The sequence below is a fragment of a genome, unplaced genomic scaffold (genome assembly GCF_019419815.1).
Source record: "Pyrus x bretschneideri cultivar Hongxiangsu unplaced genomic scaffold, Pyrus_bretschneideri_v1 Contig33, whole genome shotgun sequence".
Classification (NCBI taxonomy): domain Eukaryota; kingdom Viridiplantae; phylum Streptophyta; class Magnoliopsida; order Rosales; family Rosaceae; genus Pyrus; species Pyrus x bretschneideri.
The window spans coordinates 445,162-584,442 of NW_025999646.1; the positions used below are offsets into that span (position 1 = coordinate 445,162).

A 139,281-nucleotide genomic window follows, 5' to 3' on the forward strand; every position below is an offset into this window, starting at 1 on the left:
CCTAGTCGTACTTAAACCATTGTTCAATCTATTTATTTTCACCTTCGCCTCACCGTCAAGCTTTGAGAATTAAGGTAAAACTTTGCATTGAGATTCTTGAGGGTAGAAACCCATTTGACAATGTTTTGGGCCTCATTAATAATATTTTTCATTTATTTTTTTTTTTAGTTTTCGGCTTAAATGTTGTACTAAATATACATTTCTTACTCAGTAAATCATAAATCCGCTTCCGAATGCCTTATAAAGATTTCCTTAATGCTCACAAAAAATATTTCTCCAAAATAAAACGTTTGTATTTTTTATAAAAAAAGGTGGGTGTTAAACTCACAGTTTTTAGGCGGTTTTGAAAATTCGTACATAAATCATTGTTCAATCTATTTATTTTCACATTCACCTTACCATGAAGTTTTGAGAATTAAGGTAAGACTATCCATAGAGATTCTTGAGAGTAGAACCCCATATGCCAATGTCTTAGGCGTCACTACTATATTTTTCACTTTTTTTTTAGTTTTGGCTTAAATATTCTACTAAATATACATTTGTTGCTTAATAAACCATAAATCCACTTCTAAATGCATTATAAAGGTTTCCTTAATGCTCACGGAAAATATTTCGTGAAAATAAAAAGTTTTGCATATTTTACAAAAAAACATGGGTTAACGGCTATTTGAAAGACGCGTAATAAAGTGAAGTTTGAAAGTAAGCCTACTTCCTTTTCACACCTTTGTGGTTCTACTTTGGTATGGATTTGGCAGGTTGGAGTTTTCACTCCTGGTCATGTATGTCATATTTTGGATAAGCAACCTTTAGTCTCTCTTGAATCTTAGCTGAGTCCTGTAAAGCTCATTCTATAATTCATGTTTTTTGCCTCCCTTTTTCATTTCCTTGGGTCAAAGTGAATACGGATGGCCTTGCTAAAGGTATGCGGCTTGTGGTGGGGTTTTTCAAGATTCCACGAGTTATTTTCTTGGTGGTTTGTCCCTGAGTTTGTGGCATCATACTTTTTTCTATGCGAAGCTTCATGATGTCATCCTTTCTGTGGAGTTGGCTCATGCATGATTGGCAAACTTTATGGGGGTGAAAGTGACTCTTCTACTGTGATATTTTGTTTTGCTTCTGGTCGTTCCAGACTCGTTGGAAAAATTGTATTTCTCTTTTACAACACATGGTTTTTCATTACTTTCATACATTTCGATAAGGGAATGAAATTGCTGACAAATTAGCTAATTGAGAACTTTTCTTGTCTTCACTTGTTTGGCATGCTTGCTCCTCCTATAGAGATTCTTCATTTTCGAATTTATTGGGATGCATGCCTACAAATTTGTCTCCCCTTCTTGATCCAAAACAAAAAAAAAATTCGATGCTTCCCTTCATCCAAAACCAAAAAAAAAACGATGCTTCCCAGTGGTAGAGCCACTAAGGGGACACCAGAATGGTCTGTTCCCATCTGCCTTTATTTTCTTTCTTGGTACTATAGCAGATGTTGCTGCCGCATATCAATTTAATACTCTTAAATTTAAGAGCGTTTTTAATTCAAACTCTTTTTATGTTTTAGGTCATGCCTTATTTTTCTCTCTATCCCTCTCTGCCATGGAGCATTTACTTCCCCTCTTTATTCTATTAACTTTTCTTTGGCTTTAACTTATATTTAAAAAAAATAATCATGTAGTAATAAGATTGTCACTTAGTACTACGGTCTAATGGTATTTTCTTCATTTGTAAGTGAAAGGTTTTAGTTTCGATTCTCGTTAAAGGCGAATTTGAACCATATTATTGCTAGCTCATAATGAGGCTAAATCCACCCCCCTCCTCTTTAGTGTAAATGACATCGGTTTTTCAAAAAAAAAAAAAAAAACATGGGTTTTCAGGTGGGCTTGGCGAACACAAAACAAGGCAGGACCCGTCGTATGAAGAGGGGCGGGGTCGGGGATGCAAAATCATGGCAAGCTTTTGGCACACAAAACAAGACGAACTCCAGGCACGAAAAGTTAACGCAAGCAGAACGAGTCGAACCCAGACGCATGAAAAACGAGGCATGCAAAAACGAGGCAGGATACGTTACGCAAACTGTGACATGCAAAACGAGAGGTGGGCTGGTGCATAGAAGTATGGCAAAATTAGCACAAGTAAAACAATGCAAGCCCGAGCGCCGAAAATAAGGAGGGCTCGATGCATAGGTCAACCATTGTTGCCCACACGAAGCATTGGTCTCAAGGGTGGAGCATATAAGCTGCTATCTATATGGGGTGGGGTTTAGTTTTAATCACACAGGTTAACCATTATTGCCCATACGAACGATTGATGCCAGGAATAGGGCATTTATAGGTGGTAAAATTTAGTTCTAATCCCACGGGTCGACCATTGTTGTCCACACTTGAAAATAAGGATATAAATATAAATCTAAATGTATTTGAATCTAAATAAAGTAAAGTAGAAGAAAAAAATTCAATGAAAAAAGAAAAACGCAGAAAATAAATAAATAAATAAAATAGAAAATGATACAATCGGTACTTTGATACTGATTATATGCATGAAGAGTTGCTAAACAGGTAGCGACTACTCCTTACAATAGTCGCTAGCATCGTACCGATCCTTTTTTTCAATTTTTTTTTCTGCAATTTTTTCTTTTATTTCTCTTACTATAACAACAAACTATCATATTCATGTTTTTCAAAATATATTTTTCCTTGCAAAAATATGTTATAATTCATATTTGAACACTTATAATCAACAATTTAAAACCTAAATTCAAAGATATTTGAATTTTTTTTATTTCTATTAATTTTTCTTTTATTTCTCTTAACATAACAACAGACAATCATATTCATGTTCTTCAAATTTTTCGTTCGAGATCTATTATAATTCGTATTTAAACACTTGTAATCAATGATTTAAAACCTAAATTTTAAAAATATGAATTAATAGTGGTTACTCACATAAAGTAAATAAATTGGAATAGGGAAAGGTCGGTACCACGCTACCGGTCATCACCTAGTTGTACTTAAACCATCGTTCAATCTATTTATTTTCACCTTCGCCTCACCGTCAAGTTTTGAGAATTAAGGTAAAACTTTGCATTGAGATTCTTGAGGGTAGAAACCCATTTGACAATGTTTTGGGCCTCATTAATAATATTTTTCATTTATTTTTTTTAGTTTTCGGCTTAAATGTTGTACTAAAGATACATTTGTTGCTTAATGAATTATAAATCCGCTTCCGAATGCCTTATAAAGATTTCCTTAATGCTCACAAAAAATATTTCTCCAAAATAAAACGTTTGTATTTTTTTATAAAAAAACATGGGTGTTAAACTCACGGTTTTTAGGTGGTTTTGAAAATTCGTACATAAATCATTGTTCAATCTATTTATTTTCACATTCGCCTTACTATGAAGTTTTGAGAATTAAGGTAAGACTTTCCATAGAGATTCTTGAGAGTAGAACCCCATATGCCAATGTTTTAGGCGTCACTACTATATTTTTCACTTTTTTTTTAGTTTTGGCTTAAATATTCTACTAAATATACATTTATTGCTTAATAAACCATAAATCCACTTCTAAATGCATTATAAAGGTTTCCTTAATGCTCACGGAAAATGTTTCGTGAAAATAAAAAGTTTTGCATATTTTACAAGAAAACATGGGTTAACGGCTATTTGAAAGACGCGTAATAAAGTGAAGTTGGAAAGTAAGCCTGCTTCCTTTTCACACCTTTGTGATTCTACTTTGGTATGGATTAAGCAGGTTGGAGTTTTCACTCATGATCATGTATGTGATATTTTGGATAAGCAACCTTTAGTCTCTCTTGAATCTCAGCTGAGTCCTGTAAAGCTCATTCTATAATTCATGTTCTTTTGCCTCTCCTTTTCATTTCCTTGGGTCAAAGTAAATACAGATAGCATTGCTAAAGGTATGCGGTTTGTCGTGTGAGTTTTTCGAGATTCCATGGGTTATTTTCTTGGTGGTTTGTCCCTGAGTTTGTGGCATCATACTTCTTTCTATGTGAAGCTTCATGATGTCATCCTTTATGTGGAGTTGGCTCATGCATGATTGGCAAACTTTATGGGGGTGAAAGTGACTCTTCTACTGTGATATTTTATTTTGCTTCTGGTCATTCCGGACTCGTTGGAAAAACTGTATTTCTCTTTTACAACACATGGTTTTTCATTGCTTTCATACATTTCGAGAAGGGAATGAAATTGCTGACAAATTAGCTAATTGAGAACTTTTCTTGTCTTCACTTGTTTGGCATGCTTGCTCCTCCTACAAAGACTCTTCATTTTCGAATTTCTTGGGATGCATGCCTACAAATTTGTCTCCCCTTCTTGATGTGTGATTTTCTTTTTTTCCTAATTCTTTTGATTTTCTTAGTGTTTTGCATCTTGTCTTGTAGGTTCTTACCTTTTTTAAGTTGTATTTTAGAGGAGTTTGATCCTATGTCTCTCTTTCCTATTCAAGAGATGTAAGGTTTATGCTCTCTTTCCATGTATTTTATTTCTCTTACTTCAAGAGAATTGACGACTTTTTTTCTTTTCATGTCAATAAAAACGCCTAAGTTCTAAAACAAAACTGCACAAAAGATGAATGCATACGTTAAGCTTGACAACTTTAATGCATATGTTTCATTGGGAGGAAAACCATCTTTACTCTACTAAGATAAAAACAAACACGAAACATCCGAACAAGAAAACACAAGAGAAAAGGAAACGAAAAAGGGCGTAGTAAAATATCCACTAATCCAAATTAGCACACTTGTTTTTACCTAAGGTTAAACGTGATGAGCAAGAAAACAATATCTAGAATACAATCTCTCCCGTGGCACAGGCACAGGGCAGCAACGAAGCCAAGGTCTCTTATGACCAAACAATGGTACACGATGACGATTATTACGACCGCAGTGAATGCCTCCGATTGGACACTTCCAAACTCACTACAAGACCCCGAAAAAACCTGAGGAGAGGGAGGGAGGTGACTGAGAATTAGTAGCTATTCTGCCATAAATGCTGTTGCGACTGCTTCGAGGGTTGGCCGCCTTGTGAGCCGCCCAGGGATGCGTCCCTTGAACTTTGCTGCTGCTGGTGCTCTAGGGACATCCCGGATTGAGAGTGGTAAAAGTTGGGGTAACCGAGAGCTCCAGCATATTGCTGTGAAGGTGGTGGTTGCTGAGCTTGCCGGAACCCTGTGTGCTGCTGGTTTTGCCCCTGGAAGCTGTAATAGTTGCTGGCTGGAACAGCGGACATTGCTCGGGAACCAGGTCCATGAACCCACATTCCCGAGTTATCATTTTGTTGCTGAAAAAAAATAGAATAAGAAGAATGAGTTTTACTGATTGCAGAAAAGCAGTTGTTTGCTTGAGCATATGCTGTTAATGAACAAAACGATAAACTTTTACCGAGATGATAAATTACCTGCTGAAGTGAGATCAAATGGCTATTGTCCTTGAACTGAGAGTTTACAACATCGTCATAGCCAATCGTTGTGCCTGTAGGTGCCGAGGATGGATTCAAAGGAAAGTTTCCACCAGGAATGCTGGCTGAACTACTGAACCCATAACCAGGCGGAATATTAGCAGACTGAGGCAAACTGCTAGCAGAGACACTATTTTTATACTGTGGGAGAACTGCAGCAAGAGACTGATGGTATGTGCTGTTACCAGCAAATTGTTGCTGGAAAGCTGACGGCATATATGTGTAGCTTTGAGGCAGGAAAGGATAACCGATCATGTTTGAAAAATGCCCCAGTGGAAGAGTAGGTTGAGAATAAGGGTGCATTGCAAGGTGTTGTGGAAGAGCTGGTCCAGTCGCAACATTAGCACCAGGCAGGGTCTGTGCAGTAGGCTGAGCTGCAGAAATACCACCTGCTCTCAATGCCTGTATATACACAACAAACAAATTTGAACAAAATTTGAGATCTCTAATATGTCCAGATTGATCAGAGCAGTAGAGAAATAAGTTGACCAAAAAACACTCAAAACAAGAACCAATTTCGTTATCTTGACTTGTCCTCCATAACAATCAATTCTAAGAAGATCATTTCCATAGGATTATTAGAACATACACACGATACAAAAGCACAGGCAACTAACTCATAAGTGGCAATCATAAGATGGTAAATGCTTAAGGTAATTCTATCAAAGTCAAACCAATGTAGATGTTCAGTCCGACAAGAAATATGTAATTAGAAGGGTTAAGTAGTGAGTCTTTTCCTTAAGAAACTAAGAAACATAACTTTAGCATAATAATGATGAGCTAGCAGAAGACAACTGATTTCACCAATAATCCATGGCCTCTATAGAACAGAATGAATACAATGCAAATTGCAGCCAACTTAAACTAGTTTGACTATGTTACATTAAGTTCCTTGGATTTAAGCATAAATCTCGGTCAACAAGAATGTCTCTATCTGCATGTATTTCTTTTGCTTTGCAAACATAAGAAACTTACGTCCACAAAAGTTGTTGTAAAAATGTTTAATATTTTTATGCCAGTCAAGCTATCAACTAAAAGAATAATTGATAAGTTTAATACAAAATAGAAAGGAACCTCTGTCATGGAGATGGTGGGACCGCTGATAGAAGAAGCCGCATTGCCATAATTTGTGGGCATAGATTGGGTCATGGGGAACGCCGAGTATGGAAAATCCTCCCTTGCAGCTTGAGCACTCGAAGCCAACAGAGTGCTGGGCAATGAATTTGTATATGCCTGCTTCAAAGAAAATATGAGAAATGAGATTCAACTAATAGTAACAATCAAGATTTGCAATTGCAATATACAACCATATCGCTATAAAACAAACACACACATCAACAGAACCGAATGATCTTAAGTATGATCAAACTAAAGGTTAAGCTTCATCTCATGCTCCTTTGTTTTCCCAGTTTAACTTTTCCAATGTTCAGCGCACATGTAATGTATATAATGATGTGAACATACAGACACACACACTTGCAACACTTGGAAACTAAAAAAAAAGCACTAGCATTACATGTGATGTATATAATGATGTGAATCTAAAGACTCCAATGCAGTGGATCTAAAGGCTCCAAACATGTAAGATCTCCAGGTCCAATGATGTTCACATCCCAACCAACTAGTAATACATTGCTCAAACCAGAACCAATTATTATGTGGAGACTGCAATTTTACCACAAAACCATTAACACGACAAATAATAAACACAACATCATAGTTTATCGCCTTACCATCACATTTGAAAAAGGAGCCATATTCTGCACCTGCGAGCTTATCTGTTGGTGAGAAAATGTCGCATCCAATTGTTGGGAGTTCTCATATGCAAATCCAGGTGCAGAAGGGAACACATATTGATTCCCTTGACCAGCTTCATGTGTTTCTTGTTTCAATATCTCTGCTTGTGAAACTGAAGGAGATTCATAATCTCCAGCACTGGCTACCGTTCTATGAACTAGATTTTCATCGGAGGCATTCATGAGATGCTCATCTCCATAATACTCAGGATTTCTACAGAAAAATATCTCTTAACATGGTGCTAAACATCCAACAATAAAACCAAGGGCAATATTATCTCAAGGACATACCTTGCATCTGAGTGTGCAATTGCAGAAACATCTACGGCCCCAGATGTGTCTTCAAAGTTACTCTTTTGTGGCTCAGATGCAAATGATTCGGAGCTAGGAAGAGCAGGATCAGGGCCAGATCGGAAACTTCCAAAGCTCAAGTTCAAGACATCTGGAGTATGAAGCTGAAGGTGATTCGGAATGACCACAGGAGGTTTGTCTTCTTCAGGAGCTGCTCCCCCATCATCGTTCTGTAAATTAAGTTGCTGCAAGTTTGCAGCCACTGATGACACATCTTCTTCAGCTGGGAAAAAAATGGAAAACATAATTTCTTAAAAAACAACATTGAGCATTCTGGAATTCATTAAAGTTTAAGTTAGCAACTTCGCTATCTAGAGAAAAAAAAAATTGTTAAAAGTTATGGAAAAGCAAAGAACTGTTCAGGTCAACATCCTACCAAATTAGAGTATTTAGCTTTTTTTTTCCCTGTTTCAAGATACTAACTTCAGAACACATGTTGCACCTGAGTTTTCAGTTACAAACAACCCCTTTAAGTATTCCTTCCAGAATATAATAAACCTTCATTACAATATTTCCAATCTTTATGCAATGTTCATATTGAAATATATAGTGGAGCTTTGAGAAAAATATAGGTCAGAAAGAACAGAGGAAAAAAACATTGCAGTACAAACTAAAAAAATAAGCCATCATGGTTACCTTCATTATCCTCGAAAGCATGCCTCTGTGGTTGGAAGGAATTTATGTCTTCATACAAGTTATTATCAAAAGCAGATGCACCTCCGGAATTATCTTCTTGTATATGTCTACCGGATACAGAAGTAGGCTCATTATGGCTTGGAAGTGCCTCAACAGAATCATCTTCTTCCAACTCGACCTCATCTAGCTGGGCTCTTATCTGTTGACTAGTTCTATCGATAGGCAAGGTAGATGAATCAGCATACGGCTCAGAGTTTGTGGGTGCTCCAAGAACAGAGGACATGCTAACAGAAGGTGGATCAATCAAGGGCCACTCATCATTGGTTGCTGACAACTTTGGAACTTGATCTTGTGGTGAATGCAAACTGTGATGCAATGATGCTGCAGGTGCCCCATCATGATGATTACCACTATGATTGTGGGGGTTTGGCACAGTGGAAGCCTTGCCTTGCGGCCTGCCCATCTTAACAATGTCGGCCATGGAAACTTGACCTGGAACCCCTACCCATGCAGACTGATATCCTGCAGAAGGCTGTGAGGATGACAATATTCCATCGTCTGTGCTTAGTGTTGGGATTTTATTTTCACTCCCCACAGAATCGCTGCAACAGATTTTACAAATAGATGAGCAACACTATCAAGTATGTATCATACCCATGTTTTAACATGAATGGCAATCTATACCACCCCAAGAGCTATCAATGTAATAAAAAAATGACCAGCAAGAGAAAACTTCTACAGACATACAGACATGCAAACAAACCACGTAAGATTTATGTAGAGCATGTTTTCAAATTCAAGTTTTAAAAAGAGAACAAAAGAACATGAATAAGCAGATGAGGGTTACCTATAACTTTCTTAAAATTAATAATTATATTGTTTAGTTGCATTTTATGCTCTAAATCAGAGAAAGAAAAGAAACAAAGAACTGTATCAGTTTGAGGTTTAATATTTATAACCTGTAGGATGTAGGTCGTCGACCTGTGTTATGTCCCACCATGCCGGATGCAGAACCTGGAATAGCATGTGTTCCATTTTCCTTCTTGTATGCAGGCTTACCATGCGAAAAACCAGAATCTGAGAGAAAGAGAAACAGAAAGGTGAGACTAAGTTTTTACGTTCAGCAGAAATTTGCAAACTATGTAAACACAGTATTATCCAACTTTAATTGCTCTGGTCCACCACATACCATTAGAGCTATAGTGGTTTGATCCGCCACGTGCAGAATAACGGTCACCACCTCTAGCACCATAACTTGAAGTGTTATTCGCCCCACGGGACCTAGAGTCCGTCGGTTCCTTACCCTGAAGAAAAATATGAGAGAGAGTGTGTGTGTGTGCGTGTGTGTGTGTTACGTTAAAAAGGCATACAAAAACCATGCCAACTACCATAAACACAAGAAAATCATAAGACTAAACCGTATTACTAACCAAAGCAAACCCCTTATCAATGTATGGGAAAAGATAAGTATATTTGTTATTTAGCAGATAAAGAGCAGAATAACTCAAATATAGAGCAAAATAAAATATACAAAAAGGAGTACACCCTGAAACAGATATCTAACGATTTGCCTATACAATCAATGTTTCAAATATATAGTGTAAGAAGATAACATAACATATTCTCAGAACATAAACCATGACGAGAGCAAGGATGGGAGGTAAATGACAAACCATGAACTTGAAATTATGCAAATGACACGCACGCACCTCTTTTTTCTTTTCTCGTTTGCTCCTCACTTCATGAAAAGGATCTGCACAAGTTATAAGCTTTACATTAGAAGTAGTTACAACAAAAACATATATCTTTACGGAATCACATTCATATAAGCACTAAGACCTATAGAGACTCAACCTACGAAACAAAAAATTACAGAAAAGAGATCATATTTCAACTTTCAACTGCAGTTTTACCAACCAAGCTTCACAAGTAGCATGCTTAAAGAACAACATTAAAGTTTTAATTAAAAAACACTTAAGAAATTCATTGACTTCACTTCTTCCAAAGTATGATTGAATGAATCAGTGTGAGTGAGAAAGAAAGAGAGATGAGAGAGAGATAGGAACCTAGAAACTAAATACATAAACAAAAACTCAAAAGTGGGAAATATCCCAGCAAATCATGGAATATATTTTTTTAAAAATTATAGACCAAATAGTAGGGAAAGCAAAAAACCTTGATAAACCAAATGAACAATTTCATTCAACCCAATAAATATTTTCCCTTAATAATCCAGAAACCCACTGGACTGTCTCTAATACAGTAATACTACAGCTATGCCTCAGTCCAATTCTAATTTTCTGATTTTCCCTAAAAAAGGTAAAAAAAAAACCCAAATCGTCAAATTCAAAAATTAGAAAAATAAATTTGGAAAGAGTAAAGCTTTTAGAGAGAGAGATTGGGGGAGGACCTTGGGCGAGGAGGCGATTAACGGCTTCGTTAGGGTCCATGTTACAGTCTTTAAGCATAGCGTAGATCTCCTGCTCAGTGCAGTTATTCACAATCTCCTTCAAGCTCTGTACCATCTTCCGAGATCCCGCCGGTATGCCGGAAATCCCAGTATTTCCCTTGCCATTGCTGGCCACGCCTCCGCCGCCTCTCCCGCTCATTCTCTCTCTCTCTCTCTCTCTCCTCTCCTCTCTGTGAGAAAACCCTTATTAGATCTGAGACTGCCGATATGGCGTCGTGTTGGGTTTATAGCTGTTCGTCTCTCTCTGTGGTTCCGCCGCTGCTGCCAAACAGAACGAAGAAGGAAGAAGGAAGAAGAAGAAGATGAAGATAAATATCCAAAGTCTCTCTCTCTCTCTGTCTTGCACCGAAACCCTCCCTTTCGCTCTTTCCTTTTTCTTTCCTCTGTGAGTGTGCAATTTTTTTTTTTATTATTATTATTATATTATTCGTAAATTTAAGGGTTTGATTCTAATAGGAATTAAATGATTTTGATTGGGTTATAAATTCATGTTGATTGGTGGAATTTTATAAATTGTACGTAGGAGTGTATTCAATTGGGATTTTGAAAGATTTTAATTTTTTTAATGAATTTAGGGGTATTCAATCAGGATTTTAAATGATTCTCTGAAATTCAAGGTGTAGTTAATTAGAATTTTAATATAGTTATTAGAATCCTTTGAAATCTGGATGTATTCAATTAGGATTTTAAATAAGTTTATAACATTTCATGTGTATTCAATTAGAAATTTTTTTTAAAGAATTTAAGAAAGTTGAGGTAGGGGTAGGGCAAACGGGCCCTGAGCCCTCAGGTAGGGGCTGGTATTAGCGGTTTGGGGTGGATACGGGACGGGTCCTAATTTTAAAAAAGAGAAATGGGGCGGGGGTAGGCCTTTGAAATTTTAGGTTCGGCCGGTTCCAAAAGTAAAGAAAAACGGATACCCGGACCGGCCCATTTGCCAAAATACCCCCATGTTGGGTACTGTTACTGTCTCTCAGGCCCACTTATTTTTGTTCCTCCTCGTGGACCGTGACATTTCTCACTCTCCAGAACACTCCACACACACACAACCCACTTCCCCAATCTCTCGAACGTTCTCCCTTATTCCTCTACTTTGTTTCTTTTCCCCCATCTTTGCAACTCTTCTTCTCGGAGCACAGACACACCACACCCACACCCACACCCCATCGAAGGACAGGTTGGGGTTCGACTGAATCTCCCCGTTTGAGTCGTCCAGCTGTAGTGGGGAGTGGTGGAGAGAACTGAGAAGGCGCACAACATGGTCAACTCAAGCTTTCTCTTTCCGGCGAGGTAGTTGGATCTGTGCAGCTTGTGCTCTGACGGTGTTTTCTCCATTTTTCTTTTGTTGCCAGACACTCATATGGGGTTTCTATTAGAACACCTGGTTTCTGTAGTGGATTACAATATGACCCATGCATTTTTATTGTTTCAGATATTTAGATTTGTAGGATCTCATCGCTGTTGTGTATAAATACTCATAAATATGTTGATATGTTATATGATGCTTAAATGATTGCTTTGATTTTGTCTGTTTCTTTATCGTATTTGCAAAGCTATTCTGATACATCTTCTCACAGTTATTGTTTGTTTGTTATTTTGCAGAAAATCGAGCAAGAGAAGCTGGAGAAGATACTGAAAATTAGAAGGAAAAAAAGAAGAAGAAAAAGGTACCCGTTGGACCCATAGGAACCGGCCCGTTTTATATGGGCCGAGTTAGGTCCGGTTCTCAGTTTGAAAATAGTAAGATCCGTCCTGGCCCGGCCCGTGCCCATCCTTAAGTTAAGGAATTAGAGGGAATTGGAGAGATTTCGTAGTGTATTTTAAGCATCCACAAATCTCACCTCTTTCCATGAGATTTCGAGGGAATTGAATTAAAATTTTATATAGAATATCTACAAATCAATTAAACTACATAAAAATCCATGAATTTATAAATTCATTAAAGTCTCTCAAATTCTCAATTGAATATACCCCATAAATTTTGAGTGAAATTATTTGAAATCGTATTCGATTGAAATTTTGAAGAATTTTTGTTGATTTGCAAGATATTAATTTTGACGGAGTTTAATGATTTCTAGAAATTTTACGTAAAATTTATCATGACTCAAATATTTATGGAGAAATATGATTTGATAATGCTTAAAATAAACTACGAAATCCCTCAGAATCCCCAACTTTTTAAAATTCTTCAAACTATAATTTCTAATTGAGCACGACTAGAGTTGTAGAGAATCACTTCAAATCTTGATTAAATACTCCTGAATTTGTAAAAAGAACTAAAATCTTTCAAAATTTTAATTGAATACACCCTTCTTAAAGAAAATGTGTAATTTTTTAAAACCTAAAAATGCTATTAAATCCATCCAAATTCATTAAAATCCTTCACATTTTAAAATACTTTAAAATTAAATTCTAATTGAATACATATAGAATCTTGTAAACTACTTTAGAATTCAAAATCAATACACTCAAGTTCTATAGAGTTTTATAAACTTTTTTAAAATTGAAAAGTCATAGATTTCTATGAACTTATTTAAAATATTGATTGAACACGTAATAGTTTATGCTCTTTTAAAATCATTTAAGCTCTTAATTGAAATTGTTTTCCCTTCAAAACCCACTGGGCCACTGCGATTGTGTTTTAATTTTTAAAAATAATGTTTTCTTTTATAAACCCCACTAAAGTAATTACTGTGATTATTCCCTAGGGCACTACTAAAACAAATTTCAAATTATAAAAATCTATTTTTTTATTTTTTATTTTTAGATTATAAATATATTTTTGATGTAAATAATCTGACTTTTTGTTAATTGGCATCAACATATTTTTGTCTCATATAATAATTTATTACTATAATGTCAAATTATCTTACAAAATAATATGATTCTAAAAATTATTAGATGGTTCTTTTTTTTTTTTTTTTGAAACTATTAAATGGTTCACACACAAGTTATGTGTATTGAATAGTGGTAAGAGTTTTTATCACAAATGATCTCTGAAATTGACACTTATCGTCAAGATGGTCCCTGAAATTGAAGATCAATCAATGTAGTTTATGAAAATAGGTGTTGCAAATCAATGTGATCTTTCTGTCACAATTTTGTTACAAATTCTGTTAAGTGCTGATACGACACATAAATGGCCCTCTAAGTCCTTTTTTTCTCATAAATGATCCTTAAAATTAACCTACGACATCAAAATGGTCCTTGAAATTGAAAATTGATCAATGTAGTCCATCAAGTAAGTGTCTCAAATCAACGTAGTCATTCTGTCACATATCTATCAAAAATTATGTTATATGCTAATGTGACACATAAATGAGTTACAAAAGTCTAATTAAATTAAAAAATACAAATAGGCTTAATAATTTAATAGTTAATAAAAAAATTGTCAACCCAAAAACCCAGTCTTGCAATCACCTTCAATCCTAGTCCAGAATTATCTACCTCATTCACTCTTTATTCTCTAAAAAAAAAATTAAAAATCAATACACCTATCTTTACACACTTCAACACCTTCACCGAATTGAACCTGGATCAAGATCACCTTTGGTGATGACTTGGCCCATTGGTGACGACTACTGGGACATCACTGTTAACATTTAGGCAATCAACATCCTCACAACCTTAATCTTGGAAAGCTTGTTCGGCACTTCCCTGATGGTCTGGTGGTGCAAAGAACGATGAGGTATGCCTTGAGATAATGAGGTTATAACTGAGATGCATCCATTGTTGGTTGAAAACTATTTCCACACCCCCTGTTAGGCCTTGGTTAAGCCTTGTGCCTCTGAATTTATGGAAGGGATCTCTCTTCGGAGTATACCCTATTATAAGAAGAAAAAAAATTTGTTGTGCAAAAAGTATTTAGACAACTTTTTTAATTAATTATTAAACCCACATCAGCACATAATAATTTTTTTAACAGAATTGTGGCGAAATGATCATATTGATTTGCAACACCTATTTTTAAGGACTATATTGGTTGATTTTCAATTTCATTGATCATATTGATGGTGTGAGTCAATTTCAATGACCATTTGTGATAAAAAATAAAAATAATCAAATAATAAAAAAAAACCATAAAATCTTGTGGAGTCCATTTATGTGCCATATTAGCACTTAACAAAATTATGACGGAATGATCACATTGATTTACAACACCTATTTTCAGGAACTACATTGATTGACTTGATGGTGAGAGTCAATTTCAAGGACTATTTATGATAAAAATCCTAATGGCAATGTGAGTAAAAATCAATGTTTTAAAAATTGGCCTAGTCGCTAGATGACGGAGCTCCAATCTGATTTCTACCAAATCGTTCACTTAAGGCGGAGAGGATTTAGTCTAGGCGCTCACTAGGCAGTCTAGGCGGCGCTAGGTGCCACTCTAGGCGGTTGCAAATCCCAAACGCATAGCAACTATGAGTCTGCACTTCCGATCTCGACAAGCTTCTGTAGCTTTGCCGTCTGTGAGCAGATGAAGGAAGAGAGAGTACGCCCAAAGAGAGAGAGAGAGGGTATTTGACATTTCAGTCGTGGCGGTGCGATCGTGCGAGCTGCAGTTTCTGTTTCACTTTGTGGTTCTGATTCTTCTGAAAGAGATAAGGAAGAGAAAATGAAGAATCGAATTGTTTTAATGGGAAATTGGGAAGGTGTTTTACTTTATTGGGGCTCGGGTAATGTGAGAGGTGGAGTGCAGGTTCACCTTAGGTAATGTGAAAGGTGGAGTGCACAATCAATGGATTTTAATTACACAACAGCCCACTACGTGGGCTTTTATCTTTCAAAAGTTTATATATATATATATATATATAATATTTTATCTAAATGCCATATGAGTTATTTAGTCTATACCCAATCTAATGCAAGGATCATAAACAAGAATAATTTAGTCCATCATCCAACAATACTCCTCATTATGATTATATGCTTACCATTTTTTAAATATTGAACTTATTGGATGGATGTACTTTGTGTATTAGTTTTGTATTTTATTATTCTTTTATTATCCATGCAAGTATTTTTGTGTGTGTGTGTAAATAAGCACTTATTTAGAAGATATATAATAAATTTACATAAATCTGCCTAGGCGCTAGACCTTACTTGCCACCCGACTAGCGCCTAGCGTTTTTTAGAACCTTGGTAAAAATGTGTGTAATCCGTAATAGAGTGTTTTTATCAACAATATAATTTTTTGCAACTCGATTTGAAATATATTTTCTTCAACCAAATTTATATTGCAGGAACAGTTAAAAAAAAAAAAAAAAAAACAAAAACAAACAAGCACAGCAGCCTCAAATTAGCTCTCAATTCAACCAATTCATATCTCATGACATAATTAATTTTGAAATGAGATGATTAATTACATAATAAAAAAAACAAATTTATGATTATACAACTGACGATTGAGTAGATTTTTAAGATTTCTCCTATCACAAATTTACATCTTTCACAAGTCACGTGACATGATGTCTAATTTTTTTCCTTGATTGTTCGAAGAAATCGTAATTTCTTCGTACGAATCCTAATTAGTATTCAAAAAAATTAATAATAATAATCCATCATAAATTAAACAAGACTAATGTATAGTATGTGCATTATACAAATCATATAACTCATACATTATTCAAATCTTATGAGAGGGATGGACGCGCCTTTAAAGCGAGTGTAAGGAGTGATTGGTGCTTATCCTAAAGCTTTCATACGTACGCACCAAACTAATCCATCTTAATCTCAATCTCAATCCATTCCGTCCAAACTAACGAAAGAAAAGAAAATCTAGTATCTTCTCAAACGAGTTCAGTCCAAGCCATGTTTGACAATCCAACACTTGGCACATGATGGATTGGACACTGGGACACCTACTCTACAGCTGGCCCTGGCCCACCGGTCTCTGTCCTACCCCGGACTGGATTAAACTTCGGAAGAGAATCGGATCCAAAACCTGTGCACCCAAACAGCCCCCTTCACACGTGTCCTACTGTCACCACGGTCAAGACTCAAGACGCCGCGTATTTAAAAGATAAAGATACTTCTATTTTTGTTGGGCCGGGAAACTTTTATTGCGATCGGTTGGGCCGACAAAGCCCTAATTGGTGCCCTGGGTGGGGCCCTGTCGCTCGGTTTTTCTTCGCCGTCGCCTTCCATAGCGATTGGGTCTTCTTCTCCGCCGTCGCCGGAGTATTGTCGCGAGGAAGAAGGAGGTGAAGCGGCGGAGTTTTTGGTGCCCGAAGCAGCGGCGGCGGTGACCAATGAGGGGATTGTGGAGGAGGCTTGGGAAAATCGTGAATGACAGCTTTATCAACACCGTTCGCTTGAGCTCATTCCCTGAAAAATGGCAGATACACAAGTGTGCATAAGTAGAATATCATGGAAAGGGTTATGATGGAATCCATGGAAAAAGGCGCGGCAAAGATTTTTTTCTGGAGTTAAATTCTGCATGCAAGGTCCGTCCGGAGGCAGTGGGATCGTCGTGTGCTATTTGTATGGAGGACTTTTTCTGCGTCCAAGAAAAAGATAATTACTCGTTTGCCATGCCTGCACCTTTATCATATAAAATGCATTGCAGGGTGGCTGCGTACCAAGCAATTGTGGTGCCCACTGTGCCGGTATCTCATGCCAATGCCAATTGAGGAAGCGGCCAAGCCGCCAGAACCCTCAGCCAGAACCCTCAGAGATGAATTTGCATAAGCTGTTCATGATGTCTGCAGGTGGTATATTATTAACTTCTGTGATTCTCTGCAGATTATTGAAAAATTAAAGTTAGAGGCAGTTGCAGCAAAGTTAAGGGATGCAAAATATGAACATTACTAGCTAAAGCATGTCTTGTATTGTATTGATCATGTATTTGGCTGTTTTATTTTCCTCCAAGATTTTGAACCTACGAATCAACCTTAAGTTATATATTGTCATGATCGGAAATTTATTCATGTATATAGCCAAAATTAATTTCTATCGTGTTTAAGTCGTTATGAATTCCTCCCTTACGAACTTGCAGAGTGAGATTTCTTCTGCATATTATCTGCCGCTGAATTAACAAGAGATTGCTTCTGCATCATAAATCCTTAGGATTTTATTTGAATGACAGCAACGTAATAGGACAGCATGATTCAAATACATGATATGAAGGACAACATTTAGCTGCATGTGATGAATCATATACAAGAAAAATAATATTAGGTTTTTTTTTTTTTAGGTCAACAGTATTAGCTAGGGTTAATTATTCGTGCAAAACAAGGTAAAGAGTTGAAGACAAAAACTGCATGACTGCCTTGGAAAGAAATACAAGTTCTTATTGACACTAAACTAATTTCTATATCGATTTGGGAGAGAAGTACAAGTTCTTATCGTGTAATCAAATTCTTCCACCATACTTTTCTCAAAAATAATAAATAAATTCCTCTTTTCTTGTAAATCAAGCTAGGTTTGAAAAATTATATTAAATTCCTCTAAATTGAGTCTCCCTAGCATTACCCATCCATAATTCCATACTATATATCTTCGTTAAATTCTCTATGTTAATTTAATAGTTGGTGCCTATAATACTATGTCTCAGATATCTAGGCGCTACATACAAGTCCGGTCACGGGAACCGGAGAGTACAAGCGAATCCCTAGCGGAGGTACTGGAAAGCAATGACAATAACGACGCGGTTCGTATCAAATTGCAGTTCTTCAAGGTGATTGGTTTGGTTGATTCAGAAGATGCAATTGCTTCTTTTCCAAGAGACGTTACTTTTGGAGAAGAATACTTCGTAGGTGAAAAACCAATTAGGGTTTCTCTTTCTCGTTTCAAGCTGTTATCTGATGAAGAAAAGAGTGTGTATGTAAAACAACAACTGGCTGGATGTCTGGGGGAAATGTTGGGTGTCCCGGAAAGGCTGCAGCCGGAATACATTAAGAAGATATCTCTGCAGGTTGGATTCGCCGTCTCCTCGAGGCCTATTCGTCACGTGGTCATGATAACGGATGCGAGTCTGGAATTACATAGGCTCAAGTTTACTCCTGCTACTAAATCATCCATTGAGGGTTTGGAGAAACTAAAACCACTTGATCTTTGTTTGGAAGATAAAGATCATACGGCGTCGTCATGTGTTATCTGCATGAAGGGTTTTTTGGGTTTTGACCATGATGAAGCTGCTTCAACTAGTACTCTTGTGAAGGTACTTACTCGCCTGCCCTGCTTACACCTTTATCATCATGATTGCATTGTACGATGGCTAGGGATCAGTCACTTGTGTCCCATTTGCCGTTTCCCAATGCCAACCGTGGAAACTGGCGAGCCATCTGAACTGTCACACCCAAGCCTAATTCGAGAAGTGAGGGAGTCACCAGAATCCTCAGACCGGGCACTGGTTGTGGAAGCGAGCCAGCCATCACAGCCCTCAAACTCAATGCCATTTGAGGAAGCGGATGAGCCAGTAGAACCCTCAAACCCAATGCCATCGCAGCGTTCAAGGATGCGTTGGCCTTCCGTGCTCATGATGTCTGCGGGTGGTGTAATGACTGCTGCCCTTCTTTGCAAATTATTGAAGCGCCGCAATTAATCAAAAGGCCAAAATATGACTCTTGCTATGATCAATTCTTGCATTAATTGTTAATAGGCAATTTGTCTTGTTATGATCAATTCCTGCATTAATTGTTAATAGGCAATTTGACTAGAGCATTACGCTCCTCCCTTGTCACCCCAAGTTCAAATTCCTCTTCTCGTAGTTTAGGTTAGGATATAATATCGCTTTCCCCTGCAATGTGGGTTTGTATATATTTTTGTGCTTTTTTAATTCCATACCCAAATTTTGCTGTAATTTGTGACCAAGCCATTGCTTAGCTTTTATCATTGCTATTTCAAGGAATTCAAAGTAAGTCCGATTCCAAATATGGAGGGTTTGCATTACTTTTTAGTTGGAGTTTTAAGGAGATGAACCTTAATTGTCCCGAAACTCCACACTAACCTCAAAAGAAAGAGCAAGAAACCGAAATGTGTCCTTTCGTAGGTTCGAGAGTTTGATACATAACAAGAAAAAGACGCATCAATGGGCATGATGGGATGTCTAAAAGGATTGTACGTGCCTAATAAATAACAAGCATGATTAACCGTGCTCAATAAATACATAAGCGTAGTCAGTAGGTACACTGACTAGAGCATATGTGCTCCTCCTACACACTCGAGAAGTAAAATATCGTTCATTGAGTTCACAAGGGTGGATATTAAGGCCAAGTTTCTCCTTTTGCCAAGAACAAACAAGCGCAACTTGTTCTTTGAGAAAGCTAAGGATTATCAAATTTTAAATGAAGTAAGAAAATCGACCAGGAGGAGACAACATTCTCGATTACAGACCACCATATGCCACTCATAAACTCCTCCCTCGACAACTTTAACTTTTTGATTCAGTGCCATGAAAAATAAAAACACAACCACCTAAACCAAACTAAACAAAAGTACCCCCAAAAACAGTAGAAAGAAGAGCACAAAACAAAGAACACAGATCCTCTCCGGATCTGTGCAACTAGAGCCCGGGGATTAATGGATTCAGGCCATTAAATTTGATCCAACGGCTACAAACAGGGAGCTCGTCTAAAACTTACAATACTTATAGCCGTTAGATCAAATTTCAATGACCTGGATCCATTGATCCCCGAGCTCCGGTGATCCAAAACAAAAAGGTAAAAAAACAAAAAACAAGATTCTGCAGCATAGATTCCCGATTTATTTAGAAACCAAAACATGAGATTTAAATCCCAGGAGATCATTCTTTTTTGCCTTTCCCAATTTCATCCCACTTTTCTTTTTTTGGCAACCATCTCTTGCTTGCAATATCCAACTTACCCAATTCCTCCTCTCTCAAGTTTTCTATATTCTCCCTCTCTTCTCTCTTTTCGTCTCTCTTCGATCCAAGAAAGCCATGATTCTTCCTCCACATATATATAAAATATATATGCACAGAAAGGACGTAAACTCTTCTTTTTCGCAACACCTCCATCATTGCTGTTCCTCTTGTGTAGTATATCTTGGCTTCTGCATCATTGTTTCGAGCCCGGGAGATTACCTGCAATCACAACAACCTGCAAACAGAGAAGTGTAGAAGAAGAGAAGTAACTAGGAGCGATGGGAGTTGGCTCGCTTCGGCATTCTGCGTTGTTTTTCTTGTTTCTTTTCTTTAGTTCAGGTAATTTTGAATTTCGTTAGTCTCCATTTCTGCCTGGTTCTGTTTCTCTTCCGTGTGTTTCAACACGAACCTTCCAACCACCAACCCGGCTTTGCTCATTTCCTGACATGATCATCAAGTTTCCTTCATGTCTATGGATTTATGAAGAGATTAAGATTACTATTTCTAACGAGCATTGGATTCGGAAACCAGTCTCTTCTTGTTTCGAAAGTATGTGATCATCAAGCACACCTCTACGCCTTGCGACAATTTCGAGTCAAAACTACATGAAGTTCCCTAATCCACCTCCTTTGCATATGATCCAAGCATAGGAAACAAGATTATATGCACGCACAAGAAGCATTTAGCATGCTCTTTTAACTCAAATCTGATAACTCTTTCAAATTTATCCATTAAACTCAAATTTTCCATTTATTTCAATGAAAGAATAATAACTTACCATGCTTTTCATATCTTCAGGTTCAAGTGTTCCAAAGAATCCTCCTTTGGAAGCAACCCACCAAAGCAAAACGCAAGTGAATCAAGAAAAACATATAGTTTCCTCATCTTCGGTGTATACTACCCAGCTCGATGATATTCCCGTTGTCAATCCAAGTCCAACAACAACAACTCCCACACCATTTGCGAACCCGACAATATCCCCACCATCACCAACCACAACTCCTACCACAATACCACCGACCCCGCCCCTGAGCCCAACAATTCCCACACCATTTGCGAACCCGACAATATCCCCACCATCACCAACCACAACTCCAACCACAATACCCCCGACCCCGCCCCTGAGCCCGACAACTCCCACCACAACTCCATCATCCCCAACAACTCCCACCACAACTCCATCATCAGGTGGTACTTGGTGTATTGCAAGCCAATCTGCTTCACAAAACGCCTTGCAGGTAGCTCTTGATTATGCTTGTGGCTATGGAGGTGCAGACTGTTCAGCAATTAATCAAGGTGGAAGCTGTTATAACCCAAACACTCTTCACGATCATGCTTCCTACGCCTTCAACGACTACTATCAGAAGAACCCATCTCCTACCAGCTGCAATTTCGGTGGAACAGCTCAACTCACCAACACTGACCCAAGTAAGACATTTCTAGAAGTTGGTTTTTATCAAGCTTATCACTTGCCCTAAAAGCTTCACTTATCAAAGAAAGAAACACTGAACGAACTCTCCATTTATTTCAATTGCAAATAGCTTTCTGAACGTATAACTCGATATAACTTATATCTATAGCTCCCTAGCTCTTTTTCCAAAAGTTTCAGATCCGCCACTTAACAAATTCAATTCCTGACCTTGCTGTTCTTGTTATATGTACGCTTGAATAAATACTGAACTCCTTGCTCTGCCAAATTGCAGGTACTGGTAGCTGTCACTTTGCATCTTCCTCATCATCAACCAGGTAACCTTTCATAGCCCTACCTCCAACTTCATTTATAAATACATGAAGTAAAACATAAATCTAATTCTACTTTGCAAATTCAGCATGAACTCACCACCAACAACAATGACACCACCAACGCCAACGATGTCAACAACACCACCAACAACAACATCCCCATACACCCCAAGCATTGCTACACCAGGTGGAGGATCAACAATTTATGGTGACTCGCCAACAGAGTCCCCGAACTCAGCAACCTCTATCTCATCTTGCATGCTACTGCTATTCATCATGACTGGGATCTTGGGGTCATTTCTCGCAGAAAATTATGTCTAAAGGGAAACTAAGTTTCAGCTATTCTATCTGCAGTTAGATGGCAAACCATTCATTTGCCAGCATCCTACATAAAGTTCAATGAGGCCCTGAGATCAAAATGAGCTACTATGTTATCGCTAGGCCTTGTTCCTCACCATTTAAATTACTGCCATACTTCATCTATGTACACCCAATAGTTGACCATTAAGCCTAAGGACAGAAAAAGCATAGATATTTTTTAGGTTCTTTTACGTGTAGACATATAGGTCCTTTATCTGCAGTTTTAGTAATAAATTATTAGTTAAGGTCACCAGGCTTCAGCACTTCTTTTATTTATAAACCGATAAAATGCTTACTACATGATATTAGCTAGTGCATTATATCTACGATACCAATGAGTAACACATAGATAGATATATGACAGTAAAAGGTCTAGTAATGAAAATTAATGACCTAACTAGAAAGAATGGATGTAACCAATGGAATGACCTATGTCTTATCTGTCATACCACATTAGATACTACACAAGACTCGATGTATTCAAATATACAGTATATTTCCTCTTATCAACAAACACATAAGAAATTTACATAACTTGTTCCCTACTCTCTTGGAAGATGAAGACAGCAGATACCTAAGCTCTTCTTAATTTGCTACTTACAAAATGTTGATACAAGTTATTTCAACAATAAAATTTTCCTTAATTCATATTATTTACTTTCATTATAGATTCCAATATAATCATCAAAACAATTAACAGAATTTCGTGCATTCAAATGGCTAGGTAACCGACCCAGTTCTGCACCATGCCAATGCATGGTGCAATCTCCGCATCCCAAAAATGGCATCACTTTACTTAAAAGTAAAGCTTTCCAAAAACCACCTCCAGCAACGAGGGGTTAAGACACTCCAAAAGAAAAATATGAGAACAAGTAAAGAGGACAATCCTTGTGCGCATGGGAAGATCAACTTGATTGCTAACTTATCAAACACGAAACAGAATGCACAATGCACAAAGATTGATTCATGTTAATGTATCTCAATGGTCTAAAGTAAACCATTTGATGTGTCTTGGCATCATAAAATTATGATTGAAAATGAAGGGCAACAACCTGCCTCTGAGCTGATAATCTCTTTTATTACTGTAAATACGAATTATTCAAGAGTACAAAATCAGATGACATATTACACAATATAACAGGGAAATGAAAGGTAACTAATAACTGTTATCAGACTTACTCCTTATTTACAATAAACTCAGAACAGGAACAAGCATGACAAAGCAGTGATAGAAATGATGGCTAAGCTAGCAATAATTGAACCTCGGTCAAATGATCTCTCCAAGCTTCCTATTCGTGAAAAGTGCTGGAAAGCCAAATATGCTGCAATGACCAGTGAAATAATAGCACCTTCTTGTCTTCCCCTGCCAACGGAACAAATTGAAACATTAGAACCGAGAAAATCACAGATAACTGGGCAAAGTTGGTCTTAAACAATGCATTTGCGCACCTTAGTTTCAGAACTTGGTAAGGAGCCACAATCACCAGGAGGAATGCTGTCAATGGCAACTCAAGTTCCGCTAAGAAAGAACAAAATAAGACCATGTATAATATTAATTGACAGAGAATAATTGAAATGGCAACCACACCACTATATTAACACACCTCAATTCAAATTAGTAGAAAACAGAACCAAGATTTAGAGAAGAGCAAAGTAGCAAATCAACACATTTAATTTCACATTTTCTTTTCTACCTACGATCCGGACATGGTTCAAAAACTTAAAAAGTTAGTATACTGAAAATAAGGGCATCTTCAAATACTATAAGAGTGAGCAAAGACGGGTATATTACAATAAATGGGTTGTTCCCCCTAATGGAATAAAACCAATATAGTTAACTAACCATGCCGACATTAGAAACTATTATTTGAGAAACCCAGATAACTCTGCCAAGTTAGCTTTGAGTGAGAAAACCAGAAAACACTCCCCGTTTAGCATTGTCAAGCCTACACTCAAACCAAGGAATCAGAGTTTAGAAGAGAACCTACCAGGAATAAAGAAGAAGAGACGAACAAGAAGGGCTAGGAAGGCAGCCCAGATACCATATTCACCCCTGCAAGCCAAACTCATGAATGTCAGCCAACTTATACATTTAACCTCAGACCGCAAACGTTCTCCACAGCATACCAAGAAAAAAACTTTCTAGCAATAAAACACAACAGAACGAAGAAAATAACCCAATTTCTTGAAATGCTTACTTAATCCATGAGACGACGGTAGCTGGCGCTTGTAGGAGAAATAAGGGAACAAGAAATGATTTCTGAACAGCAGTCCCTTTTACAAGCAACAGAACCCTGGAAATGTGAGAAATTTGAACACCCATTAAAGCATTAATCCATCTCGCCCAACATCTCAATACCGAAGGTAGAAAACTTTCGTGGAACCTCGAAAGATAAATTAGAAAAACACCCCACAACTATTATTTTTATACAAAACACTTCAAGAGCTCAATTGGATTTAAAAAAATTACAAAAAAACCCTATCCTTTATCAATTGTCATGCCCTAATTGATTCTTCGTTTTGAAATTTCTTTGGCACCCTTCTCCCATTACAAAGTCAGCTGGATTTTTCTTTCTAAAGTACTGAGCTTGAAGTGTTTTTACTAAAGTTCAATGCTCTCGAGGGCTCATATGTAAAAAACTGAAAGCGAGAGAGAAAAAGAATTACGCAGAAGAAATGGTGGAGATCCACTGGAGGCTGTTGACAGAAAGAGGTGCAGCGTAACACATCGCACCCGATCCCCTCCTCTTACCCTTCATCGCCATGAATTCCTTCTTTCCGCCAATCGAAACTCTGCCCAAAAACCAGAAACGACGGCGTTGCATGCAGAGCTCGATTGATATCTGAAGCTTTGGGAGTGAAATTACGAAATTACCTGAGAGGGTTGCGGTGGAGTGATCTCAGAAGAAGACAAGAGAGCTTGGCCGGCCTCGGTTGAAAGGCGGAGAATTTGGAGGTGGTAGTGCTGCTGCTGCTGACGCCGCAGAGAGAGAATTTCCGTGGTGACGCGGAGGAGAGTGAGAGAGTCGCCATTTTTGTAATTTCTGCTTGCTGCTTTTTTCTACTTTCTGCTTTCTGCTTTATGCTTTTTTCTGCTTTCTTGTTTCTGCTTTTATGGCCTCGAGGGCACAGTGAGAGGAACGCGAGAGTGTAGTTCACTATTTCGCGGCAAATAATTTGGATCCATGACCACCGTCCACGTGCGGGGTTTGCGATTCGAGGTCAAATCATTGGGATTTCTTGCGGTGGTTCAGCTCAGCTGAGCTGGATGTCACATTTATTTTTACAGTATGTTTGAATGCGACAAAAAAATTTAAAATTTGAATAAAAATCAAAATTTATAAATTAATTTGTAATAATTTATTATTTAAAGTCATAAATATAAAAATTTAAAATTTTCACCTGAAAAAAAAAAATTAAAACTTTTAATTCTCAAGTTTAAATTCCATATAAATAAGTGTCATTTCCTAATTTTTATAATTAGGAGTTTAAAAATAACAAAATTCATATTCAATTTCATTGTTATTTTGGTTAACCAAACAAAAAAATTAACAAATTTTAGAAAATAAGATTCCGTCATTTCAATTTTCATCATTTTAAAATTCATTTGTAATATTTCTCTATCCAAATATAGTGTTATGTGTTATATCACATCGGATTTTTAAGAATATATTTTTTCTTGTTTGTTCACTTATTTTGAAATATTTAAATTAGTAAAATTTAAATTTAATATTTTAGTTAATTGGAGGCCGGAACTTAAGTTTTTTGTTTTTTGTTGAACTTTTCTTTGTGGGATGGGGAAATACAATCAACTGTCAATGTTAGCCTCTTTGAGACATTTTTATCGAGCACTTAAAGAATACCATTGCAAATACTCCGTTGTTAGGTTAAATTAAGGGTAATTTTGTCCACATATTGCAAGATGGATTCGCTTGTAATTATTAAAGTTTTTCATTTATTAGATTAAGATATAGTTTATAATGGGAGCCAATTCGTGGTACTATATTTTTTACACAAGTTTTTACGGAGTCCATTTTGTAAATGTATTTCAAGCATTCAAATCGTCTATCTTTTAGGTCTTTCCTCAAAAATTTTGTCTACCAAAACTGTATTCGTTCATTTTCTTCACTCCAAGTGAATATCGTAATGGTTTTGGATTGTCTAATTGTAGTAATGATCTATAAATGATCTTCTAAAAGATAGATGGTTCAGGCCTAAAACACATAGGAATGCATCCCACAAAAACTTGTGTAAAAAGCTATGTAAAAAAATTGGTATCACGGATCTGCTCCTTTATAATTAATTACTAAATGACATAGAAATTGACAAAGAAGTTTGTAAACTAAATGAGGGAATAATAATTAAGTTATTACTTAAACGTTGATTAACGTGTTTATTTCTTATTAGTAATACGTCATTTAGTTTACAAATTTAGTCTACATAGCATTACTCATACCTTATACTTGTAGAACAAATAATCTTAACGAGGATTTTATCTATCAGATTGACCTAATAAATTTCTTCCACTTAATAATATACAGATAGGCTTTGCCTGAGTAAACTCTCAGATTTTGTTATGAGAACTTTTAGATGAGAAGAAACTAGTCACACAAGGAACCGAAAATTGTTTTCGTGGTGAAAACAACCACTTAACCACTTCTATAAAATAAATTGCATGCAGACGGTCAAAAGCAACTGGTTGTGAATGTTACTCTGTTGAAATCTTGTTTAAAGGCAGTTTTCTTCCTATATGCTGAAGCAAAAACAACCACTCGTTTAAAACCAGCTGCTTAATTACTAATGTTGCGTCTATAATTACGATATATAAAAATAATAATTTTGGATTGTCCTCCTCTTTCGTGTTTCTCTGAGCAACCATGTATTAACCAAATACAATTTTTCTCTCGACGATAAGCTCTTGATCTGGTGATACTTTCGGATATTCTCAGTTTTGATTGAGCCAGAATGTCATCGCCTCTACTTCTTATTGTTGTAGTGACTGCCTTCTGGATCTTTAGTGCGGTGACACCGGATCAAACAGGAATGCAGAAGAGGATGACCGATCCGGTGACCATATGCACGGTGTTTCCGCCTCACGTTAATTCGCTTGGCTTGTGGAACAAATCAGATTCTTGGCCGGTGCATGTTAAAGACCCGCTTGGGATTGTGCATTTCACCTTTCGACTGCAGAACTACACCCTCCCAATTCTGGAATTTGAAATTACTCTCATCTATGTTGTAACCCAACTCACCCATTTGTTTCTCAAGTTGTTTGGCCTCCCGGTGTTTGCCGCACAACTTCTGGTACGTACCATGTATCGGATAAAAGTCGTAGATGCATATGAGTCTTATAGTACATTTCACATAATACATTACATTAATGGTTGATAGTCGTTCATAGGCATGTTCTAATTGTCTAAATATTTCTCACCATTACCGTGGTTATCTTTAGAAAGAAATAGTAGTGACTCACCATGCGGGCTTGAGGAGTGGAATTTGTGAGGTTGATCACTACAAGGAGCAGAATCTCATTTTGTGGTATAATTATAGGCATCTATCGCTACAAAATGGACTCCGCTCTTGTAGTTTCTTGGAGCGATAGATGATAAAACAAAAATTTGTCTTATCAATGTTATGAGTGCATTAAGTAATTACTAGTGACATTAACATTATTTTGGCTGAACCCTCCAGGCTGGATTACTCCTTGGTGATTTAGGACTTGACAGAGTGGTCCGACATTCTAGTCGTGGCTTCAGTTTGAATCCCATATTTCCTTTTGCTAATCAAGAAGTACTCAACATAATATCACTGTCTGGCTACACACTCTTCACCTTCTTGTTTGGAGTAAAAATGGACGTCGGATTAGTATACAAAACCGGAAGAAAGGCCATCTACACCGGTGCTTTAACCTTGATAGTTCCACTAATTGCCGCCACTGCAACCCTTCTCATCCTCACCTTCCAGTGGTCCTTACAAGCCGATGAAATAGTTCAGCTTCTTTTCATAACATCAATGCACTCTCTGTCTCCATCCCCCGTCATCCATTGCCTCCTCACCGAGCTCAGAATCTTAAACTCTGAGCTCGGCCGGCTCGCATTATCATCGGCACTTGTCAGTGACCTCTCCAGCATTTTACTCACCGGTGTTTCAACCTTAATGACAGTCATGCAGCGAAATCCGGATAAGCCCTTAATCGACTTGACGGTGATGATAGTCTTCACTTTGTTTGTATACTACGTTTGTCGTCCAGTTATGTTGTGGATGGTGAGAAAGACACCGGAGGGCAAATCCGTTAAGGACTCGTACATATTAATAATCCTGCTGGCTGTTTTTGGATCTGGGTTGATTTCCCATGCAGCTCGTCTGTCCATTGTAGTGGGCCCTTTAATCTTGGGATTGGCTGTGCCAGATGGGCCCCCACTGGGAGCTACACTGGTCAGAAAGCTTGACTTTATGGTCAATAGGGTTTTTATGCCCGTTTTTGTGACGACTTCCATGATGAGGGTGGTTGTACAACAGGAGGTGCCTGATGGTGACCAAACGGCAGTTCGTGCCACAGCAATCATCACTCTTGTGATCTTCTTGAGCAAATTTGTGGCCTCTTTGGTGACTCCTTTGTGTTGCAAGATGCCTCTCAAGCATGCTGTGACACTAGCACTCGTAATGACCAGCAAAGGCGTTGTCGAGGTAGCCGGATACACCATTGCTAGAGACACTTGGGTACGTAAGTTTAAGTTCATATTAATTAATAATACATACATGTCGATATGGCATTACTAATCTAGTCAATTTAATTATAACATCCAAATACTTATTTTAATTTAATTTAATTCGTAACAAACCACGCATTATTATTGTCACACGTTCACGCATTTGCACATTAATCTTTATAATTACTAATAGGCAGCCTCACTGATATTAATACTAGTTCCCATGTTTTTCCTTATGCGCAGATTATTGTTCATGGGGTCTTTAATTATATGATGTTCACCGTCGTATTTAGTGCAATTGTTGTGCCACCTCTTGTGATGCTCTTGTACGATCCCAAGATAAAATACGCCGGCTACCAACAAAGAAACCTTATGAATGACAAACCCAATTCCGACCTACGAATCCTTGCGTGCATCAACAGAGCCGATAACACCCCCGCCATCATCAACCTTCTCGACGCCGCATGCCCTACTCGAGAAAGCTCCATCACCCTCTACGTCCTTCACCTCATCGAGCTAGTTGCCCGAAGCATGCCCGTCTTCATCGCCCATGATATACACAAGTGGGACCTCTCCAACTACTCGTACTCCGATAATGTCATCCGTTCGTTTACTCAGTTTATGAGAGACAACGATGGAGCTGTCTCCGTTAATGTATTTACAGCGGTCTCTCCTCCCCAATACATGTACGACGACATATGCACCCTCGCGCTCGACAAGGACACGTCGCTCATAATCCTTCCGTTTCATCGAAAGTGGTCGACCTCTGACGGGTCTATTGAGTCGGAAAACCAAAACGTAAGGGATCTCAATCGTAGGGTACTTAAAACAGCGCCATGTTCGGTTGCCATACTTGTGAACCGTGGTCACATAAGATGCACCAACTCCTCAGCTGAAGGGTATAGAGTTGCGGTGGTTTTTCTCGGAGGGAAAGACGATAGGGAGGCGCTTACTTTCGCGAAACGGATGGTGAAGGATGCGTGCATCAGCCTGACGGTGATTCATCTGGTGGACGCATCAGACCACGAAGAGAGTCACAACAAATGGGAGTGGGTGCAGGACAATGAGATGTTGAAGGAAGTAAAGCAGAAGAGTATAGGGTATGTGAGTTACGTGAAAGAGAATGTACAGGATGGGACTCGAACGACAAGGAAAATACGGTCGTTGATGGACGACGATGAATACGACCTGTTCATCGTCGGGAGAAGATATAAGGTGAAAAGCCCTCAGACGTTGGGTCTTGAGGACTGGAGTGAGTTCCCGGAGCTTGGGGTTATCGGCGACATGCTTTCCTCGGCGGAATTTCGCTGCAAATCTAGTGTATTGGTGATTCAGCAACAGCAACAACGTAGGAGGTGGCGTGATTAGCTAGTCAAAAACGAAAAGTAGAACTTCAACCATTTTGTTCCTAAAATTCTTGTCACACTAACACAAATTTCATGAGGTAATGCCACTATTTAGACCAAATTTGTAAATATATGACATGATTGTTGATAATTAGATTGTTAATTATTGATTAACGTATTTATTTTCTATTAGTATGATTTGCAAATTTAATTTAAAATTTTGGTTTACCTAGCATTACTCACATCATAGGATTCTAATTTTTTTTCTTTTTCCTTTTGGAATATGCTCTTAAACAAATTATAGGCCGAAGCGATACTTTTTGTAATTCATAAAGAACAAAGTGAGACTCAATTATTGTTTTAAATCAATGATGTGATGCATTTAGATAAATTGAAACACATGATGATGCGTAACAAGTTTTAAAAAATCCCACTTTGTATTGTCTAGTTTCGTATTAGTCAGGCAAAATGGAATTAAATGCGAATTTTGAATTAAAAGAGATGGAAGTTATTGCAATATTTTATCCTAAAATTTGTGTAACATCCCACATTGTCCCAGGGGAGTGATCCTTATATGTATATTCCTATCCCTACCTAGCACGAGGCTTTTGGGAGCTCACTAGCTTCGGGTTCCGTAGGAACTCCAAAGTTAAGCGAGTAGCGCGCGAGGTCACTCCCAGGATGGGTGACCCATCGGGAAGTTCTCGTGTGAGTTCCCAAAAACAAAACCGTAAGGGTGTGCTGCGGGCCCAAAGCGGACAATATCGTGCTACGGTGGAGTCGGGCCCGGGAAGTGGTCCCGCCCGGGCCGTGATGTGACAATTTGTAAGTGGTTTTTGAATTAGGTGAGGTTTCAATTTGAGCAATTTGTATTATAAAAAGTTTAAAATTGTATTAAGTGGGCTTTTTATCTAAAATGGTTATCCAAACTACATTAAAAATAATATTTGGCTACTTAAAGATGTCACATCCCAGATCGGTTCCGCACGATATTGTCCGTTTTGAGCTTACCATTTCCTCACGGTTTTGTTTCTGGGAACTCACAAGCAACTTCCCAGTGGGTCACCCATCCTATGATTGCTCTAGCCCAAACTCGCTTAACTTCGGAGTTCAGATGGAATCTGAAGCCAGTAAGTTCCCAAAAGGCCTCGTGCTATATGGAGGTGGGCATGTACATATAAGGCACATCACCCCCTCTTCGTTGGTCGATGCGGGATGTCACAATCCACCCCACTTAAAGGGAACCCGACGTCCTCGCCGGCACATTCGTACCAAACAGCAGAGTGGATCTTATACCAAATTGTCACATCCTGATCCAGACCCCCACCATATCTCAGGCTCGACCGCTGTAGCACGATATTGTTCGCTTTGGGCCTCGACCACGCCTTCACGGTTTTGTTTCTGGGAACTCACGAACAACTTCCTAGGAGGTCACCCATCTTAGGATTGCTCTAGTCCAAATGGCTTAACTTCAGAGTTCCGATGGAATCCAAAGCCAGTGAGCTCCCAAAAGGCCTCGTGTTAAGTAGAGATGAGAATATATATATAAGGTTTACATGATCCACACTCCTGGACGATGCGGGATCTTACAATCACCTCCCTTAGGGGCCCGACGTCCTTGTCGGCACACTTTCGCCCAGGGATTGGCTTTGATACCAAATTGTCACATCTAGGCCCTGGCCCTAACCATATCCCCGGCTCGACTCCACTGTAGCACGATATTGTCCGCTTTGGGTCCCGACCAGGGATCCACACCCCTAGGCAATGGGGGATCTTACAATCCACCCCCTTAGAGGCCCAACGTCCTCATTGGCACACTTTTGGTCATGGATTGGTTTTGATACCAAATTGTCACATCCCCCTGGCCCTCACCACATCCCAGGCTCAACTTCACTGTAGCACGATATTGTCTACTTTGGACCTCGACCACGCCCTGACGGTTTTGTTTCTAGGAACTCACACGAGAACTTCCCAGTGAGCCACCCATCCTGGGAATGCTTTCGCTTGAACTTGCTTAACTTCGGAGTTCCTACGGAATTCGAAGCCACTGAGCTCTGAAAAGGCCTCGTGCTAGGTAGATATATGAATATACATATAAGGCTTACATGATCCATACCCCTGGGCGATGCAGGATCTTACAAAAGATGAGTAGGAACTCCTACTCAAAATTTATCAAAATTGTTCGTTGTCTATTTATAGAATTTCGTGTTTATAATAAGAACTGTTCATATTATAAATCACCATATAAAGATCGTGTTTGCAAGAAATCAATTAAAACTAAGGTCGTTAGTCATCAAACTGTTTAAAAACAAATTAACGGTATTGGTAAAAGCATTACAAATCATCTATGTATTTGCTACAATAGATTAACTAAATAACCTTAGTTTTAATTTTTTTTTGTACAGATGATCTTTACAGTGTGATTCATAGTATGAAAGGTTCTGATCATAAGCACAAAGCTATGTGATTAAAACACTAAGAGTTTTGAGTAGGAATTCCTAATCATCTTTGAGTAGCCAAATATTGTTCCATTAATAAAATCTCTAAACTATATTAATAGAACTATCATTGTCAACCAAAATAAGGTAAAAAGACAATTTTGTCTTCTACCACAAAACAAAATCATGAACAGTAGAGTAAATTTAAGCAAACTAAATTTTACCCTTTTTTTTAAAGCCTCACCCAATAGCAGTGTTCTAAAAAAAGGCATAGACGGCGCCTAGGCCTTGGTGACCCCGAGGTGTTTTTTTGCAAATTGGTTGGAAAAATTGACTTTTTTTAAATAAAAAATAAAAAAAATCATATCTACATTACTATATTTCCTTATTTTCCTATTATTTTGCATTTTATTTGGTTTTAAATTGTAAACTTATTATACATGTGTCATTCTACAATACTTCTCACTATGGTTATATGACATATATGCTTAATGTGTTTTTAAATTTTGGACTTGTTGGATACTCTTTTTGCATTTTATCATTCTTTTATTATCTTATCCACAAATTTCATACAAGTATAATATTTTGTAAGTGTCAATATGTATTTATTTACAAGATATACAAAAAATTTATCTAAATCCGTTTAGGTGCTAGGCACCAGCCCACCGTCCGACTAGCACCTAGTATTTTTTAAAACCTTGCCCAATAGTGATCCTAACATCTCTAATTTTGAAAAAAAAAAACTTCTCTCTCCAATTCACATTTCTTTTCTCTCTCTTTTTCCTTTCCATTTTAAAATAAAAATAAATTATTTTTACACACAAAATGTGAAGCATATGCTACTCGAGATTATTATAACTCCTTAAGCCATTTTTTTTTCTCCGACAAAAAAAATTTATAAATGTGGTGTCTCACATGAAAATCAACGTTTTACGGGGTACTGGAATAATTCACGGAACAATCTTAATTTGTTGAATCAAACCACCGTTACCAAATATCCTCCTCCACCTCCGTCGCCTGTTATCAGCCGTCTCCTCCCTATCAAGCCTCGCTAGTCACTACCTCCCCCTTCCTTCTCACCGATCACATACATCAATTTTTTTGGCTATGCGGACTTGCAATTGCGAATCGGAGCCTCAGCCCATGGAGTCAGACTCTCCAGGTAAACGCGCTCTCTCTCTCTCTCTCTCTACACACACACACACACACACACACACACACTATGGTTCCTCTAGGGGTTACTCTAGCCACTGAGCTGCTTTCTGAATGCTGAAGTAATGCACCGCTCAAATTATTCAGGTTTTCCGTCGGATGATTTTGATGGAGTCTCACTCGACTTTGATCACTGGACTTCACTCATTTCAGAGATGGAAAACACATATTCTGTAAGCAAATAGCATTCTTTTCTCTCCTAATTTCGTAAATTTTCTTAATTTTTATGTTTTATTTTTGTGAATTTTGGCTGTGAAACTATGTGCAGGATGACATAGAGAAAATATCCTCTGTTTACGACTCTTTCTTGTCCGAGTTTCCGCTCTGCCATGGATATTGGAGGAGGTATGCCGATCACAAGACCCGCTTATGCAGTGTTGACAAGGCTGTTGAAGTTTTCGAGCGGGCGGTGCAGGCAGCAACTTACTCTGTTCCCCTGTGGGTGGACTACTGTAACTTCAGTATGTCTGTTTTCGAAGACCCGTCTGATATTCGCAGGTAATATCAAATCGCTTCCGTAACAAAATTCAGCTATAAATTTTGAACTAGTTGAATCATTGATACGCCTTGTCGGTTATAGTCATCTGAACTAGTAGAAATTTTCAGCTATCTTGCATGTTTTTAGGCAGTGTTTATTGTTTACAAGTTTAAAACTTTGAAATTCTTTGACAGATTATTTAAACGAGGCATGTCGTTTGTTGGAAAGGATTACGCATGCCATACTCTGTGGGACAAGTACATTGAGTTTGAGTATTCTCAGCGGGAATGGAGCTCACTGGCACAGATTTACATCCAAGCTCTAAGATTTCCTACCAAAAAGTTGCACCAGTATTATGAAAGGTATATCTTGCATTGATTCTTTGGAGTTAAAAAGAAAGGAGGAAACCTTGAAATCATAACTCTAGATCTAGTTTGTGCTCTTTCATTTAATTTCTTATTGTTCGGTGGTATTACCATTAATTTTCTGAAGACCTTGTTTGCATGATAATCGACAGTTTACCACAATGTGTGGTTTTCTGTTATAGTTGATTTCAACTGACATAGATTTTTTTTATGCTTGTGGAGTGTACCATTTACAATTTTGTGTCTTTTTTGCCCTTCTAGTTGAACCACTTAGATGTTATTCTTACAAGGCATCGGTTTCATTTTCTCATCAGTTTGAAGAAGTTGGCTGCCTTGTGTGAAGGGGAGATGAAATGCCACAGTAATTCTACTGAAGATTTGCAATCTGAAGCAGTGGTTGGTAGCGAAGTCCCTACATTTTATACGGATCATGAAATTGCCCTTGTTGTCAAAGACCTGCTGGATGCAGAAAATGGCTTAGACAGGCGTAAAGCACTGGAAAAGTACTTGTGTACTGGAAAGCAGTTGTATCAGCAAGCATGTCAACTAGAAGGAAAAATTGGCACTTACGAGAGCAATATAAGGAGGTCTTACTTCCATGTGAAGCCACTTGATGTGGGTCAGTTGGAGAATTGGCATTCCTATCTGGATTTTGTTGAGATGCAAGGGGATTTTGATTCGGTATGGTTCTACAATTTCTTTTGCTTACATGGCCTTGGCCCCCTGCGTCTCTTTTATTGTTATCTGAACCCCCTTTCATCTATTGTGTGTAGGCTGTAAAATTTTACGAGAGATGCTTGATTCCCTGTGCTAATTACCCTGAGTTTTGGATGCGTTATGTGGATTTCATGGAAATTAACGGAGGAAGAGAGATTGCAAACTATGCTCTTGACCGAGCAACCCAAATTTTTCTAAAGGTATTTTTACTTGAAACTATGCATCAAGTTTTAGGTGAGTTGTATTTTGTGCTACAATGTCGTGATTAGTCAAACACTAAAGACCATAACATTGGGAAGTTACAGGATAATCGTCTACTGCCGGTTCGCTGAGGAATTGTACCGAGTTATATTTTTCGGTGTATCATCTTTAATAATTGAAGCTGGAACCTTCATAGCATGAAATGGACCAGGAGATGAGGCACTTTTCTTGAAAATGTGAATGTTGGGACATGTCATGGGCTTTCCAAAAATACTAGATCCTAAACTTGTTTGGCTAAGATTAATTTTTGGGTAGCATTTACCTATTCAGCCATCACATAATCAACTCTAAAACTAATTGTTTTTTCCTCCTCAAAGGTAGTTATAAAATAATGACTTCATCGGTCACCTTACTGGTTGCCAGGCGATTAAAGCCAAGGGTTTAATTTTCTTTTATGTAAGGAACTAAGGATACACTGGAAACTCATTATGGTTTGGATTATATGGATTTCTTTGGTTAGAAAACAATCATTATACTTGGAGTAATCTCAACTGTCAAATATTTTCGTCATGCAATCATGTTGTGGACAACTTCGAGCAGTACTATTTAAATTTTCTGTACTATAATTTTTCTCTAAAACTTAGTGTTAGCAATTGTGTGACAAGTTTATGATGTTCTGAAACTTGCTCAATTGCTGCTCTCTATAGGATGCCTTGACTCGATTACTTTGTACATGACTGGCGATGTTTATGGCCATCCTCGTATGTTCGTTGCAGAGAGTGTCGGTGATTCATCTTTTCAGTTCCAGGTTTAAGGAGCAAACTGGAGATGTATCTGGTGCCCGTGCTGCTTTTCTTCATTGCAATACAGAATCAGATTCCTGTTTTGTGAAGAATGTTATGTCAAAGGCTAATATGGAAAAACGTATGGTATGCAATCAGCTCTTTCATCAATTAAATGGAAATATTACTCGTACTTATTGTCTTGATTAAGAATGAGGACCAACTCATGCTGATGCTTTTCCTACATTATCAGGGAAATATCACGGCAGCTTCCAATACATACAAAGAAGCGCTAGAAATGGCTGCAGAGAAGAAAAAGATGCATACACTTGCTATTTTATATGTTCAATTTTCTCGACTTATATACATGGTACGTAATATATGAACACAGGAAAGTCCATATCTGCATTGGGGTGGTAGCAATTACTTGCGACAAGATTTGGTTCCAGTTTCAACTCCCCCTCTATTTAGTTTAAAGTACTTAATGCCATTTAGGCTTATTTAGTAAGTATCCATGTTTTATTATAGTATTTCTTAAAGAAAATGCAGCTCTCCTGTGCTTATAAAAATATAAGTCCTCGTTCCAAAAATGATTTGGTTTGTTGTATGGATAGGCAAAGTAGTATGCAACACACAATGGTGGTCCTTTTATGAACTCGTTGATATATGAATTTCTGTTTCTCTATATGCTTGCATTGTCCCCTTAGTATTTGACTTTTGAGGAAATTTTCCATTTATTTATAGTACATGAATGTGGTGGCCAACTTTAATATGATTATCGACATCTCCTTGCTTTCCTGTCACAGATGACTGATAATGCAGATGCTGCCAGAGATGTCTTGATAGATGGCATCAAACACTTGCCTTATTCCAAATCACTTCTAGAGGTATTTCTCTTCTCTTAGCACCTTATGAATATTTACATTTCCACATCATGAATGGACCTGTTGTAGAAATACATAGTCTGGACTAAAACTTGAATCTATGCTTCAATATGTTAAACCTTTGCTCATTATATCATCATGATAAAAGTTTAACTTCGATACAAAAATGTAAAGTTGCTTGATTGTTATGTCTTCAGGAGTTAATAAATTTCGCAAGTATGCATGGGGGGAAGCAACACCTAAATGTGGTAGACTCTATTGTCGCCAAAGCAATCTCTCCAGAGTCAGGTGTATCTGATTGTCTGAATGCAAAAGATGCAGAGGATATTTCAAGTTTATATTTAGAGGTGAAAATTTCTCTTTCAACTCGATCTTATGTTGATACTGTCATTTCTGGTCTTTCGAAAAATAATAGATTGAGGGGAAAAGGTGCTACGTGTTGCTTTCTGCCTCTCCATATCGTAATTTCTTGTAATTTGAGGGAAATATGGTATGGTGGTTCGGCAATTTCACTCAATCTCTGGGAAGTCTGTAATTTAGTGTAAAGATTTACTATATGCCATTTCATCAAGTTCCTTTGGTTCTGACTTGTATATGATGGAAACAGTTTGTTGACCTTTATGGAACCATCCATGAATTAAGAAAGGTGTGGACTCGGCATGTGCGACTGTTCCCATACTCTACAAGGACTGCTTTTTTTCATCAGAAACCTACATTTAGAAAACCTTTGGAATTGGCTAGAGAAACGGAGGAAGCTTTGGTTGTTATGCCTCAGCAGCCATCTGGAGATTTTAGTTCTGACTCCTTGATTGTGCTCCCATTGCATGACACTGTTGACAGCAAATCGTTATTGCCAGACAATCATAGTATCGAGTCTGGCCAGGAAGGAACTGATCATACGTTGGACCAGGATATGCCATCACAGGGAAGTCAGCTTGAGCAGATTACCTCCGACAACCTTCAGTCAAGCCAACCTGAAAACATTCAGACACTGAAACTACCTTCTCCAGAAATTTCAAGAGAGCAACCAACACAACCGAGAGATGATAAACCTGAAGCAAATCTGTCATCTGTAGGTTTAGTAAAAGTGGAACAGGTATCTTCAGAAAATCCTGAGGAGCCCAGAGAAAATACTACTGAACCAAAGGCATCATCTGTTGAATTAGAATGTCAAGTTGCTGAAGGGAATGAAACTGTAGAATCTTCACAAGAAGTCACAGACAGGAGCGATGTTCATCGAGAGATTGACAACAAGCCTGAACAAGACCTGAAGCCACTGTCGTTGGAGAGTCTTTCTTAAGCTCCCAGGAGAATACGAATCCGGATTCAATACCCTCCATTTTTCACAAGCGTGAAACTTCTCAAGAAACCAATACTTCAAATGAAAGGAAGCTAGAGAGCAATTGCAAATCTAATGAAGACTACAGCCCAAGAAATACCAGAGCTTTAGAAACAGCTGGAAATGAAGTGGTTAGTCCTATGCCAATGCAAATGCCTTCTCAGCCAGCTGTAAATAGTTATGGTGACTGGCGTCGGAATAATCATTCTGGTAAAGTTCGTAGAGATTCCAAATTTGGCTTTAGGGGACGTCTACAAAGAAACTCGTATCAGCAGAAGCCACTTTCTCCTAAAAAATACCCACAAGCTGAAACGGGTCGTCCAATGCCTGGGATTCTAGGTCAACCCCCTCAACCTTTGTCCTCACAGAGCTCGCAAATTCAGCAAGGCAGCCAGGATCATAATCGATATCAAGCAGCAGCCACTCCCACTAATGTAATGGCACCTAATGCTTGGCCTATGCAGAATGTACAGGCGCCAAATTATGCCTCTTCATCTCAGCCTCAGTTGCCTGTCCAATCTGTTCCTCCACAGATGTCCCAATCATCCGTTTTAGGCAACGTGCAGTACGGCATGCAGAACAGCCAAGCATATAATGAGATGTGGCAATATTATTACTACCAGCAGCAGCAGCTATTTCTTCTACAACAACAGATGCATCAAGCACAGCAGCAGCAACAGCCGCAACAGCAGCAGCAGGTCTTGTTGCAACAGTATCAGCTTCAGCAGCAACAACTTCAACAATATTATGCTCAGATGCAACAGCAACAATCTTATCAACAGCAACAATTGCAACAACTACAGACGCAACAGCAATTTAGTCCACAGTTCCAGATTCAACAGCCGCAAATTCAGCAACCTCATCTGCAGCCGCAAATTCAGCAACCTCATCAACAACAGCAACTTCAGGAACAACATCTGATGTACTTGCAGAAACATCAGCAGCCATTACAACAACAGTCCCTTATGCAGGAGCAGCAGCAAAATATCCCGTCCATGATTCAACGGGACAACTACCATCAGGTATGATATTTTGCAATTGTCTAGATACATGTTAAAATTAAACCGAAATCACTCCAAATAAAAACCACTAGTCAAGGAAACTAGGTGTTAGCTAGGTGCATGATAAAAATTAAACAAGTATAAAAATATCCTATGCATCAAATGTACTATCTCGTGTAACTTGCAAGTGAAATAACAATTTCGGATTAAAGTAACCCATAAGGGGAAAAAGGATAAAGAGTTAAGAGGTATGACAATTTGAAATTATCACAGATGCATAGGCTTCTCCTATATTTTCTCTCCTCTTCCCCAATTTTATAGTAATGCCAGTGTCAAGGGGGAAGACAAAAGTTAAGAGACATGACGATTTGAAACCGTCACATAGTTATCAGGTCATCATTTTTAATCTCTCCTCGTCGCCACTGAACGTCCATCTTTGCAAACAGTTGCATCCTATTATTAGTTATGAGAAACAGAAATAACTGTGAAGACGTTATCAGCATGTTGGAAAACATCATATGCTTCTGATTGTGTTAAGCTAAAAGCCTGAGGAATTAGTTTGCTTTGAAGCTACAACTTGTTGATGTGAAAAACGGTGGTGCACAATGCACTGTCCAAAATATCCGCTGACATCTTTAAATTTAAATTATCGATGTCTCCGCAATTCTAACAAGCATAAATTTTTTTTCCTTTCGTTTTTGGGTTATGTAGGACCAAGCCGTCGTGCCACCAAATAATTATGGAACGGTTGCATCCTCCGTATCTCCCCAAACTCATGAAGAATGTCCGCACAAGTGAAGGGAGATACCATCATGGGCAACACAAGCACGAAACCCGGTTCACAAAACCCAGTCCCCATCTGGAACTCAAATGTTTGAATGTAATCCTGTTGCAACGTTAACTATAGCACTAATGCGACGCCTTCTTGGTATGGTCATGGAATTCTGGTGGGTTAGTTTATGTTCTAAAGGGTTTTAATGTGACAGTGACTGATGCAGGACAGACTCAAGGGTATCGAGGAGAGTGGAATAGATAACCTGGGATTCGCTCAACCAGGGGCAATGGAGCTTGCTCACGTCGCTAATCGTGGATTCACTCATACGACCAAGCTTTACCAAGCTAAATGCTTGATTTTAGAAGGAGAAACAACTCATTTCAAATGCACAAAGCAAATAATATTTTAATTCATTCAAGTCTAGCCCCAAAGGCTTTTGATACATCAATATTTAAAGGAACTCAAGATAAAGGAACATAAATATACTACAACTTCCTAAGAAACTCTCTAAAAATGACTTAACAAGTTCCTATGTCATTAAAATACACAGCCTTATTATTCCAATGCATTATAGTGGTCTTCAAATTGTTTTCTTCAAGGTCTGCCTCCCGCATCAGTGACGAGCTCTTCTCAGCCAACAGAGGCTGGCCTTTGTATATTGAGCCATGGTTTTGCGTTGCAAATAGCCTTCAGCCATGAATTTGTCGAATTTCGATGTATGTTAGTAATTTGTTGCATTGCATAGTGAACGTATAATCTATAGCTTAGTGTGATTATTACCGTCAATCATTCATGCGCGTGAAAGCACGAAAAATTCGATCAGCAAGAATGGCATCATCACTTACTCAACATCTTTTATGTAAAGAGTCATTTCAAATTTCAAACAAATAACGAAAAAGAGGTGTATTAAATTCTACCCTTTTCGGGTTTTACGGAGTTATTTTTGCACATATGTTAGAAGACTATGATTGTAACGAAGCCGAGCAGTGTTGCTATTACTGCTCACGGGCAAAAACCAATATTTGGACATAGGCAGTGACTGCCGAAATCCACAAAGCCCCGGTTCAAGGATAAAAGAAAGGGAGTTTTAACGAAACACTTCTGGTACCGTTCACTTTTAACGAAAAATCATATTTCTACCTTTTCGGTACTATTCACTACACCTTTATTTGTCATTTTTCATTAAAACTAGAGTTTTTTTTGAACTTTTCGTTATTCCTTAAAAGAAGGGCAACCACCAGCTATGCTTTGATTTATACAAGATAATCATAGCCATTGGCAAGTATGAAACAAGCAAATGAACAGAAAAGAAAATGATTATCGAAACATGAATTACACAACCACCAGCCTCAAACGTCACTTGAACGAAAATTCTATGCTTTTATAATACAACTCGATACAGAATCTCAAGAAACAAGTAGCAACACAACTCGACAACTAACTTACATTACCAGAAAATGCGTTAATGTTCTCCACATGACCTGCAGGCAACGCATGCAAATTTGTAAAAGTGCAAGAGACTAAATAGGCAGAAGATCAAGAACAGCAGTGTTAGTCAAGCTATTTAAAAACCCAACTGATCACTGATATTCGAACCCTTCTTTCAACAGCATAGCAGCAAACCTAAGCAGGAGGCCAATCCTGCTGATATTCATACATATCTTGATCCATCAGTACATGCATTATCTTTGTATGCATGAAGAAAACCACCACCTATATTCTTAATGCAGGTCATCATGAATTTACACAAGCATCCTCACAACGACTTTCCACTTTAGATGTCAGTCAGTTAAGCATCTAATAACGAGTATGACACAAATCCGTTTACATGGTAGATTTCATCCCCCATACCCTCCTGGGGTAGAGACATGCCTATTCTCAAGCTGAACTTCCTATGCTACCCTGTCCTACATATAGTTAATCAGAAAAGAGGTGTCAGAATTCCGAGAGCAATCTTGAATCATTGTATATAATTCACTTAAACATAGTCTGATGTTATTATTCACAGGTTTTGAATTCCTAATCAGAAAACAAAACTGACAATGCCTAATCTGATTTGATGCATAGTCAAATTACTTGCCCTCACATTTCCTTTCAAGCTATTTTGAATTAAATCGAGAAATGGATCTCCGGGAAAAGAAAATAAAACTAAAACTAATCCCTAGAACATGGTAAACCAGAAAAAGTCAGCCTGTCAAAGCATACAAACAAGTCTTCTGGGAATATGATGCCATGTAGACATAGGATGCACAAGTAGTTTGTCCTCCTCTTTGTGTTCCTCCCAGTTTCTTGTTTCTCATCCAGAAGGGCCAAACCTTCACAGAACTACAGAAAAGTTCTCAATTTCATTTAGTATCATACGAGATATCATTTCATTAGAAGTATGACTTACTTTTTAAGTTCAGAAAGTATTCAGTGTCGTTAATTATTATGGCATTTCCATTTTCGTTCCCAGTATAATTGTTTATGAACTGTAAGAATTTATTTACTAGATATGCAGTATCACAGGCTCAACCTGAGTTTTTACAGTAATTATTACTTCCTTGACTATCATTTGAATTTTCAAAATTCAAATTACTAAAAAATGACATTAGAATTCAGCGTTTGAACATCCTTGATAGTAGAGATTAATGAGGATGGCAATAAGATAGTTAAGCTAAGAGATTGTCTTTTATAAGCCACTTAATTAAAAAATTAAATGGAAGTAACAAAATATTAAGAGTGGCAAATGACCAGATAAGGTCCAAAGTTCCAGCTTTCAAGTGCTACCATACTTGCATTGTGGATGTTATTTAAGACAATGTATCGAGAGCTTTGGGTGTTTGAGGCAAAAGTGAGTAAGAAATCACGTTTTCAAGAATTATTTTTCACAGTTTATCAGTGTTTCATGCGCAATGCAGAAAGCATAAGGACAAAAAGGCATTCCTTACCGTTACCTTGAAACAAAAACTAACAAACTATTCTGCAGTGTTGTCAGCTGAAAGGAAGAAAACAAGGAAACAAGATCGAAGAGCTGACAGCCAACAAGGAAAAGAAGATTTAATTGCATAACTAAATCTCACGAGATCAAGTGAAAATAAAGTGGAGCATCCCAATTAAAGACCAAGATTGTATAGATAATTTCCCATGTGTACACCCTGATAAGCAAAACAACTCAAAACTGTACAATAAGGATAAATAAGACTTTCCCTACAATTACCTTTGAACAAAAAATCAGACAACCCATTCCACAGTGTTGTCAGCTGAAACGCATAAAATAACGGAACAAGAACCAAGAGCACACTAACAAAAGGTAAAGTAAGAGTTTACTATATAGCTATTTATCTCATGAGCTTAAAAGAAAAAAGAACGAGGAGCATCTAAATTAGAGGTCAATATTTGCTAAAAAATATGAGAGAGGCAAGGTGCTTCTATATTCAAGCAAATGAGAAGGTCGGTGACTCTTATTCCATGTTACCGAATCTCTTGGCAATTACAGGACGAACATCATCAGCATTAACCAGGGTCTCTAAGAAGGGAAGTAATGAAATCAAAGCACTATCAGACGGATCATCAAACCAACTCTTTATTGGAATTCCATTGTTAACTTGCAAGCGGAAAACCTGAAATTGTCAAAAGAGAATAAAGGTAAAACAATCAGTTTATCCACGAATAACAATGTTGCCATTCAGTACTACGGTATGGTGGTATTCCTCTTCACTTGTAAGTGAGAGGTCTTAGGTTCGAATCTCGTGGATGGCGAATTCAATACCAAATTAGGTTGTCCATTGTGTGGCTTAGCCGAACTCCCCCCCCTCCCCTTAGTGTAAAATATATCGTTGTACTCAAAAAAAAAAGAAAAACAATGTTCATTCTTCCAACTTTTTCTCTCTCCTCTTTTTTGCCTACTTATATATTTTGGTACGACAAGGGTCTTTTTTCATCGGTAATAAGACCAGTTTCAAAAACATAAAGAATACTGTTTCATGATAAGTTTTTATCTAGGCCAAAAAAAATTAATAATAGAGAACAACCCATAGAGTGGAAATGCAAGAAATAAGAAATAAGTAAAGTCCAAGCAATTAACATGAAAACCCAAGGGATATACCTGTGGAGTATTATCAATTATGGCAACTTTTGCAAGATCAACACCCAAAACTGTCAAATCTTTAGTGTAACTACCATCTGAGAAAATGCACGATTCACGATAAACTCGGCGAGATATAAACTTTGCATATGGATCCAATATATCAAGAAGTTGCGCTGCATATATGCTTTGGCTGGCAGTAAAAATAACGACTTCAAACATTTCTGCAACTCTCTCCAAGAAAGTTTGGAGGTAAGGCCTCTGTTTCACATATACCATGTGCTCTTTCATGTTGAAAAAGACGGTAAATGTGAAGTCTGCGTCATCTCGATGGTCCAATGTAGAATGAACCAGTGTTTCTGCACATATAATAGCAACATTACTTTTCAGCAACCTATCAACAACATATTTCTCAAATGAATCTCTAAAAAAATCACAGTGAGATTAAACTGAAAAATATCTAAGTAGAAGACTGGATCTGCAGAACCCTAATTGATCTAACCATGTCAAGGGCATAATTGGTATGGTGGTATGTAATTGTATCCTATCATTTACACCGTATTTGGAAATAGTATTTCTGAATGATTAAATAGTTTCCCAAGAGATCAGACAAAAGTTAACCAAACAGAGAAACGAAAAAGGAAAACTAACATTCTTAGAGGCCTGGTGTACTGTATTCTAAGCCTGAATTTTGAATACACACACTTACATATGAATGCATTTATGTGGCCATGAAGGAGCAAGCACACAGTCACATATACATATGTGGGCATGTTCACGTGCAAGGTATAAACTGAAAGAATAAGAGATTTGCTTGCTAGACAAATGCCAGATTGTAAACGTGGTCTCTGTCAGCACATATAGCCAATATTATACCAATCCAACCACAGATGCGATATAAGCACTATAAATGGCATTTACAACTTGTCAACACATTTGAGACAAAAAATTAACTAAACTGGGACATCATTATGAGCACACGCACACAGAACTAGAAATATATATAATATTAACATTATATATGTTATCAAGAGATATGGTTTTCTTGCACACCTATGTGTAAAGCGAAAGTGAATGGGAGCTGCCAAAACTTCAAACTAAACAGTTGATAGAACCCTATATGTTGCAGAATTTCAGTAGTAATGCTGCTATCTCATTTTCATAATTTTCAACATTACTGGTTTCGATGTTGGCTTGTAGGCCTTTTGTTAATATACTTTTTTCATGTAGAGCTCAGGACGAATTTCTCTACCAGTAGTGTAGATCAAAGGATTTAATGAACTTGTTGAGGGAGCTAATGATTGAATATATATTCACTAAGAAATTTAAAGAATATTGTCATTTAAGATAACATTAACAAGTAAAATTTCCAAAATTACTGATAAAAATGGACCAACTGGTCTTAAAAATATGCCAGATAACATTAAATGATCTTAATAATATGTCAGAGGTAACATTAAATGATGACAAGATGGCACATAACCATATGAAAACACATACGTATAGCATTGCTTACCATCCAAATCAAGTACAAGTGTTACAGACTTTCTTTTTGAAGCTTCCTCAGGCAAAATGTTGGGTTGATAGTTTGATACCACATCTGATAATTCAGGTAAGTTTTTTATAAACAACTGTGGATCAAAGGACTCTGCCTGATCTGAGTCGGAAGAGTTGACAACCGTTTCCTGGTTGCAGGGGCTTATCTGACCAATTCCCAAATACATTCCAGCACAATTTGTATCTACCACGGCTTCTTCACATGATTTGTCATCATTAGTATAAAAATTACTGCTTCTGATTGTGTCTTCTAGGAAAGGCAATACCATGTATTGCTCAGACACATCAAAAAACATATTTGTTTCAGCATATTTGTAGTCTGGAAAGCAATTCATTTCACTAATATCATCATGAAATGCATTCTCATCGAAGGGTAAGCTTGAAATGATCATATCAGAAATGTAGAAATCTGATATATCGCAAGTTCGATTATCACATGAACTTCCGTTATCATCACTGTCACCAGTTCCTAACCCTGAAAAGGCAGGAAAAGATTAGCATACTAGATATTATCTGTTGTCAGAGAACACATAACATTACATTAAATGACAAGGAAGATTAGATTATTTATTTAAAGCACATTGACCACCCGAAAGTGGTTGAATTTTGCTGAAATAACCTATATATACTGAATAAAGTTCAAGGATAGATTTCCACGCGGTTCACGGCTAACATATACCTATCCTATTTGTTCCTTTTTTAATTGTAAAAAAATAACAGAGAAGGGGTTGTCTTTCCAACTTTGGCTGGGGTTTCAATGGAAAAATGAAAAATACTTAGTACATTCTCTACGTATTCAATCAACTGAGTCTGAGGCATACCTGCATCAATGTCAGCATTTGGTTCACTATTTTGTTCGCCGTTGACTTCACTGGACTCCAAAGCAGGAGAGAAAATCGTCTCTAAGTTTGATGGGCAGGCGTGAAAGGAGTCCTGAAATTAATAAATAGTCGTTGGTATACAAGCTTATAAGAAATTCTAAGGCCCATAAGGTGCAATTCTAGAAAACCTTGAGCAAGAAGAAAAAGATGAGGAATAATGAATTTTCATTTGCAGGTAACTGGAACATCATGAAATTAAAGGCAATACATTGAAAGACATCCCACAATGACAAACTGAAAAAATGGTACCCACAACACTATAACTTCGAAATACTTACCATTCTTTTGGTGGGAGAATCACATGACTGCTGCTGAATTTGACCAGTTTGTTCACCCAGAAATTCCTGATGTTCAATTGCTTCATCACTTCCAATTTCTATAGTAGAAACTTGTGTGCTTGAAGAAACTATGAGAATAATAAGAAGCTCTAATATTAATAATTAAGCAAAAACTTAAGCTACATATAATTATGCATGGATTGTATCAATGTCCATCGTTGAAACTTGCATTGTATGCTCAGTGAGAATCATAAGAAGTGTTTGAATATAAGCATTTCACACAATCTTTAAAAGTCTCGAATTACAAAAATAGAAAGCCAGAGAGCTCAAATGCATCGAGAATTAACACAAACTTTGGATGATAATGATTCCCAAATTTTTTTCTTCAGACTTTGCTTAGCAGTGCAACCTAGCATCACATTTTACAATATTACCCACCAAAACTTGCATGGAATATTGAAATCTGGATAGTCAATGTGAGATAGCTTGATCACGTAAATACAAAGATATATGATGGAGTATTTACACTAATACTATATGATAGATCAAACGTCAACATCTTTCTGTTCAGTTTCTTACCCTCCTGACAATTTTTACAAGTGTCAAAATCTTCTGTATGTTCAGATTTCCTAGCATGAAGACATGCTTTCTTGGAAATCACACTTGACCTTTGACATACACGAAGACAATTTTTTTCTCGTAAACATCCCGTGCTTGATTGAGCCTTCATTTTGAAAGATGGCATTTGAACTGTACTTGTGATGTGCACCACAGTCTTGACTCTGTCAGGAAAAATAAATAAAGATAAGAATATAGTAAATGATACCAATCTCCGTAACAATGGGAACCATGCAGTACAGAATTAAGCAACATACAGTGTGTAGTGGGATCAACGTATCTCTGTCTGGGGTACCTAATCAAAGATTCATAGTCGTAATGATTAGCAATCTAAACTCCAAGTCTTCTGAAGTCTTAAAAAAACTGTACCAAACTGTCGCTCATGTATCTGTTTAGGAAGGAAAAAAAAATTAAGGCTCATCAGCACGCAAATAAAACTTGCACACCGATGAGCTACAAATGATAATCAGCAAGTAGGAAAAGCAACATTTCACCTAGGAAATTGGGATATGAGTTGATTAATTACCAAAGTTATCTTTCCCACAAAAATCAGTAACCATGTAAAAGAATATGGTAATTAACTGCTGATTCTCTTACATTATATGCTGAGCCATCCATTCAAAGCACAATATTCAATAAATCCACATCCAAAATTGAACTTTTAAAAGAAGATGCTGCAGTTTTCAAATACAACCATATATAGTTTGTTTCTCCTGTGTGACGACAACAGCGTAAGACACCCCTTAACGTCAGGGATCACTTTGATGGATACCATCCAGTCAACATGATCAAACAGCTGCAAGATGTGCATTCGCTACATCCCGCATTTAAACATCCACGTGTTTAAACTCCCCTTTCTCATCCAAAAAAAAGAAAAACTTCCCTTCTTTCCAAATATAAATTCACGAGGATACTTTTCATCTCAACTTCAAGAAAAGAAACCTAATTAAGTCAACACAATGAGGTATCCTAAACAAGTAAAATAACCCAACAAACAAGGCTCCTGAACAAGGCTATTCAAATTCCCTTACTAACCAGAAAGCTTTCATGCCACACTCCAGCCGCCACGACACTGCCACAGCCTTAGCAACCCCCACTGTTCCAATAAGCATACAAAAGTCAAAATTATTGTGATTATATATTTAAGATTATAAGTTCTATGAAATGATTAGGGTATCCAAACATGATATATGGGAATCAAGAACAGAAGAATCCATCCAAAATGGAATTTGACCTCAAAATTTACAATACCATCTCTTCGGAATCTAATCAAACTCAAACGCTGAATCCAAACTATATTAAAAATGCAGAATTTCTTCTTCAGAAACCATATTTCGTGGAAAAAAAAAGTATGAAATTCAAAACTGAAAATTAAAACACAAACATCGAAAAATGATTAAGAAACCTAAAAAGAACATACTCATTACCCCAAAAAGGCACAAAATAGAAAACCCCTAATTCGAAAGCTCCGAAATTTCCAAGTAAAACCTCAAGATTTGAAGTCAACCAAACCAATTGACTTATGACCAAAAGTTCTAAATTCTAAAACCCCATTGACCAAACAAGTCTTCTCAAATCGTATAAGCATTTCCTCCAAGGAAGAACAATCAAAACCCACAAACGAACTGAAAACCCTAAACACGAAGCTCCAATGGCAGTTGCACCCTGTTGAATTACCAAATTCACACACTTGAAAAAAAAGCAATTGAATTCGAGCAACAGGAACTGTAGTTAGCTAAATTAAACTAAATTAATAATAATTTTAATGATAATTATACTGAATAGTAGAAATGAAAAGGTGAAAAATTGAAGAGGAAAATAGATAAAAAGAAATACCTGGAGAAAGCTGACCCTCCCTCCCTCTCTCTCTCTCTCTCTCTCTCTTCCTCTGTAACACTCTGTTCTTCTCTCTCTTACCGGTCAGACAGAGGTAATATGTCAGTTTCACTGGGATCACACGGACGGCTCCGATGGGATCTTCGCTAAATAATTGTGGCCAATAAGAGCGTGCCACGTAATCTGTGGAGCCAGCTCACTATGACGCGTTGACACGTGCATTTTCACGGAAACGGAGAGAGCTGTGTTGGGTGCTTGGCAAAGAGAGACGATCCCAGCCGGATATCAAGAATTTCGAAGATTCTTCAATCATATTCGATCATTATATATTATGAGGTTAGTTTTTTTTAGGTGTTGTTTATATTTAATTTTAAATAAAAGAATATACAATAATTTCTGATCGCACGATATACAATAAACGAATATGATTTGAGGATCTGGCAAGAATCCTCACTCATTGGTAAAGACCCCTAGTTCACCCTCTTTTTGACTCTTGTGGTAAAAAAAAGGCAAAAGTTGTTATTTAGTACTACAGTCTAGTAGTATTTTTCTTTTCTTGTAAGTGAGAGGTTGTAGGTTTGATTTTCGTCAAAAGTGAACTTGAACCACATTATTAATATTCTATTGTTTGGCTAAACTCACCTACTCCCCATTAATGTAAACAATATTATTTGTTCAAAAAAAAAACGAAAAGTTGACTATCTTGTCAATTGGATTATAATATAAATTTTAGATATTATTATTTTAGGAATTTATTTAGATATATTAGAACTCATTTATTTGATGAGATGAAGAAAGTTTTAGGACGCAATTTGTAATAACTTATTGAATTAATTTTGGTCGATCTACCCCTAATGTTACCCCCAAAAAAAAGAAGTCAAAATGAAGGGAAAAATAATACTTCGCTTGATAAAATTCTTTTTCTTTATAACGATTTTAACATTTTATGTGTGACTAGATATCGTAAAATATTCAATTTAAAGTGTAATAGGGTAAAGAGGAGTGCTAAATTGTGACATCCCACATCGCCCAGGGGAGTGATCCTTATATGTATATCTCATCCCTACTTAGCACGAGGCCTTTTGGGAGCTCACTGGCTTCGGGTTCCGTAGGAACTCCGAAGTTAAGCGAGAAGGGGATAAAGCAATCCCATGATGGGTGACCCACTGGGAAGTTGCTCGTGAGTTCCCAAAAACAAAACCGTGAGGGAATGGTAAGCCCAAAGCGGACAATATCGTGCTACGGTGGTGGAGCGAGCCCGGGAAGTGATTCACCACGGGCGGAGATGTGACAATTTGGTATCAAAGCCTAACCCTGGTCATGGTGTGCCGACGAGGACGTCGGGCTCCTAAAAGGGGTGGATTGTGACATCCCATATCACCCAGGGAAGTGATCCTTATATGTATATTCTCATCCTTACCTAGCACGAGGCCTTTTGGGAGCTCACTGGCTTCGGGTTCCATAGGAACTCCGAAGTTAAGTGAGAAGGGGGCTAGAGCAATCCCATGATGGGTGACCCACTGGGAAGTTGCTCGTGAGTTCCCAAAAACAAAACCGTGAGGGAACGGTAAGCCCAAAGCGGACAATATCGTGCTACGGTAGTGGAGTCGGGCCCGGGAAGTGGTCCCGCCCGAGCCGGGATATGACATTTGGTATCAGAGCCTAACCCTGGCCGCGTGTGTGCCGACGAGGACGTCGGGCCCCTAAGGGGGGTGGATTGTGACATCCCACATCGCCCAAGGGAGTGATCCTTATATGTATATCCCATCCCTACTTAGCACGAGGCCTTTTGGGAGCTCACTGGCTTCGGGTTCCATGGGAACTCCGAAGTTAAGCGAGTAGCGCGCGAAAGCATTCCCAGGATGGGTGACCCATCGGGAAGTTCTCGTGTGAGTTCCCAAAAACAAAACCGTGAGGGCGTGGTTGGGGCCCAAAGCGAACAATATCGTGCTACGGTGGTGGAGCGGGCCCGGGAAGTGGCCCGCCCCGGGCGGGGATGTGACATAAATTGTTCGGCTTTTTTCATAGGGTAACTCTTATTTATGCATTTTTGTGGGTTGAAAATCACATTGATAAAAAAATAAATATTATATGATACGTGAGCATTGTCATGATATATATGATACGTGAGCGCAGTCATATGACATGAGAATAATAGCTACAAATTACAATGGATTCCACTATTCCATACACAAACTTCAACAATCATTATCCAAATCACAAGACCACTTATTTTTTCTAAGCGCGAGAACTAAAGAGATATGAACTTAAAAAGAGAAATATCATTAGATATGGAAATGGATCTTTGTCGGATTCTTTTCTTAGAGATCTGGAGATTTCGTGATGGTAATTGTTTATCGTACATCGTGCGATTAAAAATTATTTCAAAATTTAAAATTTACAATTAAATATAAATAGTATTTAACGAAATGAACGGTCACAATCACAGAATCCTCAAGATCCCCAAGAAAAGGATCCGGCGAGAATCCTTTTCCATTATATATATACTAAGAACTACTTATTTATAAATATTTATTTGCAAATCATATTTTTTAAGCAGTGTCACCTAATTGTCAAATGCAACAAACAACAACAATCAAGTTTTATCTCACTAAATGGGCTCTCAACTGTACGAATTCTGAAACGTCACCGCTCTTGATTTTGTGATAAGTTTTATGTTAGCTTCAAATACTGCATATCCTTTCATCGTCAAATGTTTCAATATTTAATATGATTTCTACATATATGCAACTGACGATAGCACCCTTCAATAAAGATCTTTCTTGCCAACTAGCTTGTATCGCATGTTCTTGGAGTTAGATTTCTGTGGTTGTGAAGCATACGTTGGCCACATGTTGATTTTGCTTTTCAAATCACGTCATTGTCCATTTGATTGGATTTAACGCACGAAGGTTTGATTATTTGTTCCTACACCACTTATCAGTTCATAAAGTAAACCGTATTTAGTTTGAGACTAGTAATTTTTATAAAGAGTAATACTTGGTAATTTAAGTTTTTAAACTAAATTCGTTAGTCTACATGTATCATCAATTAAAAATAAACACGGTAATTAATATCTAAATAATAATTTAATCACAAGAATTACGTTATTGATCTAACTGTCTTAACCTTAAAAAATAAGACTTAATTTGCAAAATAAGTGAAAGTACAAGTTTGAAGTGACTTGTTGGAGGTATTGAAACAGATAACTTCCTCGGTAAGTATTCTATTGTATTAACTGAAGAGAGCTACTAGACCCACCTCATTGTCTTATTTTCTCACCCACATTATAATCTCACCCACCTTAAAAAGTTAAAAAATTAAAATGCTATTTTCCCACCCACTATTATTCCCAAAATAACCTTTAATATATACATACATATGAAATTATAAAATTGTCTCTTAAAAAATATAACAAATAATATGTAAATGAAAACCACGAAGGTCTGCAAATTCAAATGGAAACGACAAAGGTATCCAAATTTAAAAGAATTCAACAACAACAAATTTAAAAATACGATTGACAAATTCAAATGACTTACACACAAATTATTCTTCTACCTTTTCAATAGAAACATAATCTTTTACCTATTCCGTAGAAGCGTCATCTTTCACCTGTTCAATGAAAAAGTCATCTTCTAAGTCCATTGCTATTTTTTAACTTTATCTGAATGAAAGGAGATGAAAATATGAGTTAGGGTTTAAGGTAGACAAATCGTCTCCCATGCCCAACTTTAAAAAAAAAAAAAAAAATTAAGCAAAACAAGATAATTAATGTCCTTATCAGTCTTTTTGTAAATGGATAAATTTGTAATTAAAAAATTCATTAAAAGATGGGTGTGAAAATAAGACATTGGGATGAGAATAACATCACTCTAACTAAATAATCAATTACACTATGAAGATATATATAGGCTTTGGCTATTTACATAGATACCCTTAACTACCTTAGCTAATCTCTTAACTACCCTAACTAATCACAACCATTAACAAAACTAATTACATTTAGTTTTAACAAACTATTTAACGGAAACAGAAATAGATGACTTGTCATTCTCCCTCATAGGAGGTAGTGGTTATCCATGCATGCATGTCCATACACAAAAATATATTATTTGTGGTGAATACTATTCCTAGAAATTTGGTTCGTCACTTTATGTCACTTTCCCAATATTTTTCTTTCTATTTCTATGACGTCTTGTGCCATTTGAGAAATTTTTTTGGCAGAAGTAGAACAATCTGACCACGACATTTAAAATACGTATCTTCACTTTAAAAAGTTTACAAGCCAGAAATGCTTAATTTCTTAATTATTATTCGAATCGAATATCGTTTAATCAACTAAGTTGTATCAAATAAATCAACAATTATCAATGAATATGCTACTTTAATACCCACAATTCTTCAATGAATATGCTATTGGTACCTACTCATTTTGATTTATTTGAAATATCTGAATGACTAAACTTTTTTCCTTACGAATAATTTTTTCCAAATAAAAATTAAGAGATTAAACAAGTTATAAATTTTATATAAAATACATTACAAGTAAGTAGATGAATAAACTACGGAATCCCAAAGTTTACCGTTACTTGAAAGAAAACAGAATTTTCCGTTTTATGGTTCTTTTCTCTCTCTTCTTTTTAAAATTTTATTTATTTATACACATATGTGGTGACGCGTCGTACAATTTGCATGGCGGAAAATGCAGGAAGAGAGAGAGAGAGAGAGAGAGAGAGAGAGAGAGAGAAGAAGTGGCTGTTGAGCCGGAAAACATGTGATTCGGAACCATTAACCAGATACGCTTAATCGAGGGGATAATTCCAAACCGCGAAAACGATGACAGAGAAAGTAGATATGTGTAAGTTCCAAGCAGAAGAACACTACAGAAGCACCAAGTACAGAACTGGCCATGCCACTTTTAACCCTGCTCCTGCTTTTCCAACCTCCATAAAAATCACTTCCCTTTAAAAGCACTTCTCCTCCTTCTCCTTCTTCCGAAAAGCGCTCCAAATGGAGCTTGGCAAAAGCAGCGGCAGAAAACGCGCCGCCGCATTCTCCTCCTCCTCCGCCACAAGCAACATGAAACCCACCCCCGCGACCGCCAAACCCGACAGGTCAATCGCTCACTACAGAGAGGACGCCAACCTCTTGGCCGAGTACGAGCAGTCTGCCGTCTCCGGTACGTCCTTCCACTACACAAGGTCAGTGCTTTTTCCTCCGGATTCTGTTCCCGAGGAGCAAATCGTTGCCTACCTTTCGAGAATCCAAAGGGGTTCTCTCGTCCAATCCTTTGGCTGTATGCTTGCAATTAAAGAACCCACTTTTCGAATTATCGGTTTTAGTGAGAATTGCTTTGAATTGCTGGGTCTGGATAAATCGGGAAGTGTTTTCGGGTCAAATGAGTTAAAGGGTTTGATTGGGATTGACTGTAGAACTCTGTTTACTCCTTCTTCCGCGGCTTCTTTGGCGAAAGCTGCTGCTTCGAGGGAGATTTCGCTGTTAAACCCGGTTTGGGTGTATTCTAAGAGCACCCAGAAGCCATTTTATGCTATTTTGCATAGAATTGATGTGGGGATTGTGATTGATTTGGAGCCTGCTAGGTCTGGTGATCCTGCATTGTCACTTGCAGGAGCTGTACAGTCTCAGAAACTCGCGGTTCGCGCAATTTCTAGGCTTCAGTCTCTCCCTGGAGGGGATATTGGCGTGTTGTGTGATACTGTTGTGGAGGATGTTCAGAAGCTTACTGGATATGACAGAGTTATGGTTTATAAGTTCCATGACGATGATCACGGTGAGGTTGTGTCTGAAATCAGAAGGTCGGATTTGGAGTCTTATTTGGGTTTGCATTATCCTGCCACGGATATCCCCCAAGCTGCCCGTTTCTTGTTCAAGCAGAATCACGTGCGTATGATCTGCGATTGCAATGTGAATCCGGTTAAAGTCATTCAAAGTGAAGAACTAAAGCAGCCTTTGTGCTTGGTCAATTCAACCCTCCGGTCTCCACATGGCTGCCACAGACAGTACATGGCGAATATGGGCTCGATTGCCTCACTGGTGATGGCGGTTATCATCAATGGTAATGATGGTAATGATTCAACAAAGCTTTGGGGGTTGGTGGTGTGCCACCACACTTCCCCCCGCTATGTCCCTTTCCCTCTTCGCTATGCTTGTCAGTTTCTTATGCAGGCATTTGGGCTGCAAATCTACATGGAGCTTCAATTGGCTTCGCAGTTGGCTGAGAAAAAGATTCTCAGAACACAAACCTTGCTTTGTGACATGCTCCTCCGGGACTCCCCATCTGGTATTGTGACCCAATCTCCGAGTATAATGGATCTCGTGAAGTGTGACGGAGCTGCATTGTACTATGGCGGGACATGTTGGTTGATGGGCGTAACTCCAACCGAATCACAGGTTAAAGATATAGCAGAGTGGCTGCTAAAAAATCATGGGGATTCCACAGGTCTGAGTACTGATAGTTTGGCGGAAACTGGTTACCCTGGTGCACCTTTACTGGGTAATGCAGTTTGTGGTATGGCTACCGCAAGAGTCAGTTCAAAAGATTTCTTGTTTTGGTTCAGGTCGCACACGGCAGCGGAAGTCAAATGGGGAGGAGCTAAGCATCATCCAGAGGATAAGGATGACGGTGGAAAGATGCACCCGAGATCATCATTTAAAGCTTTGATTGAAATAGTAAAAAGTAGAAGTTTGCCTTGGGAGGTCTCTGAGATTAATGCCATCCACTCTTTACAGCTCATAATGAGAGACTCGTTTCAGGATATCGAGGAAACTGGTTCGAAGGCAGTACAACAGAGTGATGCTGAGATGCAGTTGCAGGAGATAGATGAACTCAGTTCCGCGGCATGTCAAATGGTTAAATTGATCGAGACAGCTTCAGTTCCGATTTTTGGGGTTGATTCGGATGGTCTCATCAATGGATGGAATGCAAAAATAGCTGAGTTGACAGGACTACAAGATAGCGAAGCTATGGGCAAGTCCCTTGTTGACGAAATTGTTTATGAGGACTCGCGTGAAGCGGTTGAAAATCTTTTACGTAGAGCGTTACAAGGTAAATCTTTTATTGCAGTTATGAAGTACCATCGTTGAGGACTTTAAAGTAACTCAAATGGAATTTAGTGTTGAAATTTTCATGCTTCGTGTTCTCTCGCACGCGTCTTTATAATTTTCCCAAATGGTATGCTCGTTGTTAACTTCTATACTATCCAGGTGAGGAGGACAAGAACATTGAGTTAAAATTGAGAAATTTTGGGCTTCCACAACATAAGTCGGTTGTCTATATTGTGGCCAACACTTGCACGAGTAGGAGTCCTGCAAAGGATGTTGTCGGTGTATGCTTCGTGGGTCAGGATATTACTTGTGAAAAGGTTGTTATGGATAAATTCATCCGCTTGCAAGGGGATTACAAGGCCATCATACAGTCTCTTAACCCCTTGATTCCACCAATATTTGCATCTGATGAAAAAGCATGTTGCTCAGAATGGAATGCAGCCATGGAAAATCTGACTGGTTGGACTCGAGAAGACGTTATTGGTAAAACACTTATTGGGGAAATCTTTGGAGGTTTCTGTCAACTGAAGGGTCAAGATACGCTGACTAAGTTTATGATTATGTTGTACCAAGGAATCAGTGGTAAAGAGATTGAGAAGTTTCCGTTCGGGTTTTTTGATAGAAAGGGTAATTTTGTTGAGGTGCTCTTAACTGCTAGCAAGAGGACTGATGCAGGTGGGAATATAATCGGTTGTTTTTGTTTCTTGCAAATTTTTTTGCGTGACATGCAACCGGCCTTGGAAGGACACAGACAAGAGGATATAGAATACTTTTCGAAACTTAAGCAATTAACATACATGCGGCAAGGGATGAAAAATCCTTTAAATGGCATTCGGTTTACCCACAAACTCCTTGAAAGTACAACTATTTCAGAAAATCAGAAGCAGTTTCTTGACACTAGCGATGCATGTGAAAGACAAATCATGGTGATCATCGAGGATATGGATGTGAGAAGCAGAGCCGAAGGGTGAGTATTCTTAGTTGGTTCATGATATGCGTAAGTTAAATGTTGTAACCTTATTTGTAGCGTTTTGTTTCTATACTAACTGATGAATTTGTGTGACAACGCTTTGGATCTTATTCGGGTTAATGCAGTAGCACGAAGCTGAACATGGAAGAATTTATGTTGGGAAATGTTTTGGATGTCATCATTTGCCAATCAATGCTCTCGCTGAGGGAAAAGAACTTGCAGCTCTTTCATGAGATTCCAGAAGAGATCAAATCACTATCTTTGCAAGGCGATCAAATCCGGCTTCAGTTGGTTTTGTCAGATTTCTGGCTCAATGTAGTGAATCATGCACCTTCCCCAAATGGATGGGTCGAAATAAAAATATCACCTGGTCTAAAGTTAATACAGGACGACAACAATGATATCCGTCTCCAGATCAGGTACCTCAAACCTAGCTAGATTCTAAGTTCTACCATGCACAACTACTAAATTTGGCATCAGCTCTACTTGTCCTCGATTAAAGTTATAACCGAAGCGTTAAGCTCTAAACCCTATTTTTCATCTCTTTGTGGATGTAGAATGACACACCCTGGCCAAGGCCTTCCGGCGGTGCTCATCCAGGATATGTTCGAGGGTGGAAACAGATGGACGACACCAGAAGGGTTCGGGCTAAATCTGTCCCGGAAACTTCTGAATAGAATGAATGGTAAGGTGCAGTATGTTAGAGAGCACAATAAATGTTACTTTGTCGTTGACATCGAACTTAAGATGAAGAAACAGAGGCAGAGGCTGCCTGTGTCTGAAGCTGATATGAGCACGACTTGAATTCATCAGAGAATTTGTTTGTTGAGTCTCCGTCTACTAATCATTGTATTTTACCAACCATGTTGAAAACAAAATGAATAATATCATGTATTATGTGTACAAATCTTCAAGTGATATTTGAGTGCACTTGTTCTATTTCAAGAGGAAAATTAATTGGAGTTTCGAAGACGGGATTCAAACTTAGGTGTAAGGGGCCGAGTGCCATGCCCTGATCAACTAGTATAACGCACATTTGCAGAAGTTGATCTTGTTCCATATTGGAAAACGATTTGCATGCACTCAAATTCACCTTCTACACACCCCTGACTATTTTTGTCCGCGTGATTTGTTCAATCCAAAAGTAAAAAATAAGCATCGATGTGCAAAGGAAACAAAAGGGTGCGTAAAAATCACTTCGCTTCCCGTTTAAAGATTCAAAATACACATCTCAACAACTCCCAACAAATTGATACCGCCAAAAAGAAGCATGTTTTTCCACCACTATACAATTTTGTACCCCAAGTCAAATAACCATCCCTCCCTCCGTCAAAACACATTTACTCATATCCCTCTATGAACATCATATTTGCAGACTACTAGTCCACACCCCAAAAGTCACACAACAAAAATTGAGCTCAAAATATCAGAACCTGCACAATTGACGACAAACGCATACGGCAGCTGGGAGAATTGGATTCGCCGACAAGCATTTATCGCTCTCTTATCCGGCCGCTAACTGCAGATGAAACAAAACGCTGCTGGGTGTTTCACGTCAAACTCTCTAGAAGATACTACTAAACAAAAGAAGCTCTGCATCGCATCCTTCAACGACTCCTACTTTTATATACTAGATAATGTATATGATAGTTGGAAGCCACAGCCACCACCAAATTCGGCCGTGACATCTTCTTTAATACACTGTTAACTCTTATATGGCTTCTTGTCAAAGCCATGGTCTGGGCTTCCTGACGAATCAGAGTCCGACTCTTTTTCCTGACTGACCTGGATGTTCAAATTGTTGGAAGGAAGATGTTCGTGGATGATCTACACAGAAGAAATGCACAAGATCAGATCAAATATGTTTTCAAATGTATGGAACGTCAAAACAACTCTAGTTTCATAAAGCAAATAACCGAAGAAATGCAAGCACATTAGTCATTAGAAGATTCATGAAGTGTGTACTGTACTACCTGATCACCAGCCTCAGAACCTTCTGAGTGAAAGAGTATCGGGCGACAGCGTTTGTCTTCATTCATTAGGCTTGAATTTTGAAAGTGGGCCACAAGAGCCGCCTTCCCTTGGATTCGAGCATAAGCCAAGGAGGCAACTTTCTCACTATTGAACTTCTCCCACTTCTTTCCATTAAATGCCTGTCGTATTAGAAAGAAACGTATATTAACAACATATCCTGCTCCTTTCTATACCATGCCGGTACCATTTCAGTTTCTAAAAGAGAAGGCTCAAATTGACAGTACGCATCTCACCGTTCAATGAATACAATGATGTATAAATAACACAAAGAATTTAACATAAAATCCAAAACAGCGAAAGACCAAAAAGAAAAAGAAAAAAGCACCTCATAAAATGGGATGATGTGTGAAGGAGACAGCATATTGATAAATGCATAGCCCACATTGCATTTGTTCTGCACATAAGAGTAATATCACTCAAGGGAGAATTGTAGGGGAAATAAATATTATCGAAGAAAAAGTGTCACAACATACTCTTTAAGTAAAAGTACCTTAAAATCAATTGGCAGATAGAGAAAATCAAAAGTACCCCCGTGATTTTCATCTATTGCAGCAAGTAACATTTTCGAGGTGTACCTAATAGACAAGAAGAATATGAAAAACATGATAACGGCCATCAAATATGATAAATATAAGAAATTATTATAAAAGTCAGTCATACTTGTTTGGAATATTTTTTATCATTAAAGTTGTTCGATTATCTTCCCCGGAGAGAATCTTATCCAAATCAAGCTGAAACTGTTTCTTGCTATCAATCTGGGTCCCATTATTATCCATTCGTCTGCTCCTCCCACGCTCAATCAAACCATCTATGCTTGTAGGTGGCAGTCCTGCGTACGGGCCATTACCTAAAAACACAGGGCTAAGCTTCGGTGAGCCCACCATTTTAAAGCTACCTTCAGACATGTTTCCAGGTAAGGATATGCCACCATTTCTAGAAGGACGAGCACCCACGTTAAACATAAAATTTCCACGACTGGGTCCCAAACTCATGCCTCCATAGGCAGCAGGACCCAAAAAAGATGTTTCTGGTGACTCTGGGAAGTAATTAAAGCGCCTGTCTAAAGGAACACCAGATGGGGCAGATCCAACATGATGATGATGATGGTGATGATGGGAAGAGCTGAGCAAAGGGCCATTATGACCTGAGAATGGAAAGGCATGGCCCTTCCCATTGGATGTAAGTTGATGTCCCACTGATTGTCGATGCCAAGCTGAAGAGTTGGTGTTTTCTGAATAAGGAGTTGGACTCCCCCAAAGAAATTGAGGGCCTGATAAAGTTTCCACATGAGATCCACTTGAGGTTGAAGGATTGAACGAGGGCATGGCTCCTTGGAAATGGGTTGAGTTCTCTGGAAATGAGTGTGATTGTTGAAATGCAGATCCGTGGTCTGAGTTTGTACTGGAAAATATATGATCAACATGACTCCCCCTTCCATGGTTATTGCCAATGGGTGCAACCTTCACATTGTTTGATATCTGGGGATGCAGAATTGACGCTAATCCAGGCAAATGGTTGCTGTTTGTTGGACTCATAGTCCCGAAACCAGGAGATTTACTAATACTTTGCACAGGACTGTGTTCCATTGGGTTGTTAAACTGTGCCCAGTTACCTGTCAAGAATGTTGAATTGACCTCATTTTGTAAGAAAAATGCAATACCCGAAAATATTTGTTTGTTGAAGCCATTATATGTTCACCAGTGATAAAATTAATCTCAAACGAGAAGTTACCCGGTGGAGAGATTGTTATTGGGGAACCCACTGGATGTCGATAACTCTGAGATTCATCTTGTTCAGGGTCTTGATTCAGTTGAAGCATCAAGCTAAAAGGTAGAGGATACAATCAATTAAAGACACCAACAGTTGGATCAAACTTCAAACACAATTAAACAAACCAAAATCCAAGAAACCGAAAAGAAACAACATCAGCATTAATAATCACAAAGCAAGAAATCAAAACATTTATATTGTCTACTTACTTTCGACGAGCTCCACCAGGTCGACTGGGTTCAAGCTTTATGCGTTTACCAGCTATGTCACTCCTATTTAACGACTTAAGGGCTGCTTCTGCAGCTCTAACATCATAAAACTCAATAAATTTATGATGCCTCTTGTGTGGTGTTTCCCTTATCTGCTTTATACAATGAACACCAGAAAGAAATGTTAACCGCTTCATACTTTCAAAAGTAAATAAACACAAAGCAAGAAGTAGAGGGGGTGAAGCAAGATACAATCATCACCTCTTTCACCTCGCCATAAGCCCCAAATATATGACGGAGGTCTTCATTTGAAACTGATGGATCCAAATTGAAAACTACCAAAGTTCCTTGATTAATATCCTTCTCTGATGGATTATCCTGATGTTGCATGAGAAAGAATGCAAATATTGTAATTTATATATATTTTTACATATTTAAAATGAGCGTCAAAGAACAACTAACTCAGTACTAGAAAGTTGTTTTGACCTTTGGAATTGAGAAGTGAATATCAAGCTTCCTCCGCCGCAGAGGCTTGTTTTGTAATGTGCGCATAGCAGTTCGAGCAGCACGAATATCATAATATGATATCATCACAAATCCCCTATGTTTACATGCAGTGTACAGCGTTCTAATATCCCCGTATTGCTACAAAAGAGATTAATAAAAACACACATTAAAAGCTGGGTTGTCCAAAATGAACAGCGCCAGATGTTGCATCACATTTATTATTTAAACAAATGTGTTCTGAGATTCACATGCACAATGCCCTATGAGTAAGAGGCGAAACCTGTCTACGCACAAGCAGCACGAAAGGTAAAGAACTTATACATCCAATATGAAAAATAAAAACTAGTGACTAGTCATTAAGCAGAATAACTGAAATGGAACCAAATCATTAGAAATGAAATGAAAAAAAAAAAAAAAAAAAAAAAAGATGAGTGATGGGTCCTACTATCCTTTTATACACGGGAAGGCGTGCCAGAAAACGTCTACTTAAGATCGTTCAAAAACAAATTAATGTGTTGCTCTCATTTGCAGTTTTAAATCAGGATGTGCATCTTATGCTCAATTGGGCGAGTAATATAATCCATTACAATTTCTGGTGAGGGGATTAGAAATCCGAACAAAGGATATGGGTATTACTGGTACGAAAACAAGGAGCTTTGCCTTAATTAAATTACCTCAAAAAGAGTCCTCAGTTCTGAATCCTCAACATTACTATTGATATTTCGCACAAACAATGTTCTGGAAGGATGCTCTCCATATGGATGTTCTCCAGCAACAGCTCCCACGCCATTTGGAAGGGCAAATTGAGCCATCCCGTTCCCAGTAGCACCGTCAGCTAAACTTACTTTTGACATGCCAATTCTCAGGCTCTCCTGTGCATCAGTTTCCAATTCCATGCCGCCTCCACTACCAAAGAGATCATAATCTTCCAAGTCTTCCAGTGAACCAGGCAACCCACTGAGGTCAAGATCATCTGCTATGCCAGCTAACAGCACCTCCTCATCGCCAGGAAGCAAGTTTCCAAGCGCATGAGTTTCAATATCTTCAAGCGGATCGTTACCCTCCAAATTTTGGTGGAGTTTATTTAAGCCAGACGAAAGATCATCAATAGATTGACAGCCTTGGTCAGTACCATTCACGTTCACTGCACGAAATGCAAAAATACATGAGGCATTCCCTACTAAATGTGAATTCTGAAAATCATGACACAATAGCTCACACGTACACTTTGGATGTGGAAGAACAGGTAATGAACTTGAAAAGAGGGTAGCATCACTGGAGGCATTGTGGGCACCAGATCCAGATAAAATGCCCCATCCTCCTCTACCCACTTCTTTAGGAATACCCACCATTGGAACCTCGGTTGGGCCTACAAGACAAATTAACAGACATGTCAATCAGGACACGAACTGCATATAGTCCATACCTAATACGATATATGATTTAGAAAAATTACCAGAAGATGAAAAGTTCAAAGACTGATTCATTGCATCCGGATCCTGCTTATAGTTAACAAAAGTAAGAGTAAGAAAAATACGATATATTGTATGTATAAATATCAAATCTTTCTCCCATTTTAAGCAAAATAGTAAATTTCTTAAGGCCACACAAAGGTGCAAGAATCAAATATAGTTTAAATCCTATTCCTAAAAAATCCAGGAGACCTTTCCATTTAAGCCGAACTGTAGTTTACCCCCTTAACACCAAGTGTATAGAATTGGCAACAGAAAAAAACAACTTCCATCTAAGCACTATGATTGCCAGGTTCAAGAAATCAAAAACATCTCGACATAGAAATACATCGAATTACGACTTAGGAAAGGATTTAACACCATATTGTTTAGAGGGCGGATGTCCATTTCCCAACAAGTAGGACAATTTACGGCCAGAGATAAACGCACCCGGCTTATACCCATAGATATAAACAGCAATTTATATGGCATCAAAGACCCATACTTTTATAGACTACATTAAAGGTTTAAAAAGATTCAAAAATAAAATAAAATCTCAGAAATGCATATCAGTCTAAGCTCCCAAGTTCTTCGTGTGGAGTTCTCTGCTCCTTTTTGGGTATGGACTATTTAGCCAAGCAGGCATAAAAATACCAAAAGAAACTCAACCATTTATGCAATTTGGTCAAATTTTATACAGTTTCCAGCAAAACCCAATTACTCAAAATTTAAAAAGGAACCCAATAAATGATTGAAGCAATATTATACACAAGTTATGCAAGTCCAAGAAACCCATTTGATCAAACTAACCAGCTAAAGAGAAACAAAATTACAATCAAAATTTGGATTAAAAACTACCCGAACAGCTACAGAGGCAAGGCCAAACCCTAGAGCTTCGAAGTGCAGAGACGATCAGAGAGAAAGGAACAGTCTTTCTTCCTTCCCCACTGCTGCTGCCACTTTCTCTCTCTAAAAACCAACTGGAAATTGTAGAAAGACAGAGAGGGAGAGTGATGATGATTGGATGAAAGAAGTGTAAAAAAAAAAAAAAATGAAAAAGTTTCAGAGAATGATTGAGGGGGAGAATGGGTTTGGGTCTGGATTTTGGGTTGTGAGGAAAGGGGGTGGGTGGTTTCAACTTTCAAGAGGTATTTAAATTGAATTTTTGGTAATCCAACGACATTAATCCTTTTTTATTGATTAATTTAATTTTGTTTTAAATTAAAAATTAAAACAAAATAAAAAGCAGAAAAAAACAAAAGAGGGAAAATTACTATTTGGTTTGATGCTTATCCACCGTATTATGGCATGATTGTCATAATAAAGTTTTGGGAATCTTTAATTTTGTTGAGCAATGAGGAAGGTAAATTTTTTAATTATGGATAAAGGAAAAGATGAAAAGTGGATAACAATCAGCCATGTCATCATGATGTCCTTAGATCTTTAATTACAAATTTAATAGTGAAAAGGGGCTTGTAGATCGCTTAGTATAACTCTAACATATATCCCTTCGTCGATGACTAATCTAACATCTATTGCTCGATTAAAAAAAAAAAAAAATTTATTGTCACTTAGTATAATGGTATTGATATTTAACAGTAAGTAAGTGGTATTAAGTTTGAATCTCGTAAATGACTTGTGAATGACGAATTCGATACCCAAATATAATCAGCACATATGTGTGGTTTAGCTCATCCCTCACCTTTTATTATATATATAGTCCTTGTATTAAAAAAAGCTTTTATCCTTACACGTGAGATCCTATAATCGATTCTATCTCCCTCGATAGTGTTGTTGCCTTTTGCATCTAAGTTCAAGTCATCGAGTTGAGTTCTCAGCCCAATCTTTTTCTTCATTTTATTAACAATATTTGAGTGCCGAGAGAAAACATGTGGCTTTAACCAACTTAACTATACCTAAATTAATTTAACATGAACGTATAAATAAGTTGGTGGTTTTTATTTTTGGATAGTAGTATTCACACACTCATTTTTACTTCTCACATACTCTGTTAATTTTTTACTATTAATTTTTTTTAATTTATTCGATCCGACAACTGAAAATTGAAAAAGATATCTGAGAAATAAAAATGTGTGTTCCACCTTTTCTTTTCTTTTCTTGATTGTTGAGAGAAAGAGTGGGAAATGGGTCGCTCGCTCAAAGAAAAATGCAAGAGTTTTCAACTTTTGAAGTAATGCAGGAATATTCCACTTCTTATCCAATCACTAGTTGATTAATGGACCTTTTGCTTTGCACAACATATTCCTGCTCATACCTAACTTTCCCATAATCTGAGGGTAGTGATATTCCCGTATTCTTTTTACCTCTCATTTATTTTTTTTAATTTTTTTTGTCCATTGATGTTCTTCAATTCATTCGACTTGACGGTCGGAAATTGAGAAATGTGTGTGAATGATAAAAATGGGTGTATGAATAGTGTCATCCTAATCTAAACTCTTCAAACTTGGTCTAATTACAAAATGATGATTTGTCCAAATTAGTTTCTCACCATGATTCATGAACAAAAAAATCTGATTTATGCATGACCTAAAAGAGAATGGAGTTTATTATTGCGAGGCGAAATTTGTTGCTGATGTTTTTATGGTGGTTGGACAAAGTTATTGATGCTCGTTGTTACTTGTTGTCTCTTATTGCGTAATCTCGGTTACTTTGCCGTTGAGACTGTTTTTCTTTTTTATTTTCTCAAGGGGCGTGTTCGTTGTAATTTTCAGTTTTCTTATTAAAAAAAAAAGAAGCATTGTTTGTGTCGTGGCCTAAAATCTAGAGAGAGAAAGAGAGAGGGTGCGACCGAGCAATGAAGAAAGGCTTGAGGAATTCTACAATTTGAATGTCTTGTGCCTTTATTTACAGCAATAAGTTGAATAGAATAACTTGCTCTCTAAATAATACAAAGTCAAATAGGAAAGATCTTATAGATTCCGAAGGATTTCTAATTTATCTCCACTTAGAATTTACACAATCACACAATGTGAAATACTAATTACAACAGTTTGATTTTATTTTTAATTTTGCTGACTAAAAAGAAAATAACTTGTTTCCTTCTAGGGTTGATGCAACTTAATTTCTTAAAAAGCATACAATTTGTTTTGCCAAAACAAGAGGTTGAGCAATCATGGCAGCATGAGTTTTGAGTACACACGTTTGATGGTTTTAAAGGGAAACTTTCCTTGAAAGGATACGTATTTAGAAAAAGTTAACTTTAAATTTTCCCATGATGTCTCTTGACTCAAAGCCTAAAGACACTCTTTGGTTCCAAGATGAACACAAAGAAAGCGATCGTGCACTTACTTGCAATCCAAGCATGAATTAATTAGGGTTTGATAGAGCCTCATTCATTCTCCTAATCCTTCCTTTTTAGCTTGGACATTTTCCTAATCTTTTTTAGGGGGGTGTGTTCAATTGGGATTTTGAGGGATTTTAATTCTTTTAATGAATAGAAGGGTATTCAATCAGAAATTTAAATGATTCTCTGAAATTCAATGTGTATTCAATCAAGATTTTAAGATAATTTATTAAAATCCTTAGAAATCCGGATGTATTCAATTAAGATTTTAAAGAAGTTTATAACATTCCAAGTGTATTCAATTAGAATTTGATTTTAAAGAATTTGACAAAGTTGAGCAATTAGAGGAAATCGGAGAGATTTTGTAGTGTATTTTAAACATCCACATATCTCACCTCTCCCCAAAAGATTTTGAGAGAATTGAATCAAAATTTTATATGAATGGTCATCCAGCTAGAGCTTAACCTGGAAACCTTGATCCCACTTAGTTGAATGACAATGATAAGGGCTTGCAAAACTAAGTAGGGCCTTTTGAATTGAATCTTAAGCAGTCTACTAGTGGTGCGAAGCGTCGAATAAAATGAAGAAAATCAAAAGACTAAAATTAATAAAAAAGTGTGGGAGGTAAAAAAAAAAAAAAAAGTGTAAATAGCACTACCTAAAACCAATAGTCATCCCTTATTTTCTTTGTCTCTCTCAAGTGGTGCCATGAAAAGTAACTAGATCCCCTCAGGACCCAAAGGAATTGAGACCAAAGATCAAATGATCCGGGCCATTAAAATTTGATCAAACGGCTATAATTATTATAACTTTTAAAGAGGCCCCCTGTTTGTAGATGTTTGATCAAATTTCAATGACCATAATCATTTGATCCTTGAGCTTAATTCCTTTGAGTTTGAAGAGGATCCGGTTTCCCATGAAAATAGGGGGAGTGTTTGATTCGATTCATGTCAAAAATTAATTCATGTATGCAAGTTTCAAAGTACTAAGTGTTGGGGGACAAAAAAATTTTGTGTGAAGAAAAAAAACAACGAGATAAGTGACGTAATACAATTGTTGAAATTTTTTATTTTAAAGTTTTCAACTAATTATATTATTATTTAGTGTAACTGATCATACTTCCGACGTTTTGAAGAATCTCCGGTGTCGGGAGAATGGGTCCCATTCAAGTTTCAAGTGATGACCGACTGTTCTCAACTTCTTGTCGACACCTTCTCGACATCGACGTAGAAAGTTGGGTTGGGGCGCACATAGGCGTGTGTGGGGTGAGGGGAGCTTTTGTCGCCTAGTCCATCTCCCCCGTCACCACCGCGAGTTCACACGTACTTCTTGCTTGGAGGAGGGAGATATTTTGCTTCTATGTACTTGGAGGCATCCATAGGACGGGGCACTTAAAAGGAAAATGCTCCATTCTCCATATCAATTCGGTTCCGTCTTTAGTCTTTCACACACTTTTATTTGATATTGTTCGTTAATTTCATTTAAGTTATTAAATTTAATGATACAAAAAAGATATGCGTGTGAAAGTTAAATTGGGTGTGAAAATCATCTGCTTATATGCTAAGGGGCTGTTTGATAATAATGTGAATTTTCAGTTTCCAGTTTTGAATTATAACTTTGAAAAAAGAAAGTGGAAATAAAAGGATAAAATTGAAAACAAAATAGTATGAAACGGTGATAAGATATTAGACCATCTCCAACTGAAGGAGGGCCTTCTGGCCCTCCAAAAAATTAATATTTTAATGAACAGTGCATGATCATATGTCTTACCATCTCCAACCGAGAATCAAAGGGTCATATGGCTCGTTTTAGCAATGTCACAAAAAACCATCTCCAACCAAGGGCCAATGGGCCATGGTATGGAATGTGAAGAATTGAAATAAAATGAAGTAAGATAGTATGAAATGATGAGAAATATATGAGAAATGGTGTAAGAAAAAATTAAAAATTAAAAAAAAAAAAACAAGTGAAAAGGCTGGGCAAATGGAAAAGAACAAAAAAGGAAAAAGAAAAGTGGGCTAGCCAACGGGCTGGCTAACTGAAGATTTATGTGGGGCTCACAAGCTCTTTGACCTAACTCTCGGTTTTCAAACTATTTTCGATCCTCTGACCCTCTAGACCCTTAGGTTGGAGATGGTCTTAAATTATCTTAAGGGGAGCTACAAGAATTAATTGTTGATATTCTCTATGTATAGACACAAAGAGATAAAAAATATGCAACTTCTTTTACAAGGATAAATTTTTCGGTATGCCAGAAAGAAGGTTCTACATACAAGTGTGAATTTTTTTTTTTAATTTTTAAATATCCAATTATTTATATTATGATATTTACGGTACCAGGTTGTATTTCTAACACGCTAAAAAATTTCTGCTTGTGAGACATAGATCTAATGAAAGTACAAGAAACTCTCAAAAGAGATGAAGCCCAAAAGCATAAAATCAAACAAATGACGGCCCATTGGGTCATACCAATTGAGCGTGGAACTGTGGCCTTGCAAGGCCGTTCACTTTCTTTTTCAAAAAATATTAAACAATTAATTAATTTTCATTGGAAAATCAATTAATTAAGAAAATATAAGGGCGTTATTAACACAAATAGAAAAATACAAGTAAAAATCAAGCCCGTTATCCTCGTGTCAAAACAAAACTCAGAGCTTTGCAGCTTATCGCGAGCTCTATGAGAGCGCCAAAAAATGCAGAGAGCTTTCTTCAATTCTCTGCTCTTCCAATCCACTTCCGACTCTTCCCCCGTCCCCTCGCAGACTCATTGTAGATGTTATGTTATGTTCGGATAAATATATACTAGTCGATGAGCGTACATTTTGAATATGTGAACAATTTTATTTTATTTTTTGTTTTATTTATTTATTAAGGGGTATGATTAGTTTTTAAAGTTTTAAAAAGAGTATGAAAAAATAATGGTAAGACAATTTCTCTTACTAAGTGCATATTTTATCTTAATATTACATAATTACTGTTTTTTATCCTCTTTATGTAAATATTGTGTATCAAAAGTAAGGTAAAATAGGAAAAATAAGGATATGATTGTAATTTTAAAAAAAAAGAAAAAAAGGGATATGATTGTCATTTTGTCAAAAGGTACAAAATTACTATTTACCCTCCTCATGTCAATATTGTGTATTGAAAAGTAAGGGTAAAATTGGAAAAAAAATGGAAAAAAAATTTTACAATGGCTCTTCTCTTAATAGAATAGAAGATTATGTTTTGATGCAGAGGAGAGAGCAAAGTGCTCCAGTTAATTTGGCTAGCCGCTACGGTCATGTTTATGTGAATAAATATATATTTACTTACAAGTTATAAAATTCTCATTTAGAGGTTATTTGAATATGTTTTTAAAATGATTAAAAATGTTTTTGGTGAAAATATTTTTGAAACCAATTATTTATAAAAATACAAGTAAATACTAGAAAAGTACTTAAAGTGTTTTTGAAACCCAAAAATATTTTCTCTAAAAACGATCTCAGCCATTTTAAAAACACATCCAAACGGGCCCTTATACAGCACTTAAGGTGTTTTGGAAACTCAAATCAATTTCACCAAAAACTTTTTCAGTCATTTTGATAGAGTGGTAGGCTTAGGCCCAGTTTTCAAACCCAGATCTTTTAACCAGGGTTATGTTAACCCATTAGCACCAAATTTCAGTCCACCTCCCAAGTCACAAAACCCTAGCAACCCTAATAGCTTCCACTCTTCGCTTATAAAAACAACGTCACCAGTTTTTCAATCCGCAGCTCGGCAGCTCAGCAAAACCCTACACACTGTAAGCCTCTCCTCTCTCTCTCTCCGCCGCTCTCGTTTAGGTTTACAGATCTGTCCTGTATATATCTCATTTGAATCTCATTAGGGTTTAACTAATGCAATTTTAATCTGTTGTTTGGATTTGCAGGAGTTAAGTGAAAATGGCGGTGCCGTTGCTGAAGAAATCGATCGTGAAGAAGCGGGTCAAGCATTTCAAGAGGCCCCAGAGCGACCGCAAGGCCTCCGTCAAGGTATAACACCAATATAATCCTTCGTCCCCATTTTTTTTTTCTGATTTTTTTTGAATATTTGTTTTGTGTTGGTGTCGATTTATGTGGAGAAAATGATGATACTGTTGTCGCCCCAGTCTTACTTGCATTTTACAATGGATGCAAGATGGTGATAGACATACTTATATCTGATTCCATTCTGTCATGTATTTAGTTGGGTAATTCATTTTTTTTTTGTATAGATTTATATATCCATTTAATTGGTTTTCTAAAATTTCAATCCAAACATATGGAACAATGGTTTTTCGCGGTGTCGAAGCGGTATTATGTTTACCATTTCGTTATTTGAACTTGGTTTTTGATGGATATGAGGATAGCTATTAGGACCTGTCTTACTTGCGTCTTAAGGTGCAATGGGGTGAATCAGTGATCGACTGTCTGATCATTTTAAGCTATAAAAATCTGGGTTTTTATCATTTGATTGGTTTTTTGTGGGTAATATTTGGAATTTGTTTCGGTCAATTTCACTTTGTTTTATCTTTTTATTTTGAATTTACTTGTTTGTTCAACAAAAGGGTTTCAGTTTTTTGGGATATGCAGCAAGAAGTGATGATTTGTACCCATCTATTCTGCAATTTGAATGATGAATACTTACATGCACTACCATCTGATCTACGTTGCATTCCCATTTTCGTCTACCATTTCAGTAATTTATTTTGTTTGCTTAGGATTAATAACTTTTCAGTTGTATCTTTTTGGAAGTAAGTCTGCAATCTGTGATGCGAATATTTAACGTTAATGATATTCTGTGATTAGTAAGTTAAAATCACCATCTTTCGACTGAGATTGCAGTTTGAACGATTAGTTCATTCTCATTTGTGATTTCTTGCTCCTGTTGTGTCTAATATGTGGTCGTCTGTGTGAATACGTATTGCTGTGGAGTTGTTTGCCCATGGTATCTGATGTCCAGATTTATTATCTGTGGCTGGACATTTCGTTTAACAGGGCGTACATAGAAGTTTACAGGTCTTTGCGACACAGTTAGCTTTGATTCTCAACGGCTTTCTGTTACTTTAACCCTGCAAACATTTACTTTGTGCTACATTGTTTATTAGTCGGTTATTTTTCTTGCCGTGGTGTACATTACTCTGACTAATCATCATGTTCATCAACTTTTTATTTGACAGCCCAGCTGGAGAAGACCAAAGGGTATTGATTCTCGTGTTAGAAGGAAGTTCAAGGGATGTGTTCTCATGCCCAACATTGGTTATGGGTCAGACAAGAAGACCCGTCATTATCTTCCCAATCATTTCAAGAAGTTTGTTGTGCACAACGTCAAGGAGCTCGAACTGCTGATGATGCACAATAGGTATACTGAAGACCTTTGTTTTGTGCTTCTTTAGTTTCAGATTTTGTTTTCACAGAACATTTCTAATTTGCATTGTTTTTTCTTTTCACCTCATCTTAATCAGGACCTACTGCGCCGAGATTGCACACAATGTGTCCACAAGGAAGAGGAAAGAAATTGTTGAGAGAGCCGCCCAGCTTGATGTTGTTGTTACGAACAAGTTGGCCAGGTTGCGCAGCCAGGAAGATGAATGAGGCTTGTATCTACATTTTGTAGTGAGCATCTTTTTTTATTGAAATTATAACGAGTTGTAATCCATACTTTGAACACGCCGACCATCGGATTATTTCTGGTAGAATGTTAGGCCGGAGTGTCATTTGAAATTCAGCATCTTCGTATTTCATCGGGCATCGAAGTTGAAGTCACTCGTTGCTGTACAAAGTACAAATAAACTTGCGATGGTCGATGCGAAATTGACATGGACAATGTTGCTAAATTTTGAATGCAATGGCGCTGATGATGATCCTTAATTTGGATGCGAGTTTTTGCCCTGCACCCAAGTTTTACTTATAAAATGGCTGAAAGTACTTTTAAATAAAATGTTTTGGGTTTCAAACACCTTTCAGGTAGATTTTAGGATTCATTATTTTTATTAAGAATTGGTACCAAAAATATTTTCATCAAAATTCTTTCAGTTATTTTATATATATATATATATATATATATATGTGTGTGTGTGTACATGGTGGTTTCTTTATTGTGGTTCTTCCGATAATGTTTGTAGATTTTGTACTTCTGAAGTATACATTCGTCACAACAACTAATGTCTATTTGAATTTTTTTTGCCGTTGTGTAAAATTTCTTAGTTATGCATGTGTCATTGCTAGATAATGGTAACATAGAGGAGACGGAAAAATAACTTTTAAAACCCCAAATATTAGCTAATGACTACAAAAACAACAATTCTTCAGTTCCCGGGTTGGGCACCTACATTACATTTGGTTTATGCTGCATTTTCTAAGCCTAGCAAACATCTAATTTCAAGTGTTGACATTAAAAATATCTGCTCCCATCGAACTGTTTATCTCCCATCTTTCCCCCATCAAACCCTTTCTCTCTTATCTTTGCCAAAATCTGCTTCTACAAGGGCCTACAAGGCCTTGTTTGACTTGGAGGTGTTCAACAAGCCGTCCATCTTGTGGGCGGAGGGCCATCAGTCTTCGGGTCTCGTCCTACACCCAAGTCTCGGCTCACTTCATCGGTGAGTTTAGGATTGAGATTGAGACTAAGACTGGTAGAGGTCCTCGTTCAAGACCACCACCTCCATCATCAGGTCCCTGCTGCCTTCCTCGTTATAGAAGTCGATTGCTTGAGGTTTTGTACATGGCGGTGGGCGTGGTAGTGAAATATATAAAATTTGATTGCTTGAGGTTTTTCCGAGAAGTACATGGCGGCGGGTGTGGAAATGAAAATTTCGGGTTTGCTAAGAAAAAGGTGTTTGAGAGAGAGTGAGCCTGGGAGAGTGTATGTTCGATTCAGAGAGATATTGGTTGGTAATGCTTGGTATGTTGAAAGCAGAAAACGAGACGTGCAATCAACCCTTTATTGATAATTAATCTAGATATAACCTTCATCCCGTCATTCTTTGGTTTCCTCCCCCGCCTCATTTCTTATTAGCATGATCATAATATTGTTTATGACCATCATCTAATCCTGGTCAAAGCATCGAACTTTCTGAAGTTTGCCATCATTTATTTTGCTCTCTTACCTCTCCTCTCATTCATCAATTAGTTGAGTAAATTTTATAGTCTGTTTGGGGTTTTGACTGTTAGGCTTATCTTTTTTTCATGAACCTAACTCACACTTATTTTCTCAACAAAACAGGATCATATTGTTGGTGTTTCTTAAAAAAAAAAAAAAAATAGATTAACTTTTTTTTTTTTGGATTTAAGAACCATTTTCTTCTTTCCAATCAAATTTTCATCTCTTATAAGAACCATATGAATTTGTGATCGGGGTCTTATTTTCAGTACCAACTCGAACTCTCACAAAGAGTACGACTCGTCACAAACACATTCTTACAAGCGCTCTTTGTGACAGTTCGTTGTGTGAGTCTGAACTCTCACAAAAGAGTGAGATTCGTTATAAACAGTGAGTTTCGCACTCTCATGTGAAAGTCCATTACGAGACTTTGGCAAAAGGATTATTAATCGTGCTTCGAGGGCACACTTGTTGAAGCTCGATACAGTGCTCCTAGCGCTTAAATTTGCAAGTCCACACTTTGTTCTTTGTTCTTTAAGCTTTGTTAATTTACTACATGATGATTAATCAAATGATATTGAAGCCACAAAACGAGACCTCTTCGCGTAAAATTTGGGAAAAATGTCAATTGATCCATAGGCGGGAAGTACTGGTTTGGTACTGAGATGCTTTTATAAAAAATGGGTATAAAAAAAAGCTGAGCTCAAAAAGCTGTTTGGCAAACACTTAAAAACAACTTATTTTCACAGTTTTGGGTGAAAAAAAAGCTTAAAACGTGAAGCAACAAAAATGAGTTTATTCTCACAACACAGTAAAAATAGTTTTTTTTCAAAGCACAATAATACCAAACCAGCCCTATGTCTCCAAACTCACCTTCAAAGAAGCCGAAAAATCTTATTAACAAACAATGTTGTTAAAAAAAAAAGGCTAAACACTACGTTGATCAACTTACAATGTCTTGATCTTGTTTGGTTTGTTTTTCTTTCTACTGTCAGCCTTCACATTTCCAGCCAAAACCACAGCAGCTACGATCCCAGCACACGCCGCCAACGCTACCACAGGCAGAGCCCACTTTGTCTTCCACCATCCACTCGCCGCCTTCTTCTTTCCCACCAGCTCCTCACTCTTCTTTCTCTTCAGCTCCTCCATTGCCGTCTTCAATGCCAGTGACTCGCTCATCTTCCACTCCATCTCTCTCTCCTGCGCTTCCATTTCCTCTTTCATTACTTGCAAATCAAGCAACCCAACCGTGCTCTTCTCTATCATCGAATCCAGCATTTCAATTTCCGCAAGCAGTTTAGAAACCCCCTTCTCGCTTGTATTGTCATCTCCTCTCTCAGGCATTATGTCGAACACCTTCTCTTCAACATCAGCTTCGAGTTCTTCCGACTTGTCGAAGTCTGTGGCTTTCGAGTTATCGTCTTCGAGGACCAAATTGAGGTCTTTGGTTTCGATTTCAGGAGCTGCATCGGTGTGGTGGCTCTCCGTCGCATGATGATCGGCGCGGTCGATGGTAGCGCGGCTCGCCATTGACAATCTCCGCTGCGAGAACTCAAATTTCAATTATATAACCACTCTCATAACGATCCCGTTTGGTTCTGAAAGCAAATATCAATTTTGCTATTTAATTCTCCTTTTTTTTTTTTTGGCTCCTCCAATTTTTCTAAATTCTTTATGCGATCTTGTAACAATATTTCCCAAAAGTAGAGATTTATAAGGTAAATTGTTTGTTTAGGCTATTATCATGTTTGGAACAAAACAACAAGGAAAGACCCAGTCAAATCTGTCTCAAAAAGTTCACACAAATAATTTTAAAATATATATATATTTATTGTGAAAATTAACAAGGCAAAAGTTGTTAATTAAACTTCCGTATTGATTGAGTCTCATTAGCAATTTGCGGTCAAAATCCAAATTTTTCTTAGTCTTTCGTCAAATAATCACATGTGAGTCTCACGTGGAAATATTAAAGTCATCCCTTCAAACTAAATTAAGAAACCTAAAACATTTGTGGTAATAATTCGGTACGTCTTAGGGTTCAACTGAAATTGGATTTGACAAAAACTGAGAGGGTTGAACGAGGTTGGAGGGTGAAGCTAAGCTGTTGATTGAAAATCCATGTCAATGGTTGGGAGAAGAGGTGAAGGAGAACAACAACAACAACAACAAAGCCTTTTCCCACTAAATGAGGTCGGCTATATGAATCTTAGAACGTAATTGTGCTCGGTTTTGTGTCATGTCTTTCGTTAGATCTAAGTACTCTAAGTCTTTTCTTAGAGTCTTTTCCAAATTCTTCCTAGGTTTTCTTCTACCCCTTCAGCCCTGGACCTCTATCCCCGTAGTCACATCTTCTAACCGGAACGTCAGTAGACCTTTGTTGCACATGTCCGAACCACTGTAGCCGATTGTCTCTCATCTTTCGTTCAATTTCGGCTACTCCTACTTTACCTCGGATATCCTCATCCTAATTTTATCCTTTCTCGTGTGCCCACACATCCAATGAAGCATCCTCATCTCCGCTACACCCATTTTATGTACAATGCTTCACTGCCCAACATTCCGTGTCATACAGCATCGCCAGCCTTATTGCCGTCCTATAAATTTTTTTCTTGAGCTTCAGTGACATACAACGGTCACACAACACGGTGGATACACTCTATTTGAAGGAGAAGTCGTGCCTAATTTCTTAAGCATGGCTGCTTTCACATTCAGTTGAAACCTTAATATTTCAGCCTCTATTTACAGAATGACAGTCGAATTACAACAGATAGGCGCAATAGCGTTTTAAAATTCATACAGCTGTCCTCCCTTAGTAGGATAAGGCTTTGTTGTGGTCGAAAATGTAACCAACTTCCTTCGATCTTCCTTCTAACCGATCCAGTTTCTGATAAATTTGCTCACTGAGTAACCCAACTGCGACCAGGTTGTTTTCCAGTTCTAGAATGTCTCATCTTCTCTCGAATTCTCGAGACATCACTCCATCTATTTGCAGAAGCATATAAATTAGACAGTAAAACATAAACAGCACTGCAATGCGGGTCAAAATCTTCAATGCGTCTTGCAGCTCTTTCAGCCACATCAAAATTGCAATGCATCGTGCAAGCGCTAAGTAAAGTTAGCCATACCTTCTTGTTTGCTTGCACAGGCATGTTCTTAATCAGCTCCTCTGCTTCTTCCAACTCACCACATCGACCTAAGACATCCACCATACACGCATAGTGCTCAAGTTTCACCTCAACAGAGAAAAATTTTAAAAAGTGTCTTGCTTTCTGCAACATCCCAGAATGGCTGCATGCAGAAAGCAGCCCTGTGAATGTTATTTCAGCTGGCTCTACACCTGTGCGTATCATCCGGTTAAAGAGTGTCAAAGCTCACATTCCACAACCGTGTTGTGCACATCCAACTTTGGTTGAGTTCCCTGACACAATATTCTTGTCGCCAATTCTCTTAAATACAGAAACTCCACCATTCATGCTTCCGCATTTGGTATAGAAGACGATAAGTGCATTGGCCACAAAAACATCCGTTTCAAAGCCTACGTTAACAGCTGCCGTTTGAGTCTCCTTGCCCTGATCAAGATCTTCTAATCCGCAGCACGAATTTAAAGCACTAGTGAAAGAAGACTGATTGGGAAGGACACCCGAGTTCATCATGTCCCTGAAAACCTTCAACGCATCTTCGTGTTGACAGTTCAAACCACATCCTGTTAAAAGAGCCGTCCAACATTTTTATGCAAGCTCTCGTTGAAAACCCTGTACAAATTCTCCGTTTGCTTGCAGTTTGCATAGAGTGTTATAAGTGAAGCAGCTACAAACTCGTCGAAGCAGTACCCTAACTTGACAATCTGACCATGAATCTGAACACCTAAATCCAAACGCAACAAACTTGCAGAAGCTGTCACCACACACACAAATGTTGTCAAAGTAGGTTGTACATCAGAACCTATCATCTCTCAAAAAGCAAAGCTTCATCCGTCCTCCCAATTCTGTCAAGCCCGCCAATCATCAAAGTCCACGAAATCACATTCTTACAAGGAATCACTCTAAACAACTTCTTAGCGTCTTCTTCTTCCACTCTTCCATTACTAAATTATCCATGAATCATCGAGTTCCAAATCACCACATCCCTCACAGGCATCTCACGAAACAACCGCTCTGCCATCTCAACTTCACCAAACTGCAAGAACCCATTCATAATCGTCGTCCAAGAAACAACGCTCTTTCCAGGCATTCCATCAAAAAGCTCCTTAGCCTTGCTCAAATCCCCAACAATCCAAACAGCCTTTGATCATCGAATTCCAAGAGACCGTATCTTTCTCAGGCATTTCGTAGAACAGATTGAGGGCATCATCCAGCCTGCGTATTTGCACATACCCCTTGATCATCATGGTGTACAAATCAACACTGGGAAAAAGGGCGAGCTTGGTCTAGATTTTGGTTCTTTAGGTGATCGGAGAGCAGTGATTTGTGAGATGGGGTGGTCAATTTGGTGTAATTCATCAAACCCACCAAGCATTCAGAGAGTTTCGTAAGATTTTGGTGGAAATCGGAGGTGAAATGGAGAGTGGAAGTGGAAACTGTACGGTTCTGAGGCTTTGGAAAATGGCGGGAACTCTTAGCATGACCGTTAATCGGTAACGGTGTATAGAAAACCAACGTTAAAGTGGGAGAGGGTCTGGGCGGTGGTTTCCGGTTCACTAAAAGGCCCAAACGCAACGTGTTGTACGTGTGGAGAGTTTATTGCCCTTGACATTGGACTTTCACACACGCTTTTCTATTCCCATGCACGAGAAATTTTTTATTACGACGAGAAAGCAAATGGTACATTACATGTTTTTATATAAGTGGTGAGAAATTTTAGTTTTTAAGTTATTAATTTTTTAATACACATATTTCACCATTTGTATGGTAACACGTGATGTACCACATCGTGTGCCGATCACACTGAAAAATCTCTCCCCATCCACGCTCACCTGCTTCTTAATTGAATAAATTAAACGAGAATTGCAGAAGGAGAAAACTAATGCGGAAATGACTTTTTATAAGTTTTATAGTTAAAGAACACTTAAAGATAAATAGGTGATTGCACCTGATAAATAAGTGTGATATTTTTTCTCTAATTTGATTCTTGAAGTTTAACTAACTTAGAGTTCGTTTGGAAGTATTTTTAAAATAACTGAAAGTTCATTTGGTGAAAACGTTTTTACAACAATTCTTTAGTAAAAATACAAATGAATCCTAAAAAAATACTAAAAGTGCTTCGTGCAAGAAGTACCAGTTATGTGCTTTTTGCATAAAGCACTTCAATGCACTTCAAGTGCTTTTGTGACCCACAAACATTTTTTTTTCAAAAACGCTTTCAGTTATTTTAAATCTACTTTTCAAAATGAGACCTTAACCATTGTGAGGAAGGTTACACTCTTATCTTATTGTTGTTATGGTCAGGTCCTTTGTCCAGGATAATGTACTTACTCCTTTACATTCGAATTTGAATCACCTTATAATTTAAAGCAGTTTAAACGATGGCTTATATTAAAATAAATGACAATAGTATTATGTGTCCGTCTGGATAAGAATATCACTTTTTTGTTCTCTTAGGAACAATTAATGGCACAAAGCCTAGACGAAGAAGAATGTACCCTTAAAAAAATACATAAAAATGTGAGCCAAGTAAGAATCTGGACATTTCTTGCTTGGTTTGCCTTGATCATCAAGCATCTACCTCCTTTACAACCCCACACATTTAGCCCTTTTGGAACCAACAGCCTTAGCAAGAAAAGAACCAAAACCTTCTTCCTTCCTTATATATGACAAGATCATCTCTTTGTGCTTTTACACATGCAATAACAAGTACAACCCTTTCTGCATCCAACAGCATTTGATCTTACACAATGGCCAACCAGCAGTTAAAACCCGTTGCCGGACTGCTTTTGGCTCTCAATTTCTGTATGTATGTTATCGTTTTGGGCATTGGAGGTTGGGCAATGAACCGAGCAATCGACCATGGTTTTGTTATTGGTAAACGCTCTTAACCACTTGAACTCTCTCTCTTTCTTGTTTACACTTTACGTAGTATGAATTCTTCTCTGTATGCTAATGCTGAGTGAGACTCTTGTAGGTCCTGGTTTTGATCTCCCGGCACATTTTTCGCCAATATATTTCCCCATGGGGAATGCTGCTACCGGGTTCTTTGTGACATTCGCTCTGCTCGCTGGAGTTGTTGGCGTAGCTTCAGCTATTTCCGGTATCAACCATTTTCGATCTTGGACCTATGAGAGCTTGCCGTCTGCAGCCACAGCTGCCACCATTGCCTGGACCCTCACCCTACTTGCCATGAGGTACTTACAAGTCATTACCATCCATAATAACAGATGCATAGTTGCACACAATTGTTTGAACTATTTTTGCTCTATATTAATCAGCTGTTAATTAACCTAATTCGTGCAGCTTCGGTTGCAAGGAGATCGAGCTTCGGATCAGAAATTCGCGATTGGTAAGATGAAAATTATGTTGTGACGAAATAGTTATCGAACCAGCCCTAAAATACTCATTCAATTTCCTCCAGAAATCTTCTTATATTGAAACATACTCCACTTTCTTGCAGAGAACAATGGAGGCCTTCTTGATCATCCTTTCGGTGACGCAGCTTCTGTATTTAGCAGTCATTCATACCGTTGTATCGAGGAGATGAACTTAAAGAGAGTTGCGCGACTTTTGTGTTTGTGTGCTGCGTCTGAATTCTTCCGTGTTAATTTATTTATTTTTCATACCTTTTTTTCTTAGTTTGAATAAATCTGGCCATGGTTATGGTGTCTGTCAACAGTGTGATATAACTGGATTGGATTGGATTGAATACATAAATGCTTTTCAATACTCATTTTATGAATTACGTTCTTAAGGCTGGAATGTTTTTAGTGTGACATTCAACACCGTTATCTAGTGTTACTATCTATCCATCGTCATGGGTATACAAAAGATTTTAGACTGACCAATAAAATATGTATACCGGCTATCAATGCATTGAAGTGTTGTCAAACAACCTTTTTGGTCAAAAAAATGTAAAATTTTTATTTTCACGGAAGATTTTGTGAAAATTTGCTAAAAATTAAACAAAATTAAGATCTTATATAGAATTATAATCAGTATTTTAAATTTATGATAATTATAATTAAATTTTAATATAAAAGTACTAACATACCCTTAAAATGAAAATTGAGAGACAAGAAAGAGAATTTAAAATAGAACTGCAGAAATATACTTCATCTCCAACTCCATTATTGAACAGCAATACAAATCCAACAACAATTTCACAAAAAAATAATGAACAACAAACAATTTTTACTAAAACCTGCATTCGTCAAGCGTTGGATCAATCTCCAAAATTAAAATGACGATGATACAATTCCAGTACGTAACCCTCTTTTCATCTTCTGGGTTTCATCCAACTTGTTTTCAAACTTTTTGATTATTTATTGGATTTGGATATGAAAATTGTAGAATACGAGAAATCTTATTTGAAAAAAATTGGATTATTGCTCGGATATTATGGATTCGAGTCGAAGATCTATGGAGTTGTACTGGAGGTGTGATCGATGTGGCGACTTTTACGAACACAAGGTTGCGCCTGCTTACAAATTGGAAGAGGGGTTGTGTCGGTGAAAGGTGTCGAGGAGGTGTGTGGTTGCTGGTTGCAGGAGATGTATGAATAGTTTTTAGTTATTTAAGGGTATATTAGTATTTACGTATTAATCTTTGGTTATAATTATCATAAATTAAAGGATGACTATAATTCTATAAGAGGTCTAAATTTTGGTTATTTTTTAAATATTTTCCATGAGCATTAAGGAAAGCTTTATGAGACATTCAGAACCAGTTTTACAGTTTATTAAGCAACAAATATATATTTATTAGAATATTTAAGCCGAAAACAAAAAAAATAATTGAAAAACATAGTAGTGAGATGTGACGACCCGTCCCTACTTTTCACTGTAATTTCTTTTCCGTTGGTGTGAGTTGATGATTTTACCCTTTTTGGCAAAAGTGCAATCTGACGTGGACGTGGTTTTTGGCTTTCAGTTTCATTTTCTTAGTTTCGTACTAAATTACTACTCGTCACTACAAACGCATGAGCGCATATTAGACTCGAATCGGATCTATAACGAAAAAGTTATACTCTGTTAAAGTACGTTAACTATAGGGAAGCATATTTTGTACATTAAAAATTGTACAAAATCCACCCATCCCTTCCTTAATTGGTGGATCCGGTCCCCTTTCTTCACACAAACCACCAATCAACTTTCCCCAAAATCCTCTCCACCAATCAAGCTCTTTCCTTCCTTTTTCATCCACCCAATTAGTTATCACCCTTAAACCTGTCACCCAATTAGAACTCACCGAAGCTCTCTCTCTCTTCTCTCTCTCCCCGAACTCTTTTTCTCTCCTGCAACTCCCTCAAACGATCCTCACAACACTCAAACGTGGCTTGAAAACCACACCATTGAACTTGTTTCACCACCACGAACACAACTGTGCCCTTGGATCTTAGTAATTTCACATATAGGGGAAACGTATCCCGAGAACGTACGGGGTCAAGCAAGCCTCGGAGGCTTCATTTCGACTGCGTAACTGTAAGTGGGTCATTTCTTTTTATAAGTGTACGCATACCTGCTAGTTTCCAATCATACTTCGAAAAGAATTTACTACATATGCCTTACTTAGACTAAAATTACATGAAGTAGTGAAATGACTGAACCTAGGGAATTATTCTATGCCCTATAGGTTCACAGGTATGCACGAGATATCATGATATTATATTTATAGTTGTGATTATTACTACGTTGATTAGAGTTATCGAATCTTTGTGGCACGATTTTATTTATGTCATCTACTCATCATTGCTGCACCTCGGTGTTAGTACTTTGCCCAGGGTCAGGGCCAGTTTTTCACTTGTATGTTCACATCCACACTGTTCACTTGCCTTGGATCCAAGTTAGGTGCCAGTCATGTCATACAGATTACATTAGGCAATTCCGACTTGTATGTGACCGCGCTTCGACGTCGGCCTTCATGTGATTGTATTACTAGAGCACATTTATTACACCCAGTCCTATCGTACATGTTGCATTAGGCAACTCTGACTCATGTGTCAGCTTGTGTCGATGAGCATTTGTTATGTTATGTTTACATATTACGAGGTTATGTGATATTGGTCACCTTGTGCTTATTTGCGATAGCTGTGCCTTATTGATTTCTTGAGACTTTGCAGGCTACGGTAAGTATTTTCTTACTATACGTAGTACGCATATATTTTGAAAACTATACTTAATTTTACAACGAGGAGTTATAATGTTTTTGAAAAGATTTTTACAAAACGTTATTTTCTGACCCCACTCAACTTTGTTTTTCGCCCCTCTAGGTTTAGTAACTGTGCTTACGTGTAAACGAGGATTCTGGCAAATCTCAGGAGATGGTTATCTTCAGTGGTATAACTCTCATCCTATTTACTATACTGTCTTATGCTCTGACATCACGTGTGAAATGGGTTCAATCTCGCTCACCTGCGTACTCTTTTGACTAGGCACTTTTAGGTTCAAATTTATTCACATCTTTTTTTTTTTTTTTTTTTTTTCCACTACACTACACTTTATGGCTTCGCCACCCTCCAGGTGTCAACCAGCACAACTCGATTCGGAGTCCAAGTGGACATTCTGGGTCAGGGTGTGTCATGAGACCCAAAACATTTGTCAAAAACGGGTTCCACCATCAAGAATATCACGTGTGACTTTCTGCCACCTTGTAGAGTTTGAATCATTTTTATACAGTTTTGATTATTTTTCTTTTATTTCTTTTACCACTACAACAAACTATTATATTCATGTTCTCCAAAATATATTTTTCTGTGCATGGAACCCGGCTCGTTTTCTAAGCACCCGGAGTTCACCTCGTTTTACTTGAGCATAGTCCGTCTAGTCTTGTGTACCTGGGTTCACCTCGTTCTGCATATGAGGTGTCTGCATCGTTTTACATACTAGAAGCCCGCCCTTTTTTGCGTACACAAAGCCCTCATCGTTTTGGAGTGCTCAGAGCCAGCCTCATTTTTCATGCGCGGGGCTAACCTCAATTTGTGCAACGTATACCTCCTCGTTTTTCATGCGCGAGCTCACCTCGATTTTCATGCTAAAAGCCTGTTTGTTTTCTATGAGGGAATCCTGCCTTGTTTTGTGTGCCATTGCTCGCCTTGTTATTCGTGAGCTGAGTCCACTCATTTTGCATGCCAGAAGCTCCCTAATTTTCTGTGAGTGGAGCCCGCGTTGTTTTTCGTGCCATTGCTAGCCTTGTTCTGCGTAAATTGAATCCCCTTCGTTTTACGTGCATCAAACCCGCCTAACCCATTTGGACAAAAATGCGAACTTTTAATCTTCACAAAATATTTTTCAAGAGTCGTAAGTTAAACTATTTCGGGAATTTGGAACCAGTTTTACAGTTTATTGAGCAATAAATGTATATTTAGTAGAATATTTGAGCCGAAAACCAAAAAAATTGAAAAACATAGTGGTAAGACCCAAAACATTGTAAAATGGGGTTCGACACTCAAGAATCTCAATGTAAAGTCTCACCTTAATTCTCAAAACTTCACAGTGAGGCGAAGGTGAAAATAAATAGATTGAATAGTGATTTATGTACAAATTTGCAAAATCGACTGAAAACTGTGAGTGTTTTTCCACGTTTTTTGTAAAAAATGCAAAGTTTTTTTTTCTTGAAATATTTTCCATGAGCATTAAGGAAATCTTTATAATGTATTTGGAATCAAATTTACTATTTATTGAGCAACAAGTATATATTTAGTAAAATATTTAAGTCGAAAAGTAAAAAAATAAGGGAACAATATAGAGATGTTAAAATGTATATTTTGAAGAGCACGAATATGATAGTTTGTTGTAGTGGTAAAAGAAATAAAATAACAAAAATGTACAAAAATAATTCAGATTTGTGGGTGTGGCAGAAAGTTATACGTGCTTTTGTGGGAGCCAAGTCACGAGTAACTTTCAGCCACACCCAAGAATTTGAATCATTTTTATACATTTTTCTTTTATTTCTCTTACCACTACAACAAACTATCATATTCATGTTCTCCAAAATATATTTTTTTGTGCGTGAAGCTTCGCTCGTTTTCTAAGCACCTAAGAGTTTGCCTCGTTCTGCGTGCGTAGAGCCCGTCTGTCTTGTGTGCCTGGGTTCTCTCATTCTGCATGTGAGGTGTCTGCATCGTTTTGCATGCTAGAAGCTAGTCCCTTTTTGCGTACACGGAGCCTGTGTCGTTTTGGCATGCAAGGAGCTTGCCTCACTTTTTGTGCACGAGCTCGCCTCGTTTTGCGTGCTAGAAGCCTGCCCCATTTGTGAGCGAAGCTTGCCTTTTTTGCGTGCCATTGCTCGCCTCATTTTGTGTAAGCTAAGTCCGCCTAACCCATGTTTTTTTAACAAAAATGCAAACTTTTTATCTTTGCAAAATATTTTTCTTGAGCATTAAGTTAAACTTTTTAAGGAATTTGGAAGTAGTATTACAGTTTATTGAGCAACAAATGTATATCTATTAGAATATTTGAGCCGAAAACAAAAAAATTATTTGAAAAACATAGTAGTGAGACCCAAAACATCGTCAAATGGGGTTCGACACTCAAGAATCTCAACGTAAAGTCTCACCTTAATTCTCAAAACTTCACAGTAATGCGAATGTAAAAATAAATAGATTGAACAATGATTTATGTACGAATTTGCAAAATCGACTGAAAAATGTGGGTGTTAATCCACGTTTTTTGTAAAAAATACAAATTTTTTATTTTCTTGAAATATTTTCCATGAGCATTAAGGAATTCTTTATAATGTATTTGGAAGCGGATTTACGATTTATTGAGCAACAAGCGTATATTTAGTAGAATATTTAAGTCAAAAAGTAAAAAAATAAGTGAACAGTATAGAGATGTTAGATACAAATTAACAACAAAAGATAAAAGAAAAATTAACACAAAAAAAGATAAAAGAAAAACATTATAAGTGTTTATTTTCTCGAAATCTATACTTTAGATTTAGATAAAAGAAAAATTAACACAAAAAAAAATTTTTAATATCTTTAAATTTAGGTTTGAAATCATTAATTACAAGTGTTTAAATATGAATCATAATAAATTTTGGAGAACATGAATATGATAGTTTGTTGTAGTGGTAAAAGAAATAAAAAAAAATGTACAAAAATGATTCAAATTCTTGTTATTTTTGTATAGGTGCCAGAATGACTGCTCACATCTGACATATTTTCTTTGACTTCGAGCATTGTTGTTAAAACTTCACGATGAGGCTCACTTCCAACAAATTTTCTTTGACTTTGGGTATTGTTGGTAAAACTTCACGGTGAGGAAAATGTGAAAATAAATAGATTGAACAGTGATTTATGTACGAATTTGCAAAACCCACTAAATCCCGTGGGTGTTAAACCATGTTTTTTTGTGAAAAAATGCAAATTTTTTTGTCTTAAAATATTTTCTATGAGCATTAAGAAAAACATTATAAGGCATTTAAAAGTGATTTTACTATTTATTAAGCAATAAATATATATATTTAGTAAAATATCTAAACCAAAAACTAAAAAACAAGTGAAAAATATAGTATTGCGGCCCCAAATCAATGTCAAAATGGGATTCCACCCTCAAAAATATAAATGGAAAGTCTTAAATTAATTTTCAAAACTCCACGGTGAGGCGAAAATAAAAATAATAGATTGAACGATGATTTAAATACGAATTCGTAAAATCGACTAAAAATCGTGAGTAATCAAACGCTTCCACTGTTCGAACAATATTCTAATCTAAAATAAATTGCGGAGAGCGGGACTCTTAACTTGGCTACAACAATCAAGTGAAGAATGATATTGAAAATGTTGCAAAAAAGGAAGTAAAAACAACACAGAGAACTATTCTGCAAAAGTAACAAGAAAGAAAGGTTGCAAAAGCAGAGATATACAGCTGCCTACCATTCCTGACACTATCACCACCACAGATCTTAATTTGGTTTTATCTAATCCGGTTCTTGCCCATTATTCTTTCGGGAAAAAAAGTATAAGTTCTAATATCGAAATATCATAAAATTCTCGGAACATTTTTCACTTCCACAAGTTTCACGAGTCCGCTGAAACCCTTCATGCACTTTTTTTGGTTACAAAACAGCTTCATCCGTTGTTTCTGCATCACGAGAAACCTTGAAAAAAATCAAGCAACATTCAGTTTGAAAGGTATTACAAACTCGAACAGTAACATCACTCAAGTCTATATAAAATTGTTATGCAGGAAAGCGATGCATATATCTCAATGCTGGCATAGAGTTGTGCAATAATATAAAGCTTAGCACCGTTCTCAGACTACGAGAAAATTTAAGCAGGTTCAGATCAAATCAGAAAATACCTAACACTTGAAAAAGATCACATTCAGATAGCGCGCTTATTAGACGAGCTGAAACAGAAATGCCCAATAGATTCTCCTTTAGGTGGTTGAGCTAGCAGCTATCTCTTTTAATCTCTAGTACAATCTCTATCTACCTTTACAATTGATGTACACTTGCAATTCAAGGGAGATCAACTAAAAAAACTTCTGCATAACCTTAGCACAAAAGAGGTCTTCTAACCTTAGCATAAGGGACTGTCGACATCAAGATATGAGTCGAACATTTGGAATTCCTGCTTTTATCTAATTTCTTCTCCGTGAGGACAGCTTAAAGTCTGAAAGTACTGCTTAAAGTCCCTCTTGGGAAGAAGCCTCAACAATTTCTTCTCTCTTCTTATCTTTTAAACAATGGATTGTTACTCGCTGCTTTACTACTCAAACTTGTATAGTGAGACAATCCTACTCGATTAGTAACTAAATTTCCTACTAAAATCTGTAAGATAACACATTATGCAACACATTTAAACATAATTCTCCATCCACTATTTACATTCCATAGGCAACATGATAAACGTTAAACCCTTCATGTGAGAAAATCGTAAACGAGGCCTTTCATGACAAACCAATCTTGCCAATTCCAGTCCTTGGCTACCATTTTTCACTAGCATTGCAATCCATATTCTATAAAAGCATAAATCAGACACCTAGAGACCACGGTCAATAAAGATCCACACTTTAAATTTCTGAAACATAATAAACAATGACCACTCAAACAATTATGGCATCCCTGTTACATCCTAAACACATCTCAATGTCACACTGACCCAGTCTGCTCTATAGCATTGACAAAAACTATATAGAGAGAGAAAAGGCAAGACATGTTATTAGAACTTGATAGAAAAATCCCAACCTGAACTTATCTATTGGAGCCTGTTATAGCCTCCAGAATTCCACAGCAGCTAAGCCAAGATGTTTTTTGCGCCACGGGTGGAGCCGGAGCTAACAGAGGCTGCATAAATTCCAGCAAAGAAATTGAATGTGATTATCAAAAAAAAAGATCTAACATCAAACTTTCAATGAAGAAAAAAATGCGGCGCAATACCTGCTTTTCAGAATATTCTGGAACCTCAGGATCTTTGATGGGTTCAGCATCATTACTAACTTGGGCCAGAGAAGTACCTAATGATGGCAATACTATGCTCTCATTTTCTTGAGACGCAGATTCCACCACACTTGAAGATGCCTTAGCAGTATCGTCCAGTAATGGCGATGCTTTATCCTCAATTTTCTTTGATACAGGATCCACAGTAGGCAATGTTTTCTCTGCACCATTATCCAACCCTGCTTTTACTACCTCATTGGAGATCGGTGCACTTTCAACTGGCGTGCTTTTTGAGAGGTGCACAGAAACCTCATGCGTAACAGAATCAACAGAAGGGGCACTCTCTGTAGTAGCTGAACTTGTAGTCTTCTCAGCTAGTGAATCTTCAGTAGTCTTCCCAGCTGATGTAGAATCCACTGACTTAACCAAATCATTATGAGGTTTTTCCTCCGAAACTGATGTATGGATATCCTCCTTTCGCCTTCTATCAACAGCTCGAGATTCTTCATCTGAACTACTACTGCTAGAGCTTCTATCATCCCCGTTAGATGATCCCTTTGCAGACTTAGCATCCTCAATAATCACATTTTTGCTTGTTGAATTGTCTCCCAGTTCCCTCTCAATTTCAACCCTCTTAACTGCCTCGGCATCCCCAGGCACTCCCTTATCTTGGGAGTTCAAATCATTATTTCCTAACATAGTTCAATTCAATCACAAGAGTTTCAGTCAAAACCATGCAAAGATAAGACTTCAATAAACACCCATTAAGCCAATTCGAAGCCAAAAAGTGTCAAACATTCAAATTTCAAAACTGTCATTAGAGAGGGGGATAAAGTACGAACTCAGAGATTCACTAACTAACATGCAACCACAATTTGTTCACCAGAATTAAGCTAAACTCAACACATCCGCAAATACCCACCAACCCAAATGGGGAAATGAAACAAAATCAAAGCTTCAAAATTGGGTAACTTGATTCATATCACAAAAATCCCAACCAAACAAAGGCAAAAAAGGGTAACTGGTAAATACCCAATTACCCAAATCGATAAAATAACAAGAAAAATTACTGACAAAGGTTCGGAAACAATCGAGTGAGAGATGGGAAGTGAGGGATTGACGAATTGAATAATCAAATAAACAAAGAAAGCACCTTGAGAAGGAATAGGAGGAGGATTGGATGTGCCGTTGTGGGTTTGCTGCTCCTTCTTTTTCTTGGCAGCTTTTCGCTTCTTGGCACCTGAAGGCATGATTGCACACACTCTCTCTGTCTCCTTTTGGGGATTGTACAGCAGCAATGGGGTCTCTCTATCTCTCTCTCCTCTCGCTCGGAGAGACAGATCTTCGTATTATTCGATCGAAATCAAATCCCCGGACACTATTCTCCTCTCTCTCTCTCTCTCTCTCTCTCTTAAAGGTGATTACGTGGGACTCTCAGGGACTGTTTTGTGGAGAATAACCGCCTGCGTTTCAAAAATACGGGGGATTTTTCAGTTTGACTGTCACATAAGATGGTAGATTATGTATTTTTATAGAAATAGTAGGTTATATGTGTTCAAAGATTAATAACTTAAAAATTAAAAAATTTCACCACTTGCATATATCGTTCCCGTCACAACTAAAAATTTCTTCAAAAATACAATAAAAATTAAAACTTGAAATGGTAAGAAATAAGGACTGGTAATGGTGAGAGAGATGAGGATTCTTTTGGGATTTCCGTCTCTCTGGATGCGTGTGTGAAGATTCTGTGTGGTCTGGTTGGGCTAATTTATTTATTTGGGTACAAAAAGTTGCAAATTTATGTCCGAGTTAGTTGAGAAAAACTTACTTAGATGTTATTGTGCCAGTATTTTGAACGAATACCGTGTTGTTATAAACAAAAGTTAAACCTATAGTGAAACAGAATTGATTCGAGACGCGATTACAGTTACGTTTTGGGTGTAAATAAGTTCCTATAGATTCTAGAGCATAAGGGGCTAATTTTATTGCTAAGTGTCATTTTGTGAATGGTGGGATCTTGATGTGGATTTGTGAATGTTTGAATTTTGGAACGTTTTTGAGGAGTGGGAAAAAATACCAGGGTTGGGCCCTGGGGATTAGAGAGTGGGTCAATTTTTTGGGGACGTGGCTTAAAATAATGGGGTGCATGTCTGTGGTATGCAATTCTTGTATGTTTTTTTGTTTTTCTTTTTGGATCTAAGTGCCAATATGTAATTATGCATGGTTCAGTTCGTGGAGAATGTATCTGCTCGTCACCTTTAATTGATATGATCGTAAGTATGATTAGTAAAAATATATTATTAATAAAATGGTAAACATTATCATCGCTTTATAAGGTAAATAAAAACGATGTATTACGAGACTACGATTTATTTTTCATGGGTTTTGGATTATTTTTTGTGGACATAATAATATGAATCCGGGGTGCATGTGATTCTCTGTGAATCTGTGACTGCAATAATTATTTAATGGTTGGAGGAAAAGTTGCGGCTTCAATATGATGTGATTTGGGAAATTTCGATATTGTGCACAGAATTGAAGTGCTACTTGAATCTGTACAAATTAAGAAATAAATCAATTTGTCAAGTTGGATTAGATGAATAAATTTGAAAATTATTTAATACTAAACAATTAGGCTGCACAATTTGAATTGGTAGTTCCTAGTGTTTGAGAACAATAAAATAAAAAAATTTGGATTCTACCACCGCATATTATATTGTGACAAATAGTAAGCAATTAAAAAACACCATATTTTTTAGAAAATGGTACACTCGATATTTTATTTTTATTTTTGTGAAATAGTACGATATTCATCTAATTGTGATATTCTTTAAAGTACTATATTTAATTACAAAATTCACAAAATGAAACAAGTGAATAAATAGAAAAAAATTTTATTTTTTATTTTTAATTTGAGAGGGAGTTTACACTCAATTCGAATTTGAAAAAGTAGAGTTTAGAATATTTTGCTCTTTTTTATTAAACAATAGGTCGTGAAGTTTCATATTATAAGTTCGTTGAACATATGCGAGAAATTATTAGCGTAAGTATCATATCATCATGTAAAGTGATTAATTTAGTTTGTTGTAATCTATGTAGCTAATATTGATTTATTAGGTTTTAAAAATATTTGTCACATCATACTGTCGTATTATACATGTGACTTAATAACACCACGTATACGTTTTAATCTCAGCATGTATATATGAACGAAATAACTAGATATTATTGCAATATATTTTATATCACTTTGTTAAGAAATGTTGCAAACTCCAATCCCCCACTCACAAATAAAGGAGATAGAAGCAAATGGCTGATGTTAGAGAGACCATTTACTTAAATCGTATTTTGTAAACCGCATATGATGTTGAGGTCGATAATTAGATTTCCTCTTTAAATCACTAAAATAATAAACCAATCAGCAATCGCCATATCACGTGGTCTACAAAATATGGTATTGAAAGATAATCTTCCTAATATTTTTCCAAAAGAAACAATCCTCGGTAATCATTGAGTTATTACTTATTTGATACTGTGAGAATATAAAAATAAAAAAATCTCACATCGGTTGTAATTTAAAGAAATATCAAAATTTTCCAACAAAACAAACGAAAAAGTTTCATGGGTCATATCTCAAAGAATTAGGTGCACTATTTAGGCCATGATCAAGATCATTCAATCAACTCCATCCTACGGTCATGAGCCTAAGTAAAGAATACACTTCAGCACCACACACAAACATTTCCCAGAAAACGGAGCAGCTCTTTCCAGCGCTGTATGGCTCCCAACCCAACCCAGTATATTCAAAAGACTAGTTCGATTTCAGAGTTTGAGATCCATCAACCTTCAAATCCAAAATCCCACTCACTTCAACAACAATCCTTTGTCGTTTTGAGCTCGATCTCAATTCTCGGCTCTTCAAGGAAACAGAGGCCGAAGGAGAAGAAGAAGAAGAAGAAGAAGAAGAAGAATGGATGCTATAAGAAAGCAAGCTAGTAAGCTCCGAGAGCAGGTCGCCAAGCAGCAGCAGGTGATTTACGAACAACCCATTTATTTGTTTTGAGTATAATTTTCTTGTTCTTATTATTTTTGAAGTAAAGTTTTAAGCTTGCTAATTGACTGTTTGGTTACTGAGAAAATGTGGCGGTGGATTCGTGCTTTGTGTCTGTGTTGGTTTACTAAATTATGAATGGGGATGTATATTTGAAGCGATTTCAGTGGTGCCCGGTTCGTTATTCGATCGAAATTTTTTAACGTTGTTGATCTTCTTGAGAGAAGAATGGTGCTAGTTAATTGAATTAAGCAAATTCTGTTCATTTCGATTTGAATCCGGAACACCTGAATCTCAAAATTTGAAATTTTGTTACTTTTCTGCAATCTGTATTAGGTCAATGGAGAAAATGTAGTATGAATTTATGCTGTATTCATATCGAATTTCTTGGTGAAGATCGAATTCATTGTTTCTTAAATGGACTCAATTTTGGTAATTATCTATATACTTTTGTTGACAAATTCAGTAGTGGCGGATGAGTTTTGGTAGCACACTTTATGCAATATACAGTGCGTTTGATGATAGTAGAGATAAGTGTAGAAAATACCACTGTCGGATTGCTAACTTAAATGATTTAAGTTCAAGTAGCATACCATTATGGTTCTTCTGCGACCCCGTTCTTCCTATTTACCTACTTTTTTTAGCTTGTTAGAAATATTCACCCATCAGTTAGTTGCTATTGTTTCTGTCCATCAAATTAATGTTATAGTTTTGTTTTTAAATTTTCAGGCTGTGATAAAGCAGTTCGGTGGGACTGGTTATGAAAGCTCAGATGTAATGGTAATAGATGAGGTTGAGATGCAGAGACATCAGCAGCTAGAGAAACTGTACAGGTCCACTCGCGCTGGAAAGGTATATATGTGACCAAGAGCCATTTTGAAATTATACATTAACTTGAAATGATCTATTCTTTCTGTCTTCATTAAAAAGAAAAAAAGCAAAGCACCCCTATCGTGATTTTCTAAGATGTGTAATATGAGTTGATGCCAGAAACTGATTTCGCATTATTTATCCTCAGGATTTTCAGAAGGAAGTTGTTAAAGCAGCAGAAGCGTTCACAGCCATAGGGTATAAGCATATTGAAGCAGGTAGAAATTTGTTATTCGTTTTCAGTAACATTGGATTATCTATGGGGCAATGTGTATTGGAGGGAATAACCTTAGCCTATGAAATTAGTTTCAGAACTTCACTTAGTATGTTGGAAGGAATAACCTTAGCCTTTGTAGTTGCACTTATTACTAGTACTCTTTTTGTGGTAGCCAGGAACCAAGTTGTCCGAGGATTGTAGCAGATATGGTGCAGAAAACACCAGTGACAAGATTTTAGCTAAGGGTGCATCTATATATGGTGATGCTCGTAAGCATGTGGAAAAGGAACAAGAAGATTTGAATAAGCTGTTATCTTCACAGGTTGACTTCTGATTATAATTTTATTTATGTTGTGCTTATGACTTCATCATTGGGTAGTTTCTACCATTTGTTGTAATTTGTCAACGATTCTTAGAGAAATTAGTTACATTGTTGGATGCAGGATTCATCCGTACACAGACACGCTCGCAAATACATTATTTTATATAACTTTTTGGATGACAGAAGTATTCTGTATTTCTGACGATTATTTCTCAACCATGGTTGCGTTTTAGTCATCATTGAAGTATTGTAGCCATTTTGTGCTGTGCTGCAGGACATGAATTCTATCATGAATATTTTTTACAGTCTACGTGTTTGTGGATTAGAATTATATTTTAGAATGGTGTTGATTGAAGTATAATATACTTAACTTTGAAGCTTTTGAGTGGCTTGCAACTTTAGATGGACTTTTAATACCATTACATTTGTATAAGTCCACTTCGTTTTTGAAGATTGTAATAATATTCATGAGTTAAGATGGAACGTGTAGCTTATCCTTCACTGTTTTTTTATAGATTTTAGATCCGTTAAGAGCAATGATAGCTGGTGCTCCTTTGGAAGATGCTCGTCATCTTGCTCAACGTTATAGTCGAATGAGACAGGAAGCAGAGACACAGGTAAAATACATTCCTATCTTATCATGCTTGATAATATTTGCCTTTTGCCAACATATTAGTGACCTTAAGAAAACAACAGGCGGTAGAAGTGTCCAGAAGACAAGCACGAGTAAGAGAACTTCCAAATCCTGATAATGTTGCAAAGCTGCAGGCAGCGGAAGCAAAGATGAAAGAATTGAAAGCAAACATGGCGGTTCTGGGTATAGAAGCTTCAGCTGCATTGGCTGCTGTGGAAGCACAGCAGCAAAGACTAACTTTCCAGAGGCTTGTTGCACTGGTAAGAATGCACATGATTTTCCGAATATTAGTTTTTATGTTGAAGATTATAGTCATTCTTCAGTTATACACGTATTAACCTTAGCACTTTTAAGGTTGAAGGAGAAAAGAATTATCATCTGAGAGTGGCTGCCGTACTCGGTGAGGTTGAAGCAGAGGTCAGTTCCACTTACGATTGTCTTTAAAAGGAAAGCATTTCCGGTTTAATTATATGAACTCATGTCATGGCCTGGTTTTTGTGGCAGTTGGTCTCAGAGAAGCAACGGAAAGAGTCTGCTCCTCCTGTGATTCCACAAGAGAACGGCTCAGAGAAAACAATGTACTTCTTGGCCGAAGTATGTTACTTTTCATATCCTGGATGCTGTATTTCTGATTGCTCAATCAAACTTAAAGTATTAAAAGAAATTGTATTTACCCTTTATACAAAGATTAACACGAGAATATAAGATAGGCTGCTGGCTGCACAATTCAGGGGTCATATGGTTGCAGAGAAAGTTAACAATGTAGGTTGTATAGAAAGAAGGGAGAGAGGAATTAACAGATAAGTTAAGATACTAAAAGATGAAATAAGTGTTCTTCGTTTTTCAATATCCAGTTTCGTGCCTGTTTCACCCATTCTTGAACTGGCTCTATGACATATCATATTTCAAGTACGTCTAAGAATCTGAACTTCTAATGTTTTTACTCTTTCAGGCAACACATTCTTTCAGTGCTGCATCAGAGAAGGAACTAAGCTTGTCAGTCGGTGACTATGTTGTTGTGCGAAAGGTAATATCCTCGAGACCGGCCTTTAAAATGTTCATCAACCATAAACGAAAACTAGGCCATGATTTGTAGGGATGCTCTGGATGAAACTTGCCAAATTTTTTTTCCTTTTTTTGAATTAACGTGCCTAATATTCTCTTGTTTGCTGATCTGGAAAACTTTTTATCCAGGTGAGTCCATCAGGATGGTCAGAAGGAGAGTGCAAAGGAAAAGGAGGATGGTTTCCGACAGCCTACGTGGAGAAACGCCAGCGGATTCCATCCAGCGATCTCGGGGGTGAAGATTACTGAGCCCTCCCCAACATCTGGTAGTTAGTTTCCTCTTTACGGCTCTCATCATGTGCAAAATAACAAAAGATTGTCTGGTCATGATGTTTGGTTTTCTCGTGCGCTCGTTTGGCGTTGTCCCATGATGTAGTCGGGACATGCGTGTGCACATTGTTTCTTACAAAATTTCCAGACAATGCATTTTCGTGAATGCTACATAAATATGTAATTTGATGATTCGCGTTGTTTATAAAAAAAGGGTCATCAGTTTAACAAATTTCAAGTGATACTGCCAAAAAGGTGACAAATTATAGCCTTTATCTTCCTTCTCACATTGAACTTGTGTGAAGTGCCACAAAAGATGCACAAGCACCATCGCCGATCTTCATAAGAAACTCGTGGCTTCCCTTCGCGGCCGCCACGCCGTTCTTCACCACTGCAATTACGTCGGTATTTTTTATGGTGGTAAGACGATGTGCAACGGCAATGGTTACTCGTTGCTTCTGCCCTCCCGGTATCTGCACCCCTCGTTCCCTGACAGAGGTGTCATATAGCCTTGAGGCAACGAAGAGATGAAACCGTGTGCATGGTCACCAAATGGTCACCAAGGCCTGCAATTGTCTGAAGAATCCAACTTACATGCAAGCCCTAAGGGGACACGCTTTACTCGTGGGCCCGCCATGGATCCGAATGAGGAGAACTTTTTTGGTATTCACGAATACGAGATCGTACATTACGTATTATCTCATTATACAAGCAATGTGATACTTGGAAAATAAAATTTTCCTTCATTTATATAATAACATATGATGTTATAATTCGTGTCCTGAGCTAAAAACTTCTCAAAAGAAAGTGCAAAATAAATAAATAATAAAATAGTTATTAATATTTTATTTATAATAAATGTACACTCTAAATTTTCTATATTAAATTTTTTTTTGAATGAAACAGCCAAGCGTCGAGAAAGGATGAGGTCAATCCACCCCACGCCATAATCAAATCCTCCCCCCAACCTCTCTCCTCTTAGTAGTATTAAAAATAAAAAGTCTTGATTGAATTGAAAAAAAAAATTATTGTTACTTATTTGCCAATTTAATGAATATAAAACCAAACTATCAAGTAACACTCATGGACGGAGTCAGCTCAAAGGCTATCATGGGCTATAGTTCAAGTAGCTTTCGATGAAAAACAAACTTTTATATGTAACTTTTTTGATTTCCGAAGGTATTCCACTATATATTTAGGCATTAATCTTAATTTTCTTATTTTAATTACATAAAACAATATAATACAACTTACAAACAATTTCTTTTTCTTACATCAATTTTCTCATGACTTCTTGTACATATATATTTCAAATTGGGATTTGTTTGACTTTTAACACATGTTTAATAACAAAAAATTCTTGGATCACCTTGTGAAGCTTTTCATAAGCTAATTGATAATGTGAAAAATACATTATCAAGTTCTTTGTTCATAAAGATTTAAACTTTAAACTAGCTTACTCAGTGAAAATTTTCTAGCTCCGCCCTTAATAATACTAATCCGTACTGCTCAGTACTATAGAAAATAAACGGTAATAGAAGACTAAAAGGAGAAAAGAAATTCTAAACTATCATTCAAGCGTGCATTTTTTGGAATCCAGATGCTCGCCAGAAAGAGATCTATGAATTATATCTGTTCATCGTATATCGTACTATCAGAAATCATTTTAAATATTTTTATTTAAAATTAAATACAAATATTATCTGATAAAATTTGATTGCACGATATACGATTAACATACATGATTTACGAATCCCTAAAATACTCACCGAAAGATCCAGAGAAGATGCTGTTGGCATTTTTTGTTCACTACAAAGTGTGAAAATTTGAAAAGTGAAGCTCTTCTAGAAAAGAGTGCATCCTGGTGCTTGTGATTGTGAATTTAAGAAGCAATAATGGCAAATCTACCAAAATAATTTTCTAGACTTCTGTAAGCAAATGGTCTGCGTAGAAGATGACGTTACAGTATACTTGGATTAGCTACATAGTTTGGATGGAGCATTTTTGCTCATCATCATAAATTATATTGTATAATAATCATACACCTAATTATCTACCATGTATTCTTTCACCTGATCTTAGTTAATTTTTTTCAAAATTGTAAAAGTAACATTTAATATGAAAGTTAACTAGAATTGAGTAAGAAAAAACACGTAAAAGATGATTAGATGTATAATGAGTATATTTAAATAATAAAACATATGTTCAAATGCTCCTTAGTTCGGATAAGATATGGTAACATAAGTAATGAGATTCATCATTCACCTAGTTTGGTACCATTTAAATAAATAAAAAATTACGTATGTGATATACTTTCCTTAGTTCCTATTCAATATGTAGCATATCAAAAGAATAAACAAATTATTAGTTACTTTTGTAAAACTACATGGATATCAATTGACACTAACTTGCTGATTGGCAGAATTTTGTACCTCAAGTTGCTGCTTCAATGTTTCGATTGAAGAAGAAACTCTCATACTGATTTCTTTATTATCAAACGATGTAATTGTTTTTCTAGTGTTGAAATGATTATGCCTATTTAAAAACAAAAATTTGCTTTTGAGTCTTATATCGATTCTCTCTTCTCAAAATATACTAGTAAAGAGCACACATTTTGTGTGTGTGAACAATTTCTCTTAATAAGTGCATATTTTTTTTCTTAATATTACATAATTACTGTTTTGTCATAAGAAAAATAGGTATATGATTGTCATTTTCTCACAAAAATAAAAGAGAGGGTAAAATAGGAAAAATAGGGATATGATTGTCATTTTGTCAAAAGGTACAAAATTAAAGCCTCTTCAACCGCCCACCTCCTCCCACGGTCTCCTCAGGTGCAACTGCTTCAATTCATTCTAACTATCCAAAAAACATCATGATTTCACTTACGTGTATGAAAAAAAATGATGGTGGGACAATTTCTCTTAATAAGTGCATATTTTTTGTCACATCCCGACCTGGGCTTCATCACATCCTGGGCTTAACTCTGCCGTAGCACGATATTGTCTGCTTTGGGCCCCGACCACACCCTCACGGTTTTGTTTCTGGGAACTCACATGAAAAGTTCCTAGTGGGTCAGCCCATTTGGGGAGTCTCACCTGAACTCGCTTAACTTCGGAGTTCTGATGAACTTCGAAGCCAATGAGCTCCCAAAAGGCCTCGTGCTATATGGAGGTGGGCATGTACATATAGGACACATCACCCCCTCTTTGTTGGTCGATGTGAGATGTTACATTTTTTATCTTATGTAAATATTTTGATACAAAATTACTATTTTGCCCTCCTTATGTAAAAATTATGTATACAAAATGAGGGCAAAATAGGAAAAAAGGAAAAAAGGAAAAAAGGAGAAAAGTTCAAAATTACTATTTTGCCCTCATCATGTCAACATTGTGTATAAAAAATGAAGGTAAAATAGGAAAAAAAAAAGGGTAAAAATTTGACAATGTCTCTTCTCTTAATAGAATAGAATAGATAACAAAAAACTTGCGAACTATTTGACACAATTGACGCGATTATGTTATTTTTTAAATTTTGTTACTACTAATCCAAATGGTCAAGGTCTTCCTTTGATAGACACTATGTTGTCAAAGAGAAAATTTTTAATCTGTCGAAAACACGATTAGCATACGAAATGTAATAATATAATTTGTTATCTCTCTTTTCAAATTTTCAACTAATTATATTTTTACAATTGATGTATAGATTCGTGTTTCTAGCACACTTAAAATTTCTTGATGGGAAGAATTCACATAATTAATGACGCAGAACATATGAAGGCCAGATCATTTTCTGTTGCTTTTGCATGCGGTCCGTCGGTCTGTCCCCTTCTTCCTTTCTTTCTCGCAAATCTCAACAGTTTAAAGGTCATTCAAACGAATCCCATAGTCATATTCGGTTTTTCTCGTAAACGTGCTTTTAGAGTTGTTTTATTTAAACAAAAATTTGTAAAATTGAAGATGTACGTTGGTGCAAGTTTAATTTTTACCGATTTTTCATGCTCTTAATTTTTGATAATTTAATCCACTTATAATATTGTTTGTCAACAAATAAAAACTTTTTTTTTTGGTTAACAATAATAATTCTTGTTAAATTGGATTTTAATTAAACTAAATAGAGAGAGGAAAGTAGAAATTTCGACAAAAACAAAAGAGAGGAAAGGAGAAAAAGGAGCCGTAGAGTGAGGAAGCGATAAAAATCAACGTAGTAGCTGATTAGTAGGACTCTGATGTATATGTTGCATCTAAACACCAAACCATCCTTTGACTAATGACAAATTTTTCAGTTTGATCAAAACATTACTGATTACATTACCTGTTATTATTTAAGTCGAATGATATTTGAATAATATGTATTAGAGAAACACTGAAAAATCTCTAGCCTAGCTAGTTAGTTGTCCTAGTTGTACACGCTTTTTCCTTTTCCATCTCACCCCACCACACCATAAAGCACATAGGGCACACAAAAAGTTGATATCTTACTTTGTCCTCCTACACAATTCTCCTCATCAAACAACAGGGGAGACCGATCATCTTCTAGAGAGAGAGAGAGAGAGAGAGTCTTCTTCGAATTAGGGCAACTGCCATGGAAGGAGGAAGCGGAGGAGGAGATGGGGAAGCAGAAGTTAATAATAATAACCGGTCACAAGCGAAAGCAGATCAAGAAAAGCAGAATGTCGCCTTCTATAAACTCTTCGCGTTTGCAGACCGTTTGGACATTGCGTTGATGATCGTTGGAACAATATCTGCGGTGGGGAATGGTCTGTCGCAGCCGCTCATGACTCTTGTGTTTGGTAATCTTATCAACACCTTTGGTTCCACCGATCCTGGTCACATCGTTCCCATGATCTCTAAGGTATATATATACATGTTTATACATACATGCATTCGTATTCTTGGTTACAAGAACATCAAGATGCTTGGTTTTCTGGGTTCTTTGATTGGAATAGACACATGCAGGTTTATTTCTCTTTTTTTTTTTTTGGTAAAGATAATATATTTATTTCTCTTTTTTTGGTAAAGATTATATTTATTTCTCGAAACACTGAAAATCTTTAGAATTCAAAAAGTGTACAGCTTTCTTTGCGTTTCTTGAAAGTTCAAAAGAGCCCTATTGTTTTATCTTTTCCCATAAAAAGGAAAATCTATATTTCTTTCAGTTACATTAAGCCAAAAATCACGGCGACCAAAAAATGTGAATACGGTATCAAACAAAACCACTTTTTCTAGGTTACTTCTCATGCATGTCCTTCTTTCAAAGTGATATTTTCTCCATTTTTTTTTATTTTTTTATTTTTTTTTTGCAGGTGTCTCTAAAATTTGTGTACTTGGCCATTGGCACTGGAGCTGCAGCACTTCTACGTAAGTCTCAATAATCCTAAATTTTTTTTCTATTTTTCTTCCTCCATTTATTTTTTTAATCGGGTTTAATTCTTTGATTAATTACACCAGTAGGTTGATTAAATTGTTTGTGTGAATTTGCAGAGGTGGCATGTTGGATGGTGACAGGAGAAAGGCAGGCTGCTAGAATTAGAGGCAAGTACATGAAGGCAATCCTAAGGCAGGACATTGGCTTCTTTGACACTGAAACTAGCACTGGAGAGATCATTGGCAGGATGTCTGGGGACACCATTCTAATTCAAGAAGCCATGGGGGAAAAGGTAATTAACTTTCTAATTAGTTTTTTGGTTAACTGCTAATTAATCTAGCTACTTAACTGGATGACTTCATTTCCTGTGCCCTATTCACTCTCTTCCTTCTCATTCATTGATCTAAGACAACTCTTAACCGATTAAAGGCACCTGATTAATATTTAACTTTTAATTCAAGACAGTTGGGCAAAGGTCCTTAAATTTGCCCTCCAACTAAGTCTTGTTGCAGATTTCATCCTTTGAAGTTCTTCATTTCTGGGTTTTAATTCATGTTGTTCTTGTTATGTAATAGATGATTAGGATTATAACATTTTAAGAGTGTGTGTCAGCTGTCGTAGTAGTTTTGAGTGTTTAAGTGATTATGTGTTGTGCACGTGATCGAACTCATGCTGCAAATGTCAGGGAATTGCAACGGCTATCTTCCCTTAGTTGCAACATGAGTTCGATTGAGGGAATTGCAACGTTTTGGGGGGGGGTTAAAGAAAAGTAATGACTTTAAATAGGATTACCCCACTGTAGCTAATACTTATGCCTTTTGTGGTAAAATCCCACACCTGACAGATTGGGCAGGTAGTAAAGTTGGGGACAGTATCAATGTCGTTAGAGTGGGGCACCCTGAGCCCGTCGATCTAAAAAATTTCAACATGATATCAGAGCCCACGGTTACGGGCTCATGCAAGAGTGTTTAAGTGAGTGTGTGTTGTGCACATGATTGCACTCACGCTGCAAGTGGGAGGGAAATGCAATGGCTATATTCCCTTAGTGTTGGAGCAATTTTAGAAAATATGAGAATAATAAAAGAATTTTAATGATAATAATCATAAAGAATTTTAATGATAATAATCTTAGGTTGGTAGGCGTCTATCTCTCATGATTCAACAATCTATAATCCAGAGCCAAAACAATTTAATTTTCGGACTTTGGCGAACCCAATATACTCCGTATTTTCAAGACACGACTCGGAATTTGACTAACAATGATCGAGAGAAACAAAGTGGGGAAACCCTATTTCTCAAAATTAAAAATTAACTCTAATTTTCTCTACCTTTAATGATAATGGCTTCATGGGTTTATATAGAACCCATTGTGTTGTTTGGTGAAAAGATGCAGCTTTGCATCTATGTAACCTACACCACTCATCAAACTACACAATACAAATAATATGATGCAATTCTTTGCATCAGACACAACACTTCAGAATAAACAAGATTGCTTTTTTTACTTAATATTTTGAAATTGAATAATAATATCCAATAAACATTATAATATAAATTTCCAGCACTCTTAGTTGCAGACAGTGATGTGTAACAGAATTCAGATCGAATCCAAGGAGCAACGTGCTCCACTTTTCTTCCTCCATTGTAACGTGCTCCACTTTTCTTCCTCCATTGTTCTCTGTAATTTCAGCTCGCTGAGCTAATCAATTTCTTGCGGATTTCATTTTCAAATCTCATCAAAACAATCCACAAACACATACAAACACTAACACGACAAACTGCCTAAATGGCGCATAAGATTGTGCTGCGAGCTGCTGCTTCCTTGTGCAAGTCCTTTGTCTGACTATACGTCACAAAAGGCAATGTTGTCTAACTGAAAAATGTTAGCAGTATAGAATTAAGTTTTGAAGGGCTCATTTTTTATAACCTTTTGTTAATTATAATTTACTTAATTAGTTTGGTCCCCCTCAACATCTTATAATGTTAGTAAAAAAACCCTTCAAATAGCAAGGAAAACCCGTCATCTGTTGTGCAATGGCATAATAATACTTGAGTCCGCGGGTTAATTTTTCTGTTCAGATCGGTGCTGTAAGTATATCTGACAATGAAAGGGAGTTTTGAAGGGTTTGTTTGTGAAGAAGTCTTCTTACTTGTGGTATCATTTGGTCTTCAGCTTGACATATATGCATTTATAGTGAGGGGTTGGTTAATTTGTGGCAGGTGGGGAAATTTATACAACTTTGTTCTACCTTTCTTGGTGGTTTTATGATTGCTTTTGTCAAAGGGTGGCGCCTAGCCATTGTACTGCTGGCTACCATTCCTGCCATTGTCATTGCTGGTGCAACAATGGCTACTATCATGGCGAGAATGTCATCCCGTGGACAGACTGCTTATGCAGAAGCTGGCAATATAGTAGAACAAACAGTTGGTTCCATTAGAACAGTAAGGCCTTGATGCTTAACCTCTTTAATTCAAATCTTCAGAGTTCATAAATAATTACATTTTATATCTTAATTAATTAGCGTTTGAAAAATAAAAAATGTGTTTCAGGTTGCATCTTTCACTGGGGAGAAGCAAGCAATTGAAAAGTACAACCGGAAGCTAAAAGTTGCTTACAATACTATGGTTCAACAAGGGCTAGTCACAGGGCTTGGACTCGGAATACTTATGCTCGTCATCTTCTGCACGTACGCGCTTGCAGTATGGTATGGATCCAAAATGATCATCAAACATGGATACAATGGAGGCCAAGTTATTAATGTTATATTTGCACTCATGACTGGCGGAATGTAAGTATATAGAATGGTTTTCCTGATTCGGTAATGGCATGATATATTATAGAACCCTGTTCAATGTGCATGCTTAACTATCTTTCGTAAATGTTTTCATGAATGTAGATGATGACATTTTTCACTTTCTGAAACATTTTGATTGTGGTTTGTTCAATTAGGTCACTCGGTCAGGCATCACCATCGTTGAATGCATTCGCATCAGGGAAAGCTGCTGCATATAAAATGTTTGAGACCATCAGCCGAAATCCAACTATCGATCCCTACGATGCAAGTGGAATTGTATTGCAAGATGTTAAAGGTGATGTCGAACTCAAAGACGTGTATTTCAGGTACCCTGCCAGACCAGACGTGAAGATCTTTGTTGGGTTCTCATTATATGTTCCAAGTGGCACAACCACTGCTTTGGTTGGGCAGAGTGGAAGTGGGAAGTCGACAGTGATCGGGCTAGTAGAAAGGTTTTATGATCCAGAAACCGGTGAAGTACTTATAGATGGTGTGGACTTGAAGAAGTTGCAGCTTAAAGCGATAAGGGAGAAGATCGGGCTGGTTAGTCAGGAACCGAACCTCTTTACAACAACTATAAGGGAGAACATAAAATATGGGAAGGATGATGCAACTGATGAGGAGATTAGAAGAGCAACTGAGCTCGCAAATGCAGCAAAATTCATTGATAAGCTACCCCAGGTAAACCGACTTTTTTATGCAGTTTTTCATGATCTTATAAAGTTCTATTTGACCTTTTTTTTGGAGATTGGTATCTGTAATATAAAATCCTGCTTTCCTTTCCAGGGGATCGACACAATGGTAGGTGAGCACGGGACATCTATATCTGGTGGACAAAAGCAGAGAATTGCAATTGCAAGAGCCATTCTAAAGAACCCGAGAATTCTTCTTCTCGATGAAGCAACAAGCGCGCTGGATGCTGAGTCCGAAAAGATTGTTCAAGATGCACTGGTGAACTTGATGTCAAATCGCACAACCATAGTTGTTGCGCATCGCTTGACAACTATTAGGACTGCTGATTGCATAGCAGTGGTGCACAGGGGCAAAATTGTTGAAAAAGGTGAGTACAATACGCGTGCCAATCTATCATTCTCAAATTTCAACAAACTTGATCCTTAAGCTAACTTTTCCATTGGATTGGTTATAGGGACTCATAATGAGTTGACCAAAGGTCCAGAAGGGGCTTACAGCCAATTAATCCGCCTGCAAGAAGGATCAAAAGTTGACAACGAAGCACAAACCTCTGATCCGAATAGAATGGACACCAGCCTAGATACAGATAGGACTTTGCTCAGCTCCGGGAGCCGGAGATTGTCAATGAGGAGGTCTATAAGCAGAGGCTCATCAGGTAACCGGCACTCATTTACCATTGGCTTTGGCATTCCCGGTCCAGTTGATATCCAAGAGAGTGAAGTAGGACACGAGGATGATCACGACAGACCTAAAGCTGATCCTGAAAAGCGCAAAACAGTTTCTATCCGAAGGCTGGCTGCACTTAACAAACCTGAGGCTCCAGTTTTGCTTATAGGAGCCATTGCTGCAGCAGCGCATGGAGTAATTTTCCCTATCTTTGCGTTACTACTCTCGAAAGCCATTAGAATGTTCTACGAACCGCCCAATGAGCTAAGGCATGATTCCAGAAAATGGGCGTTAGTTTATGTCGGTTTAGGTTGCGCTGCTTTGTTGGTGATTCCTGTGCAGAATTTCTTCTTTGGAGTTGCAGGTGGGAAATTAGTGGAGCGAATTCGTGCCTTGTCATTCCAGAAGGTTGTGCACCAGCAAGTCAGTTGGTTTGATGACCCTGCAAATTCAAGGTATGTTAAATGAAAAAGTAATTTTCGCGAGCTATGAACTCTCAATATTTCAACTGAAATCTTTTGTTCTTTCAGCGGTGCGATTGGTGCAAGGTTATCTACGGATGCTTCAACCATTAAGAGTCTTGTTGGTGACGCCTTAGCGTTGATTGTGCAGAATATAGCAACAATCATCGCAGGGCTGATTATAGGTTTCACAGCTAACTGGAAACTGACGCTGGTAGTTTTAGCCGTTTCGCCGTTGATGCTTCTGCAAGGAACACTTCAGGCAAAATTTCTTAAAGGGTTTAGTGCAGATGCCAAGGTGAGAGTCTTGCCCCAAGAGTTTTTTATTTTGTCAAATAAAAAATTTGTTGAATGTACTTGTAACGTTTTGAATATCTGCAGCTTATGTATGAAGAAGCCAGTCAAGTGGCAAACGATGCGATTGGTAGCATCCGAACGGTTGCATCTTTTTGTTCTGAGAAGAAGGTGATGGAGGCATACGAGAAGAAATGTGAGGGTCCGTTGAGGCAAGGAGTACGGTTAGGAGTAGTAAGTGGTTCGGGTTTTGGCTTTTCATTCTTCTTAATGTTCTGCACAAATGCGTTGATATTCTATATTGGAGCTATTCTTGTGAAACATGGTCAAGCTACATTTGAACAAGTATTCAAGGTGATATTTTTGCTACCACAGTTCCTTAACTTCTTCGACAAGTGCTCCTGCTCTAACTCTAATGATTCGTTGTTTTTTTTTTTGTTTATTTGCAGGTTTTCTTCGCTGTAACACTCTCTGCAATAGGTGTCTCACAATCTACTACCATGGCCCCTGACTCTAACAAAGCCAAGGACTCATCGGCTTCGATATTTCAAATTCTCGACAGCAAACCTAAGATTGACTCGAGTAGTAATGAAGGCGTAACGTTATCACATTTAATTGGAGACATTGAGCTTGAGCATGTCAGCTTTAAGTATCCTATGCGCCCAGATGTGCAGATATTCAGAGATATTTGTTTGAAGATGCCATCTGGAAAGGTAATTACCACCACTAGTGAGTCTGTCTATTTTGTTTATTTGCATTTGAGTTATGGGAACTGGTTTCTGCAACACCGCTGTTTTGGCATTTGAATTTAATAAATCAAAGGAGAATCAAGGGAAAAAAGTAAATAGGGTGTGCCGAAATCTCTTCCCTTCAGTCATATATTTGCAAACTTAGCTTAAAATTCCATCCGCAGACTGTTGCTTTGGTTGGAGAGAGTGGCAGCGGGAAATCAACGGTAATAGGCCTCATAGAGAGATTCTACGATCCTGATTCAGGTCGCGTACTATTAGACGGAGTAGAAATCCAAAAGTTCAAGCTAAACTGGCTGAGGCAGCAGATAGGGTTGGTTGGTCAAGAACCAGTTCTCTTCAACGAATCCATTCGTGCCAACATTGCATATGGCAAGCCAGGAGATGTTACCGAGGAAGAAATCATAGCGGCGACCACAGCAGCTAACGTGCACAATGTCATATCTTCATTGCCTCAAGGCTACGACACCTCAGTAGGTGAACGAGGGGTTCAACTATCAGGAGGTCAGAAGCAAAGAATTGCCATTGCGAGGGCTATACTCAAAGACCCGAAAATCCTTCTACTTGATGAAGCTACAAGTGCACTGGATGCAGAGTCCGAACGCAAAGTGCAAGACGCATTGGACAGGGTTATGGTGAATAGAACAACAGTTGTAGTTGCGCACCGCCTTAGCACGATAAAAGGAGCAGACATAATCGCGGTGGTGAAGAATGGCGTGATTGCAGAGAAGGGAAGCCATGATTTCCTAATGAAGATCACTGACGGGGCTTATGCTTCTTTGGTGGCACTTAATTCCAGCTCAAATACATAAGTAGATAAAGAACTTAGACAACCAGAATCCGAGTATATATTTGGTATTACATACCTAAGGCACACATTGCAGTGGATGGATGTGTGACCGCAGAAACTGTAAGCTAAAGATGTTTAAGTTTGTGTTTGGACATGAGTTTAGTACTTAATCACGCTTTGTGGCACGTTAAATGGATGCCACTGAAAAGTGTTTAAGGTTAAGTGTTGGTTTGGTGTAAGTTATTTAAGGCTACCTGGCTGCCTATCTAATATAATTTCGTGTTCCTGATTGTTTGTAGTGATGTTTGGTTCCAATATAATTTCTGTAACAATAAACTAGACTTAAAAGATTAATACACTAGCCAAGAACACAATTATTAATCAACTAAATCACAATCCTTAAATTATGTATGTAATATAAGTGTAAGAACTGCAGCAATTATACCAACGCATACCTACAGACATGTTCATGGATGAAGAAGCATTGAAAACTTGCACACAACCTTCCCCTCTCTGCAAAACTCAATGCTCTCCAAGTTATAGGTAATTGGAACAATAAGAGCATGCTTTGTGAGCAGGGGCTTGTGGTTTTATACTACAAGACCTGGATCGCCCCATAACAATCTCACAAGGAATACAAGACTGCATTCCTTATATCAATATGAGTCCTATAAACGAGCAAACACAAGAATCCTCAATATACCAATATGATTGGATTAACTCTTGTCAACATGATTTAGACTTCTTTATAATATCAATTATCCCAAGACTTGTAAGAATCATACTCATACTCTTACATTCTCCCACTTGAGTATGATTCATCACAATAGATAATCATCTCAAATTATTATAAAGGTGATCACATAAGTCATTCATCAACACACTAGTACATAGACACAACCAGCTTACATAAGCCAAAACAATGAATTTATAATTACATCTGCAATGCAAAATACAGATTTAACTTACAAATCACAATGTCCAGTTCATGTTCATAGCAATGTATCTAAGCTCAAGAGTAAACCAAGACGTCTACTACCACTCATATAGCCCAAAATTAATATAAAAAAATACCAAACATTCTTGATAGTAAGTTGTCAACTTAAAATTATTCATAATTGTATGAATAAACACACCTATGCATTTTAAAGTATTGAACTTAAGAATCTTTTCTGTTACATCGCAGAATTAACTCAAAAGTCACAACATACTTAATTTTCACTATGTAATTATGTGAACCAATATAGCAAAACCAAACCAATTTGCTCCCACTCATCTAGGCCATACTTAACACAAACAAGTTAAGTACAAGTTAATAGCAACTATATTAACTAAAAGTCATTCCAATACAATGAATGACTAATCATAATTCATATGGAAACCAAATTCATTTCCTCTTGAATGCTAACCGACATAATAGGACCCTTCTCATTACTTAAACAAATCAAGTAACGCAAATAATTCAACCAATTGCTTCAATAAAACCATAAACTGGTTTTTAAGCATCCAAATGAATTATAATGGCCGGCCTAAATACTCTTAGTCTTATACTTACATTCAAACATACGATTCTCCCACTTAAGCATAAGCAGAATGTACTGCACAACCAATGAAGAAACCAGAGATATGAACCAATTGGTTCCCGATTCCTCACCAATTGCATAATCTCAGTTTAGTCATATACACCTAAACCATTATACAAACAGTCTATGTATCAAAAGATAGTCACAATCCATTTGGAAAAACTTATCTCACATAAACCCAAACGCACTAGTTTCAACAACGATCAAAATCAGAATTGCAAGCACAATATTTTTGCATTCAATTTGATCCTAACTAGTTCAATATCCATTGAGCAAGATCAACTAAAATTTGATACTATTTGGACATAGAAGCACAAGTTATCTCGATTAAAACGAGAGAATCAAGATCTCAACTTTTTAACAATATGATTTACATATAATAATTTTTTAACAAGATCGACCTGTATCATAATTCAATCTAGTCCAAAAATCAATTGCAAAACAATCTAGTCCAAAAATCAATTGCAAAAATACTAATTGACGCTTCAAAATCTCAAACAATTCCAATCAATAGAAAACCCATAATTTGTCAAAATTTCAAAATTAATATCTTATGAACTTTGAGATCGCATCGGATATGAATTAAAGGATACATACCAATTAATCAGCAAATTTTCATTAAGAGTAGCGGAAGTAAACGAGAAACGAAAATTCCAGACCAAATCTTGCCAATCGATGAGTTCCACTATCACAGCGAAATAGAATGCATTCTTGCCAACAAGACTTCACCAAAACAATTTATATCATTCCATACAAGGAATAAATACAAGAACCTTCACATGTTTTCGGTTATACACTGCAAAGATTGACATTTAGCGACCCAAAGATTCCAAACTCCATCATTCATATATACCGAAAGCCCCCAAAACATATTATATGTAGTCTAACCAAAACTGGGGATATGAATTACACTCATAATTTTAGAGTCATCATTATGGATACTTGTATAATCTAATTTTGCCTTCTTTTTTTTTTATTTTTTTATTTTTAAAATAATAATTCAAAACAGACCAATGCATTGTAACTATATGTATCATAAATACAAACAATGGCATCCAAATCCATTAGTTTAATATTAGAATTGCTTGGTCATTAAGCATACTTGCCCAGACAATATCAATTCCTGGAGTACTCGTGCAGTCAGATTGATTCCATTCCAAATTGATATTCATCATATATGTCCCAAAACCAAACAGACAAAAAAGAACGATAGGTGCTGTATATGAACAAGTTTTATCCTCCACCAAGACTAATTTAATCAGAACCATAAACTCTTTAATGAAAAATAAAGAGTATACATAGACTAAATGTTACACTAATTTATTTATGCAACAAAAGATGATTTCAGACATCCCACATAAATCACAAGTTGGCATCTATAGGGATTTCGAGTTTAATCATGCCCTCATAGTATATATACAAATAATTAAACAGGCATACTCGAAATAGCAAAAGCCCTAATTCATCATGTTCAAACACATCACACTATAATCATGCATATAAGAAAACAATTAATCATGCATGATACAGTGAACTAAGTTACCATCATTGGATTCATATTCGTCAACCCGATTGCAATTCCTCGGCTCCAAATCAACGAAACAAATTATCCATCAATGCCTGAGACCCATCCATGTGGATTGTCATCACTTCAAATTCCCGTAGACCCCATATCATTGAGAGTTAGCAATAAACCAATGTCTCGCCTCCACTTCTTGTAATTACTTCCCCAATGAGAATAAGCACACTTGCAAGATTAAGTGAAACTGCAGACAATTGAAATCTCAAAAGGAGAACCAAAAGTTCTTGATTTCAATCTACTTTCACTTAATACACACCGATATGAACCAACTTAGTCATATATATAGATTTTTCATCATGAATGAAAAGTATATATAGATTAAACAACTCATCAGTGAAAAGACAACTCTCAATGCAGATGCAGATTTCAATTTCAAATAAAACAGGAAACAATAAAACAATGAATGAGTCAAAACCAATATGAAGAATCAGAAAGATAACACGATCTTCGTTCAATGGTTTTTAACAACATAATTAGTTGATCAGAATACAAGTTTATTCATTACACTAATAATACAAGGAGGGTTAATAAACCAAAATCATCTCAATTTGCAGACATCATAATCAACACAGCGGAAGCAATAATTTCAAAAATCAGAATTGTGATGTTTAAGAGAGATGTATACTGCTATATTACTATACTTATCATCAAATAAGCAAGCATGAAAAAGTTTTCTCAACCCCATATTGACAAAACATGAGTTTCTCCCTTTCCAGACTGATCAGAGTAAAAAATTGAACTAAAGGTTATTTCTTAAACGATGTTGTACCACTCGTCTTTAAAAACCAATTAAACATACTTGTTTTTCAAACCAGTTCGTTTTTGCAATTTTTTAGGAACCAATTTATGATCGAATTTAGTTTTAAAATCCAATGACTCTAATACCACATGTAAGAATAAACTAGACTTAAAAGATTAATACACTAGCCAAGAACACAAGGATTAATCAACTAAATCACAATCCTTAAATTATGTACGTAATATAAGTGTAAGAATTGCAGCAATTATACCAACGCATACCTACAGACATGTTCATGGATGAAGAAGCCATGAAAACCTGCACACAACCTTCTCCTCTCTCAAAACTCAATGCTCTCCAAGTTATAGGTAATTGGAACAATAAGAGCGTGCTTTGTGAAAGCAGGGGCTTGTGGTTTTATACTATAAGACCTGGATCACACTATAACAATCCCACAAGGAATACAAGACTGCATTCCTTATGTTGGAAAAAAAACTTGGAGTACACAATTCTAGCACAAGTGTTGGAGAGACAATACAAGTAAACAAATTACTTGTATTACACACACAAAATATTACAACACAAACTATCAAGGACACTCACTCACTTTCTAGAGACAAACTCTAGACCACTCACACTCTTACAAGACTACTCTTTCTTCTTACTCTCACTTGGTCGATTGCTTGCTTGATTACAAGCTTGCTTGCTTGGTTTGTTGATTTGTTAATACAAATGGTGTGGATACCTTCTCCTTTTATAGGCATGGATGGAACCTTGAAGAAGCATGGACACACCATGCTAGAGATATCTAGATAATTCCACTAACTTCCTAAGCTAGAATTATCTACACTAATCTTGCATGTTGGTGGAAACCTTACCATTCTTCTAGACTCTTCCACCAACTTAAGAAACAACATTCTAGTCATTTTTACAAAGTACTACTTTAACTTGGATAATCTAGCTAACCAACCTTAGTGAATGTTCTAGAATTCTTTATTCTAGATTTGTGTAGGTCCTTTAATGCGATGGGGTTGATTTCTTTAACACCTTATATCAGTATGAGTCCTATAAACGAGCAAACACAAGAGTCCTCAATATACCAATATGATTGGATTAACTCTTTTCAACATGATTTAGACTTCTTTATAATATCAATTATCCCAAGACTTGTAAGAATCATACTCATACTCTTACAATTTCTTCACACAAGCCTTCACGAATTCATGCTTCTCTTTGTTGGGAGCCACATGAGGTAACCGAGCATACCAATGTTCAAGCTTGAAGCTTCATTTCTTTCACAAGCAGAGTTTCGAGGAGCCAAATACAACCCAAACTTGAAGGCAAGTTCGAGTTGTTTCAAAACGAGTTACAACCCTACAACAAAGCTCAGATTAACAACTCACAATGCAGTCTACCAACTCAAATTATCTAGTGTTCCTTTTTCAAACTCATGAAAATTTATAGCTTCATTCATTCTTCATTTAATCCAGCAGCCTCCTTCAGTCTAGCCGGATGAGTCGCTTGATCATCCGTCTCCGCTTCCACATCCGTCTTGTTAGTGGTGACATCGCTACTAGCATGCCGACTACTGACTACGTCGTTCGTCCTATCAGTTGAGACAACATTCCTCTCCGGACTTGGATTCTCTGTAAGCGTTATTTTCTTTCACATACCCGACGTGCATGGAGGGAGTTTTGCTCGAGAGAGAACACGCATCAAAATTTGAGGCCAAAGGATGAGCGATTTTTGGATAGCCATGGACCATGGCGCGGCCGCAAGCAAACCATAAGCTATGCCAAGAATGGCAAAGATGAGAACAAAAATGATGACCAGGGCAAAGCAAGCCTCCATAGACGCTGAGAAACAATCCAAGATTTCCCAACCATAGCAACACTTCTGGCAGCTGGCCATCCGTTTCGAAAATTCTTAAATTTTTTTTATATATGTCAGAAAAATATTCCAAAAATGCTACGAATTCGTTGCGACATTATCTATGAGACTGTGATGATAAAGTCCTAAAATAATTTGGAATCAACTAAATTTAAAATTAATGGTCCAGAGATGAGTTATATGGAGATAATGTTTGATTAAGTTACCAAACCAAATTTGAGTTTAGGGAACTAATATAACTTATTTATTTTTTCAAATGAAATGTTTTATTTATTTATTGTCAATAATAGGTATTATCCATTGAAGACGGGCCATATTTGAGAATTGAGATGCAAATTCTACTAATGCAAGTCTTTCTCGACAGTTAAGTTGGTGCTTATCGTCACTAAAAAATGAAGAAATATTAAAAAAATCAAGTGTGAAAAATGCTCTAATTTTACCAATGACTACGCGATTAATTACTAAACTCATGTCAAAACACAAACTTAAACATCTTTAGCTTACAGTTTCTGCAATCGCACATCCATCCACTGCAATGTGTGGCTAACGGATGCAATACCACACATGGTTGTCTAAGTTCTTTATCTTTTTATGTGTTTGAGCTGGAATGAAGTGCCACCAAAGAAGCATAAGCCCCGTCAGTAATCTTCATTAGAAAATCATGGTTTCCCTTCTCCGCAATCACGCCATTCATCACCACCGCAATTATGTCTGCTCCTTTTATCGTGCTAAGGCGGTGCGCAACCACAACTGTTGTTTTGTTCACCATTACCCTGTCCAATGCGCCTTGCACTTTGCGTTCGGACTCTGCATCCAGTGCACTTGTAGCTTCATCAAGTAGAAGGATTTTCGGGTCCTTGAGTATAGCCCTTGCAATGACGATTCTTTGCTTCTGACCTCCTGAAAGCTGAACCCCTCGTTCACCTACTGAGGTGTTGTAGCCTTGAGGCAATGAAGATATGACATTGTGCACGTTAGCTGCTGTGGTCACTGCTATGATCTCTTCCTCGGTAACATCTCCTGGCTTTCCGTATGCAATGTTGGCACGAATGGATTCGTTGAAGAGAACTGGTTCTTGGCCAACCAACCCTATCTGCTGCCTCAGCCAGTTTAGCTTGAACTTTTGGATTTCTACTCCATCTAGTAGCACGCGACCTGAATCAGGATCGTAAAATCTCTCTATGAGGCCTATTACCGTTGACTTCCCGCTGCCACTCTCTCCAACCAAAGCAACAGTCTGCTGATGGAATTTTAAGCTAAGTATGCATATATATAACACAAGGGAAAAGATTTCCACACACCCTGTTTACTTTTTCCCCTTGATTCTCCTTTAATTTATTAAATTCAAATGCCAAAACAGCAGTGTTGCAGAAACCAGTTCCTGTAACTTAAATGCAAATAAACAAAACAGAGAGACTCAAAACAAACTGGTGGTGGTAATTACCTTTCCGGAGGGCATCTTCAAACAAATGTCTCTGAGTATCTGCACATCCGGGCGCGTAGGATACTTAAAGTTGACATGATCAAGCTCGATTTCTCCAATTAAAAGTGATAACTCTAGGCCTTCATCATTGCTCGAGTCAATCTTAGGCTTGCTGTCGAGAATTCGAAATATCGAAGCTGCTGAGTCCTTGGCTTTGTTGGAGTCAGGAGCCATGCTAGTAGTTTGTGAGACCCCCATTGCACTGATTGTTATAGCGAAGAAAACCTACGAAAAAAATGATTCGTTAAAGTAGAAGCACTTTGTCGAAGAAGTTAAGGAGTAACTTAAGGAACAAGAACAACAAAAATCTTACCTTGAATACTTGTTCAAATGTAGCTTGACCATGTTTCACAAAAATAGCTCCAATATAGAAAACCAACGCGTTTATGCAGAACATTATGAAGAATGAAAAGCCAAAACCCGAACCACTTACTACTCCTAACCGTACTCCTTGTTTCAATGGACCCTCACACTTCTTCTCATACGCCTCCATCACCTTCTTCTCAGAACAAAATGATGCAACCGTTCGGATGCTACCAATCGCATCGTTTGCCACTTGACTGGCTTCTTCATACATAAGCTGCAGATATTCGAAATGTTACAATTACATTCAACAAATTTTTTATTTGAAAAAATAAAAACTCTTGGGGCAAGACTCTCACCTTGGCATCTGCACTAAACCCCTTAAGAAATTTTGCCTGAAGTGTTCCTTGCAGAAGCATCAACGGCGAAGCAGCTAAAACTATGAGCGTCAGTTTCCAGTTAGCTGTGAAACCTATAACCAGCCCAGCCATGATTGTTGCTATGTTCTGCACAATCAACGCTAAGGCGTCACCAACAAGACTCTTAATGGTTAAAGCATCCGTAGATAACCTTGCACCAATGGCACCGCTGAAAGAACACAAGATTTATGTTGAAATATTGAGAGTTCATAGCTCGCCAAAATTACTATTGCTTTTAACGTACCTTGAATTTGCAGGGTCATCAAACCAACTGACTTGCTGGTGCACAACCTTCTGGAATGACAAGGCACGGATTCGCTCCACCAATTTCCCACCTGCAACTCCAAAGAAGAAATTTTGCACAGGAACCACCAACAGACCAGCACAACCTAAACCTACATAAACTAACGCCCATTTTCTAGAATCGTGCCTTAGTTCATTGGGCGGTTCGTAGAACATTCCAATGGCTTTCGAAAGTAGTAAGCCAAAGATAGGGAAAAGTACTCCATGCCCTGCTGCAGCAATGGCTCCTAGAAGCAAAACTGGAACCTCGGGTTTGTTAAGGGCGGCCAGCTTTTGGATTGAAACTGTTTTGCGCCTTTCGGGATCAACCTTAGGTCTGTCATGATCGTCCTCGTGTCCTACTTCATTCTCTTGGACATCAATTGGACCGGGAATGCCAAAGCCAACAGTGAATGACTGCCGGCTACCTGATGAGCCTTTGCTTATAGACCTTCTCATTGATAATCTTCGGCTCCCAGAGCTGAGCATGGTCCTATCTATATCTAAGCTGGTCTGCACTCTATTCGGATCAGAGGTTTGTGCTCTGTTGTCCACTTTCGATCCTTCTTGCAGGCGGATTAGTTGGCTATAAGCCCCTTCCGGATCTTTGGTCAACTCCTCATGAGTCCCTATACTCAATCCAACGGAAACGTTAGGCTAAGGATCAAGTTTGTCGAAAATTGAGAATGATAGTGTAGGCACGCATATTGTAATTACCTTTTTCCACAATTTTTCCTCTGTGCACCACTGCAATGCAGTCAACATTCCTAATAGCTGTTAAGCGATGCGCAACAACTATGGTTGTGCAATTTGACATCAAGTTCACCAGTGCATCTTGAACAATCTTTTCAGACTCAGCATCCAGAGCGCTTGTTGCTTCATCAAGAAGAAGAATTCTCGGGTTCTTCAGAATGGCTCTTGCAATTGCAATTCTTTGCTTTTGTCCACCAGATAGAGATGTCCCATGCTCACCTACCATTGTGTCGATCCCCTGTAAAGTAAAGCAGGATTTCATATTACAGATACCAAACTCCGAAAAAAAAGGTCAAAGCAGAACTTTATAAGATTATGAAAAACTGCATAAAAAAGTCGGTTTACCTGGGGTAGCTTATCAATGAATTTTGCTGCATTTGCGAGCTCAGTTGCTCTTCTAATCTCCTCATCAGTTGCATCATGCTTCCCATATTTTATGTTCTCCCTTATAGTTGTTGTAAAGAGATTCGGTTCCTGACTAACCAGCCCGATCTTCTCCCTTATCGCTTTAAGCTGCAACTTCTTCAAGTCCACGCCATCTATAAGTACTTCACCAGCTTCTGGATCATAAAATCTTTCAACTAGCCCGATCACTGTCGACTTCCCGCTTCCACTCTGCCCAACCAAGGCAGTGGATGTGCCACTTGGAACATATAATGAGAACTCAGCAAAGATCTGCACGTCTGGTCTGGCAGGGTACCTGAAATATACGTCTTTGAGTTCGACATCACCTTTAACATCTTGCAATACAATTCCACTTGTATCGTAGGGATCGATAGTTGGATTTCGGCTGATGGTCTCAAACATTTTATATGCAGCAGCTTTCCCTGATGTGAAAGCATTCAAAGACGGTGATGCCTGACCTAGTGACCTAATCGAACAAGTCACAATCAAAATGTATCAGGAAGTGAAAAATGTCATCATCTAAATTCACGAAAACATTTACGAAAGATATTTAAGCATGCACACTGAACATGGTTCTATACAATGCACAATATAATATATCATGACATTACCGAATCAGGAACCGGTATATATACTTACATTCCACCAGTCATGAGTGCAAATATAACATTGATAACTTGGCCTCCATTATATCCATGTTTGATGATCATTTTGGATCCATACCATACTGCAAGCGCGTATGAGCAGAAGATGACAAGCATAAATATTCCGAGTCCAAGCCCTGTGACTAACCCTTGATTAACCATAGTATTGTAAGCAACTTTTAGCTTCTGGTTGTACTGTTCAATTGCTTGCTTCTCCCCAGTGAAAGACGCAACCTGAAACACATTTTTATTTTTCACACATTAATTAATTAAGATATATAATGTAATTAGTTATGAACTCTGAAGAGTTCAATTAAAGAGGTTTAGCATCAAGGCCTTACTGTTCTAATGGAACCAACTGTTTGTTCTACTATATTGCCAGCTTCTGCATAAGCAGACTGTCCGCGGGACGACATTCTCGACATGATAGTAGCCATGACTGCCCCAGCAACGACAATGGCAGGAATGGTGGCCAGCAATACAACAGTGAGCCGCCACCCTTTGACAAAAGCAATCACAAACCCACCAAGAAAAGTAGAACAAAGTTGTATAAACTTCCCCACCTGCCACAAATTAACAAACCATTCTATAAATACATACATATATGCATGTCAAAGTGAAGACCAAGTGAAACCACAAGTAAGAAGACTTCTTCACAACAAACCCTTCAAATTAAACTCCCTTTCATTGTTAGAAATACTTAAAGCACTAATTTGAACCGAGAAATAAACCTGCAGACTCAACTATTACCACGCCATTGCACTACAAATGACGGGTTTTCCTCAAAAGTTTGGAGTTTTAAGTGTTTTTCCCTAACATTATAGGGTGTCGACAGGGACCAAACTAATTAAATTATAAATAACCAAAGATTATTAAAAAAAAAATAATAAGGCCCTCAAAACTTCATTCTTTAGTAAATTATGCTGCTAACATTTTTCAGTTAGATTACATTGCCTTGAGACGTTGTGACGTATATGTTGGATTTTAGTATTTTAGGGTTGTTCTGTTTGATTTCTTGATTTGAAAATGTTGAGGAAGAAGGAATGAACGAGCTGATTGAGCATCAACCTAAGCAATCACACACTATAAGGTTGTGGCTTATGTTTAAGGTTATGTATTTTTGTGTAAAGGTTGCTGCTCAGTCATTGGAGAGCTCAGTGTAAAACATTGTCTTACATCATTGCCACTAGATCCAATCTAAGCCACACACAATACAATCTATAAGGACGTGACACTTGACTAAATCTAAGACATATAACTGATACATAGATGGGTTGAATCTAGACCCTTACGCTTGTTCTAATGGCTTAAGTAGACCATTGTAACTTGAATCAAACAATCAGAACCAATTTACATTCCAACAGTGTAAATCAGACAAAGAAAAAAAAAAAGCTGCAGCAACTTGCGCATGGAAGTTGAAGCTTGCAGCACAATCTCAGGCGCAATTTAGGCATTTTGTCAGACTGTTGGAGAACAAATTTAAGGACCTTTGACCCAACTGTCTTCAATTAAAAGTTAAAAATTAATTAGGTGACTAAAAACGGTTAAGTATATTAATTAGCAGTTAAGCCAAAAAACAAAGTAGCTTAATTAGTAAGTTAATTACCTTTTCCCCCATGGCTTCTTGAATAAGAATGGTGTCCCCAGACATCCTGCTAATGATCTCTCCAGTGCTAATTTCAGTGTCAAAGAAGCCAATGTCCTGCCTTAGGATTGCCTTCATGTACTTGCCTCTAATTCTAGCAGCTTGCCTTTCTCCTGTCACCATCCAACATGCCACCTCTGCAAATTCACACAAACAATTTAATCAACCTACTGGTGTAATTAAACAAAGATTAAACCCAATTAACAAATTTAGAATTATTGAGACTTACGTAGAAGTGCTGCAGCTCCAGTGCCAATGGCCAAGTACACAAACTTTAGAGACACCTGCAACAAAACAAAAAAATTGAGAAAAAATGACTTGGAAAGAAGTAACCTAGAAAAAGTGGTTTTGTTTGATGCCGTATTCACATGTTTTGGTCGCCATGATTTTTGGCTTAATGTGATTGAAAGAAATATATATTTTTCTTTTTATGGTAAAAAAAAGAAAAAAAAAAAAAAAAGATAGATAGAACTAGAAGAATAGGGCCCCTTTGAATTTTTTCGAAACGCAAAGAAAGCCGTACACTCTTTGAGTTCTAATGATTTTCAGTGTTTTGAGAAATAAATATAATCTTTTACCAAAAAAAAGATAAAATGATATATAACCTTTACCCAAAAAAAAGAGAAATAAACCTCCATTTCTGTTCCAATTAAACAAGAAAAGAAGAAGAAAAAACCACCAAGAATCTTAATGTTCTTGTAATCAAGAATACGAATGCATGTTGTATATAAATGTATATATGTACCTGCCATTCAATACTACGATCCGGTGGTATTTCTTCACTTGAAAGTTAGAGGTTTTAGTTCGAATCTCATGGATAGCAAATTCGATACTAAATTAAGCTGCCCATTATATGGCTTAGTAGAACTTCCCGTCCCTTAGTGTAAAAATATCGATGCATTAAAAAAAATGTATACGTACCTTAGATATCATGGGAACGATGTGACCAGGATCGGTGGAACCAAAGGTGTTGATAAGATTACCAAACACAAGAGTCATGAGCGGCTTCGACAGTCCATTCCCCACAGCAGATATCGTTCCAACGATCATCAACGCAACGTCCAAACGGTCTGCAAACGAGAAGAGCTTATAGAAGGCGACTTTCTGCTTTTCTTGATCTGCTTTCTCTTGTGACCCATTATTAGTATTAACTTCTGCGTTGCCTTCCCCTTCTCCTCTTCCTCCTTCCATGGCAGTTGCCCTAACTCGAAGAAGACGATTTCTCTGTCTCTAGGGCTCTCTCTCTAGAGCAGATGACCGCTCTCCTTTGTTGTTGTTTGATGAGGAGAATTGTGCAGGAGCACAAGTGAGATATCAACTTTTTTGTGTGCCCGATGTGCTTTATGGTGTGGTGTTGTGAGATGGAAAAGGAAAAAAAGTGTAAAACAAGGACAATTGATTAGGATATCTCCAAGCGAATGAGGGTCAGCGGGTTCGTTTTAACCCTCTGGTGTTCCAAGAAATTAATGTTTTAATGAATAATGAAGGACCATATTTCTTATCATCTATAACCGAGGGTCAAGGATCAAACATAATTTATTGTTTAAATTTAAAAACTACAACATATATATTTCAAGTCAAATGTGAAAGGTTTTATTTAGAGTATTAAAAAAAAAAAAAAAAGAAGTGAAGAAATGAACTTTGGAAACATGTCTATAATAGTGGGTGGGAGACTCCCAGATCAGTCATATGAGAGATTTGAGCAAGCAAACATGCCTATAAAAGGAACACCCCAACATTGAACTAACCATACCTTTGGCGTATAATTAAATATTTTATAAAAAAATTTGGCCCAAAAAAAAAAAATTCAAATCACGGTAACTGACGTTAGCTATCTGTTGGTTTCAAATTTATGCCCCGACCTGTGGCTAGCCAGTTGGCTATTTGGCTCTTTTTTGTCCTGTGGGGCCCACGAGCCATTTGGCCTAGCTCTTGGTTGGAGATGGCCTTAGTTAAGGAGGGTTTGGTGTCTGGATGCAACATATACATCAGAGTCCTACTAATCAGCTGCTGCGTAGATTTTACCTTTTCCTCACACTACGGCTCCTTTCTCTCATTTCCTCTCTCTATTTAATGTTTTTTTTTTTCGTAAAATAGTTTAATTTTAATTAAATTTAACAAGAATTATTATTGTTAGCAAAAAAAAAAAAAAAAAGTCACTTATTAGTACGGTCTAGTGGTATTTCTCTTCACTTGTAAGTAAGAAGTCTTATATTTGATTCTCGCCAAAGGCGAAGTTGAACTACATCATTATGACACTATTCTGGTTCACGGTTTCTCTTGGCTATATGGTTCATCCGGGGGAGGGATCGAGCTTCAAGAAATAGTGAATGGTCTTATCAATACACAAATGTATGACTCCCGAGGAATTTTAATTGCACTTATATTCATCACTGTAGGAATTGGGTTCAAGCTTTCCCCAACCCCTTCTCATCCATGGACTCCTGACATATACGAAGGAGTGTGGTTCGTTCGATAAATTCCTACCTCTCTATCTCTGAGATGTTTGGATTTTTCAAAAAACCCATTGTAATTTGTAAGACTTAGCCCACTCCCCCATCCCGTTAGTGTGGAAACTATCGTTTGTTCAAAAAAAAAAAAATATTATTATTTTTTGTATATTTTTCTTGCCAAATAAGATAAAGGGAATCGAACATGCTGGACGGTGCATACTGATTCTTTTTGTATAATAATAATAATAATATATATAAAGCCAACAAGTCTAATGAATAGTGTTTTTTGGTGTCACAAGCTTCACCAAAAATAAGTGGACAGAAATGCCCCTTAAACAAAAAACTTCAAAAGCAACCCAAAATAATGCATCAAATGTGGTAGGGGTATTTTTGTCATTTTAACAGTATTTTTTTAATAATTAATTTTTTTTGTACATTTTTTTTAATTAGTACCTCGTAATATGCTAGCAATAATGTGATTCTATCAGTTATTCATTAAATATTATTTTCTCTGTTTCTAAACACGTTCAAAACATCTTGATAGGCGTGTAATGTCGGTTATAAAAAAATCTTTCGCACATGCATAATAATGTGATTAAATTAGTTGTCAAATGATTGTTTTTTTTTTTTTTTGAACAAATGATATTATCTATCTTAAGGGGTTTCTTCTAACATGATCTAAGATTATTCATTTACTTCCAATATTTGACTTTCCTTTTGTCAATTCACGCATATAAATACATTTAAAACGTATAAGTCGTGTATAGCATGTCGTGATTCAAAAAATGCTTTCTACACGCGCATGCATGAAGGCTAATTTTTGTATAATATAAAAAGGGTTGCTAGCAAACTCTTCGACTTCATTAAATTTAAACAAAACAAAAAACTAATTCAAAATCAGATTTTTGAGGGGAAAAAAAACGACTTCGGCTATTGGATTCCGTTTGAATGAGCTTCAAACTGTTAGGATTTGTGATTAAAAAAAAAAAAAGGCAGGAAGAAAGGGACAGAGTGTATGGAAAAGGAACAGAAAAGGATCTGGCCTTCATATGTGGCCAGATAATGAGAAATGTGCATCATTAATTATGTGGATCCTTCACAACATAGTAACTGTCAAAGGGAGACTCAAGACCATTTGGCTTAGTAACAAAATTAAAAACAACATAATAGTTAGCAAGTTTTCGCATTACATATATTTGTATATATGATATTGAGAAGAGGAAATCGAACTAAGACTCTGATGCAATTTTTTAGTTTTATAATAGGAAGAATAATCATTTCATTACTAGGAAAATAATTGGATCGTTTGATAATGAACAAAGAAACATGAGCGATTCTTTTTTAATGATGTAATGAAGAAATCAACATGAGTGGTCTTCTTCAATCGAAGCATTGAAGCAGCAACCTGAGCTACGAGCTTCTTCTAATTAGCAAGTTAGTGTCTCGATACTATATTTGTAAAAGCAGCTGATACCTGTATATAGTTTTAGTCATATTAAATAGGAACTTAGGACGGAAAGTAAATCACATACGTAATATTTTTTTTTAATTGGTACTGGACTACGTGAATCTCACTAATTCCGTCACCATATCTTATCCGAACAATGTAGCTGCAATCAAAATACTGTATGGAACAAAAAAAAAAATAAAAAACAAAAATCAAAATATACTGTAAGTCTGTAACGTCGTCTTCAACGCACACCACCTGCTTACAAAAGTTCAGAAATTCATTGGTAGATTTGCCATTATTGCTCTTAGATTCAGAGTCACAAGCATCAGCATGCACCCTTTTCTAGAAGAGCTTCACATTTGAATTTTCTACACTATATATATTTAGAGGAGTGTATTGAATTGGGATTTTGAAGGATTTTAATTATTTTAATGATATTAGGGGGTATTCAATAAGAATTTTAAGTGATTCTATGAAATTCAAGGTGTATTCAATTAGAATTTTAAGATAGTTTCTTAAAATCATTAGAAATCCGGTTGTATTCAATTAGGATTTTAAAGAAGTTTATAACATTCCAAGTGTATTCAATTAGAAATGGATTTTAAAGAATTTGAGAAAGTTAAGGAATTAGAGGGAATTAGAGAGATTTCGTAGCGTATTTTAAGCATCCACAAAGGAAAATTTTATTTGAATTCATATAACCTCTTTCTATACCCAACTTACTCTTTACACCCATATTAATTTTAATGAAACTACCAATATCTCTTTAGACCCATATTTACTACCTAAACTACCCTTACAAACCCAATTCAATTTGTAATTTATCTTACACCCATTTAAAAAAAATAAAAAGCCAAAATCAATGCATTTTCTACGCATTCTCTCCTTCCAACAGTTGCTTTTGATGAAGTCTTCATCAACCTCTACAACATTGTTCTCAATAAATCTCATATTACCTTGCGTGACGATGTATGTTGCATATGAATTTGAGTTTTTATGTTTTGATGATATAAAGACTTATAAGTTATAACCTATAAGCATATATTGCTAGATGAATTGAAGGAAGTAGAGGAAATTAAAAGATGTACACGCACACTTATGAATGAGAAGACCACTTCCTTTGCCTACGAAATAATACTGAACACTAGAAAGAGGACAATCGATTGTCTTGTAAATGAAGCAAAGCTGACCAGAGGCCAAAAAGAACAAAAGAATAGGGAAACTTGCACAAGCAGTAGAGTCATAACGTTATATATGACATATAAAACAATAATTCAATTCTTGCATAAATCCATTCGTACTTAATTGAAGGTTCCAAAACTTCAAGATTAACGTCTACTTATAAAAAAATGTTTGCTTTTTCTCTATGGGAGAGTCTTAGGGTTTTTGCCAGAACAAAACGTACAAGAAAAATGACGTGATAGTTAGAGTTTGATAATTGGGGGTGGCTTTACTGATAAATCTTATTTTTCTTGTTAATTTTATTTTGTACCTGATGATAATTATGCAATAGTGTAATAAAGAAATTTCACTTTTTAACATTTAAGTTGGGTGTGGAAAGAGGTTAGATGGGTTCAAATAAAATTTTCCATCCACAAATCTCACCTCTCTCCATGAGATTTGGAGGAAATTGAATCAAAATTTTACATGAAATCTCTACAAATAGAGGGTGTATTCAATGAGAAATTTGAGAGATTTTAATGAATTTATAAATCCATGGATTTTTACGAAGTTCAATTGATTTGTAGAGATTCCATGTAAAATTTTGATTCAATTCCCTCGAAATCTCTTGGGAAGAGATGAGATTTGTGGATGCTCAAAATACATCATGATATCTCTCAAATTCCCTCTAATTCCTCAACTTTTTCAAATTCTTTAAGGGGGGTTGTATTCAATTGGGATTTTGAGGGATTTTAATTCTTTTCATGAATCTAGGGGTATTCAATCAAGAGTTTAAGTGATTCTCTGAAATTCAATGTGTATTCAATCATAATTTTAAGATAGTTTATTAAAATCCTTAGAAATCCGGGTGTATTCAATTAGAATTTTAAAGAAGTTTATAACATTACAGGTGTATTCAATTAGAATTCCAATTTAAAGAATTTGGAAAAGTTGAGGAATTAGAGGGAATTGGAGAGATTTTGTAGTGTATTTTAAGTATTCACAAATCTCACATTTTTCTATGAGATTTCGAGGGAATTGAATCAAAATTTTTCATAGAATCTCTACAAATCAGTTAAACTCTATAAAAATCCATTAAAATCTCTCAAATTTCCAATTGAATACACCCCCTAAAATTAAATTCTAATTGAATACACTTGAAATGTTATAAACTTATTAGTATGGTCTAGTGGTATTTCTCTTCGCTTGTAAGTGAGAAGTCTTAGATTCGATTCTCGTCAAAGGCAAAGTTGAATTACATCATTATGACAGACCCATTGTAATTTGTAAGACTTAGCCCACTCTCCCATCCCGTTAGTGTGGAAACTATTGTTTTTTCAAAAAAAAAAAAAAAAAAAAAGAAGAATTTTTATTATTTTTTGTATATTTTTCTTGACAAATAATAAAGTTAGTGGATTAAATAGTTAATGTTAAGATAAAGGGAATCGAACATGCTGGACGGTGCATACCGATTATTTTTGTATAATAATATATATAGGGAACTGTTATTAACACTCCAAAAATCTCATTCTACACTCCTCATGAGTGTATCTTTCTTTCTAATTATAGAAAGTTTGTAGTGCAAAATGAGATTTTTGAAGTGCCAATAACAATTCTCTATATATAAAGCCAACAAGTCTAATGAATAGTGTTTTTTGGTGTCACAAGCTTCACCAAAAATAATTGGACAAAAATGCCCCTTAAACAAAAAACTTCAAAAGCAACCCAAAATAATGCATCAAATGCGGTAGGGGTATTTTTGTCATTTTAACAGTGTTTTTTTTAATAACTATTTTTTTTTTGTACAATTTTTTTTTTTAAATTAGTACCTCACAACAGCCTAGCAATAAGGTGATTCTATCAGTTATTCATTAAATATATTTTCTCTATTTTTAAACACGCTCAAAACATCTTGATAATATTGGTTATAAAAAATGTTTTTCGCACGTGCATAATAATGTGATTTAATTAGTTGTCAAATGATTGTTTTTTTTTTTTTTTGAATAAACGATATTATCTATCTTAAGGGGTTTCTTCTAACATGATCTAAGATTATTCATTTACTTCCAATATTTGACTTTCCTTTTGTCAATTCACACATATAAATACATTTAAAACGTATAAATCGTGTATAGCATGCCGTGATTCAAAAAATACCTTCTATACGCGCGTGCATGAAGGTAGTTTTTGTATAATATAAAAAGGGTTGTCAGCAAACTCTTCGACTTCACTAAATTTAAACAAAAAAAAAAAAGAAAACTAATTCAAAATCAAATTTTTGAGGGAAAAAAAACGACTTTGGCTATTGGATTCCGTTTGACTGAGCTTCAAACTGTTAGGATTTGTGATTAAAAAAAAAGGCAGGAAGAAAGGGACATAGTGTATGGAAAAGGAACAGAAAAGGATCTGGCTATCATATGTTGCCAGATAATGAGAAATCTGCATCATTAATTATGTGGATTCTTCACAACATAGTAACTGTCAAAGGGAGACTCAAGACCATTTGGATTAGTAGTAACAAAATTAAGAACAACATAATAATTAGCAAGTTTTCGCATTACATATATTTGTATAGATGATATTGAGGAGAGGAAATCGAACTAAGACTCTGATGCAATTTTTTTGTTTTATAATAGGAAGAATAATCATTTCATTACTAGGACAACAATTAGATCGTTTGATAATGAACAAAGAAACATGAGCGATTCTTCGTCAACGATGTAATGAAGAAATCAACGTGAGTGATTCTTCTTCAATCGAAGCATTGAAGCAGCAACCTGAGCTACATATGCTTCTTCTAATTAGCAAGTTAGTGTCTCGATACTATATTTGTAAAAGCAATTGATACCTGTATATAGTTTTAGTCATATTAAATAGGAACTTAGGAAGGAAAGTGAATCACATGCGTAATTTTTTTTTTTTTTTTTAATTGGTACTAGACTACGTGAATCTCACTAATTCCGTCACCATATCTTATCCGAACAATGTAGCTATAATCAAAATACTGTATGGAACCAAAAAAAAAAAATCAAAATATACTGTAAGTCTGTGACGTCGTCTTCAACGCACACCATTTGCTTACAAAAGTTTAGAAATTTATTGGTTGATTTGCCATTATTGCTCTTAGATTCACGGTCACAAGCATCAGCATGCACCCTTTTCTAGAAGAGCTTCACATTTTAATGTTCTACACTCTATATATTTAGGGGAGTGTATTGAATTGAGATTTTGAGGGATTTTAATTCTTTTAATGAATTTAGGGGTATTCAATCAAGATTTTAAGTGATTTTCTGAAATTTAAGATGTATTCAATTAGAATTTTAAGATAGTTTCTTAAAATCCTTAGAAATTCGGGTGTATTCAATTAAGATTTTAAAGAAGTTTAAAACATTTCAGGTGTATTCAATTAGAAATTGATTTTAAAGAATTTGAGAAAGTTGAGGAATTAGAGGGAATTTGAGAGATTTCGTAGTGTATTTTAAGCATTCACAAAGGAAAATTTTATTTGAACTCATATAACCTCTTTCTACACCCAACTTACTATTTACATCCATATTAATTTTAATGAAACTACCAATATCACTTTAGACCCATATTTACTACCTAAACTACCCTTACAAACCCAATTCAATTTGTAATTTATCTTACACCCATTTTTTTTTTTTAAAAAAAGCCAAAATTAATGCATTTTCTATGTATTCTCTCCTTCCAAGAGTTGCTTTTGATGGAGTCTTCATGAACCTCTACAACATTGTTCTCAATAAATCTCAAGTTACACTAGTACAAAAAATACTTTGGGTGACGTAGGTCCTTCGTCGCGCAAAGTCCAAAAAACGTCACGCAAAAATTTGCGTGACGAACCTTCGTCGCGCGACAGGGGTCGCGCCACGCCTGTGAAAGAAGGTTTTGCGCGACGAAGAAGTTACATGCGTCACGCAAAGTGGGTTGGCGTGACGAAGGTGTGCGTCACGCAAAGTTGGTTTGCGTGACGAAGGTGTGCGTCACGCAAAGTGGGTTTGCGTGACGAAGGTGTGCGTCACTCAAAGTGGGTTGGCGTGACGAAGGTCTGGGTCATGCAAAGTGGGTTTGCGTGACGTAGTTGTGCGTCACGCAAAGTGGGTTTGCGTGACTCAAAAACACTTTGAGTGACACATACCAACGTCACGCAAACCCACTTTGCGTGACCTATGGAACTTCTTCGTCGCGCAAACTTTTTATGTTTTTAATTTTTTTGAGAAAAATATTTTTGATTTATTAATATATTTGATTTAATTTTTAATAAATATTGTAATTATTCTAAACAATAAACAATAAACCAAGAAAAAATTTAATTATAAACCATATATATGAAAATGTGCATACAAGATGTCTAAACAAAAAAAGAAAAAACTACAACAAGTGACTAGGTTTGAAAACTACTGGGTATCAGGTAGGTGAGGTGGCTGGGAGGTCGAAGGTGGAGTAAGATCAGGTGCTGGCAGCTGGATTTGGAGACCAGACACCGCTAAGATACGTGCACTCAGAAATGGGCCGCGAAGAGAACTGTGCAGGATCGACAAAGTCTAGAACAACCTGAAAATTTACAAAAGTTAAATTTACAGCCAAAGAAGCAATTATTTACTGAATTATAAAAGAAAAATCTTCACAAAATAGTGTCTAGTTTTACAAATAAATGGAACCCAAATTAAAAAACTAAGAGATTGAAAGATTAACTGATTAAGAAAAAAAGGCATGAATCCTGCCAAAAAAGATGCAAAATTTTTGCATTGGCAAATGATTCATAATCTACAAATGATATCTTAAACAGAACACATTAATCCAAGTCAAAAGTTCCCAAATTTAAATCAACCAATATGAACAAAATATAAAATATGGTTCATTGTTTCTCTTTGCATTTTAAATCACATGGTGTTTCCCAATATACTATTGTCTTAACATTTCTTATACTCGTGCATTAGATAAAAAATGATACCATGCTAAAATTACATGGACTGCTTTATCAAGGTTTAAGGAAGCAACCCCAAATCATAGTATCTACATATTTTTTTTCAGATTATCTAAAACACTTAAGCAAAACCATCACTTCTCAATGAAGCCATGTGAGGCGAGCACCTGAATCGACAATGAAGAAACAAAGAAATCAATCTTCGATCACCAAACAAAGATTCAAACCCAGAGCTGTGTAATTCTTCAAAAAAAATTGACAGAATTGATGAAAAAATTGACAGAATTGATTGAAGAAAGTGCGAAAATTATTAAACCTGATCTTCTGGACGCGATGCAGTGGTGAGAAATCACATCAACCAGCAACCAATCGTGCATCCATAATCTTCCAATACGCAAGAAATCGAAATAACAATGGAGCTCCAAAAATCACACGAAACATAATTTAAAGTTGTGAATCAACAAAACACATAATTCTGAATAGATCTGCTTGTCTAATAACAAATCAAATTGACAGCAGCAATTCTTTGTTCTACGTTCTTCCGATGATGATCGGGCAATACTGTTGTTAATGTAGATAAAGGTAAAGGACACAAACCTATAACAACTAATTCAAATATATCCCTTCAATCTATAGACTAATTCAACGATCTGCTCTTCCTGGATATCTAGGGAAAGGAATAACATCTCTAATGTTGTCAATACCAGTAGCAAACAGAACCATTCGTTCAAATCCTAAACCAAAACCACAATGTTTGACAGCCCCGAAGCGCAGCAAGTCAATGTACCACTCATATGGCTCAGCAGCAAATATAAAATCTTTTGCAACACATAAATGGAAACACCAAGTCATCCAACACCATCCAAAACCATAAAACAACACAGCAACGACACCAAAATTAAAAAATAAATAAATCCCACAGATTGGACTTTCACACTATAGAAAACGTAACTTTCACAATATTAAAAAATACAATTTGTTCCAGAGAGAGGGAAGACAAATCTGGGTTAAAGATTTGGGGATCAAGGTTGCGAAGAGGAGAGATGAGCAAGAGGGAAGAGATAGAGGAGAGAGGAAGAGGATAGATAAGCAAAACCGAAAGTCTGCAATTTAACCAAAACCGAAAAGAGGTGTACGGAAGAGGAAGAGGAAGAGGAGAGAGGAAGAGGAAGAGTATAAGAGCAAAACCGAAGAGATAGAGGAGAGAGGAAGAGGAAGAGGAAGAGTACAAGAGGTCTGAAAAGAGGTGTACGGAAAAATTGAAAAAAAACGCCTATTTTCGGCTATGGACCGCCAAAATTATCAATTTGCGTGACGTAGGTATACAATTTGACGTCACGCAAAGTGGTTTTGCGCGACGATAAAAGCGTCGCACAAGGTTTTTTTTTTTTTTTTTTTAAAGTATTAAAAAAATTACCAAAAATGTGACTTTACTCCTTTCAAGTTCAATTTTTATTTCACATAAACACCACAATAATATATTATTCTAAAAAAAACCCATAATAATTTTTTTTACATATATATCATTCAATTTCTTAAGTGTTATAAGTAGAAATTAAATAAATTAAAATCTACTTAGTAAATACATATACCATTGCACTTGATGGGAAACACATTGTACGAAACTAGTTTCAACGATCCAACCGTCAAACTTGTTTGTATATGCTTCGAGATGACGTGCGTGAGTCATGAGGGGTGGAGGGTGATTAAGTTGAGAACCAGAGGCGTATTCTTAACACATCAAAGTCGTACTTCTTCTTTAGCTACTGTTTCACTACGCCGGATCGAAAGTAAGTATGCGCGTAGTTAGTGAAGGGGCAGAGAGAAGAGATGGGAGCGATAGATGCCTGACTCGGTCAATAGCTTTAGGGAAGGGTCCGATCTATGCATCAATCCATTTCTTAAGTTATCAGATGTGAATGAAAGCATACCCGAATTCTGATCTCAACGAAATGCATAAAAAGAGAGGCATTTATAAATTGCGTAAGAGATCATCGATTAGATTTCTTCCTTGTCGACCCACGAGGTCGCCCTTAACACCTCAACCGCGCCAAAAATAGGAAAAAAAAAACATTTAGAGATCAAGTAACGTGACAAAACTTTTCGACGGTTATAAATGAAAAATAACGATTTAACGGTAGTTTTAACTCCGATTTTGATGATTTTTTACAGCTACACTCCTTGACCGTATATAAATACAATGAACTAATTCGATCGTCAATTTAATGTATTTACACAAGTGGATACCACAAAATCTTATGTTATACTTAATGAAAGTATTAATAAACTCTAAGTGTTAGTAAATCTACCATTTTTATGGGAAACACATTGTACGAAACTAATTTCAACGATCCAACCGTCAAACTTGTTTGTATATGCTTCGAGATCGCATACGCCAAAAATAGGAAAAAAAAACATTTAGAGATCAAGTAACGCGACAAAACTTTTCGACGGTTATAAATGAAAAATAACGATTTAACGGTAGTTTTAACTCCGATTTTGGTGATTTTTTACAGCTACACTCCTTGATCATATATGAATACAATGAACTAATTCGATCGTCAATTTAAAATATTTACGCTAGTGGATACCACAAAATCTTATGTTATACTTAATGAAAGTATAAATAAATTCCAAAAGTGTTAGCGAATCTATCGTTTTGATGGGATACAGATTGTTGGAAACTAATTTCAACGATCAAACCGTCAAACTTGTTTGTATATGCGTGGAGATCGTATACGTAAAAAATCACAAAAAACAAACGTTCGGAGATCAAGTAACGGGACAAAACATTTGGACGGTTAAAAACGAAAAAGCATGATTCAACGGTAGTTTTAACTCCGATTTTAGTGATTTTTTACAGCTACACTCCTTGATCCTATATGAATACAATGAACTAATTCGATCGTCAATTTAAAATATTTACGCTAGTGGATACCACAAAATTTTATGTTATACTTAATGAAAGTATAAATAAATTCCAAAAGTGTTAGCGAATCTATCGTTTTGATGGGATACAGATTGTTGGAAACTAATTTCAACGATCGAACCGTCAAACTTGTTTGTATATGCGTGGAGATCGTATACGTAAAAAATCACAAAAAACAAACGTTCGGAGATCAAGTAATGGGACAAAACATTTGGACGGTTAAAAACGAAAAAGCATGATTCAACGGTAGTTTTAACTCCGATTTTGGTGATTTTTTACAGCTACACTCCTTGATCCTATATGAATACAATGAACTAATTCGATCGTCAATTTAAAATATTTACGCTAGTGGATACCACAAAATCTTATGTTATACTTAATGAAAGTATAAATAAATTCCAAAAGTGTTAGCAAATCTATCGTTTTGATGGGATACGGATTGTTGGAAACTAATTTCAACGATCGAACCGTAAAACTTGTTTGTATATGCGTGGAGATCGTATACGTAAAAAATCACAAAAAACAAACGTTCTGAGATCAAGTAACGGGACAAAACATTTGGACGGTTAAAAACGAAAAATCATGATTCAACGGTAGTTTTAACTCCGATTTTAGTGATTTTTTACAGCTACACTCCTTGATCCTATATGAATACAATGAACTAAATGCTGATCGTCAATTTCTTTCCACTATCGAAACCTAATCTATGAACCGCAAACTACAACACATAACTATGCATTCCCAAACTGTCCAAAAAATGGGACAATTCAATAATTAATTGGACCGCAAGCATGCTTTTGCATCCATGCACAAAATCCAACTAACTCTCAAACGGGAAACTAAGCTTTTCTTGAAAAAAAAAGTGTACGAACTTAAGTTGTATTAACTTCGTACAACACAAAACAATTTTGTAATTGATGTACAAAAATATGTGCATACAAATAAATTAAATCACAATAATTAGTGAAACTAAATAAAATAGATACAAAATATTAATCCTTGTAAACTATAATGTTGATGGCCTTAGTTTTTATTTGTTTATACTAATTATATCATAGAATATACATATTCTAGTTAGTTACACTCGAGTAATTTTGGTGGTGAGATAAATGTACTGTTAGAATATGAACACAAGTGTAAGTGTATTTTGGCTAGATATTGGTTTTAAAAAATCTTATTGAAAGATGTTTTGGTTGTCTTCAAGTTTACAAAGGATTGAGACTAAAAATGAATCCTAAATTACTTACTTGCGTGACGCAAGACTTTGCAGTTTCTACCACCCAAGACTTTGCGTGACGCATATGGCGTCGCGCAAAACAGCTTTGCGCGATGCAAGTGCACGTACGTCGCGCAAAGCTGTTTTGCGTGACGTCACATACGTCACGCAAAGATGTTTTGCGCGACGTACGTGCACTTGCGTCGCGCAAAGCTGTTTTGCGCGACTCATGTAGCCCTGCGTCACGCAAAGTCAACAGAAAAAGCGGTAAACCTTACTTGCTTTAGCGCCAAAATCTTGCGGGACGCACAAAACGTCGCGCAAATGGCCTTTGCGCGACGAAGATTGGCGTCGCCCAATACCGTTTTGCGCGACGCAAGGGTACATACGTCGCGCAAAACGGTATTGCGCGACGCCAATCTTCGTCGCGCAAAGTGCAGTCGCGCAAAGGCCATTTGCGCGACGTGTTTTGTTTAGCGTCATGCAAACATACTTTGCGCGACGCATTTAGCTCCGTCGCGCAAGTTTTCGTCGCGCAAACATGTTTTTGTACTAGTGTTACCTTGCGTGACGATGTATGTTGCATATGAATTTGAGTTTTTTATGCTTTGATGATATGAAGACGTCTAAATTATAACCTATAAGCATATATTGCTAGATGAATTGAAGGAAATAGAGGAAATTAAAAGACCTACACGCACACTTATGAATGAGAAGGCCACTTCCTTTGCCTACAAAATAATACTGAACACCAAAAAGAGGACAATCGATTGTCTTGTAAATGAAGCAAAGCTGACCAGAGGCCAAAATAACAAAAGAATAGGGAAACTTGCACAAGTAGCAGAGTCATAACGTTATATATGACATATAAATTAATAATTCAATTCTTGCATAAATCCATTCATACTTAATTGAAGGTTCCAAAACTTCAAGATTAACGTCCACTTATAAAAAAAAAGTTTGCTTTTTCTCTATGGGAGAGTTGTAGGGTTTTCGTCAGAACAAAACGTAGAAGAAAAATGACGTGATAGTTAGGGTTTGATTATTGGGGGTGGGTTTACTGATGAATCTTATTTATCTTGTTAATTTTATTTTGTACTTGATGAAAATTATGCAATATGGTAATAAAGAAATTTCACATTTAACATTTAAGTTGTGTGTGGAAAGAGGTTAGATGGGTTCAAATAAAAATTTCCATCCAGAAGTCTCACATCTCTCCATGAGATTTGGAAGGAATTGAATAAAAATTTTACATGAAATCTCTACAAATAGAGGGTGTATTCAATTGAAATTTTGAGAGATTTTAATGGATTTATAAATCCATGGATTTTACGAAGTTTAATTGATTTGTAGAGATTCTATGTAAAATTTTGATTCAATTCACTCAAAATCTCTTGGGAAGATGTGAGATTTGTGGATGCTCAAAATACACTATGAAATCTCTCCAATTCCCTCAAATTCCTCAACTTTTTCAAATTCTTAATTAAATTCTAATTGAATACACTTGGAATGTTATAAACTTTTTTAAAATCCTAATTGAATACACCCGAATTTCTAAAGATTTTCATAAACCATCTTAAAATCCTGATTGAATGCATATTTGAATTTTAGAGAATCACTTAAATTCCTAATTGAATAGCCCTAGATTCATTAAAAGAATTAAAATCCCTCAAATCCCAATTGAATACACCCCTTTCTCCATAAAAATTCATGGATTTAAAAATTCCTCAAATTCTTAATTGAATACACCCCCTTAATCTTCTAGATGATTTGCAACACAACTAGTTCTTGGCTAGATTAAAATATCGAAACGGAATGTCCATAATCGAAACGGGATGTCAAAGTAATGTATCCCTTATCCATGAAATGTTGGCAAAATTTTGGCAATTTCGATGTCATGAGTATAATATCGTCGAATATCTCCAAATTAGGGAGATTATGATGGAAATATCGGTTTAATATCTGGGGCATTTCGAAATAGTTCCATCAAAATTTGGTTAAATTTTGATTCATCTTGTAGAATAAATTGGAGAACATGGATGATTTTATGGGTAAGTATTCAATAGTCTAGATTATTGGATAATTCGGCCTTAAATCTATTAGATTCGCCTGTAAGCAAAAATAATATTTCCTTAATTAATTATAATCGTTCATTTTCAGTACTATTGAGTAGTCCGGACTAATGAGAGTTCGGTTTTATATTTACTAAATTGGCAAGTAAGTAAAAACAATCTTCAAATAGGGCATCGTAAATGAAACTAGACTTGCCTCAAATCAAGCAAATAAATTTCCGCTAAATTAAAGGAGCATGCCAAACCAATCTATGATCCACATCGTTAGCTTCTCGTCTCCATTGATGCAACACTTTCGTATGTATATATAATCATAGATTCTTACTAGCTCCTAGTAACTTCCTAGCACAGAAGTGTGATCCATGGTATTTAGAATATACCGTACCACACCCAATAAATGACCATAAAGATAGGCTCAAAATTAACGACACACAAACTCCACCACTTCCCTAGGAGTCTTCATGCAGCTGGTGTAATACTAAAAGAACTCTTTTAAACGTGATACGCTTCATAGATTTTTTTTCTCACCTTACAATTTATTATTAATCTTTTTATAATATTATAAAATACTATATAAAAATCATGAAATAACAGAAAATCCATATAGACTTAAAGAGTCACACTTTTGATCCCTTCGCATTTCCCGTAACATACATCCACCGCAATTTTCGCCATTACCGCCACAAAATTGACTTGATCTGTATGATGTTTAATTCAGCTGAACCGATAAAAGATGATAAAAAAACTAAATAAATATAAAAATAAACCTACAACTTCGTTAATTCTAACTGTATTCATTATTGCGGTGCTATCAGTTCCCATTGCATGCACCAGAATATACGTTCTAGCTCCATATTAATTTCATGTGTAATAGTATGTTACATATAACTAATTATATTTTTTTTTCAAAAGATAATAATAGAAGTAATAACTATTATTTTTAAAACTAAAAATATTATTTACACTAAAGGAGAGGGGGTGGGCTTAGCCTCACAATAGCTAGCAATAATGTGGTTAAAGTCCACCTGTAGCGAGAATCGAACCTAAGACATCTCACTTACAAGTGAAGATGAATATCATTAGACTACAGTACTAAGTGGTTATTAATTATTAATTAAGTATGTATACAATTCTATATCACCAATTTTTTCTAGTAGAATGATAAATCTTTAATAGGTTAAATAGTTAGTTTTGTAAAGGAGAGAAAAATTGGTTGAGATCAAACTTGCACCCACTGCGATAAATCGCCATTTGCGAAAAATAAAAAAGAGAGGGTGATAAATTTGAAACTTACAAAACACATGCATATTCAATATGTTTTTCATGTTTTTTAATTGACTTGTTTCAACGTGTGTTTTTTATTTTTTTTATATTTATTTTAAGGATAACACTTGCATTATTACTCCTTTATTAGGGTATGAGTTCATTATTCTATTTGCAAATAACTATCTTCATAATAAAACTTTTATGATCCAAAGCATTTAATCTCTTGTTTTCATTTAAAGATTATCCCTAAAAAAATTCTTCGAATTGGAGATCGTTTAGTCATCCAAATGTATAAAATAAACTAATGGTGTAGGTACCAAATAACATATTCATGATAAATGTTGATTTCTTTGATACATTTAGATGATTAAATAATATCTAATTCGAATGATTTTTTGTATAGATGCTCTTCAAATGAATATTAAGAGGTTGAACGATTTCAATTATGAGTTTTTTTACAATGAAGATAAGTTATTTTCAACTGAGAGAATGATATCATCCTCCATAGAGGAAATGCAAGGGTTATCCTTTTTAAAATGAATTTTATTTCGACTTCATTTCACTCCAAATTTTTTTTCTTTTCATATACGTGTCTTCTAAGGGAAAACATGTTAATTGTTAGGCCATCACTTTCTTAATTTAGACGACAGGACTTCGAACCTCGACATCAAGTAGTTAATAAAAAAAACCGTACTACTGTATATTTCCTAAAACACAAATTCGTACTGGATATAAAAACGCTAATTATCTATATATATATATATATATATATATATATATATATATATAAAGGGAGCATCTTAAAATGGTGAAACATTCAAAATACCATAAATTGCCTTCTAAGATTTTCATAAATTACAATTGAACAAAAAGAAGCTAAAATATTTAACCATATTTTTATTTTGAATGAATTTAATATTTAAAATTATAGAAAAAAAAAACCTCCCACGTTAGTGGATGGTTTCACGTCTTTAATTCATTTTTTTTAATATGTAAATTAATTATTTAAATAAAAAAATATATAAAAAGGCCAATTGCCACACGCGTATGCGTGTGGCAAGAGGCTAGTATTAGTATTTATTTTAGCACCAAATTACGTTATGTTTGGTTGGACAAATTCGTTTGGATGTGCTTTTAAAATGACTAAAAGCGTTTTGGTGAAAATGTTTTTGGAACCAATTCTTAGGAAAAATGCAAGTAAATCCTAGAAAAACACTTAAAGTGCTTCCTGGAAGAAGCACATAACTGGTGCTTCTTGCAGAAAGTACTTAAAGTGCTTTTGGAACCCAAAAACATTTTCTCTAAAAGTGCTTTCAATCATTTTAAAAACACATCGGTCAAATTTAGAAGAATATATGATCATAAATTTTGTTTGGCAACTTTGGTTTAGTTATGGCAAACCTACTACAACACTTCTCACAACTTTTCTACGGTCCAACAAGACTTTAGCGTATGGTAAGTTGGTAACACTTAATTTGCCATACATTTTAAAGATATCAAATCCCAAGTTTATTAAACAATTTAAAACATAAAATTATTGTTGAAAAATATACTCTCTCTTTTTATGAACAAAATATGACACCTAATTTGCCACTTCAAAACCAAATCTGAGTCCATTTGCAACTTCAATTGTATGGTATTTCACACCGGACCATATATTGTTCGTTTTACTCTTATAAATTGGGATCAAACTATTATAAGTTGAAAATTTTGAGTTTAACATTGGAAACAGTTGTAGACAA

At 36.7% G+C, this 139,281-nt stretch overlaps 15 protein-coding genes, 1 long non-coding RNA gene and 3 other non-coding genes across 26 annotated transcripts; 11 read left to right on the forward strand and 8 right to left on the reverse strand.

The window, feature by feature from the left end:
- Positions 1–4,702: 4,702 nt before the first annotated feature.
- On the reverse strand, positions 4,703–11,070 carry LOC103951238. 3 transcript variants are annotated; one of them, XM_009362558.3, is made up of 10 exons: positions 10,661–11,070; positions 9,960–10,003; positions 9,440–9,554; positions 9,210–9,327; positions 8,251–8,852; positions 7,555–7,837; positions 7,201–7,477; positions 6,542–6,703; positions 5,408–5,869; positions 4,703–5,290 (listed from the first exon to the last, which is right to left on the reverse strand). In XM_009362558.3, the coding sequence occupies exons 1-10, from the start codon at positions 10,857–10,859 to the stop codon at positions 4,979–4,981; spliced, it is 2,574 nt and encodes an 857-aa protein (XP_009360833.2). In that variant the 5' UTR covers positions 10,860–11,070; the 3' UTR covers positions 4,703–4,978. The 3 variants fall into 3 exon arrangements, with proteins under 3 accessions (XP_009360833.2, XP_048447049.1, XP_048447050.1); XM_048591092.1 differs by having other exon boundaries at positions 9,924–10,003; XM_048591093.1 differs by having other exon boundaries at positions 6,542–6,700; positions 9,924–10,003; positions 10,661–11,069.
- Positions 11,071–20,004: 8,934 nt separating this feature from the next.
- LOC103951239 (mucin-2-like) lies at positions 20,005–22,946 on the forward strand. The gene is made up of 4 exons (XM_009362562.3): positions 20,005–20,885; positions 21,345–21,974; positions 22,250–22,292; positions 22,376–22,946. Exons 1-4 carry the CDS (start codon positions 20,825–20,827, stop codon positions 22,608–22,610), a joined length of 969 nt encoding a protein of 322 aa, XP_009360837.2. The 5' UTR covers positions 20,005–20,824; the 3' UTR covers positions 22,611–22,946.
- Positions 22,947–23,708: 762 nt separating this feature from the next.
- Positions 23,709–25,789, reverse strand: LOC103951240 (cold-regulated 413 inner membrane protein 1, chloroplastic-like). Its single transcript, XM_009362563.3, has 6 exons — positions 25,525–25,789; positions 25,317–25,442; positions 24,848–24,943; positions 24,638–24,702; positions 24,099–24,168; positions 23,709–24,012 (listed from the first exon to the last, which is right to left on the reverse strand). Exons 1-6 carry the CDS (start codon positions 25,680–25,682, stop codon positions 23,847–23,849), a joined length of 681 nt encoding a protein of 226 aa, XP_009360838.2. The 5' UTR covers positions 25,683–25,789; the 3' UTR covers positions 23,709–23,846.
- A 1,825-nt stretch (positions 25,790–27,614) lies between these two features.
- Positions 27,615–30,727, forward strand: LOC103951336 (cation/H(+) antiporter 4-like). Its single transcript, XM_018648408.2, has 3 exons — positions 27,615–27,953; positions 28,341–29,369; positions 29,603–30,727. Exons 1-3 carry the CDS (start codon positions 27,615–27,617, stop codon positions 30,725–30,727), a joined length of 2,493 nt encoding a protein of 830 aa, XP_018503924.2.
- A 3,350-nt stretch (positions 30,728–34,077) lies between these two features.
- On the forward strand, positions 34,078–40,149 carry LOC103951237 (pre-mRNA-processing factor 39-2). Its single transcript, XM_009362556.3, is given in 12 exon segments — positions 34,078–34,305; positions 34,443–34,528; positions 34,624–34,853; positions 35,028–35,195; positions 35,513–35,879; positions 35,972–36,115; positions 36,893–37,045; positions 37,152–37,268; positions 37,705–37,785; positions 37,980–38,129; positions 38,390–39,078; positions 39,081–40,149. Coding segments are annotated over 12 exon segments (3,273 nt in total). The 5' UTR covers positions 34,078–34,286.
- A 3,843-nt stretch (positions 40,150–43,992) lies between these two features.
- Positions 43,993–50,212, reverse strand: LOC103951235 (CTD small phosphatase-like protein 2). Of its 5 annotated transcripts, none has more exons than XM_048591294.1 (9): positions 50,134–50,212; positions 49,333–49,393; positions 48,555–48,685; positions 48,259–48,461; positions 47,680–47,807; positions 47,342–47,453; positions 46,480–46,995; positions 44,985–45,322; positions 43,993–44,499 (listed from the first exon to the last, which is right to left on the reverse strand). In XM_048591294.1, exons 4-9 carry the CDS (start codon positions 48,422–48,424, stop codon positions 44,341–44,343), a joined length of 1,419 nt encoding a protein of 472 aa, XP_048447251.1. In that variant the 5' UTR covers positions 48,425–48,461; positions 48,555–48,685; positions 49,333–49,393; positions 50,134–50,212; the 3' UTR covers positions 43,993–44,340. The 5 variants fall into 5 exon arrangements, with proteins under 5 accessions (XP_048447251.1, XP_048447254.1, XP_048447250.1 ...); XM_048591297.1 differs by having other exon boundaries at positions 47,680–47,745; positions 48,555–48,592; positions 50,134–50,199; XM_048591293.1 differs by having other exon boundaries at positions 48,555–48,592; positions 50,134–50,196.
- A 4,628-nt stretch (positions 50,213–54,840) lies between these two features.
- Positions 54,841–59,089, forward strand: LOC103945066 (phytochrome E-like). The gene is made up of 4 exons (XM_009355582.3): positions 54,841–57,202; positions 57,361–58,168; positions 58,297–58,590; positions 58,729–59,089. Exons 1-4 carry the CDS (start codon positions 55,147–55,149, stop codon positions 58,973–58,975), a joined length of 3,405 nt encoding a protein of 1,134 aa, XP_009353857.2. The 5' UTR covers positions 54,841–55,146; the 3' UTR covers positions 58,976–59,089.
- A 265-nt stretch (positions 59,090–59,354) lies between these two features.
- On the reverse strand, positions 59,355–65,282 carry LOC103951234 (protein MEI2-like 3). The gene is made up of 13 exons (XM_009362549.3): positions 65,001–65,282; positions 64,148–64,190; positions 63,917–64,060; positions 63,366–63,835; positions 62,671–62,829; positions 62,446–62,562; positions 62,185–62,336; positions 61,937–62,028; positions 60,866–61,817; positions 60,696–60,780; positions 60,531–60,599; positions 60,145–60,324; positions 59,355–59,998 (listed from the first exon to the last, which is right to left on the reverse strand). Exons 2-13 carry the CDS (start codon positions 64,176–64,178, stop codon positions 59,876–59,878), a joined length of 2,574 nt encoding a protein of 857 aa, XP_009360824.2. The 5' UTR covers positions 64,179–64,190; positions 65,001–65,282; the 3' UTR covers positions 59,355–59,875.
- Positions 65,283–71,077: 5,795 nt separating this feature from the next.
- On the forward strand, positions 71,078–73,313 carry LOC103951232 (60S ribosomal protein L32-1). Its single transcript, XM_009362545.3, has 4 exons — positions 71,078–71,227; positions 71,354–71,456; positions 72,623–72,804; positions 72,908–73,313. The coding sequence occupies exons 2-4, from the start codon at positions 71,367–71,369 to the stop codon at positions 73,035–73,037; spliced, it is 402 nt and encodes a 133-aa protein (XP_009360820.1). The 5' UTR covers positions 71,078–71,227; positions 71,354–71,366; the 3' UTR covers positions 73,038–73,313.
- Positions 71,545–71,630, forward strand: LOC125480511. The gene has a single exon (XR_007260870.1). It is a non-coding gene; the product is annotated as a small nucleolar RNA U31b (small nucleolar RNA).
- On the forward strand, positions 72,035–72,111 carry LOC125480506. Its single transcript, XR_007260865.1, has one exon. It is a non-coding gene; the product is annotated as a small nucleolar RNA Z195/SNORD33/SNORD32 family (small nucleolar RNA).
- LOC125480507 lies at positions 72,204–72,286 on the forward strand. The gene has a single exon (XR_007260866.1). It is a non-coding gene; the product is annotated as a small nucleolar RNA Z196/R39/R59 family (small nucleolar RNA).
- A 4,128-nt stretch (positions 73,314–77,441) lies between the features above and the next one.
- LOC103951334 (pentatricopeptide repeat-containing protein At5g46460, mitochondrial-like) lies at positions 77,442–78,931 on the reverse strand. Its single transcript, XM_048591319.1, has 5 exons — positions 78,851–78,931; positions 78,664–78,720; positions 78,296–78,400; positions 77,920–78,209; positions 77,442–77,832 (listed from the first exon to the last, which is right to left on the reverse strand). The coding sequence occupies exons 1-5, from the start codon at positions 78,929–78,931 to the stop codon at positions 77,442–77,444; spliced, it is 924 nt and encodes a 307-aa protein (XP_048447276.1).
- A 1,405-nt stretch (positions 78,932–80,336) lies between these two features.
- LOC103951228 (membrane protein PM19L) lies at positions 80,337–81,420 on the forward strand. The gene is made up of 4 exons (XM_009362540.3): positions 80,337–80,561; positions 80,662–80,881; positions 80,991–81,036; positions 81,148–81,420. Exons 1-4 carry the CDS (start codon positions 80,435–80,437, stop codon positions 81,232–81,234), a joined length of 480 nt encoding a protein of 159 aa, XP_009360815.1. The 5' UTR covers positions 80,337–80,434; the 3' UTR covers positions 81,235–81,420.
- A 6,015-nt stretch (positions 81,421–87,435) lies between these two features.
- On the reverse strand, positions 87,436–90,485 carry LOC103951229. Its single transcript, XM_009362542.3, has 4 exons — positions 90,229–90,485; positions 89,076–89,767; positions 88,884–88,982; positions 87,436–87,791 (listed from the first exon to the last, which is right to left on the reverse strand). Exons 1-3 carry the CDS (start codon positions 90,323–90,325, stop codon positions 88,890–88,892), a joined length of 882 nt encoding a protein of 293 aa, XP_009360817.2. The 5' UTR covers positions 90,326–90,485; the 3' UTR covers positions 87,436–87,791; positions 88,884–88,889.
- A 2,336-nt stretch (positions 90,486–92,821) lies between these two features.
- On the forward strand, positions 92,822–96,736 carry LOC103951231 (SH3 domain-containing protein 3-like). 2 transcript variants are annotated; one of them, XR_007260813.1, is made up of 11 exons: positions 92,822–93,105; positions 93,856–93,978; positions 94,145–94,214; positions 94,390–94,535; positions 95,051–95,152; positions 95,232–95,429; positions 95,524–95,586; positions 95,674–95,763; positions 95,901–95,974; positions 96,122–96,196; positions 96,364–96,397. XR_007260813.1 is itself a non-coding variant. In XM_009362544.3 (10 exons), exons 1-10 carry the CDS (start codon positions 93,046–93,048, stop codon positions 96,481–96,483), a joined length of 1,047 nt encoding a protein of 348 aa, XP_009360819.2. In that variant the 5' UTR covers positions 92,826–93,045; the 3' UTR covers positions 96,484–96,736. The 2 variants fall into 2 exon arrangements, 1 of the variants encoding a protein (XP_009360819.2); XM_009362544.3 differs by lacking the exon at positions 95,901–95,974 and having other exon boundaries at positions 92,826–93,105; positions 96,364–96,736.
- A 4,240-nt stretch (positions 96,737–100,976) lies between these two features.
- LOC103951333 (ABC transporter B family member 9) lies at positions 100,977–108,621 on the forward strand. The gene is made up of 12 exons (XM_009362685.3): positions 100,977–101,358; positions 101,810–101,864; positions 101,988–102,163; positions 104,092–104,313; positions 104,422–104,660; positions 104,822–105,347; positions 105,453–105,726; positions 105,814–106,480; positions 106,556–106,784; positions 106,868–107,134; positions 107,230–107,493; positions 107,694–108,621. Exons 1-12 carry the CDS (start codon positions 101,089–101,091, stop codon positions 108,339–108,341), a joined length of 3,837 nt encoding a protein of 1,278 aa, XP_009360960.2. The 5' UTR covers positions 100,977–101,088; the 3' UTR covers positions 108,342–108,621.
- A 5,909-nt stretch (positions 108,622–114,530) lies between these two features.
- Positions 114,531–121,389, reverse strand: LOC103951332 (ABC transporter B family member 9-like). The gene is made up of 12 exons (XM_009362684.2): positions 120,969–121,389; positions 120,277–120,331; positions 120,009–120,184; positions 118,744–118,965; positions 118,398–118,636; positions 117,699–118,224; positions 117,318–117,591; positions 116,563–117,229; positions 116,259–116,487; positions 115,910–116,176; positions 115,558–115,821; positions 114,531–115,350 (listed from the first exon to the last, which is right to left on the reverse strand). The coding sequence occupies exons 1-12, from the start codon at positions 121,236–121,238 to the stop codon at positions 114,703–114,705; spliced, it is 3,837 nt and encodes a 1,278-aa protein (XP_009360959.2). The 5' UTR covers positions 121,239–121,389; the 3' UTR covers positions 114,531–114,702.
- An 8,576-nt stretch (positions 121,390–129,965) lies between these two features.
- LOC103950471 lies at positions 129,966–131,398 on the reverse strand. Its single transcript, XR_667680.2, has 2 exons — positions 130,373–131,398; positions 129,966–130,223 (listed from the first exon to the last, which is right to left on the reverse strand). It is a non-coding gene; the product is annotated as an uncharacterized LOC103950471 (long non-coding RNA).
- Positions 131,399–139,281: the final 7,883 nt, after the last annotated feature.

What these genes read in the sequence shown, in the direction of transcription:
- LOC103951238 (XM_048591092.1), bottom strand. Translation starts at nt 10,859, where the DNA reads ATGAGCGGGAGAGGCGGCGGAGGCGTGGCCAGCAATGGCAAGGGAAAT. An exon ending in TAATCGCCTCCTCGCCCAAG is followed by an intron (nt 10,004 to 10,660) that starts GTCCTCCCCCAA and finishes TAACTTGTGCAG; the next exon opens with ATCCTTTTCATGAAGTGAGG. An exon ending in CGACGACCTACATCCTACAG is followed by an intron (nt 8,853 to 9,209) that starts GTTATAAATATT and finishes AATCTGTTGCAG; the next exon opens with CGATTCTGTGGGGAGTGAAA.
- LOC103951240 (XM_009362563.3), bottom strand. Translation starts at nt 25,682, where the DNA reads ATGGCGACTCTCTCACTCTCCTCCGCGTCACCACGGAAATTCTCTCTC. An exon ending in ATCTCCACCATTTCTTCTGC is followed by an intron (nt 24,944 to 25,316) that starts GTAATTCTTTTT and finishes TCACATTTCCAG; the next exon opens with GGTTCTGTTGCTTGTAAAAG. An exon ending in TCTCTTCTTCTTTATTCCTG is followed by an intron (nt 24,169 to 24,637) that starts GTAGGTTCTCTT and finishes GTTCTTTCTTAG; the next exon opens with CGGAACTTGAGTTGCCATTG.
- LOC103951235 (XM_048591294.1), bottom strand. Translation starts at nt 48,424, where the DNA reads ATGCCATCTTTCAAAATGAAGGCTCAATCAAGCACGGGATGTTTACGA. An exon ending in TTGTAAAAATTGTCAGGAGG is followed by an intron (nt 47,808 to 48,258) that starts GTAAGAAACTGA and finishes TTATTCTCATAG; the next exon opens with TTTCTTCAAGCACACAAGTT. An exon ending in ACTTGTACTTGATTTGGATG is followed by an intron (nt 45,323 to 46,479) that starts GTAAGCAATGCT and finishes TTATATGTGCAG; the next exon opens with AAACACTGGTTCATTCTACA.
- LOC103951334 (XM_048591319.1), bottom strand. Translation starts at nt 78,931, where the DNA reads ATGATGATCAAGGGGTATGTGCAAATACGCAGGCTGGATGATGCCCTC. An exon ending in AAATGCCTGAGAAAGATACG is followed by an intron (nt 78,721 to 78,850) that starts GTCTCTTGGAAT and finishes GGGTTCTTGCAG; the next exon opens with TTTGGTGAAGTTGAGATGGC. An exon ending in AGATGCCTGTGAGGGATGTG is followed by an intron (nt 78,401 to 78,663) that starts GTGATTTGGAAC and finishes TTAGGTGTTCAG; the next exon opens with ATTCATGGTCAGATTGTCAA.
- LOC103951239 (XM_009362562.3), top strand. Translation starts at nt 20,825, where the DNA reads ATGGGAGTTGGCTCGCTTCGGCATTCTGCGTTGTTTTTCTTGTTTCTT. An exon ending in GTTTCTTTTCTTTAGTTCAG is followed by an intron (nt 20,886 to 21,344) that starts GTAATTTTGAAT and finishes TCATATCTTCAG; the next exon opens with GTTCAAGTGTTCCAAAGAAT. An exon ending in ACTCACCAACACTGACCCAA is followed by an intron (nt 21,975 to 22,249) that starts GTAAGACATTTC and finishes GCCAAATTGCAG; the next exon opens with GTACTGGTAGCTGTCACTTT.
- LOC103951232 (XM_009362545.3), top strand. Translation starts at nt 71,367, where the DNA reads ATGGCGGTGCCGTTGCTGAAGAAATCGATCGTGAAGAAGCGGGTCAAG. An exon ending in ACCGCAAGGCCTCCGTCAAG is followed by an intron (nt 71,457 to 72,622) that starts GTATAACACCAA and finishes TTTATTTGACAG; the next exon opens with CCCAGCTGGAGAAGACCAAA. An exon ending in CTGCTGATGATGCACAATAG is followed by an intron (nt 72,805 to 72,907) that starts GTATACTGAAGA and finishes CATCTTAATCAG; the next exon opens with GACCTACTGCGCCGAGATTG.
- LOC103951228 (XM_009362540.3), top strand. Translation starts at nt 80,435, where the DNA reads ATGGCCAACCAGCAGTTAAAACCCGTTGCCGGACTGCTTTTGGCTCTC. An exon ending in CTCACCCTACTTGCCATGAG is followed by an intron (nt 80,882 to 80,990) that starts GTACTTACAAGT and finishes TAATTCGTGCAG; the next exon opens with CTTCGGTTGCAAGGAGATCG. An exon ending in GGATCAGAAATTCGCGATTG is followed by an intron (nt 81,037 to 81,147) that starts GTAAGATGAAAA and finishes ACTTTCTTGCAG; the next exon opens with AGAACAATGGAGGCCTTCTT.
- LOC103951333 (XM_009362685.3), top strand. Translation starts at nt 101,089, where the DNA reads ATGGAAGGAGGAAGCGGAGGAGGAGATGGGGAAGCAGAAGTTAATAAT. An exon ending in CAGTTGGTTCCATTAGAACA is followed by an intron (nt 104,314 to 104,421) that starts GTAAGGCCTTGA and finishes AATGTGTTTCAG; the next exon opens with GTTGCATCTTTCACTGGGGA. An exon ending in TCATTGATAAGCTACCCCAG is followed by an intron (nt 105,348 to 105,452) that starts GTAAACCGACTT and finishes TTTCCTTTCCAG; the next exon opens with GGGATCGACACAATGGTAGG.
- LOC103951234 (XM_009362549.3), bottom strand. Translation starts at nt 64,178, where the DNA reads ATGAATCAGTCTTTGAACTTTTCATCTTCTG. An exon ending in TTCACTTCTCAATTCCAAAG is followed by an intron (nt 62,563 to 62,670) that starts GTCAAAACAACT and finishes ATGCAACATCAG; the next exon opens with GATAATCCATCAGAGAAGGA. An exon ending in ATAAAAAATATTCCAAACAA is followed by an intron (nt 60,781 to 60,865) that starts GTATGACTGACT and finishes CTTGTCTATTAG; the next exon opens with GTACACCTCGAAAATGTTAC.
- LOC103951332 (XM_009362684.2), bottom strand. Translation starts at nt 121,238, where the DNA reads ATGGAAGGAGGAAGAGGAGAAGGGGAAGGCAACGCAGAAGTTAATACT. An exon ending in TCGTTCCCATGATATCTAAG is followed by an intron (nt 120,332 to 120,968) that starts GTACGTATACAT and finishes GTTTTGTTGCAG; the next exon opens with GTGTCTCTAAAGTTTGTGTA. An exon ending in AAGAAGCCATGGGGGAAAAG is followed by an intron (nt 118,966 to 120,008) that starts GTAATTAACTTA and finishes AATTTGTGGCAG; the next exon opens with GTGGGGAAGTTTATACAACT.
- LOC103951231 (XM_009362544.3), top strand. Translation starts at nt 93,046, where the DNA reads ATGGATGCTATAAGAAAGCAAGCTAGTAAGCTCCGAGAGCAGGTCGCC. An exon ending in GGTCCACTCGCGCTGGAAAG is followed by an intron (nt 93,979 to 94,144) that starts GTATATATGTGA and finishes ATTTATCCTCAG; the next exon opens with GATTTTCAGAAGGAAGTTGT. An exon ending in ATAAGCTGTTATCTTCACAG is followed by an intron (nt 94,536 to 95,050) that starts GTTGACTTCTGA and finishes GTTTTTTTATAG; the next exon opens with ATTTTAGATCCGTTAAGAGC.
- LOC103951229 (XM_009362542.3), bottom strand. Translation starts at nt 90,325, where the DNA reads ATGCCTTCAGGTGCCAAGAAGCGAAAAGCTGCCAAGAAAAAGAAGGAG. An exon ending in TCCTCCTATTCCTTCTCAAG is followed by an intron (nt 89,768 to 90,228) that starts GTGCTTTCTTTG and finishes GAACTATGTTAG; the next exon opens with GAAATAATGATTTGAACTCC. An exon ending in CAGAATATTCTGAAAAGCAG is followed by an intron (nt 88,983 to 89,075) that starts GTATTGCGCCGC and finishes GAATTTATGCAG; the next exon opens with CCTCTGTTAGCTCCGGCTCC.
- LOC103951336 (XM_018648408.2), top strand. Translation starts at nt 27,615, where the DNA reads ATGTCATCGCCTCTACTTCTTATTGTTGTAGTGACTGCCTTCTGGATC. An exon ending in TGTTTGCCGCACAACTTCTG is followed by an intron (nt 27,954 to 28,340) that starts GTACGTACCATG and finishes TGAACCCTCCAG; the next exon opens with GCTGGATTACTCCTTGGTGA. An exon ending in CCATTGCTAGAGACACTTGG is followed by an intron (nt 29,370 to 29,602) that starts GTACGTAAGTTT and finishes CCTTATGCGCAG; the next exon opens with ATTATTGTTCATGGGGTCTT.
- LOC103945066 (XM_009355582.3), top strand. Translation starts at nt 55,147, where the DNA reads ATGGAGCTTGGCAAAAGCAGCGGCAGAAAACGCGCCGCCGCATTCTCC. An exon ending in TTTACGTAGAGCGTTACAAG is followed by an intron (nt 57,203 to 57,360) that starts GTAAATCTTTTA and finishes TATACTATCCAG; the next exon opens with GTGAGGAGGACAAGAACATT. An exon ending in GATATCCGTCTCCAGATCAG is followed by an intron (nt 58,591 to 58,728) that starts GTACCTCAAACC and finishes TTGTGGATGTAG; the next exon opens with AATGACACACCCTGGCCAAG.